This window comes from Lampetra planeri, chromosome 7 (assembly GCF_965212315.1).
Source record: "Lampetra planeri chromosome 7, kcLamPlan1.2.h2, whole genome shotgun sequence".
Taxonomy (NCBI): Eukaryota; Metazoa; Chordata; class Hyperoartia; order Petromyzontiformes; family Petromyzontidae; genus Lampetra; species Lampetra planeri.
Window position 1 is genome coordinate 3,905,735 of NC_136113.1, and position 129,751 is coordinate 4,035,485.

General features: G+C 45.4%; 2 protein-coding genes across 5 annotated transcripts; one reads left to right on the top strand and one right to left on the bottom strand.

Annotated features, from left to right (window-relative positions):
- Positions 1 to 1,984: 1,984 nt before the first annotated feature.
- On the bottom strand, positions 1,985 to 39,408 carry PSME4 (proteasome activator subunit 4). Of its 2 annotated transcripts, XM_078595989.1 has the most exons (48): positions 39,061 to 39,408; positions 37,359 to 37,499; positions 37,102 to 37,218; positions 36,371 to 36,427; positions 35,523 to 35,567; positions 34,797 to 34,946; positions 34,517 to 34,580; positions 33,857 to 33,931; positions 33,439 to 33,561; positions 24,697 to 24,789; positions 23,599 to 23,864; positions 23,119 to 23,305; positions 22,888 to 22,977; positions 22,701 to 22,765; positions 22,449 to 22,599; positions 22,173 to 22,271; positions 21,773 to 21,842; positions 21,582 to 21,649; positions 20,697 to 20,912; positions 20,011 to 20,165; positions 19,770 to 19,865; positions 19,508 to 19,563; positions 19,341 to 19,397; positions 19,085 to 19,140; positions 18,745 to 18,843; positions 18,566 to 18,628; positions 18,221 to 18,316; positions 17,576 to 17,707; positions 16,638 to 16,847; positions 16,340 to 16,467; positions 16,128 to 16,181; positions 15,886 to 16,015; positions 15,643 to 15,724; positions 15,355 to 15,508; positions 14,735 to 14,804; positions 14,472 to 14,597; positions 14,174 to 14,326; positions 13,919 to 14,023; positions 13,723 to 13,814; positions 12,637 to 12,768; positions 12,137 to 12,348; positions 10,411 to 10,496; positions 9,105 to 9,233; positions 7,859 to 8,014; positions 4,860 to 5,013; positions 4,084 to 4,217; positions 3,328 to 3,471; positions 1,985 to 3,092 (listed from the first exon to the last, which is right to left on the bottom strand). In XM_078595989.1, the coding sequence occupies exons 1-47, from the start codon at positions 39,261 to 39,263 to the stop codon at positions 3,337 to 3,339; spliced, it is 5,532 nt and encodes a 1,843-aa protein (XP_078452115.1). In that variant the 5' UTR covers positions 39,264 to 39,408; the 3' UTR covers positions 1,985 to 3,092; positions 3,328 to 3,336. The 2 variants fall into 2 exon arrangements, with proteins under 2 accessions (XP_078452115.1, XP_078452116.1); XM_078595990.1 differs by lacking the exon at positions 36,371 to 36,427 and having other exon boundaries at positions 39,061 to 39,407.
- A 29,388-nt stretch (positions 39,409 to 68,796) lies between these two features.
- LOC144719795 (spectrin beta chain, non-erythrocytic 1-like) lies at positions 68,797 to 120,861 on the top strand. 3 transcript variants are annotated; one of them, XM_078595992.1, is made up of 39 exons: positions 68,797 to 69,075; positions 80,168 to 80,355; positions 94,790 to 94,941; positions 96,264 to 96,437; positions 98,451 to 98,542; positions 98,974 to 99,054; positions 99,498 to 99,613; positions 99,746 to 99,858; positions 99,976 to 100,163; positions 100,845 to 100,962; positions 101,672 to 101,830; positions 102,651 to 102,953; positions 103,299 to 103,452; positions 103,962 to 104,553; positions 104,834 to 105,112; positions 105,961 to 106,098; positions 106,317 to 106,536; positions 106,670 to 106,867; positions 106,973 to 107,311; positions 107,597 to 107,799; positions 108,033 to 108,123; positions 109,894 to 110,040; positions 110,327 to 110,590; positions 110,710 to 110,934; positions 111,088 to 111,177; positions 111,309 to 111,587; positions 111,710 to 111,840; positions 112,035 to 112,239; positions 112,372 to 112,746; positions 112,922 to 113,166; positions 113,299 to 113,437; positions 113,570 to 113,654; positions 114,660 to 114,856; positions 115,036 to 115,163; positions 115,381 to 115,438; positions 117,294 to 117,532; positions 117,953 to 118,126; positions 118,520 to 118,562; positions 119,618 to 120,861. In XM_078595992.1, exons 2-39 carry the CDS (start codon positions 80,202 to 80,204, stop codon positions 119,813 to 119,815), a joined length of 7,086 nt encoding a protein of 2,361 aa, XP_078452118.1. In that variant the 5' UTR covers positions 68,797 to 69,075; positions 80,168 to 80,201; the 3' UTR covers positions 119,816 to 120,861. The 3 variants fall into 3 exon arrangements, with proteins under 3 accessions (XP_078452118.1, XP_078452119.1, XP_078452120.1); XM_078595993.1 differs by having other exon boundaries at positions 117,297 to 117,532; XM_078595994.1 differs by lacking the exons at positions 68,797 to 69,075; positions 80,168 to 80,355 and adding an exon at positions 87,944 to 88,465.
- Positions 120,862 to 129,751: the final 8,890 nt, after the last annotated feature.

Consider the following 129,751-nt stretch of genomic DNA (forward strand, 5'->3'; position numbering starts at 1 on the left):
GCGTCTCCGTCCGCCTCCTCTTCCAGAACGCACGGATCGAACATCAACGAATGAGTGAATGAATGAGGATTTGGATGAACGCGTTGGTGGCCGATGCGTGATTGCAGCCCGGGTCTCCACTCGAAGGATCCACCAGGCAACGTCTTCCCTTCCTCCTCGCGATGCGCAGCCTCCTCCTCCTCGTGCTTTACGATGTGACACCGCTACTCTTCACACACATCCCCCCCTTCCCGCTAGCCGACAGACGGCTGCCTCTTTGAAGCCGCATTTAAAAGACCGCAGCAAGAGACGAACGCCCGCGAGAAATAAGCAGCGCTCGCTCTCAGTAAAAGTGTGCGAAAATAAACAGAGCATCGCTCATCTTCGCAGCGCGAATCGACCGACTGCAGCGCGGCAGCCGAAATGATGAATCGGTCTGCTGCAGCTGGAGCTGTCAGCTCGCTCGTTCTCTCGCTCAGCCTACGCGGTGCTGGCGATGCGCAACACTAGGGGGGTGGCGGGGGGCATCGTGCATCGGGGATGGGAAGCACGGGGTGTGTGTGCGCATGTACCATGACCTTCAACACCTCGACACGGGCCAAAATGGTGGGAGACCACGCGAAAAGGATGGGAGCAGCAACGACAAAAAGACTCGGCGCGTTCGTCTATGAAGTGGCACTAAGAGAGGGAAATGGACAATGTGCGATGTTTCGGCCAATGTTTCTTCTTTCCTAGCACGCGTTGCGTTGCTACGCGAATTGCTTGCTATGCAGGGCACGTCACGCTTGTCGGACGTGCCGATAACGTTGGGCGTATGTGTAAATTGCATGATTTCGCACGACTGCTAACGCAGTACGACCAATTAAGAGTCGTACCAGGCAAGCGTGGGCAGTGGACAATGAAGCAAGACTGCATCAACGGCAATGTTGTTGGTGGTTCAACGCTGGATGACCGGCAGCGAAAATGTTGGAATACAGCAGTGAAGAATGAAACAATTAAACCCCATGAGTGTGCAAGGACTCTAAAAAAATTCAGCAGTAAAATTGCACTAAATCACAAAGTGGAATTGGAGCTTGTACCATTGTAGGTAATCGTGACTTGTGCGCATAAAGCCCCTTTGAGTAGGGGGCATATTGACCGCATGGATATTTCGATTCTGCAGAATGCAGCCAAGCAATGTTTCGCAGAATACTTGTGTACACATTTCATTCGCGTTATTCATACATTGGAAAACACGTTGGCATTTTTCCCCCTCCGCCTTAAATCGAATGTAATTATCGTCACTTAGAATTGACCCACGCTGGCAGACCCGTGCTCATTTCCAGGCCGCTGTCGTCTTCACCTCGTGCCGCACAGGGACAGCTGCCACTGGGTGTCCCCTCGGATAGACTGCAGCAGGGCAATGAAATCCTTGAAAAAGAAGTGTGATGCAAGGCGCTTGAAGTCGTCGAGGCATTAAGTGCCCTTTGCATGCAAATCCTGAGAACACTTCGTATGCTTCAGTCCACAGATCATGTCCACTATCCATCTACACGTGCAACAGGAGCTGCCTTCAGGAGCTGCAGAATGTGCTCACGTTCCACGGAAATATACAGCACAACAAATCGGGGGTAGATACTATTTTTTTTAGCTCTACATTGGTCGCTTGGTCTTCGCTTGGGAACTAAGAGCTCGTTTTTTGCCCTTAAATATTTGTATTTTTTGAAAGTTCATGGTCCAATTCTACAAGCAATTATCTGTTTTAAATGTACGTTTATTCTCGTAAAAAAGTATAGGTATATCCCCCTTTGCTTGTGTATTTCTTTCGCGATTTTGGTTTATGGGCAATTATTTAATAATGTTTCTCTTTACCGCCACATCAATGCTTCACAGCATTTACATCTCAAAATGTATTGGATGCTGTGTGCCTGGACACGTTACGAGTTGTGCATTCGGATGTCGATGACAGAAAATTAATGGATCTCCAGTAACGCATTATGCAACACATCTTTCTTTCTGCATGATGTACGATTTGATAAAATTGTTTATTTCCTTTTAGACAAAATTATGAAATCATTTTCCCGGGGGGGGGGGGGGGGTTGGTGACTCACAACATGTGCAGTCTGTTTCAAAAGCGTGCACCGATCAAGCACACGTAGCAACCTCACTTTTGTGAGGTTTTTGTTTATATCCTGACGAGTATGTCTTTGTTTAAAAATGCACCGATCATATTTTTGTTTAAAATTTCAACATTTGGCACGAGAAAATATAAATCACTCAATCAGACCCTTTAAATGACTCCGGGATTGAGTGGCCGATGAATTAAAATCATTTTCAGTCAAAATCAAAATGCCAATGCCGAAAACGCCGCCTCGTGTCGCTAGACAGCACGTTACATTCTCTTAACGAACCCAACGAGAGAAACGCCTGTTGAGAATATCAAACCAAAATGCCACCAGTCTGTCTGGTCACAAACTTGGCTTTCACGTGTGTTGCCCAGCTGATCGCTTCCATCGCACAAAGTCCACTTACTCCCTGAACAATGAGCTGCAAGCAACAACTTCAAAGGTAAACAGGTTTCAACAACCAAAATAAAACGCTGTAAAACAAAAGATAAACCCAAACAATAATAATGCATAAACAATCAGCTACTGCAATTAACAACAATGCAACTCTCAATCAAGAAAAACAATTGAAAACCTAGCAATATACAGGTTCTTTCTCTGAGAAAGGATTCGAACCTTCCCCGTCCGTGTTGGGGACTGTAACCCCGCACACCCGGCATTTTGAGTAAACGAGCAGAGCAGTGCTGCTCGCAAACCTGGCGCAGAAATATTTCACTATCCATTTAATGGTCACATTTTAGCAGAGCATAACATGCTTTAAATGAATACTGTGGGTATTGCTTGAGTGTAAATATTTATTTAGTATTGTGCATAAAAAGGCAAATGTTCAGATGCCTGTAAATGTCTCGGTTTTTTCTATCATGCAGAATCCCCAATGACGCCAATGCAAATGCCATCACAGGACGAACTTTAGCTGGCCGTCACCAACAGGAAACGGAATCTTTTGGTGATGGATTCTGGTCCCACAAGGTCAACGGCTCAATCCCAAAAGCATCACCGAAAGAATATCTGGAAACAAAAACACACACATACACACACATCTCTCAAGTAAATAAGTTGATCAACTGTGTTCAGTCCTAACAGTTTGAAATAGATAAAAGCGTAAATCTCCGCGTGGTACGTTTTAAAACTCACATTCTAGGTTCACAACTGACTGGTATGTTGCGTTCATGAAATTTGCTAGACTATGCACTGTGTGCTAATAAATCCGCATGCCGGGCAATATATTGTCCTGCTTTAGTACCGTGCTGGCTCATGCATAGTAGCAGGGAGACACAAGCAGGTCTGTGAGCACCACCAGCTGATCGTCCGTGAACTGCTGCTTGTGTTCCTGCCAGTTGTCGTGGTGCGTTCGTCGGAAGTTGGTGAGCGTCTTCTTCACCGTCAACTAAAAAAAAAGGAAAATCCAGTCGCGAGGAGCAAATGTGTTTTTAGTCTTCAAAAATGTTATTCGCTCACGAAAAAAAATATATCTTAACTACATCTCAGTTCTGTGTTTATTTTAATATTTCATCAAAATTGTAAGTGTTTTCACATTGCCCACGCTCATCTCTGTTGGCAGCTCAAAATCGAAGTGGAAATTCCCCATTCTTATTAAATTACACAATTGAAATATGCAAGCAATCATAGCCCCTTTCCTGCAAAGACTTGGCAGGTTCCTCCTGAAAAATGTCATTGGACTCAGTGAGGCTATTCTGGGTAAACGAGCATAATTATGATAATGTCCGCCTCCCAATAGGGCAATCGATCTTAACTAAACACCAGATGATATTAATGTTTATTGACCCAAGATGGATGATGATGTGTGGAGTCGATCCCCCACCGAGACCCAACTCCGTGGCTTGCCATGTACGAATCGAGTAATTTACCACAGTGCTATTGAGCCGGATTATAACTTTACATTCGGATTCATTATGGATAAAAAAAAACAGCCAGCACGCAAAGCTATTCTGAGATTTCCTTCCGAGCGGATGTCGTGATGCTGCAGCCCGCAGATTACCTCGATGGGCTGGGGATCATTGAGGTGCTGGCTGAGGTCCATGAGGAGCTGGGGCATCCAGGTGGGCACCTCGTAGGGGCTGGAGAGGATGCAAGCGCTCAGCCCGAGCACCCCCGCGTGGCGCCGCACCAGGTCTTCACGAGTCACACACACACACACGAGCCTCAGGTCATCAATAAAACCTCTGCTTGTGGCGTACAACAAGTTTTCTTATTTTTCGATTTAAAGCTTTCCTGACTGCAGGGATTCATCTTCTTGGTTCTTTCGGTAAAGTCGCGTAGAATGGAAATAATAAAATAATAAAAATAAAACACGGCGTTTCAGACTCTGTCTTCTCGAAAGACCTGTTCTCCACCTGAGGACGGCTGCTTGCGTTGTGGCGGAAACGTCGTGAGAATTATTTTATAATGTTTTATTTTTATTATTTTATTATTTCCATTCTACGTGACTTTACCGAAAGAACCAAGAAGATGAAGTTTTCTCATTGTTTATTTTTGGAGAAACAATCCAACCAATGGTGTTTTTTGTGGAGATTGAATAAAAAAATAAGTCATTTGGTAAATTATATTCTCCACAGCGGTCACCATTCAAAAGGGTGATGCTTGTTGTGATGTTGGCATTATCATTGCGCAGCGTGGCACTGGCAATCATCTGCCTCACTACGACAAGACATGGTGAACAGAGCAAACAGAGTGCGTCAACTACACCAATAATTATTGGTGTAGTTATAATTATTGTTGCAACAAACAATTCGTATAATATAACTGAAAGCGCACCTGTGACAGGTATGGGCTGGCTCGCCTCCCTGTGACGTCGCTTGGGCATGCGTGTCTGGCTCAGGCTCTCAAAGTGGCTCTGCATGGCCTCGTCCATGTGCAGGAAGCTGCACTGCAGCAGGCCACTCAAGGTCGTGGCTGCCATCTCCCGCACCTGCGCCACCACCAGTTGCACGCAAGCACGCACGCAAGCACGCACGCATTCCACATGAATACAAGTACAATCATATCTTGCGGTGTATCTGCCATATATTTTTTTCTGGGAAAAAAACGTTTACTGTGGGCGAGTCAAAAATGCAACATTAAAAACCACTATGAAGGCAAAGACCCGAACCGACTGTTGGGGTAAATGCTGTTAGTGAGCAACTATTAAGCCCGGCACAGCACACAAAGTAAGTAGGTGGCCAGCACCATACCGAGACACCTTTGTCCACGCAGTGCTGATGTTTATGCACTGCACCAGGTACTTATTTCAAGCTGAATTGTCCTAGGGGAGGTCCAGGACTGGTTCAGATATTCAACACCGATGTTCGCGAGTGGGAAATTAACTCGGGTAGTCGGAGCGCAATGCGCTAACCACTACACTACCACTCCCCACAATCCACTATAAACACACAGTCGTGTGAATGCAGATGCATTGTAACATGTTAATACAAACCAAGCTGTGTGACAGTTCAGCCAAGCGATAACGATTCTTAGGATCAGATGTAGACATGAAATGCTCATTAGTCACATTCAGTCGGTTACAATCACAAGGGTAATGATGCTTTGTTGTGAGGCTGCCACTTGGATGTTTGTAGACAGAGTTTGTACGACATGGTACTTGTATTAAGCTGCCCCGCGATGGCAGGGCATGGTGTATGGAGCAAACACAAAGTGGTGCCTTGCAAAAGCAGTATCAAGGCTATTCATGTTGAACTAGAAATTTGACATCGTCAACGCACAAAGGATTTAAATTTTTCAATGCAACTGCATAATAAAATGGTAATACATAATCCCATTTCCAGTGCTAAACACATCGACTCACGTAGCTGGCATGCACTACATTTTATACCAAATTGTCATTAAATGCAATGCCTTCTCATTTATTTACTTTTTTTCTTTCAATGCCTTCGTGTTAATGGTCAGCAGCATGCGGACGACCGTTAACTTCGAGTATTTTGAAGACCAACGCAAGAACTCTATGAGAACATTCTTTGCATTCGTGTCGGTGAAGTGTGAAATACGGTCAAGGTTCCCATCAAGTCCAAGATAACAAGACTCCAATCAACGACGAGCTGCCACTGCCAAACAGGCAAGATGAAAATCCATGTCTCCGCTGACATCCGAGGTTATCTCTTCTCACCGGAATAACGATTAGCCCACAATGAGCGAGAGCGATGGAGGGTCACGTCTTGGGTATTGTGTCTTTTCCTTTGGGTCATGCGCTGCATACTGATACGAGATCAGCATACATGCAAGGCCAAACTTCCAGGAACAATTCACCACAAGGAGATCTTAACAGATACCCATTTTCTGTCCACATGGAAAATAAGATCTACACTACAAAATGACCAATGACAAATTAAGATTCAATGACAGTAATGAAACGTGAAAAAAACTACGTTTATATATGTACAAAATTATAAAACTAAACAATGAGATTTTCAAGACACCAGATTTAGCAACACCCAGGTAATGTGAAAATCAGGTTCCGTGTAACTTCACTTCTGTAAAAGTCAACTTCATGCATTTTCATTCCAACAAAGAACAATATGTCTGTGACACGACCGTTACCACTTTTCTATGAACATTGAATGCATATAAAGCATCTCATCAATGTCGAAAATGCTGCCTTTTAACGGACTGCACCAATTTTGTAATTACCACTCTCGCAATCACTTTTCGACAAACTGCGCAACTCGGCGCTGTAAACACGAGTCAACGGGTGCGACATGAACCGCCGTCGCTGCCATGCAAGAAGGTGCGACGCGGCAGCCAGAAGATGGCACAGCGACCGGCAGGGCACTGCGACCTGACTGCACCGCTTAGCCAGTCTGCTGGGACCCCAATCGGAGATTTCAGCGGGGTTGCTATGGTAACTGATTTATGGCTCACATCAGCAGGCTAAATGGCAGGCCCCTGTCTTACCATGGACAAAGCCAACGTGTGATGGAAACCCGTGCGGCAGTGAAGAGATGCGCTGGGGTGTCATGGCAGGTGTCGTAAAAGTTAGGTGTTTTTCCCAAAATCTTTTGGGAAGCAAGCAAAATAACTGGCCATCTGAAACGTTTACGTGGTCACAATTAAAAAGTGGGAGTAAAACCACAGTGCGCTAGAGTTTGTACGGAGGCTACAGTTTATACGGAGAGTCTAAAACTGGCACTCTTCCAAAAATGCATCTGGGAGCAAAGTGACCCAGGTGCACATAAATTGGCTACATTCAGCAGACTTTAATTAGCCCTGTGACACGTAATTTCACCGACATTCGCTTTTATATCCAAACAAGTTGAAATTGTGCATAATAACCCTCGAGTATGCCGAGTGCATTTTGTTTGTGCATATGGGTATATATCACGTGCACTTGCTAACGTGCGTGCGTATGTCCAACACCCCTGGCTCAAGACAAGTGGATTGAGCAAGTCGGTCAAGACTTGCAGTGCCGACCACTGCGGACATGCATGCGTGTATGCGTGCGTGTGGGGAGCACTGCACTACGAACCCGGAGACACAAGTTCGATTCCCGTTCACGGCCAACACCAGTGATAATTATCTGAACTGGTCCTGGACCTCCCTTAGGTCGACTCAGCTTCAACTGAGCACCTGGTTCATTGTGTAAACATCGCCACAAAGGAGGCCGGGCGTGGTGCTGGCCACCCGCCCCCTCGTGTGCAGTGCCGGCCTTCATTAGGTGCTTGCTAACAGCACTTGCCCCAACAGTCTGTTAAGGTTACACGGGGAATCTTTGTCTCTGTACGGGTGTGTGTGTGTTGGCAGAGTAAAAGCGCCCCGTATTGCACCTCAAGCTGCTCGTCCTGCAGGAAGGCGAGAACTTGCTTACGGATGGAGCACACGGCTTCTGGGTCAGCCAGGAACAGGAAGAGGTTGTAGAAGACCGTGACCTGCAGGTAAATGAGCGCCGTGTAGCGAGCATGCCACGAGCTGCTACACGAGATCTGCGAACCACAGAGACAAAGATCCCCACATGTAGTCTTCAGCAGAATGTTGGCGCAAGTGCGAAAAGCAAGCAATATATTAAGTCTGGCACAGCACACGAGGGAGTGGGTGGTCAACACTATATCTGGCTGCCTTTATCTCCCCAGTGCTTATGTTTAAACACCATACAAGTAAATCAATTGTAAGTATGTATGTTGAACATCTTTTGCACCATACGTAGCCAAACGTGCTCAGCCTAAGTCGACCTCGGGGAGGCCCAGGACCGGTTCAAATATTCACCATTGTTTTTGGTCGTGAGTGGAAATCGAACTTGGGTCACCGGGTTTGTAGTGCAGTGCGCGAACCACTACACTACCGCTCCTCACCACGCACTCTGAACCACGCGCACACACTCCATCGTGGTTACTACACATACATGTCTAAAACCCTTTGGCAATTCATCACTGGATGGGGGCTTCCTCACATTGTGGCGGGTCATTAGGGCAATATGACCGTACACCATCATTGTGGGCTGAAAGCAGCCAGCATAAACGTGACAGCACAGAAGTTCAGCAAAACAATGGAAAAGTTAAACTGCCCAATGTTGCTCACCAGGTAGCCCCGAAGCCTGTAAAACCTGTTCTGCATGGTGGTCGCCCCTCCAAACACTATCCAGGTTTAAACCTGACGAGAACGGGTACATCCCGGGTAATTTGTAGTTGCAGTAACTGCATACCCTTACACTATTAAAGTACTAAACTGAAACTTTTAATTTTACCAGGTAAGGTCCACTGAGCTGTATAACTCTTCTTCAGAAGCGACCTGGTCACAAGTGATAGCCCAATTAAGTGGCTTATCATGTGTAAATCTATAGCAGCCAAATACTCTACATGCACGCTTCTAAATGTGGAGGTAAAAACCCAAGGGACCTGGAGAAAAATCCAAGAGACCTCGGGGAGAACACGCAAACTCCAACTCTACAGGCAACAGGGATGGGATCAAACCCATGACCTCTTGCATACCAGGCGAGGTAGGTAACATCTCGCCACCGCAGGGCATCGTGTGTAAGACACCACGTAAAGGCTTGGTGCTCGTGCACGCCCGGGTCACCTGCTCGAGCATTTTGAAGATGATGGGCACGTGGTCAGTGGGCAGCAGGGTCTGGGCCACGAGTGAGAGCGCCAACTTGGCATCGCTCTTCATCTCATCGTAGCTGGCATCGTTCTCCACTGGGGTAATCTGCAACATGGACAAGCAACACATTACAGACTGACTGACTGCTGCTGCTGAGCTCGGTGACACAAACGTTTTATATTTGTTTTCTTCAGTGTATGCACAGGGAATTCGAAGAATGAATCAATATTAATTAGATGCTATTATTCCCGTAGTGTGAAGGATTGTGAATGTAAAATAATGTGTACACTTGGGAAGTCGACTAACATGGAACAACGACTGCACGGAAGACAAAAGAGTGAGGATCGCAAGGGCAAAAGGGATAATGGCAGAATTCAAATAACATCTGGAGAAGCAAGCAAGTCAGCTACAAGACCAACTGAACATCTTAAGAACATGCATGTCCAGTACAGCTGTTTATGTCTACGAGACTTGAAAAAGACTGATAGAGATAAGATATTGGCATTCGAAATGTATTTCCGCAGAAGGATACTGCATCTAAACTGGACCCAAAGAAGGACCAACATATAAATGAGAAAAAGGTTGCACATAGAAGATGACCTGATGATGCAGGCAGTGATAAGAAGGAAACTGGCACTATTTGGACACACGTGTAGGATGGACAGCAACATGAAACTTAATAGTGTGTTCAGGAACAATGGAAGGAACCATACAAAGAGGTAGACCTAACATAGAATGGCTTGACTACAGAAGAGATTGGTGCGAGAGAGATGTGCAACTAAATGAGCATATTGGCACAAGACAAAGGAAAGTGGAAACAATGAAATGTGCAGTGGACACCTACGGGCACGACCTGCCCATGGCATCGTGATGATTGATAATTGGTTTTTTACCCTTCTATCTGGCAACAAAACTTGACACCTTTTTACGAGGAGTCATGTTTGCATAGACCACAATACCTGCAGTCATAATGCAAACAAAAAACACAACTCTGATAATGTATGCACTGTCCTTGAAGTTGATTGGTCCACACCCGAGACAGCTTTCCTTAGAGCCTAGTCTCACATGGGTTGGACCAGATGACGCCAAAAGGCGCACAACTCAAAGACAATGCAAAGACAATTGCATTATGACTGCAGGTATTGTGGTCTATGCAAACATGACTCCTCGTAAAAAAGGTGTCAGTTTTGTTGCTAGATAAAAAGGGTAAAAAAACAATTATCATATTTTTTACTGGCAAATGAGGTAGCAATGGTGTAAATCGTGATGACTGTTCCCATACCTTACAAATGAGTGGTAGCAGCTGTAGGTGCTCCTTCGGAGTGGAGTAGAGGGAGCGCCCAGCGCTCGCCATCAGCCACTTCAGCACTAGAGCCACAGACACAGACCAAATGTGACGAGGCATCATTGATCGATTGAGTGAGTGATAGTAGACACTTGCTTCGGCGCCGTCTCGCCACCACAGGGGCTCATCCCTAGTGCTATGTACGTATGTGTGTTGAACTTCTTTCGCACCGTACGTAGCCAACCGTGCTAATCGGAGGTGTGGGGGAAGGACACGCATAACTAAACACAAAAAGCAGTTAAATTTCGATTTAAAACTTTCGTGACTGCAGGGATTCATCTTCTTGGTTCTTTCGGTAAAGTCACGTAGAAGGGAAGTAATTAAATAATAAAAATAAAACATAATAAAACAATTCTCACGACGTTTCGGCCACAACGCAAGCAGCAGTCCTCAGGTGAAAACCAGGTCTGTCGAGGCGACAGCGTCATTCAAATGCTGTCGCCTCGACAGACCTGGTTTTCACCTGAGGACGGCTGCTTGCGTTGTGGCCGAAACGTCGTGAGAATTGTTTTATTATGTTTTATTTTTATTATTTAATTACTTCCCTTCTACGTGACTTTACCGAAAGAACCAAGAAGACAAAAAGCAGTTTGAATAAATGTGTTTTAAATCTAAATTAAAAAATACAAATCTCCAGTGGCTTCCTACTCGTAGCTCTCGAGTTAAAAGCGAAACGTCGAACAAACGCCTGTAATTTACATCATTGGTAGGATGAGGCTAACGATGAAAAACAAAGATCTCTCAATTTCATTAATCGTATTGTTTAGCTGATTTGACACACTATTTCTAATTTCAGCCATTCATCAAGAGGGTGCCTCCAAGCAAGCAATCAAAACACAATTCTCACTTCATCAAAAATGTTTTGCCTGCTCTCCAGAGGTGGGGGTCTCACCTTCTCAACAGAACAAATGTTCACTTTTTAAATGGTGCCGTTTTACGTATTTTAGCGCACTGCTCATCCTCGTGTTATATTTGGTTCTCACGTTTGAAGTGGAACGATAAATACAGTAGACTCTCGATTATCCACGCTAATGACGGGGAGGACAGCCACAGATAATTAAAAATTGCGGAAAATCCAAAAATATAATATTTTTCCACTGATCTCTTTGCCAAAAACCACTAATAAGTTATGTTTAAGTTAATAAAATTGAGTTTCTTAATTAATAAAATCAAAATTTGTAGGAAAGAATGTATTGATCTTGTTTTATTACAAAAGTCCATACAAAAGCACACCCTCACTTAAAAAGGTTTGAAAAATCCTTTCCTGCTCCCACGCAGAAGACTCCGCCCACTAAGTGGATAGCAGCAGAGGCATGCCAATCAAAATAAATCAAATTCTACCCACCGGTTTAAATATATGCAACTACTGTACTGCAAAAGCGATCACGTGGATTTCGGATTAACCGGAACACATATTTGTTTAGTTCAAGCACGTAACTTGTAATAAACATATTCAAGAATACCAATGTATAACTGTTTTTAGATTATTAATTTGGGCAAAGGAAAAATCCACAAGTTATTAATTTATGTCAAAATCTCAGGTGCCGTGGTTAATCCGCAAAATCGGATAAACCGCACGCGGCTAATCGAGAATCTGCTGTACCTTTCAACAAAACAAAAGCGGCACAGGGGATAATTGGCGAGAGCTGCCTGCCGGGCTCACCCGTCTTGAGCAGCTTGATGGCCTGCACCACCTCGTCAGCCTCCTTGCCCCCGCCGTTCTCCTCCAGCACGTGGTTCGAGATCTCCTCGTCGAGCTCCAGCAGCGGCTTGAGACGCTGCACCACGTTCGCGGCAAACTCGGCGCGCCGCGGCGACAGCGTGTCCACGCCGTTGGGCAGCGCCACGTCCAGCATGAAGATGTTCGTCAGCACGCTGCGCGGCACAGGGGAAGGATCGCGGGGCCGGGTGCAAGAGTTAAACGAATCGCACGTAAGCATCCGACAATGAACCTCTACAACTCAATTTCCACTGAGCAGATTATCACGTGGACTCACGGGCCTCCACCATAAGAATGTGGAATTTATGCCAATGGCTCTAGACTTAACAGAGACGAGCATTACAAAATGCTGACAACATTTTGACATTCATCATTATAAAACAAAAATCTCAACATTACGTGCAACACTTTTACGTGTGTGTGTGTATATAGATAGCTAGTACCTCCCAATGCGCTCGCGTACATTCTTGTACACCTGCGTAAGCATGGGCTCCAGGTAGCCAAGCAGGGCATGGAGGAGGCTGGGTACACGCCACTCCTGCTGTGCCAAGCCGCCCTGCAGCACGTACAGCCGGCTACAACACACAGCCGTGCACCATACGCCTTACCAAACAGCACGTACGGCCCGCCACTTAAACCACGCTTCACGAGCGTGTTCAATACTGCTGGTTACTTTGGACAAGACAACAGTGCACGTATACGGTTATGCAGAAGTGGCCGACCTACAACAAGCATGTTACATCATAGGGGTGGGATTTTTTTTGTTCACTCACACAAGTAGCTATCATCCTAAATCGGAAAAATTGATGCAATTGGATCAGTACAGATACCGTATAAAGTAGGGTGACAATGACCAAGTCAATTGGCCCTTAAATACTTGTTCCATCGAGGCTGTTACTTTACTTTCTATGGCAAGATTCCAGATATAAAAAAACACATAAATCACAATCAATTGTGGCACAAAACTTCCAACGCCTCAAACACACACAAAATAATTTTGCCAAGATGACAAGCCACACACAGATCACAACATTCAAAATAGCTCACACCATTCCTCTCATGGGAACAAACTTTAGTTTCACAAAAGCCATTTTCCACGCATCCCTTTAGCCGATTTCATTAAGCGAATTAAAACTGACACATGGTAAACCCATCCAGTGAACATTTGGCTCAAGCGAGCTGAACTATTCATACGCCACCTTCACCATACCATTCGTGCAGTGGATATGAAATGTGGAACTTGCTACTTTAAAGACTGACGCTCTACTCACAAAATCAGTGAGGTTAACATCCTCCTTATTTATACAGGTAGGAACAAGTTTCACACTGCCCACCAGGGATTATTTGTCTGTCTGTCTGTCGTGCATAGCCACGCCCTCGATTTGTATTTCATAGAGCGCTTCAGGCGGGCTCAGCACCACGTGACGCGCCGCCCCACGCAGCTTGCGCCGCGTGACACGGATCGCACGAATGCGCTGTCCATCCAAGTTCCTACCTGCCCACTCCGATGGAACGTGTTTGGTTCTTACCTCGCATCACTGAAGGAGCCTCCTTCACCACTGACAGGGGATTCCATAAGCATTTCAAACAGCCAGTAGATCTTCCTTGGGTCCTGACTCTCCTGCAAGTAGTAAGTCACACTTATTGAAACACTTAAAACAGGCACTTTTTATTTAATATTGTAGTGCGGCTATGTTGGCGAGACCACATGCACGAGATGCCTACACAGGATGTGGAGATGCACGTTCCCCAGTCCATGAAGGTTTCCACGCTGATGTTGGACAGTGCCGTGCGCAAGAGTGGGCAGATGAGTCCCCACATCTTCTCAACCTGAAAACAAATATCATTGTCAGAATGTTGCGCAAACGGACGACTCAGAATAGATTTCGATTTAAAGCTCAGAATAGCTCTCATATCAATCACACGTAGCGTGTTTTTTTTCATGAAATTTCTCACTGCCACTATTTAGAAGCTTCCCACCTTCTCGAATGTCCAATGCTTGGCTCCACGAATGATGCCAGCGATGATCTCTGCCACACAGCGCTGGGCGCTCTCGTGCACGTCAGTGACCAAACGCTCCATGTGCGGCAGGAACACGGGCAGGAAAGCATCGTCAAAGTTCCTAAAGAGACCCTGTTGACAAAATTAGAACTGCAATGAAGAAACCAGACTGCATTCTAAATGACAGATTAGGAAAGCAAGCACTTTGAAATTCAACGTACGTACGTATATACACATTTACACGCCCAGGAGCTGCCATGGTCACAAGTCTGCTGACCTTAAAAAGGATGAACCTCCGAGCATTGAACTTGTCCTTTCCTTTTCGGTCCTCTAGGGAGAGCAACGTAATGAACTTCTCCACGAAAGCGGGGTCGATGAAGTGATCGTACACCACCTGCTCAGCCTGGAGGCACAAACAAACATTTGTACAGCTGAATTTGGTTCAAGGTGACGGTCTCTCAACTGAAATAGTATTATTAGTGTACGTAATACGTTTGCAACATGTCAACTTTTCACATTCATAATCAAGTCTTGTATCACCTCTGACATCTCATCTCGGCTGCGGCCCAGCTTGGGTTGCTCGGAGTAGGGCTTGTACACCATCATCTGTCTGCGTAAGGAAAATCATAACAAATGGTCACAAGTTTGTATACATGAAGGCGTTGCCTTTATAGGGGCATTTTTGAACGCTGCATTACGAATGTCATAAGTGTCTCGTTGCCCAAACGAGGGTGGGCAGCACTCATTTCTATTGGCGGTCTTGAGCCAGCGGTGAAAATTCCACATTTTCATTAAAGAAGCAATTCTCTTTATAAAGATTTCCAAAATTGTTTTCCCAAGTAGTGGTACTAATTTTATCTCCCTGGCGAGGTGATGGGCCAAGTCGACTCTCAGCCACTCACAAATTTTCAATTTCGAATCTGGTGACCTAAACATGGACGCCAGTCTGCTGGACAAAAACTTCCTTCCGAGATAAAAGGAAGCCAATGGGGCCATGCACTTTTAAATATAGTTTGAAAGTAACTTCTTTAGAACTGCTGTTTGTGTTTCGTTTGTTGTCCTTCCCCTGCACCTCCAATTAGCACGGTTAGTTATGTACGGTGTGAGAGAAGTTCAACACGCATACAAAACAAAAAAAGCGGACACAAATTTCCAACAACCTTGGCCAGGTGTAGTAGCCCCAGTGAGTCTTCTCAACGAAGACAGTCTCCTCCCACGCTTTCTGGCTTCGAGGAAGCCTCTTGGCGTCGTACTGCACCCAGCGCGTATCCGGCCGCTCCCCGGGCTGCACGTGCGCCGGCTGGCACGTCCCGCCTGCACACGGACGTGCGCCCGCACGCACACCGCGACCGCCATATTGTTACAACGTGCAAGCGGCACCTGGGTGCAGAATCTGTGCCCGAGCACTCGACGAATGCGGACGTGAGAATCGTTGCTGAGACACGTACTCATGGCGTATGGGTCGATTTCCATTTTCGGATGAAGCCGTTTAAGTTGTTTCATGATGCCGGCCACTGCACATATTGCGAGCTGTGTAAGAGAATTCACACAAAGTCATATATGCGTGTGCATAAATCAGGAAAATATGGAAAACTAACTGCAATAAGACATTCACATTTTGATTGATTGGAATTTTTATTTTGATACTAATTTTGTGGTCATTTAATGAATGCCATTTTGGCAATACATACCTTCCGAATTGCCAGGGAATCATGGTTCAGTTTCTCCACCAAAAACCGCACCCCCCGCACAAGAAAGGGGTGATCGTCCCTTAGCAGCATGGACACCAGACCGACAGCAAACTGCTCGAACTTCCAAGGCCTGTAATAAAAGTGGCAGTAAACCACTCAGGATTACATAAACTGTTTATGACACTGTTTATGAGACATGGTGCACAGTGGTAGTGTAAGAGAAGGACAAATAAAGGACTTACAGATTTCGGTTCTCTGCTACATCGATCAGAGCATTTATCATATTTTCATACATCCTGTGGAGCAAAGGTGGCAATGCAGCATAAGTGAATTATTCACAAAGCATGAGGACTGGCAGATCACCGAATAAGTATTTACCAGATTAAAGCGTTTAAAATGTAAAGCAAAATAATGTCACTGAACTGTTGAGGTCTACGTATAGCTGGTGTCTTACTGAACGGCGTGCTGGTTTCTCTCTTTTAGCCTCTGTACGCCGAGCTGTTTTTCCTCTTCGGTGGGTTGTCTTTCTTTCTCAGTGTGCCGCCACATTCTGGAAGCCACCTCAATGCACTTCTCTGAAACCTAAATGAAAACAAATACAACGACTGCATTTGGGTTTGTACTCATCAAGCTGGATAAAAAATCTATAAAGACAACATGGTTATGTGGTTCGTCACCATCCCGCATGTGATAGAGCAACAAAACCAGATTTCAAAGAGCAGGCCAAAGAAGATGATGTACTAGCAGCTCACGCTATAGTCCAGACCGATGGTCTCGTACTGCCGGTGGATCTTCTCGGCCAGGTCGTCAAAGAGCCGCACGATGGAGGGCTTCTCAAAGGACAGCGTTTGCGACAGGCCCGAAGCCACCAACGCCGGCCACGTGCGGCTGATGCAGTCCCAGTCGTGCAGGTTGGCCAGGCTAGTTGAGCCGTGACCACCAAGCAGACAGTACAGAGCACCCTGGGCGCACACAAAGACATTCACACACACGTAAGACACATGCATAATCCCAAAAACACATACACAAAGGACACACAACAAGAAAAAGACTCCCCTACAGCGTGAATAGACTGTTGGGGCAAGTGCTGTTCGTGAGCACCTATGAAGGCCCGCACAGCACGCAAGCATCACACTCAGCCACCTTTGTCTCCCCATTGCTGATGTTTACACACCGCAAAAATTGCTTACTCCTTACATACTACACCTACGGGAGGCCCAGGACCGGTTCATATTTTCGCCACTGTTATTGGTCATGAGCGGGAATCAAACTCTGTTCGCCAAGTTTGGAGTGCAGCGTGCAAACTACTTTGCCACCGCTCCTCAAAACACATCCACTAAAAACACATTTTACATTCATTTATGCATTTCATTTTCTCAAAAAAAATTCCAAAATGAAAGCTTGAGATGTCACATTTTGTTTGCACCATGGTAACAGCTTAAATCAGATGGGTTAGGTAACTGTCAGTGCCCGTACAAAATTCAAGGCAATTACATATTTGAGTCACTCAAGAAACCAAGGAAAAAAAACTTCAGTTCTTGCGAAAACGTGTTTTGTACAAGTCTGTTTATTTGACAATGCCATTTAATATTAAAGCGTTTAACATTGCATCTGATCTATCACATATACGCTTGACCATTACTTTGTGTCTGTAAGCACTGTGTAGCAGTGCTGGCCAGCTGATGTGTACCTTGAACTGCTGCTGAATGGCTTTGTCATTGTCTGGCCTCAGGTACTCCAGCACGTGTGGTATCAAATCCCGGCAGCAGAAGTTGAATGTGCTAAGCGATGAGAAAAACACCTGCTGTGCCTTACTCCTCACCTGTTACAAATGAAACAATGAATGAAAAACACTGAACTCGTAACATTCACCCGTAACACATTATGAACACATTTAGTCGGTATGTGGTGGCGCACGCCTGTAATCCCGGGTGCCATACCCTGGCTTGCGAGAAGGAGATGGTATGGGAAAATGTGGACTACACCCATTTCATCTGTACGGAATAGTGTTGCTTGCTCCCACATGTGCTCCGGTTTCTACCGACATGTATGCTCATTTATTGGCCCGAAATCATCTGAATATACAGAGGACCGTAGAGCTGCGGCTATTGTTGGTGCCGGCTCATCGCCTTGGCTGCCTTCAAACTTACCTGTGGTTCCCCGTGCCTCCGAGTCTTTCTCTCTCTCTTTGAGAGCAAGCGTTTACTGTGTGGCGCGTTACATTTTGAATGTATTCTTGAAGAAAGGCTGCAATCGCTATTTTATTGCAACGCCAATTAGAGAGCACTAAACTTGGCTCACACTTCTGACTGACAGTGGCCCATACAGCACACACCTGGCTGTAAGTGCTGGTCGACAGCTTCAGCAGGTCCATCAGCACCTCCTTGTGGATGGTCCTGTAGGTGCTGCCTTCCATAGCCAGGCTTCTCAACTAGAAAAATATCAGCAATCTGTCAGCATTTATTATCAAAAACTGGGCAATATATGTTTTACAACGCACAGAGTTATTTTTAATCCCTTCTCCGATCGTTGTAGTTTGTTGCTGTGCATGTCGGCTCTCGTTCAGATGCAATATTTGCCTTCAGGGCATTTTTGTCCATTTGTTACGATAATCTCGCGCCCACCCCCTACCGCCCACCTCGTTGAAATCTAATTGTGAAAAATATAATTATCAGCTTGCCTCGTGTTGCAGCATCACGCGGTCGATGAGCAGGGCTCGGATGTGCTGCTTGTGGCCATGGAGCTGGGGCAGCAGGGATACGTGATGCATTATAATCAAACGGTACACAAGAATTTCTCATTGTAAACCATCAGACGTGACCACACAAAAGCCGGGCTGCACCGATATCGTGCCAATACCTTGTCCTCCATGGATTTCTTCACCAGGCTAAAGCTTTTCCATCTGGAGTCAAACTCTGCCTTGTGGGAGCCTTGGAAGAGCAACACCACTCCAAGGATCTGCAGAAAAATGTCGTGTGTCGGCACACCAGCGTCGCCGCACGTCACACCCGCAATGTTTTACCACATTCACGGCATGCGCACACCGGGCATGGGAACGCTACAGCAATTTGTCAATTACCGTCAATATCAACGCTCACGAAACGTGCGTCGCATCACAAGCGGAGGAAGCAATTCTTGACAATGTATGCAAATTCACAGCACCCAAACAGCAAACTGCCCTTGTGTGCATAAAACCTACCTTAATTATCTGGAACAATGACTTTGTGTCGTCTTCTGAGTTTTCAAGGATGTATTCTAATGATACAAAACAATGACAGATTAAGTGTTCCTGTCACACAGACGGTTCTTCTGTTATATATGCAGTCGTTAAATTGGTTTGACATAGCAAACGACAGATTAAAGATGACCTGACCGATATAGACTGTCCCTTTTTAAGTATTAAAATATAGTATAAGCTTATATGTTGACAATTGGCATGTGTAAAATGTACTTACTTAGAAGATTTCTTGTAACTTTCAGAATAGTTTCTCTGTAGTTTTCTCTGTTCGTGTCTAATGGGGTAAATAGACCACAATGACTTAATGGATAAACAGTGAACAAACAACGTAAACAAATATACATATCCATATGTATATACACAAGTGTGAGTATCAATACATACCACAGTCAACCCCTGTGTAGATTAAAATATCTTCAATTTCTATCAAACTTGGGACTCTGAAAAAGATATACATTAAAAAATTCCACGTACAAAGTGAACAGAAAATTGCCAATGGGTTTACTCTCTTCATAAATCACACACGGCTTGAGTTCAACTGTTCATCATTTTCATTCTCAATGAACGAACGGAAATTAAATACAATGGTTACACTGCAACAAAGAAGCGGCGGTGAGAGTAATGCGTGCAGTAGCGTTGCTCGTACAGGTTGGGAATCTTCTCTCCGACAAGAGGTGGCATGATGCTGCCAGCTCCCATGATGCAGTTCGTCACGATTGACAGACTCTGCTGAACTGTCTCTCTTCAAACACAGAAAGACACGAGCACACCATATGCAACACGTTACATTCAAGCAAAGCATGGCCGACTACTCCGCGTGACCTTGTCCTTAAACTTATATCGTGAAAAACTATTCATGAGCATTTGCACATCGATGCTGGCGGCACCTCGTCATGTCGCTCCCGGTCGTGTAGGACTCCAGTTTCACAAGTTCGGGCCACAGGAAAGTGTCGAGGAGGCTGTGAGTGAGGGCCACCTCGGCAGGCGAGGGCATGTGCCACTTCATGTCCAGATTATGCAGGTTCCCTGGCTTACCCCAGTCCTGTTGGCATATGGTGAGCCGCGTTGATAGAAGAGAGTTGTAATTTATACAGTTGGAAGAAATCATTATTTTTCGCAACAACCACAAATACAGCCCGCATGTGTATTATAAGCTACACATTCCATTGTGATAAACACAATAACTTAAAATACATCCTTACACAGCCAGCTTCCAAATTTACTTAAAAAGTACACTTTTCTTCAGGTCCACTTTTCTGAGGGAAGAGAACGGTGGATGTCCAATGAATAAACTGGTCCACGTCAAAGTAATGTACAATGTTAATGAGTGGCTTAGAACCCCCACGGGAGATGAGTACCATCCAAAACGTATGCAAGTATGAGAACTTTGACTTTGTCATTACCATATTTTTCGACCGAAGTGTACAACCAAGGCTGTGTATACATGTGTGCGTGTTGTGTTATTGTTAACAAAATATAGTAGAGCCCAACATCAACATTCCCTGCTCGTGGCTGGACGCTCCCTTACTTGGGAAACGCGCAGTGCGCGGCCGCCGTGTTGTGGTACACACACCCTGATAGGAAGGTACTCGGACAGGGGCTGGTTGAAGCTTCCCGGAACGCTGCAGTACTCGGTGGGGTAGATCATGGTGGCTGAGCGCAGCATGTGCTGCAGGAGCTTCCCGGCAAGCGTGTAGCCCTGCTTGTTCTTCAGCCACAGCGTGCGCTTCAGAATGCTCTCCAGCTGCCCACGGTACGGCAGCACTTCGGCACCATTGATGCGCACAATCTGACAACAAATGTCAAACGTAAACTTCGCCGCCACACACAAAAAACGATGAGTGGGTATGGGTTTTACAGCCTTTACAAACGTACAATGCTAGCACCTCTGGAGTGTATGGATTTAAGCCCTAGTTTACTGCTTGTGGTAAAATAATTATCACACAAAGCTATGTTAATGGTCTTAGCCCACAATTATCACTGAATTAACGAAAACATCCTATTTTACACAAATTCGGTAGCAGCTGTAGAGGTAAAGCAACACGAGTGACACTATAAATTATCTATGTAGCCACAGATAATTTATAGTGGACAGATAATGCAACGAGAAGTAATTCTATAATTCCGTGATGCATGTCTACATATTTTATTTTATATTTATCGGGCAGACAGATGCAGCCTACAATTTGTGTGCAAACAGACATTTTAAAAACGCTTGTCGATGAACACATTCGAAAATAATTACACACTTGAACTCTTATTCTTGGTTCTTTCGGTAAAGTCACGTAGAATGGAAATAATAAAATAATAAAAATAAAACATTAAATAAAACATAATAAATATATTTATTATTTTATTATTTCCATTCTACGTGACTTTACCGAAAGAACCAAGAAGATGAATCCCTGCAGTCACGAAAGCTTTAAATCAAAACTTGAACTCTTCTTAAAATCCTAACCTCGGACAGCAGCTGGAGGTTCCAGATGAGCTCCTTGTCCAGCTCTTCTTCTTGCTGCACCTCCTCATCTGAGAGGAAAGGTCCATCATGTCCAAAGCCAGACCAAATGCATTAGCATCGACGTGAAAAATCCCTCCACACAATTAGTGGCCCTGACAAAGTTGCAGCATGAAAGGTGGGAAGATTCTTACGGTTGGTGAGGTGGGTGATGACGGCACAGCAATGAGGGACAAACAGCTTCAGCGCCTCGGCAGGTCGGCACTGACCAAGAGACCAAAACAATGCGGAAATTATTCCACTGATTTAATTGTTTAGCGAGTTAGGTGCTTGCATACTTCTTCGCAAACACGACTGAATGGCTTTCCAAACTCAACATGGATGTTATAAACTCGTCCGTTGCAATAAAAATGTCATACAAAAGTATAAGATACTCCAGGTCCTGCTACTTGTTCGTTTGGAAGCTGTGGCTAAAACCGTGCCCCAGCCGATAAAAAACTACATGCTTCAGCCACATGCGTCGCATTAGATAGAACTATGTCACAGACATTACGTTACCATGGACATGGTCACATCAATCATTAGCCGGCTTACCTTTGCTGATGCTCGACACATGTCTGCTGCCATTTTTCCTGCAACTCTGGCTTCGAATATGTTGGTGGTAGCAAAGTTGAACAACTTGTCGAGAGCAGCCTAAAAGCGATAAAAAAACCACCATTAAATTCACCGATTCATATGACAATAATATGAAGTTTCTGAAACTCTCCCAACTCAGACAAAATGGCACAGCTACAGAAGTGCACGCATAAAACATGAACAACACATTTCTATTACATTGAAACAAAGTGTTGAAGTGTCTGCTTGCCAGACCTTGTAAATCTGTGGTGAGGCCTGCATGAGGATAGTGCTGAAGGTGGAGGAGAGGCCCAGCTCCACCATGCTCTCCACGTGTGTCATCTTCTCCGTCTCCGTCTCTTCCCGCGTCTGCTCCAATGTGCTGCTCTCCACCAGCGCAAAGCATCTGCATGCAGAGGGAGGCATATGAAGCCATGTGCATTCCGCTCTGTGGTGCCACGTCCCGTGAGTCTGACCTGGAATGTATGGGACAGGATTGCAACTCACTTGTCCATGAACTGCAGGACAAAGTCTTCAAACTCTGCAGTGGCCGAGCATAACTCCCTTTCTTCCTAATATGACAAACGAAATGGTAAGGGAGCAAGTATTTTCATTGCAGCAAGCACAACCAGCCATGTAATGCAGTCATTTATGTTTTTGTGCAATTTGTGCAAGAACAATTACACCTACTAACCTTAGTGAGGTCAGTCCCATTTTGCAGAGCTGGAGAGCAGTCCACCAAAGGCATGAGCGTCGCAAACGTTGCGATGAACTGAAACGTGATCTGTAATCCACAAATGTCCGCGTGCTCATTTTGGTAACATACCAACCTGACGCAAGTGACGAGCGCGCTGATAAAAAATGTAACGAACAAACAAAGCAAGCGCGATAAAAATTAAACGTTCGGAACAAAACGAGGTCTTACCATGCACTTGCTGAAGTCATTTGGGTCGACTCCAGGCAGGGCTCTCAGGAGGAGGGGGAGGGCATGGGAGGGTCCCTCTGGAAACCATCGCCCGCCGCGGATCAAGCTGCGCGCCACGCCGATCACGCAGCTCATGGTGGCCGTCAGTTGGTGTGGCTCCGTCAGGGTTTCCAGCGCCGAGTATGTCCTTTGTTGCGACAGTTTAATGGCACAATGATTTGCTTATGAATTAATAAGCCACGCATGAATATCTCATGACGAAAATCGGCCAGGTTGATCAAAAAAATTCACAGGCCAAATGGAATACAAAGCGTTTGACTTACAAAAACACTTGAGAATTTGTTTTAAGTGTGGGATTGATGTCTGGATTTTGAATGCAGGATCTCAGGCAGGCCAGCTCAGTGCTCTGACATCTGTGCCACCCATCTATGCCACCCATCCACCTTTAATAAAGTTTATTGCTCAAACAGGTAGACTCACTTTTCGAGAACGGGTGGGATGACGAGCTCGGGACGCACGAGTGCGAGATTCTGCAGGGCCTGCGCAGCATCCAGGCTGCCGATCTTGCTGAACATAGCCAGCAGCACCGGCTGCATTAGGCTCTCCACGAAAGCGGTGACGTCATCCTCCGTGAGCTTGTGGCTGGGTGGCACCGGCGTTTGCCAGCTGGGCTTGCGGTACCGCTCGTGGTGCAGGCGCCGCACCAAGCAAGCCGGCAGCTTCTGCACCAACTTCATTAGCTTCAGCTAGTACAAAGGGTCACCGTCACACCAGACAGAGGCACAACTTTATTGCAACCACTCTTAAACCAATGTTATCCTATGAACCATGTGCCAGTAGATGAAAAGCGGTGGAAAACCTGCACGCGCTCATTATATTAGATTGTGTTTTATTTACATGCTCCTTCACAGGTCCATTCGATAAGGGAGGCTTTCGTCATGGTTAATTACCAAAACATTTGATTGCTTTGTAGAGTTTTTTGATACTTTCTACAACTGTGGAATTTCTGACCTCATTAGCTTTTTTTAAATCTCCTACTTTACGAGCAAGATCAAGAGAGTGAATGCTTGAGTCAGTTACAGGTTTAAAATAGAACACTAAAAGCATCTCCCCAGTAAAATGGAAGGACAGCCACCTGCCACATACTTAGCATTTTGCACAAAAAACATTGACAGTGGCTCTAGCGTGAATAAATCTTTGGCTTTGGTTTATTGTGTAGTTTTCAAGTTTGACCCTATGCCATATGTTGTCATTAATAATAGATCAACGGGGAATAGGAATCGTGGTTATCCGATATTTACTGCATAGACTACAGCTGCCGCATGAACGCACTTGACACGTATGCTGCACGCTCAAGACTTTGGCGCGATTCCCATGTTATGCCCAACCTAAAAAAATATATATATATACTCTTATTATATTCCAACAATAATACATCACGAAGCACAGCACATTGTTACACAATGAAAACATGTATTTTTTAAAGGCAAGCAAAAAGAACCATGACCTTTATTGCTTATAACATTATTTTCAGTAAAAATAATTCACATCAGACAGACTGTGGTCATGGACCCTTACCAGCCATCTGCCATTGTTAGACGGATGATAGAACGACGTCACTGCATTGAAGAAGCCGGTCAAATGTTTCTGAGCAAGTTTAGAAGGTCCACCCTAAAGGAAAAATGCAATTGCCACACAATGAATGACACCATACAGGAGTTATTTAATTCGGGCTATTTATATTCAAGTAACACAATGCTGAAATGATTATACCACCGTTAACATAATCATTAATAAATAATAAACACCTACTACGTTTTGTGAAAGCTAATTACAGCTCGGCTGTAATTTTATCCCAGCAATTGTATAGTACCCTTCACTTACACAAAGTATGCATTTCAGCCACATTACCTTTGATACATACAGCACAGTAATTTGTACAGTTGGTAAATTGTATTTTGGTATTATTTTAACGTCTTGCGTGCTTGCAAGAAACGAAGAGGCACAACATCTGTCCATGAAGAATATGAATATCTCATCTCTAGAAAGTGAAAATACAAATCATAGATGCTAATGGTTAAAGAGTCCCACATTACACTATCAGCTCGAGGGATTTAGTGAAAATGGAAAACAAGGGCATTAAATACCTAAGCCACATTGTATACATCCAACTAAAATATTATCTTAAGTTAATCATTCTATGCACATTGCTGTCAGAGATAATGGTTGAGAGTAACAAGAGTGGCAGTCAAAAGAGAGATCATGCCTGGAAGGACAGCCTGCTGCAGAGAGGTTACATCAGTTAGTTTGCAGGTGCTAGATGGAGTCTTGTATTGCAGGACCATGAGAGATGGTGATAGTTTCGGAAGGCCTTCATCTGGCAGTGGCTTGATCATGGCTGAAGAAGACTTCTTAAACGTACAAATATTTGCACGTAAAATTTAAAATCTGACATTTCATTGCACCTATCAAAATCAAAGTTTTTGAAAAAGTCTCATGCTAGTACATTGAACTCACGAGTATCCATCTTCTTGGTTCTTTCGGTAAAGTCACGTAGAAGGGAAATAATAAAATAATAAAAATAAAACATAATAAAATAATTCTCACGACGTTTCGGCCACAACGCAAGCAGCCGTCCTGTGGCCGAAACGTTGTGAGAATTATTTTATTCTGATTTATTTTTTATTATTTTATTATTTCCCTTCTACGTGACTTTACCGAAAGAACGAAAGCTTTAAATCAAAATTTCACGAGTATCCGTTGGTTGATATATCCAGTTTGTGGATAAATGCTGTTTCCAAAAAAAGACACATGTTTAAAGTGCACTGGTTTATTTATTAGATTGTTTTCATTCGTGACTCAGTGCCCATGTGACTGCAAATATGTCTAAAAGTAAACTGAATACTTTAAGAAGCAATCAAAGCAGAAGAAACATTCTCAAGTCTTCACACTCATATCTACATAGGTGTAGTAACGCTTACGACTCGTTGACACCGGAGTTGGAGGCACACTTGTTTATTTGAATACCAACTTTGTGACATACACAATTGAGGGGGTATCGGCCCCCTCACCCGTCTATCTGAGGACACACCTCTAGGCTAACCTTAGCCTGCCTCTGAGTCCTCCACTAATGGGCTAGGGGAGGCTATCTTGGCCCGACACTGGTCAGTCGGGCCCGGTACCCAGAGTCCAGACCAGCACTGGCTCTGGCTCTGGTACCACGCCACTGGCTCGAGCCTGCGCGGTCCTGATAAGGACGGCGTACCAGGGGGAGTCCAGGGCTCTATCTCAGACGTCTTCCTCCTCCTCTTCTTTAGCTAAACATCACTCCCGAGCCTCCCGATACATTCCCCTTTTATACACCCCCCTCCCTGAGGGGTGGGGCCCCGGGGGATCGTAACGTCCGAAGCGCGGACGTCGTAGAGGGCACCTGCCCGTGCACTGACGTAGCCCCGCCCACTGTGCTTGTTTACCATAGGCTGCCATGCATAACGGGCTCTCTGTAACAGCCCTACATCACTCCCCCCCACATAGCATGCAGCCGTCCCGGCTGCCAACATACAAAAATTTGACAATAAAGGTGCCTTCACCCCCTCACGTGTGCCTCACTATTTTTTTTTGAACCATAACAGGAACCAGAACAAGACACAACAACAAGATGAGAAACAACCCGTCGCACCCCCCCGAATAAATACGAATTCCGTAAAAAAAACAGCTTATATACAACCAGCAGGGAACCCACCCCGCACACACAACAAACGGTGAACCCAACATATGTACATCCGAGGAGCGGGAAACACACCATCCACACAACACCCAATAAACACAACAGCTATGTACACATTTTCCGGCCTCACAACAGTTTGCGCATTTTAGCGCGCGTCCTTGCAGCGGGCCCCTCACACGGGGTAACCCCGCGTGGCGGACCATCAGGTGGCGACTGTCCGTCTTGAGGTGAGCATTCCTCTGACTCCGCGTGACCCTCGGCATCCGCAGGAGGGGTGATCGGGCGTGAGCCCGTCACTCCTGATGCTCCTGAAGGTGGCACAGCCGGCAAGGCATTAGGTGAGAGCGACGGAGACGGACCCAGCAAGTCGGCCGACCCCCCACATGTTTGGCCACGCGCGTGTGAAGTGGGGTTGTGTACCGCAGCGAAGGGTTTTAATCTGGAGGGGTGCACGAACCATCGCCGCTTTCCCCACTTGATGCGCACGCACTGCGGACGTAACACCTCCACCACTTCCACAGGGCCCCGCCACGGCCGCACCAGTTTAGAGGAGGTTGCCAGTGGCACCTGGGGGCAGTGCAACCATGCCTTGTCCCCCGGCTTCCACTGCAGCATGTGCGCTCGACTCAATCTGAGGCGCTCATTTGCCTTCTGACGGAGGTCAGAGTTTTGCATTGCAGCATCCCGTGCCTCGGTCAATTTGTCCAGATTAAATTTAACGTGGTCAGCCAGATTAGTTTTTCCCTGCGGCACAGGGATCCGCAACTGGGCACGAACAGGCGGGTCTGGTTCTCGGCCGTACATGAGGTAAAAGGGAGAAAACCCCGTAGCCGCATGGGGTGCCATCCGGTACGCCGCCAAGACCCCCTGAATTTGTAGGTCCCAATCCGTTTGCGAGTCCGAAACTTGTTGTGATAACATGGACGAGATGGTGCGATGCAAACGTTCGACCATCCCGTCAGTTTGTGGGTGATATGGGGAGGTCCGAATTTTCTTTGTGCCCAGGAGATCGCAGACTTGTCTGAGTAGTTTACCGGAAAAATTTCTGCCCTGGTCGGTCAGCAGCCTCTCCGGAGCACCTTTGTCCAGGACATAACCCTGAACAAAGGCCTCCACGATGGCTGCTGCCGACTGGTTGGCCAGAGGCCAGGCCATAGGCCAGCGTGTAAAATACTCGACACCCGTCAACAAATATCTATTCCCTCTGGGGGTGGCGGGGAATGGTCCCAAAATGTCCAGAGCGACCAGCTCGTTTATCCTGGACACTTTGATCGATTGCAAGGGCGGGTTAGACTCCCGTGCCGGCGGTTTGCGTTGTGCACATTGAGGGCACGATCCCAACAAATCCCCAACATCCCTCGTCATGCCAGGCCAGTAAAAATCAAGTTGCAGCAAGGCGAGAGTCTTTTGGGTCCCCAGGTGTAGGAGGCGCTCATGAGCGGCCCATACCACCCTACCCCGCAACCCAGTAGGGACAACCAGCCGATGTCGACGTGACTTCCCGTCCCAATGCATTAGCAGACCTTGGCACATTTCCCATGCGTCGGAAGCACCTCTTTTTCCCCCCGCCGCACCGCCAACGCGACGTCGCCACCCGAGGAGGGAGACATCCTCCATCTGGAGGCGCCCCCATTCAATGACGGGCAACCCCAACAGGGAATCTTTGCCCTGTTGTTCGATCGAATTAGGAACCATTGCATCGTCGTCGTTGGCGGCCGCCAAGACAGGTACCGATGTGTCCCCTGGAGGCCTGCAACGTCCAGACCCCAGGAGGCATGCACACTCGGAGGTGGTTGGCAAGCATGACAGAGCGTCCGCGTTGGTGTGGCGAACGCCCTTACGGTATGTGGTTTGGAAATCGTAATCCTGGAGGACCTCCAACCATCGGGACAATTGTCCCGATGGCTGTTGAACCCTCAGGGCGTACTGCAGTGCCGCATGATCTGTGCGGACGGTGAAATGCCGACCGTACAGATATGGGCGATACTGTTGGACGAAATGGACAATTGCCAACAGTTCCCTACGGGTGACACAATACCGTTGCTCCGCTGGAGACAACACCCGACTGCCGTACGCAACCACACGTTCCACGCCGTCAACCACCTGGGAGAGCACGCCCCCAATACCCGTGTTGCTCGCATCGGTGTCGAGCAAGAACGGTTTTGAAAAATCAGGGTAAATCAGGGGAGGAGCGTTTACCAAAGCGTCCCGAAGGGAGCAAAAAGCAGCTTCCTCCTCCTGACCCCAGCAGAACCGAACCCCTTTAGATGTCAAAGCATGTAGGGGTTTGGCGATAGTCGCAAAATTAGCGACGAAGCGTCTATAATACGACGCAAACCCAATAAAACTCCTAACCTCTCCCACTGAGGTGGGAGTCGGCCAGGAGCTAACACACTGCGTTTTGGCGGGATCGGTAGAAATACCTGAGCGCCCCACGATGTGCCCCAAATAACGCACCGACTCGCGTAACAAATGGCATTTTTGGGGCTTAAATTTCAAATTAGCAGCCCGCATCTTTAGGAAAACTGCCCGCAACCTCTGGAGATGTTCCTCAAAAGTTTTGCCAAAGACAATGACGTCATCCAAATAAATCAGGCACGATTCCCATTGCAATCCAGCCAAAACCAATTCCATCAACCGCTGGAAAGTTGCCGGCGCTGAGTGTAAGCCCATCGGCAACCGGTTGAATTGAAACAGGCCGTGCGGAGTACGGAAAGCAGTTTTAGGCTTTGAATCATCGTCCAGAGGAAGCTGCCAGAATCCCGAAAGTAAGTCCAATGTGGAGAAGAATCGCGCTCCCGCCAAGGCGTCAAGCGATTCGTCCATCCGTGGGAGCGGGTATGCGTCGGCAACCGTAATTTTATTAAGGCGCCGAAAGTCAACGCAAAACCGCAACGAACCGTCCTGCTTCTTAACCAGGACGATCGGCGCTCCCCAAGGGCTGTTGGAGGGAGAAATGATGTCGGCGGCTAGCATGTCATCAACAGCCGATTTGACATGGTCCTTTTCGGCGGGACTCAACCGAAAAGGATTCTGGCGTATTGGCGCGCTGTCACCCGTATCAATATGGTGACGCAGCAGATGAGTGCAGCCCAAATCGTATTTATCCCGACTGAAAACGTCGGAAAATTCCCTCAGTAGTGTCTTAAGACGTTGGCGCTCTAAATTTGACAGGTCCGTCGATCCCGCGCAAAGCGCCTCGAGCCACCCTTCATCGCTGTCCGAATGTGGTCGCGGTGCAGGGACAGCGCCGACATGACTCGCGACGGGTTCCTCACAGGGCACCGGCGTTGCGTGAGCAAGCACGGTCCCCTGTGGGACCACCACCGTCTGCGAGCCCACATTGAGGACCGCGATGAAGGGTTCTCCTTCCCCTCTCACTATGGTCTGGGCCGGGAGTAAATTAGGTCCACTGACCCCGGCCCTAGACGGTCCCAGCAGAACCCCTTGAGCCCCAATGCCCTTAGCGAAGGGCCGCCGAAGTTTCAAAGGAATTAACATTTGCGCCCCCGGAGGAACGCGCACCGTTCTATCTACGAACGCCGGCACCGTCGCGAACGCCGTCCGGCTCGTAGCGGGGGATGGCAGAAACGCCATGCGTCGGCCCGATGGGAGCTCAATGCATCCCTGGTCGATTAATATCCTAATCGGCATTTTGGCCAGGAAATCCGTCCCCAGCAGGCACGGAACCGCCAGCGAGGAGGAAACAAAAATCGGCCCAGATAATTTAATATCCCCGACACAAATCTGGGCTCGAATTTGTCCGATGATGCCAAGTGAACCCCCGTTAGCAGCAAAGAATGGTACATTAACAGGCATCAAAGGACGGCTCTGGGCAGGGAGAATGTTATAAATCAACTCCGAAATAATGGTCGCCGATGCCCCTGTATCGACCAGGATGCGCACCTCGACCCCATCGATGTGACCCACAACGACCGACGACCCCGATGACGCGGCTACAACCCGATGGGCCAACACGGACCACTGGCTGGGTTCAATGTGAGTACCCAGAGCGGTGCGTGTTGGTGCCATGGTACGCGATATTTGCCCCCCCTTCGCTGCGGTGTTCGAGTGTGTGACGGGCGTGTGCGTGGGCCAAACATGAGGGGTGCCGCGACTCGCCGGATTATGATGGTGGAGCTTGTGACGAGGGCCGGCGTCCCGTTGAGGTGTCGTCCCGCGCTGCCGAGGAGAGCGGCACCCCGAGGCGACGTGGCCCCGGATGCCGCAGTTATAACAGCGTGGAAGCGCTGGTGGCGACGATGGACGTTGTAGACGGCTTGAACCGGCCCGGTCCTCCCGCGCTCCCGCTCCGTGCTGCCGTCGATGGTTGATGGCGCAAACCTCTTCCGCCGGGAGGGTGGCCGCAGCGACGGCGCGCCCGCTCGCCGCCTTGCTGGCCTTCCGTCGTTGAGAGGACAGGTTTGCGTGGAGGAGACGGGCCGCTTGGAGGGAGCACATTTCTGCATCGTCCTGTGCGACAATGACGATGTCTAAGTCGTCCGCCAGCAAAAGTATCTTTTCTGTCACCATGGCGTCGATCCCCTCGTCGTCCATTCGTGGAAAGGCTTCCTTTGCCAGCGCCAGGAGGCTTGTACGGTACGCCAGGGGCGACTCCTTCGTCCCCCGCTGGCGATCGTAAAAGAGTTGACGACAGTCCGATGGTGGCCCATACACAGCGGACAGCACTTGCATCGCCTTCCGCAGCGTGGAACGCCTCTCCTTCGTTGCCGATGTTAGTGTGGCGAGGGCGTCGCTGTCGAGGAGTGCTGGCAGTGCTCGGAGAGCCTCGGCGTCTGTCCACTGTGCCATCTCCTGGTGAGCGAGGAAGCGCCGCTGGAAGCCGCCCCAGTCGCCCTCCTCGCCCACAAATTCTTTGAGCGGCGGCAGTCGCTGATGTAAGGCAGCGGCTGCAGAGGACGATCGCGCTCCCTCGTCTCCCTCACTCGACTCAGCGTCGGCCCGAAGCAGCGATGGCATCGCCGGTCGCACCCGTGGTGACGCGGCAGGCACTGTACTCCCGCCGTTGGACGCGATGCTTAGAGCGGCCACGCCCTCAACAGCAGCTGCGGCGATGGCGGGAGTTTCAAAATGTTGCTCCGTTGAAATGGCAGGAAGGCGCTGTGGTCGTTGGCTGCTGTCGCCTCGTGGCGGTCCCGCAGCCCCCAGCCGCGTGATGTTGTCGAGCATGGCGGCTGCGGCGTACAGCAGCTCGGCCAGCTTCGCGTGCGCCTGCCTCAGCCCCTCCGTCGACGGCTCCCCTTCCTCCAGCTGCTGTGGCGTGGATGCACCCAGCCCCGGCTGCTCGATGGCATCTTCAGCCATCTCGGGCCCTCCAACTGCAGCGGTGTCCTCCGCCCCTGGTACTCCGACTCGAGTCGTCCGGCGTGTATCCATGTTCGTACTTTGTTTCACTTCTGACGCCAGATGTAGTAACGCTTACGACTCGTTGACACCGGAGTTGGAGGCACACTTGTTTATTTGAATACCAACTTTGTGACATACACAATTGAGGGGGTATCGGCCCCCTCACCCGTCTATCTGAGGACACACCTCTAGGCTAACCTTAGCCTGCCTCTGAGTCCTCCACTAATGGGCTAGGGGAGGCTATCTTGGCCCGACACTGGTCAGTCGGGCCCGGTACCCAGAGTCCAGACCAGCACTGGCTCTGGCTCTGGTACCACGCCACTGGCTCGAGCCTGCGCGGTCCTGATAAGGACGGCGTACCAGGGGGAGTCCAGGGCTCTATCTCAGACGTCTTCCTCCTCCTCTTCTTTAGCTAAACATCACTCCCGAGCCTCCCGATACATTCCCCTTTTATACACCCCCCTCCCTGAGGGGTGGGGCCCCGGGGGATCGTAACGTCCGAAGCGCGGACGTCGTAGAGGGCACCTGCCCGTGCACTGACGTAGCCCCGCCCACTGTGCTTGTTTACCATAGGCTGCCATGCATAACGGGCTCTCTGTAACAGCCCTACATAGGTATGCATTTTGTAACTAGCATTGGTCAGTTATATTATGTTGTCTATTTAAAATGTTAAGCTATCATGTAGTAATTGTATGTTACCATGACAATTCATTGTACAAATTTGTTTTACGGTTATCGTGGGACCATTTATCCCGTGTAAGAGGACGGCACACTTTGGGTAGCACGTTCCACAAGTTTCTGCAGAGGTTTGCGGATTGCCTCCAGCAGGCCGTTCTGGTTAATACTGCGGGTGTATTAACCATAACAAGTGCGCCGTCTACTTCACAGTAGATATTAAAATATCCCAAGTAAACCATGACACCGTGTGTCGACGTCATGGTCCAAACTTGAAAAATTGCTCGCAAATTGCTGAATTGGGAAATATCGCAAAAATCGGCACCTACTACAAATATTACCAGGAAGCTCCTTTGAAAGGAGTCTTGAGACTCAGCAAGGCTTTCCAGGCTAAATAAGCGTAGTAACAATGATAATAATCAAATTAAAAAATTATATATTAATTTTGCCATAAAGTAGGAAACAGAAGCACTATTTCAAATCTCGAATTAGGAGTCGAGATTTTTGCAGACATGTACAAAGCCTGCAGTTCCGTGTCTTCAAACCCTTACCAGCATGGACGTGACCCAAACGACCACGTGAGCAATGTCGTAACATTGTGGGCCAAACCTCGCCACCTGTGTGTGATTACTCCCAACCGGAAGATTCAGGCTTCGAAGGATCCTTGTAAAGATCTGAAGGCGAAAACAAATCATCAGAAAACCACTCAATGAAAGATAATATGAGCACGTGTTTGATCTTGTTTCAAAACGTGTGAAACAAAATTACAATTAGTAAATCTTTGAACAAAAAAATATTTGCTCGAAAGAAAAAAATGGGAAAAATAAACTTTAACGATACGTCTCAACACGGCAACAAAACATTTTTAAAATGATATTGAACGTTTCTATGCGTTGCAACAAGTGCAATGGTACAACAGTTGGCTCTTTAAAGGCCACCCTTCAATGAAATTAAAACTTTGCCACTTGCCTTGGGTATGTAGGGGTCCCAGTCGATGTAGCCTATATTCTCTGAACTCAGCCGGGCAAAGAGATTCACCAGACTCTGTTGGCCAGAACAAATACATTATTAGTTTCCTTTAACTTTAAAAGTTCATCTTCTTGGTAAAGTCACGTAGAATGGAAATAATAAAATAATAAAAATAAAACATAATAAAATAATTCTCACGACGTTTAATTATTCTTATTTTATTATTTCCATTCTACGTGACTTTACCGAAAGAACCAAGAAGATGAATCCCTGCAGTCACGAAAGCTTTAAATCGAAATTTAAAAGTTCAGTCAAGCAGTTTGATTATCAATAGGCAAATAACATTTGGTTACATTCTCCAAACATGTTTCCAATTCAGTTTGAGCAATATAGCAATCAATACCTGTGATGGTATATCATGTCTTTGTTTAACGTAGTTATTTGTAATGTCCATCTGTGATGGCATATGATGTCTTTGTTTAACATAAGTTATCTATAATGTTCATTCTATCCGTGACATTTCCATGCCTGATCTATACACAAACGTCTGTACCAAGTAATATACAGGGATTAAATAACATTTTCATTGTGGATGTAATGTATGTCAAAGTAAACACGTTGTTAGATACTTATGTTTACTTTACATTTAACTTAACTTACTCCTTCCCACTGTGGCAGGTTGTGTACAGAATCCCAAATTCCAACGAATTCGTCAAACCAAAGTCTGTGGAAACATCAGCAAGAAACAAGAGTTACTCAACTCCGCAGTAAAGCATCACACCATTTAAGCGCACGCATGCTGTAGTACCCATTCACTGCCCGTGAGATGACGGAATGCAAAGTGGCTCTCACCGTCTGCTCGCCTGCTTGCATTATAATCCCAAACAGCACACACCAGTGAGCAATGTCTCTCTCTCTCTCAGACCTGCCAGCATCCTACCTGAAGCCTTTGTGATGACGTTCTGGTGGCAGAGATGTTGGCAAGAACAGCTCGAAGTAACTGATGCCCTTTTGCATGGTGACATCAAAGGGGCAGAGCAGAGGGCGCCACTCATCCAGCATTTCGGCAGTCGATTCGTCTGAGAAATACCTGAAAATAAAAGATCAAATAGGTCAAACCAACAAAATTAAACATGCCGAATTTTATGTTTTTTTTGTCACACAGGTCATGTCAATATTTAGTAGCAAAGCAAACAAGCGGGGAGATTTTAAGTCTTCACAGTATCTGATGAATCAGTGTGGACTTCGTTCGCACCATACACAGCCAAACGTGATAATTGGAGGTGTGGGGGAAGGAGAACAAACTAAACGCAAAAAGCAGCTGAAAGAAATGAATTTTCAATCCAGATGTAAACATCAATAGCTCTTGTGGCGCCCTAATATTGGAAGAGCATTCCAGACGGCCGCAGAAGCGCAATCTGGAAGTGCACAATGCAGTGACTATCTTTGGTCGCTGGTTAGCCAAAAGCCGCTGCGCGGATGACCACAGTTTGTGTAATGGTTTATGCTCTTTGGTGAGATCAACAAGGTATTGTGGTTAATTTGTAGCAAGCACTTCGTGTGTAATGAGTGCGAATTCACAATTTATTTGTTCGGCAACTGGAAGCCAATTCAGCTCAGCGAGCGCGCTGGACGGACACGGTCGGACCTTGCAGAGTGGACTTACGTTCGGCAGCAGCGCACCAGAGACTTGAGAACATTTTCCAGGGAACTGTGTGACAGGTGTAAAATAAACAAGTGAATGCAAAGCTTCACATTTTTATTGATACAGTGTAATGCAACATAAAATGCAACATTCATATGCTATTCAGAAACGATTATTTGTTATATTGATGTACTCTTCATTAAGAGTACAACTTTTTACACTTTAAATGGTATAAACTGAGCAGGACACATAAAATGCAGTAGCATGCAAAAAAAATCATATTGTACAAGTTGCAATACACATTTACTGAATCACAGGAGTCAAACAAAAGTAAAAACATATGGATTAGTGAGTGGCGAGCATAAGCAAGACAACATTGCAGCACTGCGAATATAGTGTATATGTTATCCATGCACTTTGAATTAATCTAGTTTTATACGATGGAGTAACACTTACACATTTGACACACAAGACACACATTGCCAGAAAATTCTAAGTTCCCTGCAGAGAACCCACGATTGAAGGGAAACTCTTGCACAGTATCGAAAATAAAACACTGATTAACGTAACACAATTGCTCAAACACACTTTTCCCATTGGGCACTAACATGAAATTTATCTTACCAAACAGTTTGAACATCTCCCATTAAGACGTCGCAAAATATAATTTTCATTTTAGAAATGTTAGTAAGTGAATATATACAAACCATTTATGACAGTTAGTCAATAAACTACAAGGCTGATGTCAGTTTTAAAGCAAATCAGTCTCCTGCCCTCTGCACCTCTTTACACATATCCTCATGTGACACACAGCAGTAACACAAGGCTTCAATGCTCATATAGCAACATATGTAGGGAGGCTTCCTTACCACCTATGTATTGCATTAAGCAAAAGTGATCTAGGAGATGGTGAGCCTTGTTGAGAACTGGATTTCAAGACAAAGGAATACAATAAAGCAGTGAAACCATTACCCGCAGCAACTACAATGCAAACGGAGAAACATAACAAAAATGGATGCGGCAAAGGCCATTCATCCATCCTATGAATTCTACCATGGATAAAAACAAGATTTAAATAGGCCACACTCATGAGGGGACAACTAGGAGCCACAGCAGACAAGGTCGCCTACATGCACCATTGTCTGCACAGCATTTTATTACAAACTGTAACATCTAAAAAGATTATACATGTAAATACGTGTTACACACAGTATACTCTTTATCAATGACATGATCAAATCATAAGTTCAATAACATTCTCTATTAACGGCCATAAACGCCTTGCAGCCAAGTTCTATTTTCAGCAAGGTGCATGTGACTGGGTTATTCAGATTACTGGCCAATACACGTGGTGTGCTATTCACGCTTTAAAATGTGTACAGCGCACCCTCCAATGACATGGGCACCAAGTAGAGAACAATTGTGACTACACCAATACCACAGCCTTTTTTAGAAACAATATCCCAGATTTTCTGGCAAGTTTTCAAATAATGAAGATGGGTTCTCTGAGAGAATTGCTGTTGTTAAATTCGCAAAGCTTTCTCGACAGCGCCTGTTTATAATGACAATACTTTGAGTTGTGGAATTTGGTATTGCTTACTTTGGGTACCAGTTCAACCCCAGATGTTCATTCTTTGAGTAGAACACCCTCTCCACCAGCTGGTAGAGAGGCCTCCAGGGAAGAACAATGTCATCTCTTGAAAGAAGGTCCTTTTTTCTGCGTGGTGAAAAACAAATACGACAAGTGCTGATGGAATGGTTCGGTTTTATCATTAATGGTCACAATTTTACATTTAAATATTTGTCAATTGTGGGCCATGCTGTGTAGCCCTGATGGAGGAGCCAGCTGAAACTCACTTGAGCAACGTGATGAGAAGTCGTGCGAAGCTCTGCACCATGCTGACCTCCAAATTGGGGATGGTGACCAGCTCATAAACCAGGTTTACAAACAAGACATGGTCCTCCTTGCTAAACTTTCTCCCATACAGGCGAATGTACCTGAAAAAGACAAATGCCACGAATTTAACAGAATGCAATATTTACACAAACGTATTACATAGAGCACTTAAGTGTGAATCTTGTATTCATAATTAACGACACCACAGTTTACAATAAAGCAGCCACACAATTAAAAAGTATATTTTTACTGTGGCTTATTATGCTGCATATTGCAAAAGAGTAAATGCAATTGCAACTTGCTAAGTCCCACCCACAAAAATGTCACCAGCAGGCACACTGCCGCATCTTAATGGCACACTGCCCAGAACAGAAAGGAACACAACATAAAGTAGTCACATAACACACACACACAGGTGAAATCACTCTCAGGCTATCCAACGCCAAGGTAACTTGGCTTGGGCCTTGGCATTGTCATAAGTGTCATGGAATCGCATTAGAGCTCACTATCCTCCCCCCCCTTCCCCAAGCCAATTAAGATCTCTAAAAATATTCTGTACTTTGCTGCTGATGATGATGACGATCATAGCATTAGGACGGCAGGTTTAATTCTACACAAGGAGGGGGAACACGCTTTTTTTGGAGGAGGCCTGCCACAGTGTGTTGACCTTTTTTGGCGGGCCGTCAAATGGACATGTTTGAATCTGCTTTGTAAAAGTCACAATTCTAAGGGGAAAAAAGTATCTGTAAATACAAAAACAACGACCCACTATTGTGCAGTACTATCTTCCCAGAAGCTTAACACAATCCTCACTGTGGCGGGCCTACGGGACCGTGGGGAGGCAGTGTGTGCCAAGGGTGACTTGCAAAATCTCATGGTCACAACCCCGGGGCAACAGCACTAGGCCCGTGAATTCATTCTCACCTTACACACATTCCTAACGCAGCCCCTCTTGCCAGGCACAGAGACCAGGTTAATCTAAACCCTGCCCACAATTGCCCCGCGTGATACATAAACACAATCTACACACAATATAAACACGGTTGGCCACGTACCGTGCGAAAGAAGTTCAACATACACACATACGCATGTACACAAAACACGTGTGTCATGCGGACTGTTCACATGGCAAGTAGAGGCTGATCACTGTACACACTGGACACCGTGTGACCGTGTGAGCCGGTAAATCGAGAAGACTTTGGGCAGACGACACGCAATCGGATAGACCAGGTACACGAGAGAGACATAGACCGAGAGAACGAGGCAGCAACAACAACACAGAGGCACCGATGGGACACGATCCTACCGTCAGCTCGACTTGCCACGAGAAAAGCGAGAGGAGACAGGGCAGCTGCAGTACATACAACACCCATGACACTGAACATACGACGAGAGAGAGGAGGACAAGCAATAGAGGCAACGAGCCGACCCACACATGACAAGACAACGGAGACAAACAGCAAGGACACAAGCAGAGAGGACACCCATGACGAGCTGTCCATCAATCCTAGACAGCACAATGATGACAACCAAAGCGCACATGGCAGTCAAGCGCGCTCACACAGGGCCCCGGACACGCACAAACAGACAGACAACAACAGCAACAACACAAGCATAAACGAGCCAACACGACAGCAAGGCGAGGAAGGATCGAGCCCTTACAGGGACAGCCTCCTGGTGCAGTGCATCCCGCCAGGCCACAGCTCCCGGAGCTCCACGGCCCTCGCCAAGTTGCGTCTCAGCTCGGCCAGGAGCCGCCCGGCCTCGACCTGCAGTCGCGGCCCCGCGTAGGGCAGCAGCGCGTTGTACACATTCTGCTTCTGGCTTCGCTGATCCTCCTCCTCCTCGTCCTCCTCTTCGCCCATTGTCGTTGTCGTCGTGGTAGGTCGGTCGGTGGTCGTCGTCGGTCTGTCGGTGGCGGTGCGGGAAGGAGAGGACGCGGCCGGCGAGCCGCTGAACGGGAAGCTTGGGCCTGCAGTTTCCCGGGCACGTCACGTGACGTGACGTCCACCAGCACCTCTACCGCCCCCTACAGCCACCACCACCCACCCCAACCACCCCCTACCGCCACCACCACCCACCCCCCACCACCACCACCCACCACCACCACCCACCACCACCACCCACCACCACCACCCCCACCACCACCACCCCCTCTACCACCACCTACCACCACCACCCACCACCTACCACCACTACCACCACCACCCACCACCACCACCACCCACCACCACCACCCCTACCATCACCACCCCTACCACCACCACCACCACCCCCACCACCCCCACCACCACCCCCACCACCACCACCACCCACTACCTACCACCACCACCACCCCCTCTACCACCACCTACCACCACCACCCACCACCTACCACCACCACCCACCACCACCACCCACCACCACCACCCACCACCACCACCCACCACCACCACCCACCACCACCACCCACCACCACCACCCACCACCACCCCTACCATCACCACCCCTACCACCACCACCACCACCCCCACCACCCCCATCACCACGCCTACCACCACCACCCCCACCACCCCTACCACCACCACCCCTACCACCACCCCCTACCACCATCCCTACCACCCCCACCACCCCCACCACCACACCCCCTACCACCACCACCACCCCCACCACCCCCCCTACCACCACCCCTACCACCACCACCCCTACCGACCCCTACCACCACCGCCCCTACCAACAACAGCAACAACCGCCATTCGCCACTAAGTGGCGGTGACGTCACCACGACGCTTTTGCCAGGCCATGTGCACCTTGAGGCCACGTGAAGTGTCGAACGCCCGCTGGCAGGAGGTCACGGGGCAGACCCAGGTGCCACGGGTCGACTGACTGAGATGACCGAGATGACTGGCTGATGCACCACCTGTGCCCCCTACTGTGCCAACTTGCTGTGCTTTAGCCACCCGGCGCTCCGCTCGTTGTTGTGAGCGTCGCTCCTCCGCCCTCCGTTGTTGTTGGAGGGCGACTGCCTCCAACTGCCCAGTAGCGTCCTTCACGAGCCTCCTCCACAGAGGCCGATCTTGACACCGCTGGTACCAGTCATCGGCAAGTTCACTCAGCTCCACGTCTTCCTGTACCACATCACTCCATCTCTTTTCTAGCCCTTGCCGCGCCCGTTTAGCCCCCTCGATCCGGCCGAACAAAAGCTGTTTAGGCATGCGGTGGCTGGGCATGCGGGCTACATGACCCAGCCAACGCAGCCTTGCCTGCCGGAGGAGCTCACCGATGGGACTTTGCCCAGATCTTTCAAGGATTTGTGAGCTCCTCACACAATCCAGCCTGGTTAAACCCAGGATGGATCGTAGGCAGACCAGCCAAAATGTTTCCAACCGGCGAAGATGCTCCATTAGGGGGGTCCACGTTTCGCAAGCGTAGAGAAGGGAGGGAATGACTGTGGTCGAGAAGACCTGAAGCTTCGTGCGGAGCGACAGACCAGGTAGCTTCCACAGAGCGTTACGCAACTGATGAAAAGATATTGCCGCTCGACTGATTCGGAGTGAGACCTCTGCTGTTAAACTGGAGCCGGTCATAAGCACACTTCCCAGGTATGGGAAACTCTCCACTCTCTCCACTACTGCCCCATCACCGATTGGGAGTTTTGGGGGTGGAGTGTCCGATGGTACAAAATACCGAGGCAGGTGCTTAGTTTTGGTGGGGCTGATGGTAAGGCCCCACCTCTTAGTGGCACGCTCCAGTCTCAGCAGCAGCGTCTCCAACTCCCCTCTGAATGAGCAGCTATTACCAAATCATCAGCATACATAACGTGGTTGACCAATAGGGAGCCATCCCTTGATCGCACCCGGGCATCGATCAGCCTCCCATTATATCTGTACCAAATGGAGATTTCCCCGGTACAGCTATTGAAGGCTTCACGAACTACGTGGTCAAAATAGATGTTAAATAATGTGGGAGCCAGAGGTCATCCCTGTCGCACCCCAAGGTGTACAGGGAAAGGCTCTGACTCCCGGCCACGTAGTTTAACCCGGGCCCGCTCACCATCATGAAGGTCCTTAATGATCGTGAGCAGAGGGTCATGAACTCCGAAAGCACGAAGAACAACCCAGAGCCCAGGCCTACTGATGGTATCATAGGCCTTGACCAGGTCAATAAATCAGAGATGTAGGTCTTGTTGGAATTGCCTACACCTCTGCTGTAGCAGACGGACAGAAAATATGGCATCTGTGCAGGACCGCCCTTTCCTGAAACCGCATTGGGGCTCCGCAAGCCTCTCCTCAGCGTGCCTAGCAAGGCGATGTTGAATAATCCTTGCCAGGACCTTTCCCGGCACACTGAGGAGTAAGATGCCCCTGTAGTTGTTCCAGTCTATGTGGTCCCCCTTCTTAAAGAGGGGGACCACCAGGGCATCCTTCCAATCCTGCGGAACCCGTCCAGTGGTCAAGACTGTTGTTAGGATGTCATATAGGGCAGTCTGTGCAGAAACGCCACCCTCCCTCAGCATTTCGCTTGGGAAATCATCTCTGCCCGGTGCCTTTCCTGGTCTCAGACTCCGGATCGCCTTTAGTACTTCCTCAACAGATGGCACCTCAGCCAGCCACTCACAGAGGGTGACTTCTTCCAATATTTGAGGCACCGCAGCCTCAGCAGGGTTATCCCCACTTTGTGCCATGATGTTTTCCTGGCTGAGGGATTTCCCCTCCCCCAGGACCTCACAGACATGCTCAGCAAATCTGCAAACCTGTTCCTGGGGGTCGGAGATTGGATCACCGTTTTTTTCCCTAATGATGGTAATACCTACCACCACTCCTACCACCACCACCCCTACCACCCCCTACCGCCACCCCTACCACCCCCTACCACCACCACCCCCTACCACCACCACCCCTACCGCCCCCTACCACCACCACCCCCTTACACCCACCAGCCCCTACCGCCCCCTACCACCACCACCCCTACCGCCCCCTACCACCCCCTACCACCACCACCCCCTACCGCCCCCTACCACCACCCCCTACCACCACCACCCCCTACCGCCCCCTACCGCCACCGCTACCACCACCACCACCGCCTACCGCCACCCCTACCACCACCCCTACCACCACCCCTACCACCACCACCGCCTACTGCCCCCTACCACCACCACCCCTACCGCCACAACCCCTACCGCCACCACCGCCTACCACCCCCTACCACCACCACCACCCCTACCACCACCACCCCTACCGCCCCCTACCGCCACCACCTACCACCACCCCTACCACCCCCTACCACCACCACCCTTACCGCCACCCCTACCAACACCACCCCTACCGCCCCCTACCACCACCGCCTACCACCCCCTACCACCACTACCCCTACCGCCACCACCACTACCACCACCCCGAACACAACCACCCCTACCGCCACCACCACTACCGCCACGCCCCCTACCACCACCAACACCTACCACCACCACCGCCTACCGCCTCCTACCACCACCACCACCCCTACCACCACCACCCCTACCGCCCCCTACCACCACCCCTACCGCCACCACCTACCACCACCACCCCTACCGCCACCACCACCACCCCTACCACCACCCCTACCACCACCACCCCTACCGCCACCACCACTACCGCCACCCCCCCTACCACCAACAACACCTACCACCACCACCACCGCCTACCGCCCCCTACCACCACCACCACCCCTACCACCACCACCCCTACCGCCCCCTACCACCACCCCTACCGCCACCACCTACCACCACCACCACTACCGCCACCACCACCACCCCTACCACCACCACCCCTACCGCCACCACCACTACCGCCACCACCACCACCACCCCTACCACCACCACCCCTACCACCCCCACCCCTACCGCCCCCTACCACCCCCTACCACCACTACCGCCACCAACACCACCACCCCTACCACCCCCACCCCTACCGCCCCCTACCACCCCCTACCACCACCACCACTACCGCCACCACCACCACCACCACCACCCCTACCACCCCCACCCCTACCGCCCCCTACCACCCCCTACCACCACCACCACTACCGCCACCACCACCACCACCCCTACCACCACCACCCCTACCACCCCCACCCCTACCGCCCCCTACCACCCCCTACCACCACCACCACTACCGCCACCACCACCACCACCACCCCTACCACCACCACCCCTACCACCACCCCTATCACCACCACCGCCTACCGCCCCCTACCACCACCACCACCACCACCACCCCTACCACCACCACCCCTACCACCACCCCTACCACCACCACCACTACCGCCCCCTACCACCCCCTACCACCACCACCACTACCGCCACCACCACCACCACCCCTACCACCACAACCCCTACCACCACCACCACCCCTACCACCCCCACCCCTACCGCCCCCTACCACCCCTTACCACCACCACCACTACCGCCACCACCACCACCACCCCTACCACCACCACCCCTACCACCACCCCTATCACCACCACCGCCTACCGCCCCCTACCACCACCACCATCACCACCCCTACCACCACCACCCCTACCACCACCCCTACCACCACCACCACTACCGCCCCCTACCACCCCCTACCACCACCACCACTACCGCCACCACCACCACCACCACCCCTACCACCACCACCCCTACCACCACCACCACCCCTACCACCCCCACCCCTACCGCCCCCTACCACCCCCTACCACCACCACCACTACCGCCACCACCACCACCACCCCTACCACCACCACCCCTACCACCACCACCCCTACCACCACCCCTATCACCACCACCGCCTACCGCCCCCTACCACCACCACCACCACCACCCCTACCACCACCACCACTACCGCCCCCTACCACCACCCCTACCGCCGCCAACACCGCCTCCTACCGCCGTCCTCTCTCCAACGCTCCCGGTGAATTGTTCACCGGGGACGCCACGCAGCGTCTCTAGCGGCCGACAGGCACATTCCCTCGTGCGACATAGAGGAGAGGGTGGAGGTTTTTGGAGGTTGGATAGCGTCAATATAAATGTTGTGTCGTTAAAACCGCCACCACCAGGACACAGACAATTGGTAAAGGTTTGTCGCGTGAAACAGAACTTAAAACAGAATTTAAAACACAACTTAAAACAGAACGTGGCAATTCGTTACGAGTGCAGCACACACATCGGTGTGTTGGAGAGCAAAGCCACAACATTTACAATCTGAGTACGATTACAGTAAATAAAAACTGCCATTATCGGGCGGACAGCCAGAGGTGGCGGGTTTAACGACACATTTATGGGGCCGTCCATGAATGACGTCACGCACCTAGGGGGGGGGGGGGTCGGACATTTGTGACGATTTGTGACGGGGGGGGGGGTGAGAAATGTGACGTCACATCAAAATGCGCAACTTTAAATAAATATAGACAACACGTTCTACTTAATTAAATAGACTTTTTAATAAATGTTTTTTCCTACAACATCAGAGTGCAGCGCCACATTAAATACTCACTACAATGACAATAGTTTAAAGCAATTTGAAGCATGTTTTATTTGGGGGGGGGGGGGCAGAGCTTTGTGACGTCATATTTGAGGGGGAGTCTGACTTTTTGTGACGCCGCGTGACGAAGAGGGGGGGGGGGTAAAATCGTCCAAAATCGCGTGACGTCATTTATGGACGGCCCCTATATGAGAATAGGTTTCCCCTTTTTTCCAGCAACAAAACAGATGTTAAAACAACAAACAAAACATTTTACAAGGAATCATGTCTGCATTAACCACAATACTTGTGGTCAGAATGCAAACAAAACAAATACTCTGAAAATATATTGCATTGTCTTTGAGACTGATTGGTCCACACCAGAGACAGCTTTCTTTTGAGCCTCGTCTCAAACGGTGTTAGACCAGAGGACGCCAAAAGGCGTACGGCACAAAGACAACGCACTATCAGAGTAATGAGAGCTCGGGGTTGATCAGCTCCATCATGATGTCTCTGGTGTGGACCAATCAAAGACAATGCATATATTATCAGAGTATTCTTTGGTTCTTTTCGGTTAAGTCACGTCTAAAAATAAAATAATAAATTAAAATAACATATTACGACGTTTCGATTGCAACACAAGCAATCATCATCAGGTATAAAAGAAATAGCAACAAAAAATCCAACTAGAAAACTATAGACAGACATACAAGCAGGCAGACATCACAACGACACACAGAGAGAGGACACACATCGGCACAAAGAGAGGGGTTGTCTCTATGACGGTCCCTTAAATATAGAGAGGGGGGGCGAGAACGGAGAGAGGGAGGGGGCAGAGAGAATTAGCATATCAATGAGTGTACGCCAACGTACTGCTGCTGCTGCAAGTAAGATGACAATGTGGAACGCGCACGCAAAATTGAAAACTAGGAGACAGGCACACGAAAATTAAATAACCCAGCAAAATATCGAAATGTGATGTAATACAACACAGAGAGTCGGTTAACACACAATTAACGCATAGCCTGGTTGATTACGTGTTTCAAAATTTGCTAAGTTAGAATTTTAAGTGTGAAAATTCCAAAGAGAGGACACAGGCAGAGAGAACAAATAGCCAGAAAGAAAAAGGATAAGCTTAAAACTTCCCCGTAGAAGTGGTTCAATCTTAATTTAGGAGCTTTCGTGACTGCAGGAATTATTCTTTGGTTCTTTTCGGTTAAGTCACGTCTAAAAATAATTCCTGCAGTCACGAAAGCTCCTAAATTAAGATTGAACCACTTCTACGGGGAAGTTTTAAGCTTATCCTTTTTCTTTCTGGCTATTTGTTCTCTCTGCCTGTGTCCTCTCTTTGGAATTTTCACACTTAAAATTCTAACTTAGCAAATTTTGAAACACGTAATCAACCAGGCTATGCGTTAATTGTGTGTTAACCGACTCTCTGTGTTGTATTACATCACATTTCGATATTTTGCTGGGTTATTTAATTTTCGTGTGCCTGTCTCCTAGTTTTCAATTTTGCGTGCGCGTTCCACATTGTCATCTTACTTGCAGCAGCAGCAGTACGTTGGCGTACACTCATTGATATGCTAATTCTCTCTGCCCCCTCCCTCTCTCCGTTCTCGCCCCCCCTCTCTATATTTAAGGGACCGTCATAGAGACAACCCCTCTCTTTGTGCCGATGTGTGTCCTCTCTCTGTGTGCCGTTGTGATGTCTGTCTGCTTGTATGTCTGTCTATAGTTTTCTAGTTAGATTTTTTGTTGCTATTTCTTTTATACCTGATGATGATTGCTTGTGTTGCAATCGAAACGTCGTAATATGTTATTTTAATTTATTATTTTATTTTTAGACGTGACTTAACCGAAAAGAACCAAAGAATAATTCCTGCAGTCACGAAAGCTCCTAAATTAAGATTATCAGAGTATGTTTTTGTTTGCATTCTGACCGCAAGTATTGTGGTTCATGCAGACATGATTCCTTGCAAAAGGTTTCAGTTTGGTGTTTTAACATCTCAACACCTACATTTTGATTTAAAGCTTTCGTGACTGCAGGGATTAATATTCATGGTTCTTTCGGTAAAGTCACGTAGAAGGGAAACAATAAAGCAATAAAAATATAAAACAATACAATTCTCATCAGGTGTGAAAAACACAGCAGGTGTTGAGATATTCTTGGCTTTTTCGGTAAAGTCACGTAGAAGGGAAACAATGAAATAATACAAATATAAAACAATAACATTCTCACGACGTTTCGACTGCAACACAAGCTATCATCATCAGGTGTAAAAAACACGGCAAGACAATTTTCTTGCCGGAAAAAAGGGGAAAACCTATTCTCATATTTTGGTACTGGCAAAGGAGGTCTCATGATGACACATTTATATTTACGCGATCTAACCCTAAAAAACCCCCTCTGTTATGTAAAACAGCGCTGTCCCAAAATCCTCAGGCAAGAGCCACAAGGGGACCCCGTTTATAATTAGACGAGAGCCAGTGAGCCAACTTATGTAACACAAAACAACCATCAGCGTCGCTGTGGAGAACGTCTCGTCTTCCAACGTGGATCTGCCCTTGCACATAAACAGATATAAAAGTATATTTTCGTATACTTCAACCACAAGGCCATTTGGGAGTGTATTTATGATATACTTTTGCAATATTGATTCAGTACAAGCAAACACTGGATAGCTTTTCGGTATTCAGTACCTCATTGCCAGGCAGCCTTCCATAAATCAGTGCTCGTGAATTCCCAGATGTTATCGGCAAGAGCCCTCTCTTTAAGACATGTGTGGTCCCAATTGAATGCAATAACATTTAAAAAAACCAAAGCACTTACTCTACATGGCATTAAACAACAACCAGAGCATTTCTCAAACAGCAGCGCTGTCTAAATGAAACAACAGTCAGAGGATCATCTTAATTACACAACACAGCTCGGGTACCGTGCTGTCTTAAATAACCAAGATAAACCCAACACTGAGGGGAAATAAAATATTCTCACGTGGCCATGTGGCCAACCCAGTAAACATGCAACGTTGGGTCAACATTGCCATGAAGTTGTAACCGCTAGCCTGCTATTGGCCCAATGTACGGTACCTTATTGAATGAATTATGGTGCGTGTAAAAATCTATACTTTTTAACGTGAAGGGGCAGATGGAAAGAAGGCATAGTCTGCTTAATTATTGTGCATCTCTACAGTAAACAGCTTTCAACAACACCCGAAAAAACTAGCTTAAGTAACAAAAACTCAATAACACATCCATCAATAATACATCCTTAAAAGAAAACGGGACACATATTTCAATCTTGATTTGAAGCTTTCGAGACTGCAGGAATCCATATTTTTTGGTTATTTCGGTAAAGTCACGTAGGTATAAAAGTATAATAGATTACGACGTTTCGATCGCAACGCAAGCAATCGTCATCAGTCGCCTGCAATATAAATATCACATATTACAGGCGACTCTTCGGGCATAGGCAACATTATCTTCACAGATCACTCTTCGTAACAATAAGCAGCCAGCGCATTATTCGAAACAACAGCACTGCATTAAAAGTAATGTACGAAGTCAAATATATACGATATTAAATCACGGCCTTATACAACCCCTGAACCCAACCACGAGCCGCTCTCATCTTGCGTAGCTTATGAAAATGTGTGTATCGGGGACATCCAACACGGTACCACACGTAATGAGGAGAGAAAAAAATATACTGTGACCTTTAGGGACGCTCTTTGACCTTCAGGAACATGATTTTTAAGTGTCCCCATGCCCACTAACGACGTATTTAAACTTGTGTATGACAGCCAAGAGAGATAACAACAGGGATATTGCCATTTGCAAAAATCGTGCACACATTGACGTATATAAGCGTGCGAGACTCAATAGTTATTGTTCTCGAAAGATGACACTAATTTTAATCCTTTAAAAAAATTATCCCTCCACTTAAAAAAAGTTTTGATTTCTTTTATACATTGTAATAGCCGAACGGCATTCTAGGAAGGAATATTTTCATCAGAATCAGTTTAATAGAAGTAAAACACAGGACCGTTTCCACATTCAGTGTCTCATCAGCAGTCAGGCTTGCTTGAACCAATGCTGCTGAACTGCCAGATGTTTGTAGAAAAGGATCTGTAAGATAAAGGATCCCAGTTCAACGCAAAACTATATTCTGTAATAATACATAACACAAAGCATTCATTGGCCACGTTGTAGGGCAATCTAAGTGCACGTGACAAGTTTTCATGTTACTTACAGTATATTCTTTGGTTCTTTTCGGTTAAGTCACGTCTAAAAATAAAATAATAAATAAAAATAACATATTACGACGTTTCGATTGCAACACAAGCAATCATCATCAGGTATAAAAGAAATAGCAACAAAAAATCTAACTAGAAAACTATAGACAGACATACAAGCAGACAGACATCACAACGGCACACAGTATATTGTTCACACAAGACGCTAATGATTTAGCAAATATATTTGTTGGGCCAATTTGCGCTGGAAAAACCTTGCAAGTGAACGAGAGTCTCAGGCATTACTGATGCCTTCTCAAGTGTCAACGCCTTCACATGTTAGCCTCACGCTCTCACGGCGGGTATCCAAAGTTTGCCATCCTTTTCACACAGGGACGTGACAGAATCCTTAACTTGCCACAACGATCGTGCCGTCATTCCAACTTCCCTCCATTTCACGCAGCTCTTACGCCACCTGCTGGTTTCCGTAACAACATTGTTCATTTCCACATCAGGCGCGCACTATCCACCAACATCATTTATGGTATCTTCCCCCCCACCCTCTCATTCTATATCTGCTGCTGATTCTTCTCTCGAATTGTGGGGTATTCGTCAGACACGTGGGCGCGTATGTGTATATTTCATGTTGGCGACGGGATGCGATTCCCCAGTGCCGGATTAAGCTTGTGCGGGACATGTAGAATATGTTATAAAGGGGTCCTAAATTAAAAAAAAACACAAATATTAAAACACATAAATGTTTTACTTGCATAGTAAAGTTATTGTATTTTTTCATTTGCTATACAGCCAGATAATACGACAAATCGCTCACCTTAAACACCCAGTCGTTCATAAAAGTTGAAGGCGGTATAGCACTATAGTAATAGAGCAAGTGCAGAATCACTGAACCGGAATTGATAGCTTGAAAGCATTTAGCGCGGGGCCCTTGAAAGTGCGGGGCCCGTAGCTATGTATGTAGCTACTTTTGCTACTGGGGTAATCCACTGTGTAACAAAAACATATATATTATTGTTCCTGGGTAGTAAGTGTTATTTTCTAATTGATTATTCCTCAAAGATACAGAAAATGGCGATTATTTCCCACAAACTTTGCTTTTGTGATCATGACAGTGATATTTTGAAATTATATTTTGAATTTTCAATGAAAAAATGTGTGCATTTGTGTCATTCCTTCACTAAAGTCCTGGTCACAAAAGCAAAGTTTGTGGGGAATAATAGGCATTTTCTATAATTTTGAGGCATAAGCAATTAGAAAATAACACTTACTACCCAGGAACAAAAATCGTGTCACGTAGTGAATCCGGCACTGTTGCCCCCCTTGCCTGATTACATTCAGCGGTCACCCCCGGGAGAATACATTTGTACCCCTTACACACGGGAATGGCTGCCACGTGGCCAAGAGATGGCAGTAGAGCAGCATTGGATTCTTGAATGTCTGTCTCTCAAGCAGATATTTAACCCGCTCCCCCCACAACTTCGCACAAGAAGGCCACACAAAGTGATGTCATCACATCTACCCCTCTATTTAAAGCTTTCGTGACTGCAGGGATTCATCTTCTTGGTTCTTTCGGTAAAGTCACGTAGAAGGGAAGTAATAAAATAATAAAAATAAACATAATAAAATAATTCTCACGACGTTTCGGCCACAACGCAAGCAGCCGTCCTCAGGTGGAGAACAGGTCCGTCAAGTAGACAGAGTCTGACAAAAAAAACACATTCAGACTCTGTCTACTTGACGGACCTGTTCTCCAGGAACGAAACAGGAGGATTTCTCCACAAATCTGGCTCCCGCCTGATGATCCTGGTTGTAATTACTGGCGAAACGTCGTACTCAGATTGTAAATGTTGTGGCTTTGCTCTCCAACACACCGGTGTGCTGTACTAGTAACGAATTGTCATGTTCTGTTTACGTGACAAACCTTACTGTCGGGTGGTGGCGAGTTTAACGACACATTTATATATTTACACGATCTAACCCAAAAACCATGTATTATGGAGATATTTGAGTAGATTTTCTTCGGGTTCCCCGGTTTCGTCCCACAAGAAGCCGAACAATTGGAATTGGCTTTAAAGTGTTATCTTCTAACCGGGAGGTTGATGATCGACGCTCGGTTGCTGTAGCTATGACATTCAGGGGCGGCCCTAGACTAGCTGCCAGCTACTGGCGCCCTTGGCGAACCATGCAATCGGCGCCCCCATCCCCAAACCCCAAGGGCAGATCTAGGCTGAGGTCTTTGGGAAACTGGGAAACATTTTGTCCCTATTTTCCGCTTAATGTGTTTTTTTAAGCGGATTTTTCTCAACAGAGGCATACTTATTCGGTTTGTCCGTACGTCCGTCTGTCCAACCAATACATTATCAGAAATGTTGAGAAACGAATTAAAATTCACGTTCCCTCTGTACGCGAACGGGAATTTAAATTATGACATTTTCGTTATTTGATTTGTCTGTTTTTAATCGAATTTGGCACCCTGGGCGACCGCCTAGTTCGCCTATATGGATGGGAGGCCCCTGATGACATTCGTTGGGGCTTTTCACCGTTACAGGGTGGAAATACTAATGCACTACAGTATCTGAAATTCAAAAGTTCTCAAAGCAATTGAATGGCTCGATCACTTCCACCTGAATCTCTAATAGTTTCTCATCATAGGCCACAAGAGATAAGAAGATGGGAATTGGCCAAATATTCCAATGTAGCAGGACCCGTCTGAAAATAGTCTTCAACTTCAATGAGGCATCGCAAGGTAAACTGCATGATGATGATAATTATTTCACAGTGCATATAACTCATTAAGGCGATATTACCTGTTATAATTTGTATTCTCAGTAATTTGTCAATGTATTATTAGATGGTCTCCTTATGCTGTCAGTCATGGGGATTGTTTGACCATACTTCACCACATTGGTCAGTGCAGGTTGGTGATGGGGATACCCAGTACCGATTCAAATATCACTCCCCACTGATGTTAGCTGTGATTTGGAATCGAATTCAGATAGCCGAGTTTATTTTGCAATCCGCTAACCACTGTGCCACCAATCCAACCACATTAGATTTATTATAGTTTTTTTTAATCAAAATAATTCCACTGTGCGGGACATTTTTTTTTATATACATGCAGGCACCTATAAAGTGTAGTGTAACATTGACCTTTAATATCATGGCTTGTGTCCAAAATGAACTTTTTTGGTATTTGAAATTGCGTTAGCTCTTTGGTTATGAAAGTCCACATGAATTTGAGCTGAATATTTCCTCAAATAGTATTCCCCATGCAATGTCAAATTACATGATAGGAGTGGGGTAAAAAAGCTAATCGGATGACAAGTTAGACGAGGAGATACAATCTCGCCAAGGCTTTCGCAACATTTGAATATATTTCCTGACAACAATTATTGGAACAAATGAAGGCATGAACAATGTTAGCCATCTCATATTCGCAGAGGACATCGTCGTTATATAAAGCACCAGATGGCGACACCATTTCAGGGAGCCAGCTACAGTATATATGCCGAGCAGGGGAAAAATATTGTTCCAAAATAAGGCGTGCACATGAAATTAAAATGACTTTCTCTTGGCCGTGGTGAATTGTGTAATGGAAAGGTCACACCGTCCTGGTTTTCAGAAAACAATATATAATCGATGGACGCGTCAGAGGCTTGGTGTACACACACAATGATTGAAAGAGCCATGGCATGAGTCTGCCCGTAGTGTACACTCTATATGAGTGTATTTTGTAACAGTCGCAGTAGGATGCTGCTTTGAATTTTAAATACGAAACATATGGAGTTATTGCTTTTTACTTTACAAACGATTCAAGTCATGATGAATGCTTTGTTTACACATAGCAGAAGCATAACAGAAGATTACGATACTTTTGATATTGCTATCTTGTGAAAAAACAACCACGGTTTGTTACGTACGGTGCAAAAGAAGTTCAACAAACAATGATATGGTGGTATTGCCTTCCATTGAATATTAAATGCTGTTTATGAACTCGAAAAAAAATAACCCTGATTAGAGGGCAAACTGAAACCATTTAATTGCCTGCAAGTTGTTATCCATTGAACTCATTACTCTGAACAACAACACATCTCGTGCACTCCGATTGGCATACTGTTGTCTCGTGATGGCCCCAATAACCGATCTATCCGGTCTTTTGTCAAATAAGCTTCAGGATCGTTGAACCATCTTCGATTATACAACTTTGGTCATGCTTTTCTTTGGCATTAAGTAATACCTCAAGACATGGCCCTCTCATGAGGAATTTCGAGCATGAGAAACGACTGGTGAGAAGAAGTGTGGTATGTGGATGAATGCTGCATGCATTATGAATATATCACGGCATCTCAGAGTGCCTTAAAAGACATAAAACCACGAAAATACAAAAAATATCACCAGTGAAAAAAGGAAATGGTGAAAAAGAGTGCATGGCTCATTGTGAGATTCGGAGAGGGAATATGTGGGAAACATTTTGATTTAAAGCTTTCGTGACTGCAGGGATTCATCTTCTTGGTTCTTTCGGTAAAGTCACGTAGAAGGGAAGTAATGAAATAATAAAAATAATTTTATTATGTTTTATTTTTATTATTTTATTACTTCCCTTCTACGTGACTTTACCGAAAGAACCAAGAAGATGTGGCAAACAGTTAAAACTGCACGATTCATATTTGAGTCCAGTCTGATGTCTGAGCTTATTGTAAGTTGCCTTGGAGTGGTTGTTTGATGAAAGGCACAATATGTGATTCATTATTATTATTATTGATATATGGTGTTTTGAGACCCAATTGTTGCTCACCAATGATAGGGACCTTTGGATGGGGTCTAATGCAGCCGAGAACATCACGTGGATATGGCTGTGGCCTTGGTGACCGTGCTGCGGCAGGCTTTCCTGACAGCTACAAATTGCCTCTGAACGCTGTGAAGAACCCAACCTTCGGCCAACACTCTGTCCTGCTTTAGAGATCGATTTTATTTGGGGGGGGGGGCAGGTGAAAAGGATGTCAGGGGAAGGATCCCCACCAAAAGCAGAGGGGGAGTGGGACGGGGGAGGAGCAGGCGATGAGATATAAAGAGAGAAGGGAGAATTGGTGGGAACCGGATCGAGAAGGCTGGGGACGAGTGTGGACTGGGGGAAGCAATAAAAGACAAACCCCCTGCAACCTTGTGTCGGCTCTGCTTTACACAGGGATACAATACTTTATGGTTGGAGGCGATTGCCCTGCACTGTAGGTGACCCTACCAGCCATCAACTCAACCCCTCCCCTTCTACTCACTCCCACCACCGCCTGTTCCTCTTAACAAAATTATGGATCCTCCCGAGTGTTCACTGAAGCGGGCCCAACACTGGACACCAAACAGGACTGTGTTTTCGGGTGTCGTACAAGTGAGCCTTCCAGGAGCTACACCGAGGCGTGATGGCTTGAGGGTTACGTGGCACGATAATTCTCAGACCACTCTCCTTCTGTAACCACAAAGTCCCAGAACACGGTGCTGCAATTACGTGTAGTGCAAGACTTTCACGCCACACCACAAGAAAACATGTCAAAACTGTGGGATTTAAACATGTTTGTGTGTTTTGTGTTCTGTGTGTTTTTGCCTGTTAATTGCAGCCTGGCAGTGATTTAAAGGTTAACTGGCCACCAGAGGAATGTGGCGTACCCAGCAAAATGCCAGCACAATGGACAAAGGTGACCAAGGCCATTGCTGTTGGCCTTGTTTTTATGTAAGGCCGTTAATGGCATATTCAGTAATTATCATGCTACTTATTAATCACAAAAGAAGCATTCAAGGGGGGAAACGACCTTCACGTTTTATAGTCAGTCCGAGTGCTTTAATGCCCCGTGGTAAGCGGCACAGAGCACAAACTCACTGGTGGCGATGGACGGTAAGTGACCCCTGCAAACACGGAATGCGGCTCATTTGCCAATATTGCCCATTGAGTCATTGGCCGACGCTACACAGCTTAAGAAGGGGGGCACTGAAACTCTACACTTGTGGCCGAAAGATTAACAGTCACAGGTGGCGATATCCCAAGGAGAGTCGGCTTCTCGTTCCCGTGGGTATTTCGCGTATTACCAATGTGGAATAACCCACAATCAATTGTTTGGTGTCCGTGTAAATTACCGCATGGTATTTGCTCATAAGATAATTTGTGAAATAATCTGAAGGGAAACTGCCATATGGCACACAGAGCGAATACAGACAGTATTGTTATGTGGCTGACTCTTTCAGCGGTGTTTATCAGTTGACACACACACACAAGGCCAATAACCCCAATGAAAGTAAACTCGTACTGTGAATGGCAAGAGGCAAATGCTTGCAGAAAGTGTGCGCGCTCTGCAAAACCTGCCATCTGATATACAAATACTACTCCCCTCTCATGCCTGTGATTACACATGTGCACACGCATTCCTCTCATTCGTGCAAACATGCACAGAATGCCAGTCCTCCCACAATTTTCGTTTATTCATTCCTCTCTCGGGAAGCATTTCATACTCAGAACCAGCTACAACCACAAAGTTGAACCTTTACATAACAGGGACAAGGAATTTATTCATTTAGACAAAACACACCTCCGCATAGATCGTGTGTTCTTTACGCGCAATATCTTTCCATAATTATATAATGCGTCTTTGCCCCAAGAGCAGACTTTTGTGTGCTCAAGCGCAGCTCTTGCTGTAGGGAAAGATCATTAGGATACAGCACGGTACATACCAACTCTCTGGCGAAATTAATCGGCCATCAGTAAGCAGAGATGTACGAAACGGTCAGTGTCACCCCCCACCCCCCCGAAAAATAAACAAGGTGCCGCCATGTCCGTGTTGAAAAAGGACCCGGTGGGCAGTCCGTGCGATGTTACCTTCTTGAATCAGCAACAACAAGACGTCTCCGCACGTGCAGGTGATTAATATCCGTCCCCTTTAAGCCTTCTAAAGACGCCTTTGCCATCTGCTGGCTCCTTCTTTGAAGCGAATGAAAACCTGTGCGGGAACCTAACCGAAACGTGATGCGGTAGCCAAATCAACTCCATTCCCACTCTCTTGCCCACCCGTTTTGCATTGTGTAATGCGGAATGTATGCGTGTGTTCTGCATTTGTATATGTTCTTGTAGTGTGTGCATGGGCACACAACTTTTATAACGATATATCTTTATCATTACCCCATGTTGAAAGGTTCGTGTAAGGAAAACCACGCACTCAGGGACAGTGTAAGGATAGGCCAGTGAGATAAGAGTACTCAAACTACAGTTGAAGGATGCACTGTAGACAACAGACACTTAATTGTAACTAAACAGCAGTACATGACTAACAGGAAATAAACATTGGCATCAAGGTACGTATTGCGTCATCATCATCATCATCATCCTGAAGCCATTGTCTCGCTTCCATGTTGTCGCAATCACACCCATTTCCACAAATGAACCAGACTTGTCACTCCATGTCAATCAACTGCTCAACGAAGGCAGCTCCCAATGTCGTGTCAGCGGTCATGGGGTTTTTTTGACCATACTTCACCCCACTGGTCAGCGCGGGTTGGTTAAGGGGGAGTCCAGAACTGTCTGAGAGATCACTAGCCACTGATTTTAGCCACAGCTCTGAATCAAACTCAGCTGGCTGCTCTATATTTTTTTCAACAAATAAATACTAATTCCTACAATTAGAGACTCAAAATAGGAGAGAACATAATACATTAAATATACAATGAAGAATGCGTTTTCCCAATGAAATAAGATTGCTGCAGATAAATGATTGTTTGGCAACTTCCACGAAGGAATGTTTGTATGCTACCATTGCATTTGCTTCCAGAACAATATGCTGACAATGGAAAACATTAGTAATCTATAAGCGACGTGCAGTTGTGTTAGAATTAGGCGGAAAAGCGAGAAAGAAATTCTCCCCCGATGATTAACTTGCTAAACAGACATGTCCTTAGAACAGCGAAACAAGGTAAAACGAGCCTTTAAATATAAACATTCAACAAACACATAAGGCAGTGCATCACTGGAGTCGATGCTGAGCAGTGATGGGATCTGCCCTGGCATAACCTCAGAGGTTATAACAATATGGTGAGATTCATAGCAGCATTTCAAGGACAAAACTACACATCCCCATAATAACATTGCATGGTTACTGTGTGCCGTCATGCGAGCAGAACACATTGATGTATTAAAATTTGTGAGTGGGATATATCAAGTACCATCGTTTAAATGCATAATTAAATAAGGAATTGGGTTTCTGTTGAAAAAATGTCACCCACTGCAGCAAACGCAGGCTTGGAATACAGTGGAGGAACATGCTTAGCGCTGCAAAAACACAATGAGTCTGACCACGGGAATCAGATAATGTTACAGGACCGGGCAATATCTCATAATAACGAATGCTCGGCATGTCCTCTCTCTTCCTTGCAGAGCTCATGTGCCTTGATTAGAATGTAATGTTTGTAGGAGTAAGAGTAGTATTTGGCTTTCTACCGAGTTGAAAACAGTTCCATCATAATCAATCATTATGTAAATTTGTTAACGTGCTCTCGCCCAGCTTTACGTTTAACCAATGCTTCTGGGAGATTTTTGGATCGCTTATTTTTAAGTGGGGCGATGGTTTCATTGCAACGGTTGCTTTGAGATCACGACCATGAATTAAAATATGTGATCCTGGCACCGACATGACAGGGCTCAGCAAAACTGAAGCTTGAGAGAGGATTTGGGCTCCCTGCGGCCCTGTCAATGTGGCAGGCAAAGTCTGCACCTGCCTAGTCAGCAGCTGTGGCCATGTTCTGCTTGGCAGTTGTACTGCTATTTTTTAAACATTCTGTGAACTCTCGAAAACTAGACGCGGGTGTCATGGGCCGATAATCCTCAATGCCAATGCCTCACCTACGGGAGCGCCAATGGAGGCAACTCTTTCAACAAAGAAATAAAAACAATAAAAGTTATATTATGCGGATCATCACAGAGTCTACCATATCAACATCAACCTTTGCCCCTAGCATGTCGTATTCCTGATTGATGATTACAGTACAGTGTTGGCCAAGTTTAACAGGTGACCAAAATAAAGGCAGCCACGTGCCATTAACATGATTCCATCGCAATTGCCGAACAATCATTAATGCAATTTACATTCAGACTGAGACGTAGACAAAAAACTGAGATACAGCCTTATATGTGAACACTGGCAGAGGACAAACCCATAGGTATCTGTAATTTCTGCCAGGGGTTCAGTACATGCACGAGAGCTTTAGATTTGTTTTTAAAAACGTTTCATAACAGCAGGAATGATATATTTTAAAGCCTCATTTTCATGCTGCAAGTGAGCCTGGTGTTATGCTGAAATCTCGGCATGCTGCCTGACGTTCTTTCACAGCTGCAAGCCCAAGAGGCTGTGGGCAGGATGCAGGGATGCTGGCCTGTGTGATGGATAGGGTTGCACGTGGCTTGCATGGGGACTCCAGAAAAGGTAAATGAAGCAAATACCCAATTCATTTTAAATGTAACCACACCGGGAGGGTGATAGAACTATATAGTCCATCCAATATATGCATATTTCAAATTTCACCACAAGCTCGATGTGAAAAACGGCATTATCTACGAACCAAGGATATGTAATATTCTGTTCACGTGCTCCGACGGAGACGCATCCGACAGTGTGCGTGGAAGTGGACTTAGCTTACAGTGTGCACCAGTTCGAGGAGGACCTTTGCACTGGCAAACAGACACCGGGGTAAGTCGTTGTCGGATGGACTCCAGCAGGGACGTAGAGTTCCGGTGAACAGGCTGTTACCGGTTGCACACTTTGCGGACACAAATTAGCCCGTAAAAACAAAGTTTTTCACTATAAATCCTTTATATGCGGCTAGAGTCCTCTCGTCCTCTGGCTTGAGATGGCTGCCACCTATGGGTCAGATGATTGCCTGCCACCATTAAGCAATTGGTAATTAAATATAAAAAAAATAATTCCTAAAAAGTGTAAAAATTTAGAAAAAAAATTTCACGAAAATTAATTGTCACGCACAACGAGTCTGTGTGCAAAATGTCAGCTCGATTGGATCACGGGAAGTGGGTTAAAAAACGACCGAAAGATTTGCATGGTCGTAAGCGCGCAAGCAAGCAAGTGAACTTAATATAAAGGATTTAAAAAAAGCAACTTCACCTGAGAACAATGTGGACAAAGAATGCAAACGATGCAGATATTTTAAAATGTCTTGTATATTGGACCAAAAAAACAAGTAGCTGTGGCCATTAATAATTTATATTCCCAAAGAACAATGTCATCAAAATAAATCATAGGTGTTTATCTAACAATAATAAACGTAAGCGAGAACCCCTTTGTAAAAGATCCACACATCAAGACAGGCGAAGGCGAGCATGTGAGGCAGCAGGCGGGGATTTGAAGTCCTGCAGGAAGGAGCATTTGTTTGAGTAACAGGAATCTCTCCAGGCATCTGGAATGTGGAATGCTCTCAACCAGACGGCCTCAACTTTTCCCCCCAACCCCCACCTTAACCCCCCTTAAAATCCAATTTCCCCACCCCTCGTTGCCGCCCCCTCCCCCTCCCCAAACCCCCAAAACACAAACCCCCAACCTCACTACACACCACAGGCAGCCCACACCAAATGGCCTTCGCACAAGTGAGGCAGAAGAAAAACAGATCTCCCATTCCCACCAGCCCCATCCCCCAGCCGACCAATTCACCCTTACCATGTGCTTGCATCACCCACGTACGCACTTCTGCCCTCCTTCAACTCCTACGTGTTCCTTTTCTCGGTTCCAGTTTTTTTGTGCCTCAAGCTTCTTTGTGAATGCATGTGCCGGGATTTCCTGCCATGCACGATTAATGAATGGACTGTTTTAGAAAACAATCCCTGATTTTACAGAACCAGAGGCAGGCGTCGTGATCTATTATTTATTATTTTATTTTTTATTTTCTATCTACGTGACTTTACCGAAAGAACCAAAGAGCAGAGGCAGGCTGTGAAAATTCGTTCCCTGCTGGTGCATTAGTTACATTAAATGCAACGTTACAATTGCATAAACCCCCAGAACAAGGCATGCAGCTGTCCGTGTGCTCACGGTGTTGAAAATTCAATGACCACGACAAGAAGCGTGGTGCCTGCTCGCATGACACAATCGCAAAGTTATGCTGCTCAAACAGTCTCGTTGGAAATTGACTCAGATCTCCAGCAGCCGTAAGACAGCTCACCCCGAGAAGAAATCCGAATGTGCTCTTTTTGCCCAGTGCTGAGCCACATCATTTTGGTTTGAAAAGGCACAGAATGCAATCTACTGTTTACTGCACATATTCATTTCACAATAACTATAAACAGACAGTAAATCATGTACATTGTATCAACAACGGTTATAGTGGCACAAACTTAGACAAGTCGGACATGGATCCTGATGGTGTGCTTTCCCTGAACCAGCAAACAGAACAAATCATTGCTCGTGACAGATTACAAAAATGCAAAATGAGAATTTGTGCTGCGTACAGAGCTTCCCAGTAAAGCCTTCTGCCTTGTCCCGTTCACGCGCCACACAGCCAGCCGTACTGCTTGTTTGAACAATGCAACCAGCCATGCATTTAATTGGCGCATCAATGGATTGAGCTTAATTGAAATCTGTGTGATTCAGGCCACAATGGCCAGCTATTACTAAGTGGAAGCAGAGTCATCTATTGCCATGAGCAAGAAGCACACAGGCGTAAAATATCATCAGTGTGCTTCTGGGGACGGGCGCTGCTCTGTTCTGTTCCCACCACGGCTCGACGCTACGCTGATTCAATTAACTTCATGGCTCTACTTAATTTCATCTTTCTCATCGAGCAATATTTGTAAGTTCACGCTGAATTTCACATCAGTTTCCTTCAATATCAATTGTTATAATTTGCTTTCAGCTTTGAAAAAAATATATATATAACATGGGTGCTGTGCTAAATTCAAACGAAACGGTATTTGCATTTGGTAACTGCTATGCCCAAAATACAGTACTGCATATACTTACACAGTGCCATAAGTGCATTGCCCAGGTAATGATGTAAGATGTGGCATTGAATATTTTGCTAAGAAACTAATAGAGCAATAAGTGAAAGTACACAGCTGCAATCATTAAGGGCCATCGAAACAAATTTAAATAACCTCTTCTTGGTTCTTTCGGTAAAGTCACGTAGAATGGAAATAATAAAATAATAATAATAAAACTTAGTATGTTTTATTTTTATTATTTATTATTTCCATTCTACGTGACTTTACCGAAAGAATCAAGAAGATGAATCCCTGCAGTCACGAAAGCTTTAAATCGAAATTTAAATAAATTACCAAGAGAAAAAGACATGCAATCTTGAGAAATGTGCAAACATATCAAATCGAAGCATGGCGTAACGCTCCCCCCAAAAAATATGTTTTGCACTCTCACATGTGTATGCACAAAGATTTATAAATTCTGCAAAGCAAGGGCAAAACGCGGTGCTGCAGAATCAAACCTACGGTTTGGATCTGAAGCTTAAACTTGTCGCGTTTCATCCGCCTGGTTTTGATCTCCGCACACAACACCTCCAGCAGGGAGGACACTGCAGGTGGCAGAGGCAACAAGGGACCCAAACTGCAGCTGACCAAATTTCGGGTGCACCGAATTGCGCACAGGCCCCTTCAGTGGAAAAGGAGCCATGGGCCTGAGGGCTGGAAGTGGAACGCGAGGTTGGATCCCAAATCGTCAAGACCGTAGACGGCTGCACTGCTACAACATGCACCTCAAACTTTCTGGGTTTAATCGCTAAAAGGAATTTTATGTAACTCGTTGCTTACATGTCGCAACCTTCACTTCACCCAGAAACTTAGTGTCGAGTCAACAAAGCTTTCAAATGACAACCAGCTCCAATAATATTTAGTTTGAAAACATTTATTTGAACAGGGGGAATAAGCAAAGGTTTGAGTTTCACACGGGAGTTGGATTATTGCGCTCATAAGAATCGACATGGAGCCAAAATGTTTTCCGGGGCTGGGTTCGCATGGACTGATGAGACTCGGAGCACTTATAAAGGAATAATTGACACACAGTCAGCATTCATAAACGTTTTTGTGCAACCACCCCACGTGCTAAAAGCATCATCCATGGTTCAAACTGTAGAGTGGAGTCATGTACTGGGTGAGAAAACATAATCCCCGGGAAAGCCACTACCTGATTGCTCCCAGACATAAGACCTACAGTATTGTGATGGACAGTTATTGATTTATTTTCACTATGCTTGTGCCACGTTTAATACTCATCTCTGTTCCCAAGAGGGTGAGTAATATATCCGTACACAAAAGCAGTGGGTACATTGTTTATTTAGTATTTAAATGTTCAGTCCCCCCCCCCAAATAGATTTTGTATTTATTACGAAGGCTGTAGCATAAATAATAATCTGAAGTGAAGCTCATTTTGTTTAAGAATTTTTGCAGTTTTCCTATACTGTATTGTGAAGTTTGTATTTTAGATTTTACATGGGAAATACCAGTTCCCAGTTCTTTGCAAAGCAATTGAGATTTGACTATAAACATATCTGGGTCTAATCTGGGCAGCTTTAACATTCTAAAAAAACAAACTACAGTGCAAGTGTTTAAAGCTGTAAAATGTCTCCACTGATAAACATATGTCACGTTGTGAAGCCAACAAGAACGTTGCTGAATAATGGAAACAAGTATTTCGTTTTAATTGTTGTTTACCTGTGTTATTAAACACAACTCTTGTTGTATACTCCATCTCTTGTTTTAACTAGGAATCTAAAATAAATGAAAAAAACATTTATTGATACCATATGCCAAGGAAGTCTTAACTCATACACATCCAGCTGCTTTTGCCCATGCCTCTCATCTGGCTTTGCTTCTTCACAAAATATGGAAAGAGTTAAGCAAAACTACTCATTTTTGACAAGCCAGACTGGTATAAAAAGAGACACTTCATAATAAATGTTAACTGCCAGTCACCTTAAAACACATGAGAGCACCAGGGCAGACTTTTGCATTTTGTTTCCAAAATGCATATAAATACTGTACATGGTAAAAAGATGAACGTAAAGGTGCAGCCCTGCAATTACTGGCTCACACCTCTGCTGGCAGAAGGGCCTCAAACTAGAGGGAGTTCTAGACGGCCCCTTGAAAGGGTCTTTGGCCTACTCTTCAATGCTGGCCAGATGTCGTGGAAGAGATGGGGAGTATTCACATTTTTCTCCACCACACATGACTTGCCCATCAATTAACTATGCTGTACCAATTTTTACTGCTGGGTGGACTGTCAGTTTAACACGTAGGCCTTCGCGACCAATATCATCCATAATAGAGGTTTTTGGGTGAGATCACGTAAATATAGTAAGACTTCTCCACAAATCTGGCTGTCGCCTGATGAAGCTAGTTATAATTACTGGCGAAACGTTGTATTCAGATTGTAAATGTTGTGGCTTGGCTCTCCAACACACCGGTGTGCTGTACTAGTGACGAATTGGCTTGTTCTGTTTACATGAGAACCCTTACAAGTTGACTGTGTCGGGTGGTGGTGGGTTTTAACGACACATTTATATATTTACGCAATCTAACCCAAAAACCTCTATTATGGGTGGACTGTGTCGTGAGATTTAAGAAACTGGCCCATTGATTCAACCGCAGTGCTGGGAGATGGTCCACTGTCTGCTAACCATTACACCACGACAGCATAACATACACGGATGAGTTACATATTGATCAAGTGCGGCCAAAATGTTTTTGGCAACGAGATATTTAAACTGCACAGATATGAATTATTTTACCATATTGGTACATGGTACTTTATTTTGACAATATCCAATGTTGACATCTCAGCAGCGGGTGATCATGTACGTTCAAAGTTTACATGCATCTGCATGTATGGATATGGGCATGGAGGCCTTTCATTCAATTAGAGCCATGTCATTTGTTATCACAACAAACCTGTCCAATAAAACAGTTTAATGTTCTGTCCATTAATATTCATACAACGCATGCCAAAAACAACAACAAAAAATATGCAAATCCAAACCGTATGCAGTATGCACACAATGCAGATTTTGCATCAAATTAAACCTAACATTAGATGTGTGTGACTATTTTCGAGCCTCCTACAATGGAGCGAGCGTTCTGTTAGTTAATGCAAATCCATTCCACGACGGTTCATTTCCTGTACATAATTTGTATACACTATTACATGTACAGTATATGAATGTACATAATTTACTCGGTTATATTTATGCACATAATTCATCGAGATATGCTATATATGTACTATATATATATCTCGCCATGCGATGAAATTATTAATATGGACAATATATATTGAAATACCAGGGCATGGAATATTAAGTAGAGTACAAGGGATGCATGAGGTATAGTACAATGTGAATAGTTTATTGAAACATTTTTTGGCTTAGCGTCAGGATATATTGCAAGATGCTGCAATTTCGATATAGCGCATTGTAAAAGTGACCCAAGATCAAAGTTATTACCCTGCTTAATAAACCTACCCTTAGTCAGCTCTCCTGCACTCGTCCTGTTCTGAGAACTATGATTTCTATAACACGGAGAGCCAAGTTTATTGATTTGAGAAGGCTTAATTTATGCAACCAGTGCACACTTCTGGACAGCAGGCACCCTCGACCCCACTTTAAAACTAGCGGATCTGGCCATTGGCACAATTGATTATTTTTTTATACTTTGAACACAAAACACTTATTAAAATAACGTATCCATAAACAAAATGCAAAACTGGCATAGCCTTCTAAACACAGTAAAAAAATTACAAAATGGAGTCCAGGAATACCTTTGCATTTTTGTAATATTTCAAATATTTTGCTAAAAATAGTCAAACGGAACTTATTGACAACATATAGTAACTTTAGAATGTCCAATGGTATAACCCTACAAAATAAATATACTTTCATTCCCTTTAACAGACGTCGTAAACCAAAACGTTTCATTACGTCATACGAAGCAGTATATATTGTTTGGATGTTTGCATAAATAGGATGGTCACTTATTTTTTGCCCAGATGTTGTTCTCCAGATGTCCCCCCCATCTCAAAAAGGCGTCTCTGAAAACAGAACCGCTTGACAGCTCATGAAGGACTCTTCATAGCCAACCCCCCCCCATTCTCAAGCATCAGCATTTGAGACTGACGCAGATCAACTCACGTGCGGAATAAACAAAAAATTGTACTCTAAAAAAGCGAGGCTTTAGCAGGAGATGTTTAAGCCCCTTATTAGCCGGCCGAGGGGGAGGCAAATAGTGAAGGAGACGCTGCTGGTGACATTTGAGACATTTCAGGACTGTACATGGTGGTCCAGATGTCTTGTGACCCCCGCAATTTAATTATCTAAAACCTTATTTTAAAAAAAGTAAGGTTTATTTAAAACAGAAATGAACATGCAAAGGAATGCATGTTTGGGGGGTGAATTAATCTAGGGTCACAAGACAACCGGACCGCCATGTATATACTTTTTAAATGTTGAACTGCTGTTTAGTGATTAAGCAAACACCGTATTAATTAAAAAAAATGTGCACTACTATTTGTGCACATGGCTAAAGCCTTGCAGTAACGACGTGGCCCTGTTTATGACATGAACAGTACCGTTCTGTTTATTTTACACTGTACAGTACAGTATTATACTCCAGGTGCCACCTGGCGAAATGGTTGATACTTTTTAAAAGAGCGTATTAACTCGTGAATGTGTTGTTTTGGAAGCATTATATCCCCAAAATAAGATGCCGTACCGTAATTACGCTTTCTCATCGCATTGAAGAGATGTGAAGCAGCCATGCCAAGAAGGTCTCAGCATGATGTCTCGACAAAATGCACAGCTGCACTGTGTTTATATTCGATAATGGCTTGAGAACTACACTCCAATATTCTATGAAATGACGCATCACAATACAGTAACAAAAACTGTGTTAGTAAAAAAGATGATCTTTGGAACAGCAGCACATTTGTGGGAAAATAAATGGGGAATGCAGCATTTTTTGGCCGAATAAATCATAAACGCACAGGGCTTCATGTCCGAGTCGGTGATGTACGTAAATAAATGCTCACCCGCCACATCACATCCAGTATGCCTGTGAAAAAAGAGCTTTATATAGCTCATCGGATTCCTCCAGTATAAATATTCTAATTCTGATACTAGTCACGTGCCTAGTCAAATTGTAAATGTTGTGGATTTACTCTCCAACACACCGGTGGGTTGAAGTAGTAACGTTTACGTGGCAAACCTTACTAGCTGTGTCGGGTGTTGGAGGGTTATGACACATTTATACTTACGCGATCTAACCCACAAACCTTGAATTATGAGTGCCTACCACAGTCTACATCGCGACCTGCATACCGCATGTGGACTTTGATCCAACGTGCACGACTACTGTAAGTGGTATATCAGGTAAAAACAAGGCAGCTACAATTCCACCTGATTCAACAGTATTTGCCGCTCACACGATGGAATATGGCATTGGTCACAGCTGCGGATATCTATTGTTCCACTCATACAACCAGCACCACAGCCCTTCATGAGCAGTGTGTTGGAGCAATATGAGTTATATCCCGAATAGCAGGGCGGAAGGGAGGGGAAACAGCAGTGGGATGTGGCGATGTGATCAGATAATCAGACGAGGAGGGGCCATCGACCAATGAGTAGCAAGTTGGTGGGATGTGGTGATGTGATGGGATGTGATGAGATGCGGTGACGCGTGGGATTTGATGGGATGCGGTGCCGCGTGGGATGTAATGGGATGCGGTGCCGTGTGGGATGTGATGGGATGCCGTGCCGTGTGGGATGTGATGGGATGCCGTGCCGCGTGGGATGTGATGGGATGCGGTGCCGTGTGGGATGTGATGGGACGCGGTGATGCGTGGGATTTGATGGGATGCGGTGCCGTGTGGGATGTGATGGGATGCCGTGCCGCGTGGGATTTGATGGGATGCGGTGCCGTGTGGGATTTGATGGGATGCGGTGCCGTGTGAGATTTGATGGGATGCGGTGCCGTGTGGGATTTGATGGGATGCGGTGACGTGATGTTTCCGCGCGCATGCTGCTCCCACAGCCCTGCTCGCCTCTTTCCTCCCGGCTTTGTCCCCTCCGCGGCAAGAAAGTAAACCGCGCTAATCCCGGCTCCGACATAGTCCGGCCCCCCCACCCCAGCCTTCTCCATCCCTCCACTGACCAACATTCCTCCGAAACTAAAACCGCTCCCAGATCCTCTCTGTTGGTCGAAGAGTAAAAACACATTACACACGAAAAAAAAACCGAGAGACGTAACCCTGATCAAATTAATAACAACGTAAAAATCGTGGGTGTTTTAAAAAAAATATAACGGTATCTATCTAAAAAAAAATCCATTGCCAACAACACACACACATACATACGGCCGAGCCCAGCCCCGATGTTTGAGATTCACTCTGGTACAAGCGGGGGGGTGAGGGAGGAGGTGGTGGTGGGGGGGTGAGGGGGGAGGTGGTGGTGGGGGGGTGAGGGGGGAGGTGGTGGTGGGGGGGTGAGGGAGGAGGTGGTGGTGGGGGTGTGAGGGGGAAGGTGGTGGTGGGGGGGTGAGGGGGGAGGTGGTGGTGGGGGGGTAAGGGGGGAGGTGGTGGTGGGGGGGTGAGGGGGGAGGTGGTGGTGGGGGGGGTGAGGGGGGAGGTGGTGGTGGGGGGGTGAGGGGGGAGGTGGTGGTGGGGGGGTGAGGGGGGAGGTGGTGGTGGGGGGGTGAGGGGGGAGGTGGTGGTGGGGGTGTGAGGGGGGAGGTGGTGGTGGGGGGGTGAGGGGGGAGGTGGTGGTGGGGGGGTGAGGGGGGAGGTGGTGGTGGGGGGGTGAGGGGGGAGGTGGTGGTGGGGGGGTGAGGGGGGAGGTGGTGGTGGGGGGGTGAGGGGGGAGGTGGTGGTGGGGGGGGTGAGGGAGGAGGTGGTGGTGGGGGTGTGAGGGGGAAGGTGGTGGTGGGGGGGTGAGGGGGGAGGTGGTGGTGGGGTGAGGGGGGAGGTGGTGGTGGGGGGGTGAGGGGGGAGGTGGTGGTGGGGGGGTGAGGGGGGAGGTGGTGGTGGGGGGGTGAGGGGGGAGGTGGTGGTGGGGGGGGTGAGGGGGGAGGTGGTGGTGGGGGGGTGAGGGGGGAGGTGGTGGTGGGGGGGTGAGGGGGGAGGTGGTGGTGGGGGGGTGAGGGAGGAGGTGGTGGTGGGGGTGTGAGGGGGAAGGTGGTGGTGGGGGGGTGAGGGGGGAGGTGGTGGTGGGGTGAGGGGGGAGGTGGTGGTGGGGGGGTGAGGGGGGAGGTGGTGGTGGGGGGGTGAGGGGGGAGGTGGTGGTGGGGGGGTGAGGGGGGAGGTGGTGGTGGGGGGGGTGAGGGGGGAGGTGGTGGTGGGGGGGTGAGGGGGGAGGTGGTGGTGGGGGGGTGAGGGGGGAGGTGGTGGTGGGGGGGTGAGGGGGGAGGTGGTGGTGGGGGGGTGAGGGGGGAGGTGGTGGTGGGGGGGTGAGGGGGGAGGTGGTGGTGGGGGGGTGAGGGGGGAGGTGGTGGTGGGGGGGTGAGGGGGGAGGTGGTGGTGGGGGGGTGAGGGGGGAGGTGGTGGTGGGGGGGTGAGGGGGGAGGTGGTGGTGGGGGGGGTGAGGGGGGAGGTGGTGGTGGGGGGGTGAGGGGGGAGGTGGTGGTGGGGGGGTGAGGGGGGAGGTGGTGGTGGGGGGGTGGATCATTACGTCGTGCCTGGGGTTGGGCCCTCCTCCTCCTGCTGCCGCTGCTCATGACGGCACCCACGGTCCACAGACCGTGATCCACCAGAGACGGGGATAAGGACCACAGACAGACGACACAATTGAGAGAGGGAGAAGCTCGCCACGTTTCTTCTCCTCCTCCTCCTCCCCCCCCTACCTCCCTTTATACTCCCCGTACAAGCAGCAGCAGCGACATCAGCCATAGCCGAGCAGCTGGGGGAAGAGAGAAGCAAGAACGTCGCCTTCGCGGGGAGGTCAGTCGAATTCTCCCATCGCATTGTAGACGAACACACGCGCGAGGATAACACACTATAACGTGGCTCTTTGTGTGCACGTCTAGCGGGAGATGTGTAGCGTTTCACAGTGAATGTGTTTGCCGTAAATCTGTGGTCGTGCCCGTATTTGTATGCGGCGGCGGCGGCCGTTGCGTTGCTGTGCTGCGGTATTGGTACCGCAGCAAAGTGCCCTCTGCGCAATAATCTTCGTCGGATATTCACGGGGCGATTGTGTCGATTGTGTGCACGAAGGAAGGAAGGATGCGTGGCTCTCGTCTGCTACGGCCGCCGTGTAACGGTGCGGCGTGGTGGTGGTTGTTGTTGTCATGGACGCCCCCGTTTTGGCCTCTCCCACGCGATTTCTCTCTCCTTAACGCTCGTTGATTATCTCGTTCTCCTCAACGCCGCCGCAGCCACCTCTCATCATCGCCCATACTTTAAGCAGCTTCTCGCCAAACGATGTCCGTCGTCGTTATCGTCTTCTATGCCTTCATTCCCCAAACATTATTCTCATCAGCACCACCCCTCGGCTCGCCGCCCATTGTGATGGGAGCGGTCGGGGCGCGGAGGCATTTCACACAAGACGTCATTTTCATTCATTTGCTGAAATCTTTCTTATTTACATTGCCGTTACCTCATTGTTATTGCGGCGTCGGGGAATAATAATAATGATGATGATGATACGTGCGTGTGTTTTCTTAATTGCGTGATTTGTTCATTAACCCGCAAACGTTCGTGAGGCTAAGCCTGTGCCCATCTCCTCCACTCCCGCCTCTATTCCCGTTCCATCATTCCCATCCCCCACCGCGTTTGTCCTCCATCTCCGATATTCATCTCGTATCTTCCCCACTTCTCAATATTTCAGCTTTCTCTCTGTTTTATTGTCATCTCCCTCATCCGTCTCACGTCTCCTCCATCTCTTTAAAATCTTCCATCACAATGCTTTGCTTCATCCATCACATTTATCCCGCCATATCCACAATATCATCTCCGTATTGTTCCCATCTCCACTTAGGCATTTTATTTCTTGCATTTCTTTCGTCTTACTGCAAACTTACGTCTCCTCCATCTCGTATCTCCTTCATATCCCTCACTTCTTCACAGTACAGTTGCGTCTATCTTTCCCATCCCCCTCACTTTTGTACAGTGCACTCTATACCCTGTCTCTATTTCACTCATTTCCATCACTCATCCTTCCATCACCCCACATGAATCGTGTATCTTCGACATTTAATCTTTGTTTTCCTCTCATCCATTTTCGTCCTGCCTCCATTTTATTCAAATCTCCCTCTTTACCCATCTTATCTCCTCTATCGTGATTATATCTCCATCACCTAATGATCCTAATCTGTTATCTTACCCTTCCCCCATGTGCCCTCTATGACTCATCTCTCTGACATCTCCGTTACCATCCTTTCACATTCCTATTTATCCTCCCGTCTCCTTTACTTCATCTTCATAGTTCATCCAATTTATTAGCACGTTCCTCATCCTTTTAACGTCTCTATCTCCAACCTATGTATTTTCTCATATCACCCATCTTCCCCATCATATAACATCGATCTCGTATCTTCAACGTCACATCTCGCCTCCCCATTTTCAACTTTCTATTTATCTGCATTTTCTTGGCATGCTTATCCATCTCGCATCTTGTCCTTCACCCTGACATCTCAAATAGTTTATCTGATGTCACCTCCATCGTTTCCGCGGATCCTCTCCCATCATTTCCCTGGGGATGAGGACGTGGGTCACTGGGGGCAGGAAGGATATGCATTTGGGAGAGCAGCTCCCAATAACGGGCACTCCATTACCCAATAACATGTATCTCCACGACCCAGTAACCAACACCAAGAACCCTATAACCCGCACTCCATGACCTAATAACATGCACCTCTTGACCCAATATCCCACGCCAAATGACTTCATAACCTGGACTGTGCGATTCAATAAACTGGATTTAATATTCTAATAACCACAGCTCAAGTATATAAACCACGCATGATAGCATGTACTCTCTGACACACTGAATTGTTGCTATATGACCTGGGAACTTACAATACTGGCCTGCTAACCCGTATGGCATGACTTTTTACCCTACAGTGTCTACTCAGAGGCTGCTGATAATTCAGGAAGAGAGGCAGGCTTATGCCTTAGGGATATTTTAAGACGCTTTAATTACCACTGCCTTAGCGCTTGCACATTTTACTTGGGAGCCGCATGAACCACTCGCCGTTGTTGCCTTCATATTAAAGGTGGGGACGGTAATGCTACTCGCCATTCGGCCCGGTCTAGTAGTAGCAGCAGCAGCACCGCCCAGGGCGTGGCTGCTGCCCCTGGCTTCTTGTGCGGGTGGAGTGTGTGCCCTCCTCACAATGGGCCCTCAGTCTCGGCCCTGCTACCGCAGGGGTGGCTCCCCTTTCCTTAGCAGATGGGAACCCCAGGGGCGTCTGCCGGTCCCCATTCTTGGATCTGTTGAGCCAATGTGTAAAGCGGCAGAGTGAACATGAGAAAATAATATTGCGTGTGTTCTGCTAAGTTTCACGAGGAACAAATGTGTATGGATGTGCTGTGTTTTTGCCCGCATGATGCAAGCACCAAAGCCGATTATAATGTGTGACTTAAAGTATTAAAATGGTATTGTGCCAAGTTATGGGTGACTTTCAGCAAATTGTTAATGTGTTTTTTTTTGTGGTTGGCATTTTTTACAAAACCACCATTCACCTCTTGCCTCTCTCCTGGGCCCTGCCTGCAATGCCACTCACAAACCATAACTTTAAAAGCAATACATTTGAGTATGTTAATACATCAGCCAATCTTATAACTATAACATGTTATATAAATGCCATCACACTCAACCAATAAAATACTGCCACAGAATTATTCCAAGGACACATTTTCGATTGTAAGGGCAATAAAATGTACGGATAATATTTAATGCTAGGACAGATGGTGGATTTGAAAAAGAAAATGTAATTCAATATGTTATTGATTTATGCTCTCTGAGTACAAACTAATTATTTTGTTCTGTAGTAGCATTGTATAGCATCCACAACAAATTACATTCCCACAAATTGTTGAACACTCGTACTGTATTTACATAAAGCTGTTTGCAATTTTCTCACTTTTTGGATGTCTGTTTTCCTGTAAACATCTTTCCACCTACACACACAAAAGCTAAGCTTTGAAATATTAACGCGACTATGTTGTGCTGGAATGTAATGTTTTGCTGCTAAAATATTTGAAAATAGTGTGAAAGCACCTAACAAATGCAGAACATTTGCACGTTTTTATCCAGTGGTAAACGTGATCACCCAAAAATCTCTGTCTCCTCTTGCATGGAGACACCTGCCATTGTGCCATGGGCCGGGGCTCTCCGCCTATTGATGTTATACCAAGGATACTTGAGCGCTTTTAGTTCAAAAGCAAGTGATTCATGCTGATATTTTGCCTTTCCTCAGGGACAGGCCAGCGGCATATAATGTAATTAATGTCTGGACAGCATGTCTCATATTGTAATAAAAACCAATGGGCAAGACATATATAAACCAAACTCTGTAATGTATAAACCTCTTGTATGTATCAGAAATAATTTTTTTATATAACCGATAATACCAGCAGCCACAATTGGGCCTTATGGTCACAGGGGGCCTCAGTAACACCCAATCCTATATGAACATAAATCATTGGTGGTTTATAGGGGTTTTTGTCAATAGTTTCCACTAAAGGGGTCCAAAAATACCAAATGCTCTTGTCTAAAATGAATGAGGTTTTTGGCTCTACAAATGGAATTGTGCACTTTGGAAATACTCTAGTTATTTGTATTCTATATACATTTGTATTGTAATATTTAAAGATATACAGTGATTGCGTGTTTTCTTTAGCTTTTTGAACCGTGGGTAAAAGATTAATACCTTGATTTTATAAATGTTTGCTCACTTTTATAATTATTGCCCTATTTGAACTATACAAGATCATGTTGTTTATGTTCAGCAATGTCTCACTTAAAGGACTTTGCCCTCTAATTGCTCCCTGTAAAACTCAAATAAGCACATTGTATTAATGTCTAGGTTATTCTGATTAATCTGAGGGTGGCAGAAATGAAAATGGGCTGTGAACATATCCTTGTTTGAAAACTTCTACCAAACAGACTTACATGGAAATACAGGCATCTAATGGGCATATGCTTCCTGTTGTGTACCTGTATACGTGTATTCTTTTCAATTACCTGTTTAGATTGTAGTTGTGAGAGATTTAGAAACCTGTACTGGATCACTGGCGATCCTACTAGGAATGTTCCCGAAATTTAATAATTTGCATAATTGAAACCAAGTTAAATGCTGTGTTGCCATGGCGTTGTATAATAACCTATAATTGATGTGTTTTGTTTGAAGTTCAAATACATTTCTCAACACTAATATTCACATTGTTACCAAAATAGGATTGGACAAATACATTTGTGGACTCGTATATCACATTCTGCTTGATCACTTTGCTCTTACGTTTATTTTTCATGATCGACTTGCAGCATTAGCAGAGTTTTGATCATTTCAAGATCAGTACTGAGTATCTATAGTAAGTTATCAGTCAAGTTGTTGTAATGGAAGAGGCAAACCTTTATATATTAATAACACAGGAGCATTGAAGTGAATGGTGTTAGATGGGCTACGTGCAGACTGGAAAGTGGGTCACCACCCATCACTAGAAAGGATCAACCACCATCTCCCACGGTTATCCTTTCAACTGGAATTTGTCTCAGCAATTCTGTTGCAGGGAGCAGCTATACTCTCAAACAATAAATCACTTGCACCAAAATGTGACTTCTCTTGGCATGACCACTGCCTCCTTGGTTGCATTGGCATCATAGCTGTGCTACATTTTCATGTTAAGATGTTTACAGCTCTTTGTCAATGGCCTGTGAATGAGATGAAGGTTTGTTTGACATACTTCAGGATTCTGGTCGGTGTGGGTTGGTGAAGGGAGGAATGAGGATCTGTGCAAATATCACTCATCATGAATGTTAGTCATGGCCGTGTAATGTCAGGTCATTTGGTTCGTAACAATGCGCCAACCACTACACCATCCTAACCTAAGAGTACTAGACCATTGCTTTTAGTTTCAGCATAATATAGTATTGTATTTGCTATTTCTGCCTTTGCTGAATTTCTTGTAGAATTTTACTAATGGAACGTGATTTTTTTTAAAGAAAAGTTTAAATTAATTAGATGTGCAGTCATGTTAAAATAATAGTTCTGAACTCATTGCTGCATTCTTAAGGATGAAACTTGGAGAGATAAAAATGGATAAATAACCGAATCATGGACGGCAATGCATTGACCATGCTGTAACTAATGTCCCGCAGTCAGAGCGATTTGTGGCACATGCAATGTTTAGTGAGTATTTCCATATTTTTGTGAGCACAAAACAAGCACATTATTCAGTGAATGTATATGTTTATGAGCATTTTTTGCCTATCATCTGAAAATGGGTGGCAGAGTAAAACATTACAATGTTTTGAAGTACTTTTCCAGCCTGATGGTTGGATTACATATAATAAAATGCAGCCATTTTTACATGCACGACCTTGTTTAATGACGTATGTGGTGTTGGCTACATTAATAATCAATTCATATTAAGGTACCATATGTGTAATGTTATCATACAATCTGGCAACAGAGGCATTTTATACATGTTAACAGCCATTCAGCCCAACAAAAGTGGTGGTGATCGACTTGGTCTTTGTAAGGTCGTGCGTAAAATTCTTTCTATAATTGTAAACACAAGTTAATGATAGCTCTGCAGGAAATTGTTAACTTAAGAATTTATTCTAGGAGTTCCTCTGCCACTGTAATCTTTGTACGAAAAGATTATGAGATTAGCATGGACAAGGGTAATTTAGTTCAAGCTGTTTATCCAGTTTTAATTGGCATCACCAAATGTTTTACCAGCACATTTTTTTCTCTCATCACCAAATCCTCTCCTGAACATGTTTTGAGTTAGGTAAACTTGAATATTATGTGTCTTTGTAAAACATATTACACTAATGCTATTAACATTTTTATCATTGAGGTACTGTTTAAAACCCACAAGACATACTGTACTTTTCTAGAATGAATATGTTTACACATGTCATTGTTGAAATATGTTTGACCTGACAGTGGTATGTGTGGTATGAGGTGGTTTCAGCCAAAAGGTATTTGGTTGAATATAAGATCTAGAATGTGGCTGGAGAGGAAACCGATATGAGCTATTGGCCAAAGGGTTAGCGATAAGATTGTGGCAAATATACAATTCGTGTATATTTCCTCCGCAGTATTTCTATGTGTGCCGTCTTTGGGTGTATTTTTTTTTAATTAAACAACAGCACTTTCTTATATCATTATATGTACTCATTCTCACAATCCATGGACGGTTTGGTACTCACCAAATTATATATTTTTGAGGATATTTTAAACATGTTAGGTTATTAAACATATAAATGATATCACTACACAAGTGGTCCTGTCCCACCATTTCAAGCAGAACCACAAAGCAATTCACTTAAATTGATCTGGGAGTCTAAGTTACAGCATATGGAGACTTGAAGGCCTACTTGGCATTGTTTACCAGGAGCACTTAAATGCAGTGGTAAACATTTTAATAAATATTGATTGCACATCAAAAGGATGAATAGTGGAAGACATTAAATACTCGTATTTGTTGTTGCCCTTGATGGGGTCAACTATAAGACACTCAACATTTATTTCGTATTTGTGTTTTATATAAATCAATATTAATCAAATACCTGATGGTGAAGAATGCAGTATTTTACTAGGATACAATTTCTACACAGATATATAGATATAGCACAAGTTACATTGTGCTATATTTTTCATGCTAATGCTAGTGCATGTAAACCTTGTTAATACACAAAATGCTATTTCAAAGGGCAACACATGTGCCGCATTCGCACTACTTTGATGAGAAGGAATGCTTTGCATCCTCAAAATCTGGTCCAGACATTAACACACGTGTGTCACAGCGATACCCTTCTGGAGATGAATAGTGCCCAGGCCATGTGTACCATCATAAAAGCCCGAGGCAGCTATGGGTTCCATAGCTCAGGAACAAATTATCCTTTGGTGCCAACATGACCTGTATTTGTCTTTTGATCCCATGTACTTCAAGTCAACATTGCCATTTCTCTAGCGGTGACCGTTTTCACCTATACAGTGGTATCTCGGTATACGTCGTTAATTTGTTCCAGAAGGTAGGACTTATACCGAAAATGACGTATACAAAACAAATTTCTCCTGTAAGAAATAAAGGGAAAGGAAATAATCCGTTCCAGAGTATAAGAAATTATATTTTATATAGCATATTATACATTCATGGGGTTGTATAAAATAATTCAGACACTACTTATTACTAAAAGGCATACATAAATAAAAAGAAAATGTAACGTCACTTTACCTTGCTGAGAGGAGTTGATAGCCTACGACGATGGTGGTGAGGAAGGGGAGGAGGAGATGTTATATTTTGGAAGGAGAGTCCCCTTCCATTAAAACTTCAGGAAGCTGAAATTCTGTTTTTTTTTTCTCTTTTATGTCTTTTTTCTTGACTTAAATCTGGTTGAGGCTCACCAGGTTTGAATTTTACTAAAAACCTGTCCATTGAAGTTTGTTTTTGCCTTCTAAGAATGTTCCTGAAGTGTGACATGTCTGGTCATTCCACACAATACTGTTAGAGCCGTAACAGTATTGTGTACGCGGGTACTGTACGCGGTGACTCATCCCGACCCATACATGTTCTAGCAAGCGCGTCGTATCCCAAGCAAGACGTCGTATCCCAAGACTTTTTTCTCGTCAAAACACGATGTATACCAAATTCTACGTATTCCAAAGCGGTCGTATACCGAGGTATGGCTGTACTTTTGGTGCCAATCTTCACTTATTTTTGGCATTACGTTTCTGAATCTTGACTTGAACGTTTTATGCTGGTAATTGCTAATTCAAAATAACATTAATTACACCAGGATTAAGTAACCCAACAGTTTTCAGTTGAAATGTTAGTTTCAAGAACTTACATAAATGTTTAAGTCTATGTACTGGTTTGGGGGTATTAATGATAGTCTTAGTCTGGTAAAAAAGGCATCGTCTTAGTTCAGGTGTGACCTCAGAGTATTTTGGTGTGTTTTGACTACAGTATCTGCAGGCCATGGCATGGTGATGGGTTTGGAAACTAGGGTCGTTGAAACAATATTTGTGACAATGTGATTATGATTGATAACAATCTGCTTTTTGGACCAAAATCTTGATAAAAAAAATAGAATGGCATGTGTGGTCCACCTCCGCTTTATTGCATTCATGAAGTCTAAACTAGTGACTGAATATTTCAACCCTGTCCAATACCGGTATGGAAATGGGTCATGTGGTTATTTATTCTATCGCATTATTACATTAAGAGTGGATGTCGGCGAGGAAGTAAAACCTGATTTTGAAATTATAGTGCATTTAAAGCATTTAAATCCTTGTAGATCCGTGTGAGGAAAATGCATCTGCGTATTATTCACTAAGGTAAGCTGTTCATGTGTTGCTGAGTTGTTACCACACTGACATTAACTTACATAAAAACCTTTGTTTATTCCACTGTGTTTGTAAGATAAGTGTATTAAGTTTGTAATCAGAAATGTATCTCACGAAACTGGTATGCATGTATGTTGAACTTATTTCGCGCTGTACTTAGCCAATCCTGCTAATCGGAGGTGCGTATGTGTACATTTTAGTGTGTTTTCTCCATCATTATTTGGTTAATCTGTATCAGGAATCTAAATGCACGTAAGAAACACGAAATCTAAAGAGAGACCACGTGCACAAGCACATGGTGCCACAGTCGTTTCATTAGAAGCAGGTGGGATATTTAGTATGAACTCAAAAGTGTTCTTGCCAAGTGAATCGATTTTTTACGGCTGTATTTTAACAGAATGGCTATGGACACTGCTTTTTAATTTGTCGCGACACGAGTGGCGTGATGGGCTATGTCACCGCAATACGGTTACGTGGTCTGTAGCATTGCCGTTATGACAAACCAATGACAAAGCCACACGCATGGTGCACTGTCAATGTTGTCAACATTGGCTCAAAATACATTGTTTGAAATATACGGTGTACATGAGGTTAGTGCAGCCACATTACTTAAACGAAAAAGTGAATTAGCAATCAAAGATTGCTAAGTTAGAATTTAAGTGTGAACATTCTAAAGAGGACATAGGCAGAGAAAACAAGTCGCCAGAGAGAGAGAAAAAAAGATAAGCTTAAAACTTCCCCGTAGAAGTGGTTCAATCTTAATTTTAGAACTTTCGTGACTGCAGGAATTATTATTTGGTTCTTTCGGTTAAGTCACGTCTAAAGATAAAATAATAAATTAAATTAAATAATAGAATACGACGTTTCGATTGCAACACAAGCAATCATCATCAGGTATAATGGTTAGATTTTATGTCGCTATTTCATTATACCTGATGATGATTCTTTGTGTTGCAATCGAAACGTCGTATTCTATTATTTAATTTAATTTATTATTTTATCTTTAGACGTGACTTAACCGAAAGAACCAAATAATAATTCCTGCAGTCACGAAAGTTCTAAAATTAAGATTGAACCACTTCTACGGGGAAGTTTTAAGCTTATCTTTTTTTCTCTCTCTCTGGCGACTTGTTTTCTCTGCCTATGTCCTCTTTAGAATGTTCACACTTAAATTCTAACTTAGCAATCTTTGAAATCCGTAATCAACCAGGCTATGCGTTAATTGTGTGTTGACCGACCCTCTGTGTTGTATTACATTACATTTCGATATTTTTAGTAGGTTATTTAATTTTAGTGTGTCCTCCTGATTTTCAGGCTTACTTGCCGTGCAGCACCACGTCTGTTGACCACTCATTGATATGCAAAAATGTTTCTCTAACCCACCTTCCTTCTCTCTGCCCCCCCTCTCTATTTAAGGCCACCCCACAGAGACGATCACCCCTCTCTGTTACCTGTGTTGCTCCCGCTATGTATCTTGGTGATATCTGTCTGCTAATATGTCTGTCTATAGTTTTCTGGTTAGATTTTATGTCGCTATTTCATTATTCCTGATGATGATTGCTTGTGTTGCAATCGAAACGTCGTATTCTATTATTTAATTTAATTTATTATTTTATCTTTAGACGTGACTTAACCGAAAGAACCAAATAATAATATGAAAATAAAGCTGCATGCTTGGAAACCAGCAACAGCCATCACAGAGATATTTCGCAACGGGTCAATGGTTCGATTTGTGTAAATGTCTGGTAACACCACAGGGTATTACCGACGTCAGATGTTTAGTCACTCATACCCATCATCATGTACTAATGATGCTTGCTGCAGATTACTCAGATTACACTCTCTCTCCATAATCCACTCAGTTTTTAAATTGGTACATTACAAAATTTAGTAACTATAGTGATTAACCATTTTGCTTCTTAGAGCTCCAAAATGAATGAAACAGATGGGTTTACAATGTAAAGTGTAATGTTGGCTGTTCTTTTTACCTTTGCGACAATTTATATTGGTCCAGTGCACTGCACTATGAGCCCAATGACTGCAAATTGATTCACTGCCATGGCTACTATCAGTGGCGAGTGATATCTGAATGATTCCTGGGGCACCCTTCACCAGCCCGTGCTGACCAGCGTGTTTTGTATGGTCAACAACCTCTAACTACCAACACTGCATGGGCAGGCCTCCATCTATCAGTAAATGAACAACAATCTTCAAGTTATTATTTATTTTTAAATTGTGCAAAAGCAACCCAGAGGACATGCATCACAGGTTGCGTTAACTCCTTTGCCCTTGACTTGGGTGTAGCTGCAGAAAATGTGTCATGCGCAGATTGCTGGCAAACTTTACAACGGTATGAAAGGTCATGTTATAATTGTAAAATTCCCTTGTATCAGGCAGTTTATAACAGTACTGTTTGAGATTACAACTTGGCATAGCTGAAATCATTTTGGGGTTTTTTCACGACTGCAATGAAGTAATTTTGTTGTTCTCCTCAACGTCCCAATCTGCAGGGTTTTCTCGAGGAGCTAAGAGCCTAACGCAGCCATGACTGCGGTAAGCAAAGACCTGGAGGGCAGCATGGACATACAGCAGCAGTACGAGAGCATCAACAACCGATGGGAGGCAAGCGAGGAGGACTGGGACAATGAGAACAGCTCGGCAAGGCTCTTTGAGCGCTCCCGAATCAAGGCTCTTGCTGGTACCGCCTCCGCTACACTCGCTCGCTTCACACACGTAGATCAGAGTGAAGGCAAGGCTGTGCTGTCTTTAGAGTTATCAGTTTGTTTCTAAAAATGTCTCTCTACTCTCACAATAAACAAAACAAATTCCTCGACTGACATCAGGCCAACTTACTTAACTGAAAACGCAAGTAACATTCCATCTTAACATACATGTTTCATTCACATAAAGTAGGCTTCTGTTCAGTTTACTCTGTTTTTTATTAAGTTAGCCAGAGGGGCTCTATGCAGTAGTACCGACTGTCCTTATGAGGGTGCTAAAGGACTGATTTGTACCTGTACTGCAGTGTGTTTGCCTTGAATTGTGAGTGTGGGAGTAATTTGATACACGGCACCTGCTGTTCTGTACTTTCACGAAAATAGTTCAATGCACAAACCGCACAATCGTATTTTTTTTATGGAGGGAAGGAACAGTTTTAATCCATAAGTGTAATTTTCAAACCTGGGGCGGCCATGTTTGCTCAGGGCATCGTCATATTTTATTTGTCCGTGTGTTCTTTTAGTTGTTAGCTATATCCTCCAAAACCACTCCACCATTATCGTCATGAGATGTGGTTGTAGTGCTCTCACTCACAATCAGTCACAGGTTATATCGGAGTTACCTAGACTTGACCCTTATTGATCTCGGTCAAAGAACCCTGTGGCTGCCTGCAAGGCACGATGGGTGGTGCACCCCCAGCTGGACGAGATACAATATTGCACTATGTGCAGTCGCCAATGGTACAGTTAAAGAGTGCCTCGTGCTATAGTTTGTCGTTTATATTTACGCGATCTAACCCCAAAAAAACCTTTATTATTGGTAATATTGGTCGCGAAAGCCTACGTGTTAAACTGAGTTTTTCTTCAATTTGTCCAGTGAGTAGATGTTCGTGTTGAGTGTCGGGTGAGTGGCGAGTGTCTGCTTATTGGTGTCTGGTGAGTGTCCAGTGAGGTTTTGGTAAATGTCCGTCTGATGGGTGACTGCTGAGTGACTGTGTCATGAATGTCAGATGACACTCACCAGATGGGTATCTGGTGAGTGTCAGGTGAGTGACACTCGTTGCCATGTGCCAATGAGGGAGGGACCAACAGGAAGGAGAGCGGGGTTGACAGAGGTGGCTTGAAGGGCTGATGGGGAAGGTTCACCTAGTTCATAGGATGGGTTGCCCATTAGGAATGTTTATAATCTTCAATTTGTGTTATAGATCTATAGTGAGCTTAAGTTTTCAGATTTGCATTGCTCACACAACTATTTATTTGGCAATAGTGTCAACTGCTGCACTGTTTTCAACCGGCCATATAGAATACTTGCATCAACGTTAACAAGTTAAAGGATCTTTAAAAATAAACAAAAAATGGCAATTGAATGTGCAGTGTGACATTCCCAGCTGACCCTGTGTTTTACAAGGTTTTTTTCTCCTCTGGGGCTCCCTGTTTGCACAGCTTCTCCTGCTGTTGGCAAAAGCCGCTGAGCTCATGGTACAGCTATGCATAGTGAGGCGTGGCACAGTTCCTTCAGCCCAAGAGTAAAAACAAATATAGACCGTATTATGAATGTGTACGGTATTGATATTTTAAAAATTCAACTGGACAATTACTTTCACATTATGTATAATGAGCTGTTTAAAATGTATGCCCAAGAGGTTCGATTTTTCCCTTGGAAAAACACAACATTAAGCTAATATTTCAAGGCTTGGTAGACAGATTAAATGCGTTTATTTATCCACTAGGAGGCTCTAAAGAAACGTGCACTCAGCAAATAGTGTCTGTGCTAACTTAAAAAAAGTAGTCAACATTACAATGGTTCATGTTTTTTTTATTTAGTGGCCCAAACCCAAAAACAAATATGGACCATTGTCTTGCTACTTCGACAATAGAAAATTAGCAGAGCTCATCCTTCGGCCATGTAGGGTTGGTCGTAGTTGTTGTTCTGTGTGTCTGATGAGTGGCTTCTTCCCACGTGCTGGCTGGGAGCTTCTTCAGCAACCGAGTTCCCAGCACGTGGAGTGAAATGACGGGCATCATGCTGAACAACATGCAGTACAATCCGAAAATAAATCTTTGATGAGACTTACCCAATGCTGCGATAGACATAACTTGGAATGAAATGTAGTTATTTCGCATGTTTCTGTTGGCTCTGTACCACTGTGATGCTCAGCATGCCTTGTAATGCTGCCAATGGCTTTGCTAAGGTTGAGTCATTAACCAACTTCTCCTTTTTATATAAAGCGATCCTTTTTTTAAATCAGGGAATGCTAGCTGGCTTAGCTACAACTTGCGCTTAATTTTCTTGCGCAGTTTCGTCTCAAGTCTCATAAAATCAGTGGCTTTAAAATATTTACAATTGTAAATTTGAGGCATTTTTTTCTGCCTGGAAGTAGTATCATTCTGACATCGCTTGACCAACACAGTTTCACTTGGCAGATCTCACTTAAATCATGGGTTCCAATATCAGTATATCTATTGGTGAACAGCATCTGTGCAGGGTTGTGTCAGTTGCAGCATCTGGCGGTTATGACGTTGATTTAAATTCTTTGCCATTCAGTGCTCGCCAAGCTGCATTGGCTTCCGGTTGCCGAACCAATACATTATGAGGTTGTATTCATTATACTCAAAATGCTTACCACAAATGAACCACAATACCTTGCTGATTTCGGCAAGGAGTTGCAACCATCACGTGAACTCCGGTCATCCTCGCAGCAGCTTTTGTCTAGCTATCGAACAAAGACGGTCACTGCATCGTGTGCTTTCAAATGTGCTTCTGCGGCCATCTGGAACGATCGTCCTTCCGATATTAGGAAGCCACCGGAGCAATGCACTATTAAATCAAAATTGAAAGCTCATTCTATAGAACTGATTTTTGTGTTTAGTTTGTTGTCCTTCCCCTGCACCTCCGATTAGCACAGGAGGCTGCGTACGATGCGAAAGAAGTAAAAAAACCATTAAAGTATACATCTTCCTACTGCGGCATTCGAAGATACAGGACTTAATTCCTCTTGAATGACACAGCCCGATCGAGGCATTCACCAGCAGGAACTCGGCCCAAAGCTGTGTAGCTTCATGGTTGAGAAGAAACGGGATTCTTTTTTTTGTAGTTTCCATCACATTTTAATGCAGCTTTTACAATTTTTAAACACCAAATTTAGTTGTAAAATTTTTTTCTCGTCCATCCATAAATATAGTAAATTAGTCATTTTTCTTGACTGTAAAATTGGATACTTTTAACCGATCCCCCATGCTCCCCGCACCCACAGCGAGACATCGCGAAGTCACGAGGAAAATTCCTTGATTCCTCGAGCAAAAAAGGATCTATTTTCAACTTGGTGCTGAAAATATCTGAAAGTATGCTACAGACTGTAAAGTACACCGTGTTTACACGGCAGGTCAGTGCATATATTAGCACAAGAAAGTAAACTTTAGTCTTGTGAAACACATAGCTATATATTAATTTGAATGCCATCCAGTGTTAAAAAAATAGGAGTTAAACACCATTGAAAAATTTCCACCATTTCTACAAAGTACTACACGACATCTGATTGGCATGTTATCTAGTTTTCAATAAAAAAAAATCTATCCATCATTCAAATGTGACATCACCTGACCATTACTGCAGAAAAATTCTCAGCCAAAATGAGTAAAAAGCATTTGGACTCCCAACTGTCAGATACCAATTAAAACAATAGACAATCACTTGCGTGGAAGTGATAACGACCAGTACGTTTATTTTGGACAAAATACAGGATTCTGTTACAATCGTGCTAGTATAACGTGTTGTATGGATTGATGAACGGACAGTTCGAGTGGCTTTTATATTTTTTAAAAGTTACAGTAGTTATTTTCATTTCGAGGGCAGGCACGTGGTGGGAAAACCAGAATGGTGTGATCACCTGACTCGAGAGACACTGCAACTGGCAATAACGTATCTTGTGATTGAAATGAAATTTTTTTTAAAGAGTTTCTTGTTTGCCGAACAATTATGTCACTGTTCTCCCACACAAGAATACAATGATCACCGAGCCCTTGAAATGAAGAGAGGCATGCCATGCACCCACCAGCAGCCGCACAATTTCATGGATCACGAAAACCAAGAGACCGTGACTCGTTAAATGTTTTAACCTTCATGTTTTTTATTTGTATCTATTTTGCTTGTATACTTCAAATATATCCACAGCGACCGCTATGGTATTAAGCGAGGGGGTTAGCATGTTCACAAATGCTTGTTTCGTTGGAAAACCTGTACTTCTGTCTGTCTATCTGTCCTCCAGTCCCTGCCATAAGCTGCGTACCCGAGGTAACAAAAGGAGTACAACAGCTGCAGTAGGAAAAGCCTCGCAGAGGAAACTCTTGCGTAAAAAGATACAGAAAACTGGATTTGACTGCCAAGCTGCCCTTGTCAATTCTGGAATGGACCAGTTGCAGGGACCACCGCCATGTCTCCACGGCTGACTAGCATTTACAGTGTGGCCCAAAACCTGTCCTACCTGCTCTGTAGGCTGATTGTTTAAACTCAAGAAAGGGTGCTGGTGTGATTTCAGCATAAAAGTCCCCTTGAGTACACCGGATTTGAAAAGACAAAAACAACGCTGAGGTCAAATTGTGAGTCATTTTCCTTAAAGTAGCTGTACACTGTAATTACTGCAATAAAAAAACCAAGCTAAGTCTGAAGTCAGTGCTTTAATAGCTGTTGCCTTGCTATTCGTGTCATGCCCCTTTGCTGCTCATCCTTTTAGGTCGAACAACTACAAACAGTTAATATCGTCATCGTTCCCTTGACGTGCCATTATCCGAGGCAATGACAACATTCCCCTAATCTTACCATAAAAAAACGCACCTGTGTTGCAAGGCTGTTTCTCTACAGGCACATTTTCAAGGAACGCTGAGCAAGTTAATATTTCTCCTGACTTTTTAACACCCATACGAAAAAAATATACGAGCGCGCCTGTACCGCCAACAGCGATGTTGCCAGCTGAGCTTAATCCACATTGTGATCGGGTTTCGTCCACGCGCATGACGTCATGCAGGCTGGAGACCAGCTGAAACGCAGACATCAGCAAAGTGGTACCCATATGCAACCACCTGCACCACACGGACCATGTCAAAAAACGAAAAGGCAACACCCAAGGAAGTGGATTGCTGATAGGGAAACGGCACTAAAGAGATTATGACGCTGAGAAAAAAAATGATGTGAACATCTGTTGCGATGATGGTTGTCGTCATGATAAAGCCAAATAAAAATGTGTACCAACCTGTATAGTTGGCTCAGAACATTGAATTGCCATTGTGGGAATATTATATAACTGAGCGGGGGGCACAGTGGTTCGTGCACTATGCTACGACCCCAGCGACCTGAGTTTGATTGCCGGCCACTGCTCACATCAATGGCGATTGATACCAGAACTGCTCCTTGGCCTCCCTCTTCACCAACCAGTACTGACCAGCAAGGAGAAGTATGGTCAGACAAGCCCCATGTGACTACGACAGCATTTGGGAGGCCCTTAAGCATACAAATATTTAGAAAGGATTGTGAAATTTAACTGAGCAGGTCGCCAAATAAAAGTTACACACTACATTGCTCTGTGTAGGCATGCTTTTACGAGGCAGGTGTACCTTTACTGCCACATAGTACACAGTTGTATTTCTCAATGAATTCTGTTGTTGCTAACATTCGATTTAGAGCTACACATTCAAGCATACAGCACATTGAAAAGGGCACATGGGCAGAGGCTATCTTGTAATGCTGTGTAATTCTATGATGTATGGAGTGTATGTACAGTGCTGAAAACTCATTGATTTGGGGATTTTTGTTTCACTTTAAAAGAATTGCCTGTAATGGAGACTATGAGAATAATCTATACACTTTATACAATTCCAAAATTTTAACTCATTACCACCATTAAGATATCCTTATACAGTGGCACAGCCTATGGCGTCTTCCCTTTCAGATCGGGATTATGAACCTAATTCGTTCCTGAGATCCGTTTGTAAGTCGAACGGTTTGTAAGTCGGAACACAATAATGCACCCTATTTAAATGCCCATATGGTCAGTGTTATAAAATGTGTTCAGGTTCAACAAAAAGGGAAGCATTGTAACACTGTAAAAAGTAGTGTGTAGTAAATTAAGCCTAAAATAAAGTAACATAAATAGAAAACAAACTTTTATTTTCACTTTGCTTGAGTCCTGATGCTAGCTTGTACTGTAGTCGGAAGGGGTGAAATAAGTCACCCCACAATTGCACACACAGACACAAACACACAAAGACATAAACACACCCAACGTTGTAACCTTAACAGGCTGTTGGGGCAAGTGCTATTAGCGAACAGCGCCTTCATAGGCCGGCACGGCACACGAGGGAGTGGGTGGCCAACATCACGCCCGGCCGCCTTTGTCTCCCCAGTAGTGATGTTTATACACCGCACCAGATTCTGGTGTTGGCTGTGAGCAAGGATCGAACTCGAGTTATCGCTTTCATAGCGCAACACACACACAACGCAAACACTCACTCCCAGCGCGAGGCCGACTCAATACATCTCACGGAGGATCGCTCCTCTGAACAAAATAGTTCCACGGTTCAGTTTGCAATTGCGAGTTTGCGTTTTAAGTCGATGTTTTTTTTTATTTCATGGAAACTGGTTTGTAAGTACGGGTGTTCGTAAGTTGGGCGTTCGTAGGTCGAGGACTGTCTGTACATTTTTTGTCCCGATTGTGAAATATTAGATTAGTTCTTTCGTATGAGAATAGGTTTTCCCCTTTTTTCTGGCAACAAAACAGGTGTTGAGATGTTAAAACACCAAACAGAAACTTGTACAAGGAATCATGTCTGCATTAACCACAATACTTGTGGTCAGAATGCAAACAAACAACATACTCTGATAATATATGCATTGTCTTTGAAACTGATTGGTCCACACCAGAGATGACTTTCTTTTGAGCCTAGTCCCAAACGGTGTTAGACCAGAGGACGTACGTTCTTCCGTATATTCTTGATCAAACATGTGGATGTGCTGGCCATATTGTTCTTAATGTGTGCAGCAGGTACAATGTGAGCGGCGGTGTTTAGTTTCAGCGTTGACACAGGTTGTGCGAAGGAGAGGGTAGGTGAGTCACTGACCTCTACCGTTTTGTAAGAAAATGGAGGAAATTTTTTTTAACCAGCATATTTGTTCAAAGCTAAACTAATAAGTCTAACAAAGAATAATACATTTTTCTTACACGAATGAAAGGCATTTTGGACTTTAGGTTCACAGGGTTAGATTTTTTCCATAGCAATGAAGCATTTATCATTTCTGTGCTAACTTTTTTTTTTTACCGAGTACATTAATTTTTCTGTTGCTTAAACTATTGCCATGTGGCTAAATTCCATAAAAATAGTCGCAGTGCTCAGTGTTATGCATGTGTGTTTAACGTCACATTAACTTTTCTTGTGCAAAGGATGTGTGTGCGGAGTAGCATAGCCCAGCCCACTCCGTGCTTTTTTATGCAAATAGAAATGAGGCCGTACAATGGACCGAGCCGACCAATCCTCATCGAGTCACTCATAATACCAAAGAGCAAGCTACTGTGCTTCGGTACTTTTCCCCCGTGTGGACTTTGAACTGGTAAACGGCAAAGTTTGTCTGCCCACTCACTGTGCTTTGGTGCTGAACCTTAGAATAAGAAAAAAAATCCACCACAACTTTTTTTGGCGGCCAACGCCGAAGCCTTCCATTTCGGTTGTAAGAATCCGTGCAAGACTCAAGAAAGGAATCCTGTCCAACCCGCGGTGGTGACCGGTGTGCTTGGCGGCTGGCTACACACCCACTCGCCCATTGAAAAGAAGCCTGCCCGGTGTTTACTTTTGCGTTCCGCTTCGGGTGCCCATCGCCGGAGCTCCGTTTTCTGTTTGCGCCGTGAGTGTGACTGCTCCAACGGAGAGGAAGAGAGTCTTCGGCAGGCTGCTATTGGGTTGGCAAATGAGCTAAACATTTGGATTGTGCTTCGTTCATGGCTGAAAACGATAGCCTGTTGGACAGACCCTCTTCAGCGCCGGGTTACTCGCCGGCCATCATACAGCATTACGCGCAGCTGGACGGCAGGTTCAAGCAGCTGCAAGGTACGTGGTGCCACTTCTCCGGGAGAGCCGCTCCTCAAGCCACGAGGGGTTGGATGGCCTTGCACGTGGCTAAACAGGACACGCGTTTTGTTGTTCAGATGCAGCCATAAATTAGGACATTTATTAAATGGACATCACTATAGGAAACGGTGTGGGTTCCCTCCCAGGAACTCTCTCTGGCAGTGGCTTTTAATTAATGCGTTAATGTTAATGAGATGTATCATTAATGCACGTAGACGAATCTGCAGTTGCAGAACAGAGTGGTAAATCCTGGGCGAGGGTTTTTTAATTACGTGTACGATCATTTACCGCACCTTGTCTGAAGGTCGCACACAAAGTTTCATTGAGCTGAAGAGCAAGAATGCTATCAAACGATGTTATCGTTTTGTCAGTGTAATTGATACATTAGTTCTACGCATCTGAGAAGCACCTCTGCTTTTTGAAGAACACGCTCCAAGGTTTAAGTTTTCATGGCTGCAAAGCTTTTAACTAGAAGTTTTGAAGGTTGTGCTTGTTGTAAGAAAGTAATGTCTGTAGCAAAGGCAGGCACGGGAAAGGTTAGTTAATGTTTTATTAGCAAGAGCAGTGGTATCAGTAGTCACCAGAGCAGTCTTATCGGATAGCTCGTGGAATGGCGAAAGGAATGGCGCATAGCCGACCTCTCATTTTCACAAATATATTTGTACAAATATGATATATGACATTCCAGGTATACTAAATGAGCTGCAGTTGTATTTGTGCGATTAAGGTTCTACAATTGCATAGCATTTATTTTTTATTACAAATGTCCTTTAACCCGTTGGGGTCGATTGAGATGCTCGTTTAAAAGACAAACCTGGATTGCTCAGATTTACGATGCCAAACAATTTTATAGTTTGTAATTTGGGTTACGAATCTGATAAATCATGGCTACTCTCGCAAATTACTTTGAAATGCCCAACGTCCACGTGCGTTGGAAGGCACGTTTTCGTTATTTAATGACAAATTTACCAGCTGTTTACAGGAATCAAATGATCAACTCCGTGAGACGTTTCTCGGTGGCAAGCATGTGGGCTACCTGGGCCACCCAGCCCTCCCGTGTCAGGGTTTGAAACAAAAAAATTAGGGCATTGACTTTACGTGCGCAATCTGTAATGATGAACCAGTCACAAAATACATTCACACAAATTAGTTGCATGTTTATTAGCGAGAAGAGAACAACTTTTGAAGTGAAAATGTTACAATATGCAATTAGTTCTTTAAAATTGCAAACATAAATGAGTATATAGGAACAACATTTGGTGACTGCAACTGCATTATTAATGAGTGATCTCGTTTCTAGCTCTCAAATTTCAGTTGCCCAGTGGGTGCTGCAATTATTCAAATACAGAATGTTGAAGGACAGTGCTTGTGTACATACAGCTTTACAAAATGGCTCTCGTCTGCCTCGATAAAGCTTCAACACACAGCTGCATTGTATATTATAAGTTGTTGATGGACTTTCCAAATAGTATCGGTAATCTGTTATTAATACAGGAACGCCTCACCTCGTCGTACATCTCAGAAGCGTATTGCTCGGGGTCTTTAAATGAAGTGATGTTTAACGTGCAGATTCACAGTTCTTGCACAGTGGTGCGTAAGCGTTGTAAATTTAGTTTGACAATGCAACGTGCTGTCATAGAATTTGCCTCATCATTTCACAATGATGTGGCATGTGGGTGCGTTGCCTCCTGAGGATATTAATCTGCAGAGACATTCTGCTGTTCTGGCTGTGCGTCAGGCATATGCTGATTGCTTGCGCAAGCCCATAATTACACCTCATGTCATAAGCCCAAGAGGCAGTCGTGTTGGGAAAACACTACATTATACTTTGGGGTGTAATAGAGCTGTTATTAGAAAGGTGTGCACCTCATCGGGACACCACCAGAGCAAGAGAAGAAAATGCAACCCAAATGAAGTTGGAACACGTTTTCTATTGGTAAAGTCACGTAGATAGGTTCAAAGAAAATACCAAAAAATAAAAACTACGATGTTTTCGATCGCAAAACAAGCGGTCGTCTTCAGGAAACAATATGTCGTTTTCTTCCATGATTTTTTTTTAACCACAACATCTTATGGGACGCCCTTCAACAAAGCGTCCTCTGCTACGAATGTTTGAATTAGGCACCCACTGACCCGGCTTGTCAGCTTTCCGGAGTAACAACTGAACCTTTAGCAGCACTGTCATTAACTCTGCGATGTTACATGTATTGCCGATTCGCTCTGTGAAAAGACACCCGTGTTCTTGAAGGTGCTGCATGCGAGGCTTTGACTTGCGCAGCAGCCCTGTTGTGAGTAAATGAGCCATCTAATTTGATCCTCAGAAGGTCACCGGCGTTGTCATAGCTTTAAAAAAAGTTTCCCAATATTTTATGCAATAGTGATGTCATTCAAGACAAGTGGCGACAATAATGTTGCTTTGATGCATACTCATGTTCAAAATAAGCCAATTAGCACATGTAGTCTTGGCCAAATATTGCTCAAAAATGTGTTAGTTTGGTGATTGGACGCAACTATGTGTAACAAATGCTTCAGAAGTGAAACATTACAAATTCATGGAGAACTCCCAAGGTCCTCCCAAGTACGTCAATTGTTTCTGTAAACTGGGCACTTATGTCATGAAATGGAATCGCCAACAATAATCCCATTTGTAGTCTTAACACTGTTCCTTGTTTATATCATTCGGTATACATTATTGAATCAGGAGACGAGAAACCCATTGAGATGCATAAAACATTACAGTACCTCAATTACAAGGGCGACCTGGGTTCGAGACATTTTAGCAACGCAATTTTTAAAACATCCCTTAAATGTAACACATCTAGACTAACTTGAATTTAAGAAAACGTGAATAAAGTAAAGTACGATTATGAATTGCGCTGAAAAATGGATGTATACAAAAAATGTAATTTTTACAAGGAAAGTGACTGGATTGGGTAAGTAGATGCAATGGAGAAAATTGCACCAAATATGAAATGTTAAAGATTTATGTGGATTTGACTTCCGCATCTCTGCGTAAAGCCTCACATGCTGTGTACATTGTTGAATTCGCAAAGGTACAGCTTAGACATTATTTTCACTTGGTAATTGAGCAGTGCTTATTTTTCCACTTGGGTGTGCATTCATTGAAAACGGGGTCTCGAGTAAGCTGCAGACACTTGAGAAGCAATGTACGAGAGGTCTCGGTCGGATACGGGGACTGTGTCGGCTGGTCTAAACTGTGCACAACTATTCCCCCTATCAAAATCACTACAATCAACGTTACCGTATTTTGGTTTGAAATTATATCTGCTGGTGGGGGCGAGGAGATGCTTATGCCGCAAGCACGAGGATGCTTTTATTAATTCTGGTGGTTGAAAGAAGCCCCCACGTCTCGGCCCATACCACACCGCGGGTGATGAAACGAATCCACTCATTATCACCGAGCGTACACAAGGGCACAGGGAACGACGAGAGATTTTTGCTTTAATTTATCGCCGCACTCGTTGCGTTCACCTGCGTGTCAACCATCTTAGGGAGAGAGAGAGAGAGAGCTTACGGCTCTGGGGATACAGCAGGTGTGGGGGAGGGGAACAGCATGAGAAGTGTTTTAGGTTTTGCATGCCTTCGTGATGCCACTGCAAGATGGCGTTTTACTTGAATGCCTCTTGTATGTAGTTTGTACGTGCACGTGACAATACAGTATTTTCAGCCTGGTAATATGGGTTATTCTCCCCTGATGTGAATATAATGTATCTCTCTGTATTCGCAAAAATGCGTGAATATACCAGGAGTCATACGAGTTATTGAGGTGTTCATTATGTGCTGCTAGAAAATAATATTGTTTTTTTGTAAATGGGTAATCTCTGTCAGTGCTGTCATTTCTGTATATAGAAACGTAAACCCGGATTTTCAGTCCACTTGAAAAGCTTCAGCCTTTCAAATGATATGCCCCACCCAACTACTTAACCACCTAAGGGTCTAATGACACCACCGGACCCTTTTATTCTAATTACTGTATTAGATGAATTACTGAACTTCAATACTTAACTAATTTTAGGAGTTCAATCACTTAAAATGTACAAACATGCCTCGCAATTGTAAAGTAATCCCATAAAGTGTAAAATATCACAAGGCAAGTGCGAGCACAAATGTTACAACATCATGCGTGAAATACACCATTTTAAAAAATCTAATTCTTGGGAATAACACGTGACCCTTCCAACAAGTGTTGGTGGCCCACTGATCACATGGGGCCTGCTAGTGAAGCACGCTGCTCGCCCCTGCCCACGGGGCAATTGCAAATTCACTGGGGGCAGCACGGGCCACCAGGAAGAATAGGGACACTCATGGCAAAAAAAAAACCATGGCCACCCTCTGTGACCGTTGCACTCAAATGGGAAGGGCCCCGTGAAAAATGTGGACGTTGTTGTACCCAACCTCGATGGTGCCAGCTGCACCCAAATGGTGTTTGCATAATTTACAATCTATAACGCCTATGCATATTTATGAGCATAGTTTGGTGCAAACAAGTTGTGACACCCACGTCTTGTTTTATGCAGATCATAACTTTGAAGGGACAAGATTCTGGTAGATAAATTTGTTGACAAAACTCACAAATTCATAAATATGGTGTCATTGAACACATTACCTTTAGTGGATAGGATGCGCCTCTTTTTAAAAATGTAAATATACTCAATCAAATATTGCAGGTAGGTTATTAATGAGGGCAAAACACATTCGACCTTCGTATATAAAAAAAAATTGCAACAACCTTGAACACATGAGGGTTTCCATTATCGTGTCATCCAAACCGATGACACGATAATCACACTCCACAATTGCCAAGGCAAAACCGTGGCAAAATAAACAGCAGTTGCTGCGTATGTTGTAATTTGCTTTGATAAGTAATACATTTAAAAGCAAGTCGAGTGGAAAGGAAGGAATGGTGAAAAGTTGTGTTTCTGCCTACATGCATGCAGCAGTGAATTAACCTCCCGTGGTGGTGTCAGACATCTAATTTTAAAAAGGTGGTTTAAATTCGGTTTAAGCTGTATTTTATCTCTCACGAGAATGGGTTTGGTTACTGATGTGTTCTGAAGTTTCCATTAAGTTTTGCTGTAGATGGAAACAATCAGTGGCACAGTACTGATGGATATTTCAAATATTTAACAGAAACTTAACCAATTTCAATTTACAGTGGCTGTCCTTTGGCTAGACTTTCTCTGGCTGTAGCTTTGTGGAATGCCCACAAATGACTCAGGGTACGGTCCTACCACCCTCATTTGAGCAGACACACTTCCTTCTGAAACTTGCGAATTGCAGTATTTGTAGTGTCGGGTGCGTGCCTATTTTCAAGGTTCCGTTTGTTGCCGCTTATTTTTTCAACACTGTTTTTTGTGTGTGTCGGTATTTGCTATTGCTGATAGGGGATTACTTTCAAAGACGTAGGAGGGGCTGAGAGGTGAGATGGCAAAAATGCCGATTTCACGTACAGTGTAGCCAAGGCGGTACCTTATAACCTGCTACTCGTGGAGCACTGATGTGAGAAATTGGATGAATTAACTTGTGGGATGGCGACATCAATTTTAACGTGAAAGCATGCTGATACATTTTTTCAAACTTACCCTGCAGTATGTTATTTGCTTTGGCTTGAATTTTTTTTTAAAGTTCAAAACATTTAATAATTTATTATTTACCATTGACAATTCTGATCACGTATGCCATTCAGTAGGTCTGCATTTGTATTAATATGGACTGGTAGGATCAAGGAAAGATTGGAAAATGTTCGACCTAAGGCAGTCTTTTTAAGTCCATATGAAAAACTAAAACATTGTTACATCAAACCACATGGCTCTGAATTTTAGTATGATTTAATGGGTTTTGTAAAAAATAATAAATCATTAAATGGCAGAGAGTTTCCTTGAATTCCTCTGGAAACAAAAACATTCTATTGCCCATGGCCAGACAGCAGCATGATCTTATTGGATCAACTTGAGCTGCTTCTTACCCAAACATACACCACCAGTCACCCACCTCAAAACATTTGTTATGAAAATCCCAGCCTGAGCAGGACTGGATGTCATTGCTATCCAAAATGAATCGGCAATGTTTGTTTCACTTGAATCATATGTATATAAACCCAAGTATAAGACCAGGAGCACTGTGACAGCATTCAAAGTCAGTGGTTTATTATTAACAAATGCCACTGTTTAAAGTGCATTGCGTTTTAACTGCTGTTGAGACAAGGTCAAGCTGGAAAATGGAAATGTTAGACACATTCCTCATGTCCTCCCACTCTGTGTTTGGCCTGATGGCGGTGTAAAGATGAGCGTGAGGCCGTACAGAAGAAGACCTTCACCAAGTGGGTGAACTCTCACCTGGCGCGCGTGTCCTGCCGCATCACCGACCTCTACACGGACCTGCGCGATGGCCGCATGCTCATCAAGCTCCTTGAGGTCCTATCTGGGGAGAAGCTGGTCAGTAAAGCAAGAACGGGTCACCTTGGCACCAAAATAAAAAAAAATGAAGTCCAGCGCACTCTTGATTGCATTTAGAAAGTATTGTCAGATGAAATGTGTGAGAGAGGGTATCTTTTAATGAAGATTGCTTGGGCTGTGATCAAGCAGCTCTGCTTTAAAATGTTATAAGCTATCTCCTCTCTATCCCAGTCATCCCAAGTATGATCGTTTGGATTTTGTGAACGTGACTGAGGCTCGGGAGTTAAAATAGAACGTTACACAATGCTATAGTCAGTCATAGCTATACATCCATCCTTGGTATTGTTCAGAAGTTGGGAGTAAAGTATGCAGTCAATTAGAAAAACCAGATAAACTGGTTGCACTGAGGAGCATGCAGGTAGATTCTTTGGCATTTACTTCAACCATAATAATAAAATGTTGGTTTTAAATTAGGTGCACCTTTAGCACAAAAGTCAAACGTAGCCTTTCGCTCTAAAGAAAACACAGCATGTTAAATCTGCTGCTTCGTGTTGTATTCAGTTAATTTTCATTTCTGCCAATGGTTTTAGTTCATTGCACTGGATTCAAGGATGCTTGTGAAAATGTACCACTCAGTGATTACATTAAGGAAATGTTATTTGAAAAGTAAAACACTTAGGAAAGAGCTGTATTTAAAGTATAACTGGTAACAAAAAAACACTCATGGTGGTAGAGAATGGATGGTAAAACTACGAATCATATCTCTTGGGCCAATTTCACATCTCTTCCTTTTAAGCCAGAGTTTACATGCACATCCATCACATCACAGGAATGGTCTTTTGATTTTTTTGAGGCATTTGTGTTGAGTGAGGACAAAAATCCCACATTTCTCTTATAGCTACCATTTTCACTTCCTGTTCAGCTCACACATGTACAAACGTGAGGATAAAGAGTTAGATGAAAGGCTTTGATAACTTGGCACTGTTTTTATGGAATTTCTTGGGAAAACCTTTCCTTGTAGAGGAACAATGTTTTTGGCACAGCAGGGGGCCTTTGGTGTCTCATAACGACACTACTGGTGTACAATTACCTACATCTTTGCCCAGACACATTGGTAACTCCGTACAAAGTTTTGTAAACTGGGCAAAATTTTAATTTTAACACACTAAGTACACCCAGGAACTTACATTGCTTTTTTGTTTACTTTGCAAATTAAAAACACTTCTGATGAGTCTTGAGTACATAACATGTGCACCCGTGTCAAGCACAGGTGTGTTCAGTCGGCTATGCCAAGCAGTAATGTACGCACGTCTCTTATCAACCCCTACACACGCGTGTGTGTGCACCTGTGCCACCCCCAGCCCAAGCCGACGCGTGGCAAGATGCGCATCCACTGCCTCGAGAATGTGGACAAGGCGCTGCAGTTCCTCAAGGAGCAGAAGGTGCACCTGGAGAACATGGGCTCGCACGACATCGTGGATGGAAACCACCGTCTCATCCTGGGCCTCATCTGGACCATCATCCTGCGTTTCCAGGTGTCCGTTTGCCTTTTTTTGTCTGTGTAAAACGGAACTACTTGTGATGATGTCCACCATGCGAACACTCTCACGTGAGCCTTAGGGACCACTTCCATCGTTTTGTGAATCGTGTTGATTTTCAAACCCTTTAAATTCTATGCTTACATTGTTCTCCATATGCGTCGTATCAAAAAGTATTTCTTATATAACCGCTGCAGTTGGCTAAATGACTAATTCTCATGTAGTTTACTATACGTCTCTTAATTCAGCTCTGGTGTCTTTATATTCAACATGACCGTTCGACTAATTACATGTGGGTATGACATTGGGCAGGATAATGAAATGCAGATGAATTTCTTGGTTTTCAGTTTTGCAGTCTCTTCCATTCGACCAACACAAATATTTATTTTAAACTTTTTAAATTATCCCTTGGCAGCAAACAAAAGCTTTTGTAAGCCTCTGCACTTTTTGAGAAATGGAGGTAATTTAAATTACCTCAGCTGTGTTTCTCCTGGGCCTCTAAGGATACGGACGCACAAATGATGTGTAACAGGTTCCGGAGACACTTGTAGAGGTAACTTCTTTATTACAATACAACACTCCAACAGTCCAACAGTCCTGATACTCTGTTACAGCCTAGGTACACAGCCTAGCTACACAGCCTAGATACTCTACTCTGGCTACGCTCCGGAACTCGCCCTCACAAGGTCGTAGAGTCGGGAGTTCCAGAGTCCCAGCGCTGGCTCTCACAGCATCCCCGGGTCTTCAGATGGCTGGTCGTGGGTCTTGGGTCTTGAGTTACAACTGGGCCCCGATCGTCCAGGGAGCTCTCCTTTTATGCCTGGTACAACGAGGGGTGGGGCCGTGTGCGCCCCCAGATATCCCACAGAGCACACACAGCCCCCCCCTTTGGCGGCGCCAAGGGGATTAAGCGTCTGGACCCCCTGGGAACTCAACGCCTGGCGCCCAGAGGCTTAAGCGTCTGGACCCACCTGGGAACCCAGAGCCCCCAGCAGCCCCTCCCTTCTTATGTCACTACAGATGCATGAAAATTACAACTGCCCACAGAATACTTTCAGCTCGGTTTTTGTTGTGAGCTCGGAAAGATTTACGGCCATACCTTTTTAACGTTTCATTTCATGATAGCCCTAAAGCACCAGTTATAATGCGTACATGAGCGTGATTTTATTGAATGCATACAGAGGGCAGCAGTTTAAATGCAATGTGCTTCTAAAAGCATAGCACAACCTTATGAATTGAGAGAGCGTATTTTAGAGTAGTTACGTGATGGAATTTCCAACGTACAGTGTGTCAGCATTGGCAACTGTGAGGTTTTAATATCTGCTGATATTTTTAGTGTGTGTAGGTCTGAGTAAGCCACTGTGCACTGTGCACCTGCGTTATTGAGTTTGAATGTGCAGCCTGTCCTGTAGTAAACCCGTTTATGTAACTACACCGAGGATAAAGCCCACTGGCATATTCTACTGTCGTGTTGGCATTTCATTGGACTACACCAACCTGACTGAAATAACAATATCAATGATTAGGTTATAAAATGTTTTTTATTTTATTGGAATGGTCGGACAATAATAGGTGGTGCCCAATTTTATATTTGTCATGGTTTGAGCTGGGAAAATAATTACTGGACGTAATAATGCGTTAATTTTCAATGAACCACAAGCAATTATTTTCATTTGCAATTTAAAATATATTGACAAAGAAACCATTTATAGGTTCAAACATACAGTTTTGGTTACATTTGAATCGACTTTTTTATTTTGTCAATTGCTTTGGTCTCGGCTGTCTTAGGAGACATTGAAAATCATTGTTCCTTGCAGTATTCATAGCCATTAACATATGTTTGCATATGCTTTCATTAACAAAATGAATCTGATGTTTTTACATTTGTGGTAAAATAATTTATGTTGAAAAAAAGGAATCAAGCCTGCTGCCAATTCCTGAAAAAAAATTCGGGTAGGCAGGTATTTTAGACAGTTGTGTGTAACCTCGTGTCATTTCTATTTTAATCAGATTCAAGACATCAGCGTGGAAACCGAAGACAATAAGGAGAGAAGATCTGCTAAGGACGCCTTACTCCTGTGGTGTCAGATGAAAACAGCTGGGTAAGTTCTTCCAACAATGTTTTTACAACAGAAGTGAACGTGTGTTATTCACGTGGCCATTATTAATTGTTGATTTCAAAAGGGTGGCGCACTGTCCATGCTTTTCCCCAGGTGGTTTTTAGACTTGATTTTATACTTTGAAGTAGTGAGGACGTTTCTTTTTTAAAGGGACCTCTACCCACCCCCACAGTCCACCCTCCAATAAGACAACTGGCCATTCAAAATGAGTTGGATCATTTCCAGACGCTGCCTGATATGTGACAGGAGTCTTTTAGCACTTTCTTGTTAGCAGGGCCAAAGTGCTCATTACATCCTGTTTCATTAAATTACTCTCCCTTTTTTTCTGGCTTTGATTGCACAATGTTTGTTCTGAAAGCAGAGCCTGGCATATCAATTGTACTCACAATGTATGCAATGTTATGTTTTTTCAGATACCAGAATGTCAACATACACAACTTCACGACCAGCTGGCGGGACGGTCTGGCCTTCAATGCCATCGTCCACAAACACAGGTAACACCCCCTCGGTTTCGTTTTGAGAAGGAATGCAGACTCGTAAAATAATGTTAAAATCGCCACTATTTGTGTAGTCTGGCAGTGCAAGGAATTTCATTTGCATATGTTGAGAGTAAATATGTGAAAGTGGGTTGCAGAGTGTTACAATAACAGTGCTACACATGGTGAATTTAGATGATAAAATGTCAATTCTCTAACGTTTGTGTCAGTGTACCTGGGTGTTGGTTGGTAAATACTTTTATTTTATTGTGCATAAAATGTTCCAGAACTATTTTAGGTGATGTGAAAAATAATTTCCGATAGCACTAAGCATTATAATTCAGATATATATATGATCTAAGGGTCAAATTATATCTGTAAAAAGATTCCTGTGTAGCACGCATTAAATAAAAAAAATATTCTGCTTGACAAATCTTCTATTTTTTACCTGTTGTTTGTAGGCCTGATCTGATTGAGTTTGACAAACTGAAGAAGTCCAATGCTCATCACAATCTGCAAAATGCTTTCAACATCGCTGAGCAGAAACTCGGGCTCACCAAGCTTCTTGATCCTGAAGGTATGACTTTTTGTTTTTCTCCACGAAAAAAGTGAGAGATTTTGTTTGCGAGTCATTCGAGAAATTATCCTCTGTTGATTTGTATGGCTGCTTTGCTTACTTCATGTTTAAACACTCATATTTAATTTTTAGACATCAGTGTGGACCAACCTGATGAGAAGTCAATCATCACCTACGTAGTCACATACTACCATTATTTCTCCAAGATGAAGGCCTTGGCTGTTGAGGGCAAGCGCATTGGAAAGGTATGATATTCTTTTCCGCCATTGTCAATGTTTTTTTGTTTCCATCAAAATTCAATGGCAAAAGTTTCCATCGCAGATTTTCACCGACTCTGTGACGTCCGTGCTCCTCCCCACTAGGTGCTGGAAAGCGCCATTGAAACAGACCAGATGATTGATAAGTATGAGACGCTGGCATCGGAACTTCTGGAGTGGATTGAGCAGACCATCATCATTCTCAACAACCGCAAATTTGCCAACTCTCTGACCGGGGTGCAGCAGCAGCTGCAAGCCTTCAGCACCTACCGCACCGTGGAGAAGCCAAATAAGTACGCAGCCAACCACCTTTATTTTTTTGTGTATTGTCAGCCGAATAGTGATCAATGTGCACACGACTCAGCTCGTTTGCATGGATGAACATTTTTTGCAACTAAAAATAAATACCCGTTGCAGTTTTTGTAAATTCATCCATGTCGCTTTTGAAAATTAGATCATGTATATCAATAAATAATGGGTAAAAAAATGTGTGGGTACATCTATCTTCATTATTTTAAAGGCTTTAATGTTCTATGTACTCACTTGAAGACTTATCTATTATAATCAGTGTTTTTCCCCTCTCAATTTGTAAGCCTTTGTCCATACAATAAAATCAAGAACACAAAGATTGAGCACAAAGCAGCTAGTTCTGTCTGTTAAATTATGCATCGCTTTGACATACGGATGCAATTCATATTTAATAAGGCTCTATAAGTAAAAGGTTTCAATGCTTGCTCTTAATGCAACATAAATGTATAATTCAGCTTGAAAAACTCAATGGCATGCACACACATGTATGAACGTGTATTTATATGTAAACATGCAAACTGATATGACCATGGAAGAACCTTCTTTGAAGTGAGAATATATTTACGTGCGTTTGTTTCTACCATCCTATTTGTAAAAAAAAAAAAAACAAGATGTGTCCTACTGCCTATAATAAGCGTTTTCTAATTTATGTATCATTAATTCAGATTCACAGAGAAAGGGAACCTGGAGGTACTTCTCTTCACCATCCAGAGCAAGATGAGAGCAAACAACCAGAAGGTGTACACTCCCCGGGAGGGCAAGCTCGTTAACGAGATCAACAAGGTGCCGTCGCCACCCATCGCCGCCACTCTCCTAACGAGCGAGTTCCAGTAGTGGGGGAGCGTGATGTAAACTGTGCTTCGTTAGAAGTCACCCCCTCCACCTTTGTCTATATTATCCAAGCCAGCTCTAGCTATTGATTATCCATAATAGAGGTTTTTTTTTGGGTTGGATCACTTAAATATATAAATTTGTCGTTAAAACCCGCCACCACCCGACACAGCCAACTCGTAAGGGTTGTCACGTAAACGGAACATGCCAATTGGTCACTAGCACAGCACTAACTGGTGTGTTGGAGAGCCAAGCCACAACATTTAGAAACTGAGTACGACGTTTCGTGGGTTTTATTTATATATTTACGCAATCTAACCCAAAAAAATCTCTTATGGATGATATTGGTCGTGAAAGCCTACGTGTTAAGATGATAATTACGTCTAAGAATATCTTGTGTAAATGTATTTTCTACTGTTCAATAAGCTCCATTTATTTTGGTCATATCTGCTTTGCATTAAGCTGCAGCTCAGATTGCCATTCTGAAGAAAATAAATCCTTACAAGCCAACGAGGTGCTTTGAACGCTACATTTGTTCACATTTTTTAGGACCAAAAGTACCTTCAAGGGACGTGCTGTGTAACGACGACTGTATTTATTGAAACACTTTCAACTTTCGATAATAACCTTCGGTAAATTCTAACCCACTCACGGCGGCCAGGCCTGGGAGCGCCTGGAGAAGGCGGAGCACGAACGGGAGCTGGCTCTGCGGAACGAGCTCATCCGACAGGAGAAGCTGGAGCAGCTGGCTCGACGCTTTGACCGCAAAGCGGCTCTTCGCGAGACCTGGCTCAGCGAGAACCAGCGCCTCGTCACACAGGTTCGTGAGCGGCGCACGGCCACTAGGGTGGGTTGCTTCATATTAAGTGCGGATACTTATCAGGCAGCTAATTATTCGACAATTAGGGCACGTCGCAAGAATGGATGATGGCCCGTGGTCAAAACTAATTGCGGTGACGGCCAAGGGAGGGAACGCACGTGTGAGAGTATGTCCCAACTGGGAGATACAGCGATGGAATCAGCTCCTGTGCAGGTGCTTCCTGGTTTTGAGAGTCCAGCAGTGGATTGACAAAGGGCTGTAAGTTATCGATATTTGTCATTTTGGTTCGCTAGAATATGTTAACCCGACAGTTTGCTCTTTTGGAGGCCCCTTTGCCACCAGTGGCATGAGCAAGTGATTGCAGGGCCACACATTTATTACCTTTCTAATAAACCCTGAAGTCATCGTAGCTGCTGCACAGCAGTAAACATGAATATGTTATTGAAACGTAACCATGAATAATGTCATTTAATTACATTTCTCTGGGTGGGTGTGAATGGTTATATGCTCAATAATAATTGTAATGTCGCTTTATGCAATCATACATTTGGAATTATTTTAGTTTTAGGGCCAAATTCGCCAAATATTATAAAGGCAGTTTATACCATTATACCGTGAAAAAAGAGCTAATGCTCTAATGTTTTTGGTCTGATTTGTTAGTTTTCCCCTATGCTAAATCCTCTTTCGTCTCTTCCTTTGTAGCCACTTCATGAGAAATTATTTTTTCTCCATGCATCTACCAAATTAAAAAGAATGTAAACCTAAACTCCAATGTTTCAATTGTGATGTATCTCACCATACCACCCACTCCGCCAATCAGGACAACTTTGGCGTGGACCTGCCGGCCGTGGAGGCGGCCACCAAGAAGCACGAGGCGATCGAGGCCGACATCGCGGCCTACGAGGAGCGCGTGCAGGCCGTGGTGGACGTGGCACGCGAGCTGGAGGCCGAGGACTACCACGAGGTGCGCCGCGTGTGTTCGCGGCGCGACAACGTGCTGCGCCTATGGGAGTACCTGCAGGAGCTGCTGGCGGCACGACGCCACCGCCTCGAGGCCAACCTCGCTCTGCAGCGCGTCTTCCAGGAGATGCTGCACATCGTCGACTGGATGGACGAAATGAAGGTGAGGCTCTCTGCACCGTCGTCACCAAGGCGAGACGGCGTGCGTCGTGCACAATCTTGGCAAAGGACAAAAAGAAACGCGCGACAATGGCTTAGCTTCGTGATGGCAATTGCACGAATGCTTTAGAGGTAACCGTGTGTGCACCAGGAGAAAAGGTCCTCGGCCGGCTTGTTTACCTACGTCGTTATGCTCTACACGTTAGAATAATAATCCGCATGTTATTTCAACACAGACGCTCCCTCTCTCAAGTGACCCACTGGACCCTGGCTATGTGTAAACTGCCAATTCCTGCAGACGAGGGCGCAGTGTATACACTGCTGATGCTGAAATCTATTTTGGCTGTAGGTGCGGCTGCTTTCACAAGACTACGGCAAACACCTGCTGGGCGTGGAGGACCTGCTGCAAAAGCATGCACTGGTGGAGGCCGACATCACCGTGCAGGCTGACCGAGTCAAGGCCGTCAATGCAGCGGCACAAAGGTTTTCCAGCGAAGACGATGGTGAGCTTGGTTAACGATTCTTACGTGCCAGGTCACGCTTCGTTGCATTTGAAGGGCGTAATTCTTGGCTTAGCTCGGTGTTGATAGTACTACTATTTGATCATGCATAGCAGTGTCAAAATATGAAATGTTTCCTGATGATTTAAACATGACGAAGAGGGAAGGAATAATCACATCGGCGCTGATGGCATTGTCAATATGATTTTCACAATGTGAATACAGAATATAAATGTTTCACAATTTCCACATATATTAAGTGAACAGGCATAATGAATGGAATATTTTAGTGAATAATTAGCTCGTAAAATAAACACCTTTAGTAACTTTTAAAAGAGGGTTATGAGAACATGGATCACAGGGGAAAGGCCATTTTAGGCTGTACTAGCAATTAAAAATGAGCAGCTGAGTAAGGCAGCCATATGTGTTTTTCCACTAACAGCGTATCAGTGAAGTTAGAACTGCATCAGACCATCTCAAGCATTAAAAGGGTGTGCCCTTTTCCGTTGCAGCGTACAAGCCGTGCGACCCGCACGTGGTCAGCGAGCGGGCTACACACCTGGAGGAGCGCTATGCAGAGCTGTGCTCGCTGGCCGCCGAGCGGCGCTCCAAGCTGGAGGAGTCTCGCAAGCTGTGGCGCTTCTTCTGGGAGATGGCCGAGCTGGAGGGCTGGGTGCGCGAGAAGGAGCCGCTGCTGTCATCGGGCGACGTCGGCAAGGACCTGACGGGCGTGCTGCGCCTGCTGGGGCAGCACCGCGCCGTCGAGGATGAGCTCAACGGCCGCTCGGCCGATCTCAAGCAGACGGTGCGCGAAGGCGAGGAGATGGCCGACGCGGGACACTTCGGCGCCGACGACATCCGCGCGCGTGTCGCCGAGATGCACGTGCTGTGGGCCAGCCTGGAGGACCTGGCGGCGCAGCGCAAGCGGCGACTGCAGGTGGCCGAGAGCCTGTACCAGTTCCAGGCAGACGCCGATGACATAGAGGTGTGGATGGAGGACACGCTGCGCATCGTCTCCAGCGACGACATGGGCCACGACGAGTTCTCTACTCAGTCGCTCAACAAGAAGCACAAGGACGTCACCGAGGAGATCTCCAGCTACAGGTCAGGGGTCGAGGGGACAAACCGTGGGGCAGAGAAACACGCTTACAGGTCACGCACATTTTAGGGATTTTCCATGGCAAAATATACACGAGCTCAGGCTTTCATTCAATGTATAATTTTCATAAGGCCACGCGAAGCATTTTACACTCTTCTGCAAGTGTAAGCAGAGTCTTAACACTCTGGTGCCATGATAGATTGTATATTCGTAGCAGCCTTACAAGAGGATAAAGAGTTTATTTAACAACCTACGAGAATGCTCACACCGCGGTGCTCGTTGCAGGCCTGTGTTGGATGCGCTGCACGAGCAGGCGCAGGGGCTCCCAGATGAGGTGACGGTCAGCGCCGGCGTGCCGGACCGCCTGGAGGCTCTGGAGCAGCGCTACCGCGAGCTCGTGGAGCTGTCGCGCGTGCGCAAGCAGCGGCTACAGGATGCCCTGGCACTCTACAAGATGTACAGCGAGGCGGAGGCCTGCGAGCTGTGGATTGACGAGAAGAGCCAGTGGCTCAATGCCATGGATGTGCCCGAAAAGCTCGAGGACCTGGAGGTTATTCAGCACAGGTAAGGCCGGCTCTTCAGAACATTTGATAGCGTCCAAATGTAAATGTCAAGCTGCTTTACAGAAGATAAAAGATTATAGTAAAATTTAAGAGACATTGAGTTACAATACTTTTTGGTTCTTTCGGTAAAATCACCTTGATAGAAAAGTTGTTATCTACGTGACTTTACCGAAAGAACGAAAGAGTATGAATTAATTTCTGCAGTCATGAAAGCTTCAAATCAAGATTGAGTTACAATAGTGTTAGTTTTGAATAAATATATAACATAGCTGTAATTGTAGGTGATCAATCATAATCATGAAAGGAAATGTAGTTCTTTGAGCGTAGTACTGTACAGGGGTAAAGAGTCAGATGTTTAGATAACAAAGGAGGAAATTCCAGACTGCGGGGGCAGCAGAAGAGAATGCTTGAGGGTATGATTGGCGTGTGATTAGCAGGGCTGAACTGTTGTAACAAAGGGCATAAGTAGGACAGTATAAGTCCAGGGATGTGGGGGGGCAGAACCGTGAAGGATTCTAAAGATTTGAGAATAGGATGTGACGTGGTCATGATTGTCAACGTGAGGTCTGGCTGTAGCAAACTGGATGATATGAAGTTTGATTGGGAGGGCATGCGTGGACCTGTGGATGGAATCATGATTGAGTGTTCCCCTTCTCAGAGGTGCCACAGCAGGATGGAATTCTTTGCTCGAGGCAAACCACCCATCACAATTAAAGCCTGGTCCTGAAAGAAAATAGGCAGTTGAAATTGCTTCCGTAAATTATTTTGACAGTTAGTGGTTGTTTAGAGTCATAATTATCATGTAATTGCTGTTGAGTGCTAAATCAATTGGCTTGTTGCTTGTGACAGGTTTGAAGGTTTTGAACCAGAGATGAACAGCCAGGCTTCTCGGATAGCAGTCGTAAACCAACTGGCTCGGCAGCTCATGCATGCGGGACACCCAAGCGAACAAGACATCAAGGCTAAGCAAGATCATCTCAACTCTGTGTAAGTACATAAGCAAACTTTATTATTTATATATTCTTACATATGCAGCAAACACTTACTTTTATATTTGCTTCATGAACATTTTATTGTGTTGTATGATATAACATAAGTGCATTTGTACACCATCAAGACAATTGTAGTTTTTAAAAAGCAAGAATATTAATTCCTGCAGTCACGAAAGCTTTAAGTCAAGATCTAATTATGCTTGTTTTGTACAGGTGGAGCGACTTCCGAGAGCTTGTGGACCAAAAGAAAGAAGCACTGAGCTCTGCCCTGAGCATCCAGAACTTCCACCTGGAGTGCAATGAAACTAAAGCGTGGATCCGTGAGAAGACTAAAGTCATCGAGTCCACACAGGAGCTGGGCAACGACCTCGCCGGCGTCATGGCCTTGCAGCGCAAGCTGTCTGGCATGGAGCGCGACCTCGCTGCAATTCAGGCAAGTATTTTGTCGCACACATTAATGCAAGACTTTTTAGAAAGTAAAAATAAAACCAGTGTTTGATGTTGTATCATTCTCAGGGATGACCTTCAATTAAAAAAAATCCACATTTTCTTTTGTAATTGTGCAGACAAAATTGGCCGACTTGCAAGGCGAGGCGGAGCGTTTGGCCTCAATGCACCCCGAGCAGCAAGATGCCATCTTGGGCCGCCTTGCGGAGATTAACCAGGTGTGGGACAACCTGAAGGAGACGCTGCAGAACAGAGAGGAGTCGCTGGGAGAAGCCAGCAAGCTGCAGCAGTTCTTGCGTGACCTCGATGATTTCCAGGTAATGAGGAGGTTTCTTAATCTCTTGCGCTTGTAATAATACACTTGCACTATGTACACCACAAGCACAAGCAATCACTTGTTCATCTTCCTCCCAATTGTGCAGACCTGGCTGTCTAAAGCTCAGACGGCGATTGCATCGGAGGATATGCCCAACACGCTCCCGGAAGCGGAGAAGCTGCTGGCGCAGCACGAAGCTATCAAGAACGAGATCGACAACTATCAAGACGACTACCAGCGCATGCGCGACATGGGCGAAGTGGTGACACGCGATCAGAGTGACCCGCAGTACATGTTTCTGCACCAGCGCCTGCAGGCGCTGGACACGGGCTGGAATGAGCTCAACAAGATGTGGGAGAACAGGCATAGCCTACTGTCCCAGTCACATGGCTTCCAGGCCTTCCTGAAGGATGCTCGCCAGGCAGACGGCTTCCTTAGCAATCAGGTGCGTAACTCGCGGGAGTCTTGTTACTTTGTCGGCTGGTGTGCGCGAATGGGTCTTAACACGTCTCTTCGGAGTGGGCAGGTAGGAACTTGGTTGGACAGCGCATTCGTACGATCCGTGTCACACGGCGCGTCACGTGGTGCTGAGCCCGCCCAAAGCGCTCTATTAAATAGAAATCGAGGGCGTGGCTATGCACGACAGACAGACAGACAAATAATCCCTGGTGGGCAGTGTGGAACTGTTGTTTCTACCTGTTAAATTTAGGATGGTTTTTATGCGCTGCAGGAGTACGTGCTGGGCCATGTTGAGATGCCGGCTACGTTGGAGAGTGCCGAGGAGGCCATCAAGAACCACGAGGACGTCATGACGACCATGGACACGAACGATGAAAAAATTGTCGGCGCCCTGGAGACCGGCAGGAGGCTGCTCACCGAGGACAACACATACGCAGACAAGATCCAGGAGAAGGTGGACTCCATCGATGAAAGGTGTGCCTGTGCTTCAGCATTGCATATTCAATACCTTTTCAGTTGTGTTGCATTAACATCATGCATTTGAGTTAAACAAAAATTACGATGCAGTTTTAATGTATTTTATGCCAATGGTAGACATAATTGTCGTGCTTAATAATGTTTTCATCTTCGCTTTCAATGCAGTCCCTAATTTTTGTAACATTACTATGCCTTGCTTTACTGTGCCTTTCTTTGTTTGGCTATTAAAGGCATAAGAAGAACCGTATGACAGCTGAAGATGTTCTTGCTCGACTCAAGGACAACCGAGATCTCCAGAGGTTCTTGCAGGATTGCCAAGAGGTGAGTACTGGGATTAATAGGGAAAAGCTCGTTAATTTCTTAAACACTCACAACTTTGCGTACTGATTGGTTGCACAGAACGCAATGAAGGTTCATGTGTTCAATGTGCCTCTTCAGTAGGGTTGCCACCTTTTCCACAGACCGAACCCGAACATATCCCGTCAGCCCAGGTCGACCATAACTATGCAGTACACTGGAATAAAGTTCAACACAACCACCAGATCACAGTACAAATCAATTCCTGGCCACCTAAGCACAGATGCTAATTCTCGTTGATCTGGGCAGTCAAACTTGGACCGGTGGCAAGCCTGCTGTTCAGTGACAAACTGGTTTGAACACATGGCGTGTCTCCTTAAAGGACGCTAATGATTTTAACAGTGTGCATTCTGTCCGCATGAGTGCGCGTGCGTGCGTGCAAGCATGTGACTGGGATTGTGGGGTATGACAACGACGAATGCCATCCTTGACCTGCGGGTCACGTTTTGGGCAGGCCGATTGCAACAGCACGAGTTTTTAGCATCAGTTGTTTTCAGATATGTGGCATTCCACACTGTACAGTATCAAGAACAGCCATCTAAGTGTTTGGAATTGTGAAGGGTTACCATCCAGTGGTATATGCTCTACAATACATTCAGTCGGCGCCACCTAGTGTTTAAATAGAGCCATGCTTCGACTTGCGTAATTGTGGTCCACTGGACTGATACACACAGCCGCAAGCGCCACCTAGCATTTGGATATGCACAGCCAGTTCTGGCGACTGACGATGTTAAATGTAAATGATTAAACTCTGGTTGTCACTCGGTGACCATAGACGGTGTCTGTAACAGAGGTTCCAACCTTTATGGACGTATGAACCACTGTAAACCCTCAAAAAAATTTCGGGGGCTATGAAATGTACGAACTTGCTGTTGCGGAATATAAATAAGCGGGCAGTACAAAAATTAGGTGCTTTGTGTAGAATATCATAGACGCAATGGTAGCTCATTCGCCGCTTGATGCAGAGGTTAATGGTTTGAAAACAGCGGCCACCCTGATTAATACTGCAGGTGCATTAACATTAAAAATACGTTGCGGTCTGCTTCACAGTCGACGTTAAAGATCCAGTGACGTGATTTGCATGAGCAGCCAATTGTGTGCCCTTGTTGTGATCCAAACGTAAAGAAATGACACCGCAAGTTGCTCAATTGAAATTAACATTTCTATCATCGCCCCCTCATAGCTATCAAGTGCTAAATCAATTGGATTGTTGCTTGAGACTCGGTGAGGCTTTCCTAGGTAAGCAAGCGCAATCATAATTTATAATAATAGTTCTGCAGACCAATACCCAGGGCCTTGTGGACCTACAAAATGGTGTGGGTGCCACGGTGTCGAGATGTTTAACTTCTTTGCCCGGTATAAAGGAGGGCGTGGGTTTTATCCTGACCTGACGCCTGTATATTTGGAGTTTGCATGTTCTCCCCATGGTCCTCCTGTTTTTCCCTCCACATTTAGAAACATGCATTTCGAGTATTTGGCTGTTATACATTTCCACATGATAAGCCACTTTGTTGAGCTATCGTTTGTGGCCAGATCGCTTCTGAAAAAGAGCTGTATAGCTCAGTGGGCCTTACCTGGTAAAATAAAAAGCGTACATCACAGGTCTGTAACCACTGTTGTAGAAGTTAAGAGCGCCACCTGGTGGTCCATTACCGAGGTTGTGTTAACAAAGACTTCGGAAAACACCAGGTTTAACTTAAACAGGTGCTAAAGCCATGGTTGTCTCGTCCATAGCTCACCTTGTGGATCAATGAGAAGATGCTGACAGCCCAGGACATGTCGTACGATGAGGCACGGAACCTGCACACCAAGTGGCAGAAGCACCAGGCCTTCATGGCCGAGCTGGCGTCCAACAAGGAGTGGCTGGAGAAGATTGATGAGGTAAGGCCCCTCCCCCTCATAGTTGCACAACGCCGGGTTGACAGCCACCGGCCGACGATGCGCACGCCTGCATGCATTTAATGCTATCACAGTTCATATAAAAATGTGTTGTAAATATTTAAAAAGCATGAAATGGAAAAGTGGGTCCAATAAGGAAGGTTTTTTTTTATTCATCTATGTTCCCATTATAATTCCAAATTAGAAATACACTGTCTTGATGTGCCCTTAGCTTGTTTTTAATTAAGGTATTTAACTGATTGATTGGTCTTTGGTGGCGCTTGTGCAGGAAGGGCAGCAGCTAATGGTGGAGAAGCCGGAGACTGAGCCGATGGTGAAGGAAAAGTTGTCAGAGCTGCACGAGCTGTGGGATGAGCTGGAGAACACCACACAGCTCAAGGCCCAGAGGCTCTTTGATGCAAACCGTGCAGAGCTGTTCACGCAAAGCTGTGCTGACCTGGACAAGTGGGTCAATCAGATCGAGTCGCAGATCAGCTCTGACGACCACGGCAATGACCTCACCAGCGTCAACATCCTGATCAAGAAACAACAGGTAGCACACCCGCAGCGGTGATGCAAAAACACGAGTCTTGCGCTGCACGCGGTTATTTATTAACAGGAGGAACAGCAATGCGAAGCAAAGACAACTAAAATGCTGGCTACCCCTGACAGATGCTGGAGAATCAGATGGAGGTGCGGAAGAAGGAGGTGGAGGAGTTGCAGAGCCAAGCGACCGTGCTGTGCCAGGAGGGGAAAGGACGGGACGAGGTAGATAGCCAACGGCTCACGGTGGAGAACCGCTTTGAGCAGGTGCTAGCGCCCTTGCAGCAGCGGCGCGACAAGCTGCTGGCATCCAAAGAGGTGCATCAGTACATCCGGGACCTCGAGGATGAGATCGTAAGTGCTCCGTCTACACACACACACACGCAGTAAAGATACATTCATGTCTGCCCAATTATCTCGACACACCTGGTACATATCTAACTGTAAACGTAAACATGTTGCCAAACCCATTAAAACCTTTTTTTGTGGACTATAATTTGTGCTCAGCTTTGGGTGGAAGAGCGCATGCCACTGGCCGCATCTAGAGACCACGGAAACAATCTTCAAACCGTCCAACTGCTCATCAAGAAAAACCAGGTAATTGATGGAAGAACCTTGCATTGCCACCGGTTGAGATGGTGTCATTTGTAATGCTGTTTGTACAAACGCCTCCACAACATAGCATTGCGGCTTGCTCAGTTGCGGACATTGGCACTGTGTAAATGCAGAACCTGCAGAAGGAGATCCAGGGTCACGAGCCGCGCATCGAGGACATACGCGACCGTGGGGAAGACTTAATTGCGCGTGGCAGCGTCGACCCGGAGGCCATCCATGAAAGGCTCGAGGACCTGCGTGCGCTGTGGGCCACCATGATCGTGGAGGCCAAGGACCGCCACATCCGGCTTGAGGAGTCCCTCAAGGCCCAGCAGTACTACTTCGATGTGGCTGAGGCGGAGGCGTGGATGAGTGAGCAGGAGCTCTATATGATCGCCGACGAGAAAGCCAAGGTACGGCTCGGTAGTGCGGAAAGCACACAGTCAGCACCGCTTGATGTAATGTGATCGTTTGAACGGACGTGCGTAGGCTCGTGTGCATGCACTTGGAAATCGTGTTTGGTTTTCACACCCAGGACGAGCAGAGTGCCGTGGCTATGCTGAAGAAGCACCAGATCTTGGAGCAGTCGGTGGAGAATTACTCGGATGTTATTCACCAGCTGTCAGAAACCAGTCGCAACCTCGTCACTTCCAGGCATCCAGAAAGGTACCTTACTTTATCTAAACCTATTGAAAGTTTAACAGTTATTGTCAAGTTTCAATATCCATGAATATATAACATGAGCAAAATAAACTAGTTGATATGCTGTAATATGAATATCACTTTTTATGACAATGAAATAAAAATATCCTAAATTGGAAGGAGGCACGTATAAGTTTCCTGCTTTTTTCGGCATGCAGCGAGCGCATTGGGCTGCGACAGTCCCAGGCGGACAAGCTCTACGCTGGCCTCAAGGACTTGGCAGAGGAGCGACGGGGGCGGCTGGAGGAGCGGCACAAGCTTTTCCAACTCAACCGCGAGGTGGACGACCTGGAGCAGTGGATTGCCGAGCGCGAGGTGGTGGCCGGCTCTCATGAGTTGGGCCAGGACTACGAACACGTCACCGTGAGTTGCTGTCATTCGCTTATTTGTTCATGTGGCTCATAGATAGCTTAACTGGGGCTAACGGCAATTCATTTCTCCAGTCACAGTTAATTTCTTTGGTTTGATTCGCTTTGGCATCGTGTCCCTTTGCAGATGCTGAGCGAACGTTTTGCGGAGTTTGCACGCGACACGGCGACGATCGGCCAGGAGCGTGTGGACAGCGTGAACAGGATCGCAGACGCGCTGATCGAGGCTGGCCACTCGGACTCCGCCTCGGTGGCTGACTGGAAGGATGGCCTCAATGAGGCATGGGCCGACCTCCTGGAGCTCATCGACACACGCACTCAGATGCTGGCCGCCTCGTATGAGCTGCATCGCTTCAATCACGACGCACGTGAGGTGCTGTCTCGTATCAACGAGAAGCAAATGCAGCTGCCTGAGGAGCTGGGCCGTGACCAGAACACAGTGGAGAGCCTACAGCGCAAGCACACCACCTTCGAGAACGACATCCAGGCACTCGGCGTGCAGGTGCGTCCATCTCATCAGCGTTTAAGGGCCAACGGTACCATTGAAAGTGGGACAAAACTAATAATAAAGCAGCTGGAGAAAGAAAATAACAGTTTGTTAAACTGAATTGTGCTTAGTTAAGTTGTTTTTTTTACACCTGGCAAGAAGCGACACCCTGTACTCTTCTCTCCTGCAGGTGAAGGTGCTGCAGGAGGATGCGGAGAGATTGAGAGGAAGCTACGCAGGGGAGAAAGTGGAGGACATCGAGCGGCGGGAGGAAGAGGTGGTGGCCGCCTGGAAGGGGCTGCTGGATGCCTGTGAGGCTCGCAAGCTGCGGCTAGCCGACACTGGCGAGAAGTTCCGCTTCTTCAGCCTCGTGCGGGACCTGATGCTCTGGATGGAAAACACAATCCGGCAGATCAACGCCCAGGAGAAGCCGAGGTTAGTGCGATGGCATCGCAAATTAAAATGCAAATCTTGTTAAAACAAACATTGATAATTATTTGTCATCGTCTGTGGAACCGGGGGAGTTTTTCTGTTCTTTTCTCAAGAGGCATAAATGTGCTTTTGTAGGGATGTCTCTTCAGTCGAGTTGCTGATGAACAACCACCAGGGAATTAAGGCGGAAATTGACACCCGGAATGACAACTTCACGACCGTCATTGAGCTTGGGAAATCTCTACTAGCCCGTCAACACTACGCAACAGACGAGGTACACACCAAACATCGATTTAGACACCAATGTACTTTAGTCAGTTGGGTAACAATGATGAACATGATTGTAATTCATATGGGGTTCTTTAATTTCTGTTTAAAAGCTTGAATCAATCTCCCTCCCCATCAGATAAAAGAGAAACTTGGTCAGCTGACTGACAAGCGAAAGGAGATGGTCAGCAAGTGGGAGGACAGAGCCCACTGGCTCAAACTGAGTACGTAATTCAGTGCACTCGCGTTCGTATCACCTGACACATTCACGTTTATTACTTGCAGTAAACGAAAGTGAATTATATGTGGATGTCATGGAGTATTACGTTGCCCTTTACAAGTGTACAATAATGTTTTAAAAAGTACTTTCTGGAAATGTTTTTGGTTACTCAAGATCAAAATGTCCCCCTTGCTCAGAATTAATGTTTGGTGGTGTTTATATGTATTGATGGTCCTGAAGCAATGGTGGAAATTACGTTTTACAATACTATGGCAGATACTTGTTTCCTTTACTATTTCTACAAAGGTAAGCTAAAAGTAATTGAATGGGGCATATGACAAAACTACCCAGAATGCGAGGCTACATTGTGGGCAGCAGAGGTTACTGCGGCATAATCAGTTCTTGTATTCATAATTCTATACTGCCATAACTATGCTCTTGATATTCAACAACCAGTACTTTTTATTATTTATTCTTATTATAATGCGCATTTACCCAGGAAAGCCTCTCCGAGTCCCATGACTTTTTCAGGAGTGTCTTGCCAAGTTCTGCAGTAGGGGGGGTAATGATTCTTTTGTACATTCCAACTGAGTAATTTCCAGGAAATATTAAACATTTGGACTATGATGCCGGCACACAAATGGCCTACCCTTGCAAATGGCATCATTGGATCTTTAGCGTCCACTGTGAAGCAAACGATGAGTAATTTTACGGTTGATACACCTGCAGTAATAACCAGGGTGGCCCCTCATTATATGAACCGTGAACCTCTGCAGCAAGTCGCGAACGCGCTTCCGCCAGGCCATGTCACCACCCAATGACGCATTTTCGAGTAACCCCCCCGACGGCTGCGAGGTGTGGACAGGCTTTCACACGGCAATAGATTGACAAAAAGCGTTGTTACATATAACTAAATGAGACGTTTAATTCGTGCCTTTAAACAAATTATTATCTCGCGGTTGATCTGCGAGTTCTCACGGAGACTCACGTATGCCAATGCTGCCGACAGTCCTCGAGGTGCACCAGTTTGCACGCGACGCGGGGGTGGCTGAGGCTTGGCTGCTGGCCCAGGAGCCACACATCACCACGCAGGAGGTCGGCGAGAGCGTGGACGAGGTGGAGCAGCTGCTCAAGCGCCACGAGGCCTTTGAGAAGTCTGTCTCCACATGGGACGAGCGATTCAACGTGCTCGAGAAGCACACCACCGTGAGTGGGAAGACGCACGTGGCTTGGCCGTGCCTGATCCCCCCCCTCCTCCTCCTCGCAACCCTCCCCCCCCCCATCCCCTCTGGAGGTTTCTTCGCCGGCTGTTGTTGCTGCTGATAATGCTACTCGGCAGTGGTTACATTTTCAAAATGTTGCACCCCCTTTTCTCACTTCATCAGCTGGAACTCCTGGAGCTGCGCAAACAACAGAAGGAAGAGGAGGAGAGGCAGCAGCAGCAGCAGCAGGAACTACAGGCTCAGTTAGAAGCCAAGAAACTCGAAGATCAGATCAGAGCTGAACAACAAAGGTGTGTTAACCGCTACGAGGTATTATCACACTTCAGGTACAGATTAGTCACGTCGGTAATGTTAAGTTATTTTAAATCCAGTGTCTCTTTGGTTTTCATTGCGTTTTTTTATATAACTTGGCAGCATGCAATATTTGGTATGGAAGATGTTAACAAAGTTAGTAATAAATAATTTTACACTACATGATCATTCCAATTTTTTTCATTTTCCCTAAAGGATACGAACGCAAGACGTCACACAAAACGGCATCTCTTCCGACCAAGAATCACCCAGGGTCAGTCCTTACTGGTCCAGGCACTACATGCCACACCACCACTATTACCAGAACAGATAGAGATAGCATTGCAATTTTGCCATTTAAACACGCAAGTATAAGATATTTATGATATTTTGTATTTACAAAATAAAGGGATTGCAGAGTTGTGAACGTTACATTGTTGCTTATATGACATTATTTCTTGTTTAAATATTCTCACGTATTAACATTTTTTAAAGTAACTGCTCTGTGGCTCGTATTTTTATTGATAATGCAGAACACGTACTGTTGTCATATTTAAATCATTGCATGTGTGTGATACAACTTGGAAATGAAGCCTACTTGTGTATAACGTTACGTTCTTCCTTATTAAAGCGAGTGTTGGATGAGGATAGCATTGTCACTAACATCTGATTAAAGGCTGGGCTCATCACTAACCAAGTCACTCCCGCTTAATCATTCGCACACAGTTTTTGCTTTTAACAAATGTTTCTCACGGTTCGCTTGGACTCTGAACCGTGAACATTTAACATGACCAGATGAGCAGCACAGGAGGTAATACTTGTTTAATAGTTAAATAACGTATGTAATACGTATTCTAATTATGCGCATATGCTATTACACTTGAACATGTTTCCATCGTCGTGGTTATATGTTAATTAATCGTCATGGAAAATGCGAATTATCATTGAATTAATTTTAATGGAGATTTTTGAAAGACCTTGAAATAATAAAATACTAATATCATTGCCCCATTCTAGTATGCCTCGTTAAAACACAATATGCACACTGATCAATTAAAGATTACACCCTGTTGCATATTTATTTATTTAAATTAATTCTGATACAACACATGCAAGATTTCTTATACATATTCATCATGTAAAATGGACGCGATTCAAAAGGCGTCCTTTATCCGAACAGCACTCGAGTCGCGTGTTAAATGCCAAAATAAAAAGGTTATCAATAATTCAAAAGGCTGCTTTTGTCAAATTACTTTTTTGACAAAGGGATCATTTTAAATACTGTAGCCTGGGGGCATGGTGCATGAACCAGAGCAGAACACTCGTAGGGTCTCTGCAGGGAGCGACTGCTCGCTGCGAGGGCACATCGCTTGGCTCAGGCGCTCATCACTGGGTAAACGTGCATCATAGTGTGCAGTGCTCCCCATCATTTACTGCGCCATTTAGCCCCTGTATGCAGTGGCCTTTGTATACAAATATTTGTACAATGCTTTTCATGCTTATAAACAGAATTGCCTACGCTAACATGCAGTGGCAGGTGTGTGCCTACCTTGTGTGCCACTCTGCTTGTTTTGATCTGCACTGCGCACCGTGCATGTTGGAGTGTCTGGGTTGATGTGCTCCCCTGCACGTGTTTGACGTGTATGATGGATGCACATTTATTAGGATGTGTACAGCTCTAGTGTCTAAATGCGATTATGATCATATTCATTGACTTATATTTAACAGATCGAAGATTAATAATCTGACAGCAATAGTTGCTCCTTTGTGTACATATTTTAAACTAATGCTGGGGAAATATGGTAAAATAAAAAATGGTAATATTTTTGGGAAAAATGTACCTTAAGTTTAACGTGTGTGTTTTCTCAGCCACTCAACCGAGTTTGACTGCGTGTTGAGCATTTTTCCTTTTAAGCATTTGCCATGCACGACTGCGGGTATCATTATGAGTTCAACTCCTAAAGATGCCCATAGTCGTGCTTTGAAACATGACAGAAGAAATGCTCAACATGCTTGCCCCTCAAAGATCACACTCTTTGAAAGTGTTTGCCACTTACCGGGTGCTGCAAACCCCTTGTCCAATACATCTCTCGAGCTCGTTTGGTAACATGCATGCTGCATCTTTCCAGCAGGGCTCCAACATGCTGGATCCATCAGTGAACGGCAATGGCGACAACGAGGCAGACGGTGCGAGGAAGCTGACCCCGGAGCCATCGCCATCGTCCGACCCTCGGAAGCCCCACACGCTGCATTCTCAGTCCGTGTCCACATTGCCTGGCAAGGCCGAGGAGGGATCAGCCTTCCGCAAAGAAGGCTTCCTGTTGCGAAAACACGAGTGGGAGTCGCATAACAAGAAGGCTTCCAGCAGGTAGGGTCCAATGCCAGCCTCCTGCATCTCCTACATCTGCATACTGGCTGGGAATTAAATGTTTCATTGCTAGCCTATGTTATGTTTTCAACTACAGTGGAATGTACACGGGTATGTATGCATTGCAATGGGACGGCCAATTCCAAGACATTTGCTGAATACACAGTAACACAATGGTGTGGAGGGGGTGACTAATGGTACATGTGAAAGGAGATTTATTTGTTTGGCCTTCTTAATGTGTACAAACACATTTCATTCGGGGGCAAATGTTAGCACTCCCAGAAACCACACACCACGTTAACCTATGCATAGCAAGAGTGAATTGTAGATTCATTTGTCAAATTGAAATATTAATAGCTGTAACGACCATGGGTGTTTTTACATTCATTTTAATAAGTAAAATGTTTTCTTCATTGTTAGGTCTTGGCACACACTGTACTGCGTGCTGCACAACCAAGAATTTGGATTCTACAAGGATTCCAAGAACATGAACACTGGAAACACCTACCATAATGAAATCCCCGTCAATTTGGCCAACGCGGTGTGCGACGTTGCCTCGGACTACAAGAAGAAGAAGCACGTGCTCAGACTTAAGTAAGTGTCATTCATTTCCTGCCGTGAAGAATAATCACAGGGCTGACCCCACAACACCACCAAGAAGAGCTCTGTCCATCTTGTTTGTACCATCTCGTAAGGCAGAGCTCGTGAGCGAGATGAGAGGTTCATTGTGTCCGTGTTTCACGAGAGAGAGAGAAATATTAACGTCCACTCCAGTTGATGTTGGACCCCCATCAGCTGAGAAGAATGTGTGCGTCATACTAGAGAAGGCTTTCCTCTGTTGTCTGTGGAAAGGCCATAAAGCATCAACAGCACGAGTTTGCGCACAAAATGTTGCTTCACATTATGCTGCTGTTTTTTTTACAATTTGAGTGCCTGAATATATATTTACATGAAAATGTAATGTTTTTTTTAATTCTACTTTTCCAGGCTTCCTGATGGAAATGAATACCTGCTTCAGGCCAAAGATGATGTGAGTAATACATCTGGAATATTAAGGGGATATGTTAATGTGAATGGTATGGTGAGACAAGAGATTATTAATTAACAGAGCTTCTTGCTTCAGCACATCAGGTTTTTCTCCACTTTACAACGTGTTCTTGCCTATGCTGAATTAAAACCCTATCATTCTCTGGATAGTAAGTTACATTAACAGAGTATCTATGTATGTATGTTGAACTTCTTTTGCACCGTACGTAGTCAACTGTGCTAATCAAAGGTGCGGCGAATGGACAACAAACTAAACACAAAAGCAGTTCTAAATAATTGTATTTTCAATCTAGATTTAAAAGTGCATAGCTCCCAGTGGCTTCCTGATATCAGAAGGAAGAACATTCCAGACAGCTGCAGAAGCGCATCTGAAAGCATGTGATGCAGTCACTGTCTTTGTTAAATATACCAGCCAAAAGCCGCTGCAAGGGTGACCGGAGTTCGCTTGATGGTTTATGCTCCTTGACGAGATCAGTAAGGTATTGTGGTTCATTTGTGGCAAGCACGTGTATTTGCACATTAGAAAAAACCCACATTTGAGTCAAGGATACATGTACTACATACAGATAGATCAGCAACCTGCTTGCTGTATTGTACCACCACTTACAGGCGCCACCTCATTTGGCCCGCAGGTATTCTGAAATGCAGACTAAATGCCCTTACTTGTCCAGGAAAGTCTCCAAGTTTCAAGACTTTTTTAGGAGAGTGCTGGCTACAGTGAGATGTTTGGTCAATTCTCTCAGTGCGTTTTTCGCATGTGGGAGGACACCAGAGTAACTAAAACCCATGCATTCAAAAGGATGACATTCTCAACATCACACAGATATATTCAATCCACAGGGTCCCAATTGAGTGAATACATCTGTGTACTGCATCCATTGATGTCCTGTCATCTTCTGGCAACCTCACAGCTTGTGATCCACTAACCCTGAACATGCAAGTCACTGGATAGAAGGCAATACGGTTGCATAGGTCTTAGTGGCTGGGGTGTGAGACAACCCCCGTTTCACAAACCGACGTGTGTGTATCGGCCCACAGGAGGAGATGGCCAACTGGATACACAGCATCAAGGCAGCAGCTTCGAGCCGGGACTCGAGCTCGCCCAGCAGCCAAGACAGCCAGGCGCCCATGCGCTCCAAGACCATGCCGTCAGGCCCTCCTAGCGAAGCCACCAGCCCTGAGAAGAAGGAGAAGGATCGGGAGAAAAGGTTTAGCTTCCTTAAGATGAAGAAGTAGACGCTACATTGCCGGCCGCATGGCTCTGCACGTCGATCCGTTGTGTACACGGGAATATGAAGGTCACTACTGTTAGTTACAACTTTGGAACAGTGTTTTGCAAATAACGATTTTTACGGCTGATAAAGCGGGCGTAGGGTAGCCCTCATACATAAGACGTTAATGTAGGATGAACCGGGCAGTTTTGTTATCGCTGGTTGTAGACCGAACACGACATAAAAAGTCAGCATGCAGTGGTGTAGCTATGTCATGGAACGTTTCCTTACTGTGATTAAGAGTTAATTAGTTCTTTACGGTAATGACATTTACTGTGAGGCAGCTTTTTAGAAGGGTAGTAGGGTGTGTTTCTTTTGGAATATTTTATTAGATAGGTTTTTCTCATTTTATTGTATTACAATCTTTTTATCATTCCTATACTGGACAAAAATGACTGGACCAATTTAAAATATGGTTTTAATCACTACAGTTTATGCAAGCTTATGAAAAACAAGGAGGATGCAAATTACCATGTTGTGATGATGATTATTATTGTAAGCATTCTGCCATTTAATGAGCCGTTATTTCTGGCCATACTGTCGACAGCATGATTTGATAACGTGCTATTTAAACTCCCCTCGTGACCCCCCCCCCCACACAATAAAACATGAAGAATTGCGTTGGACGGGAGAGGGATTGCTTGCTAATATATTCATTTCACCTGGAAGCAGACCCCAGCTTTTGTCTTGTGTACATGTAAGATTATTCCTTGGTAATTGATGAATAAGAGAAGGCGTACCATATAGCAAACTGACAACGGAGTACTACTTTAGGTTTGTTCTGAATGTCGTTCGAGGACCTTCAATTTTATTGACTTTCCAATATATGTGTAGTAAAGACATACCAACTAGAACTTCATGTAAGCGACTTATCCTGTAAAGCTTGCCATATTAGGGTACCAGATTATATACATAAGTAAGTCTTCTTTGTTGTTTTATTGCACTTCTTGTTAAACATTTTTCAACTGTATCCATTCAAAGTATGTTAATAAACTTAATCAGCCTACCAAATTATTCCCATTGGTCACTTCTTTTGTTAGTGTAAAACCCATTTTAAACACAGTGCAAACATTGTACAGGTTGCTCGTGTACGCACTGTAGGATAACTCTCAAGTCCGTGTGGGACCAGAGTAGGGGGACACTGATGTTGAGGGCATAGGGTGCATTGTGGTGTCTACAAAAATATGTTTTGTGACCAGAGTTTTTTTGAGACAGGCAGATGCCCATGGCTGATAAAGAATAATAACGTACAGTGAGTCATCTGTTACACAGCTGCAGACTGAATTCCCATCGGGCCATTTTCAATGACACTCCACAACGGTTGGATTTAAAGCCGTACAATCTCTGTTTATATCAAATAGGGTTTGTTTTCCCCATACGTCTTGTACACCATTTGTGTAATTGTGCAATTCACTATAATAAGACAACGCAATTCTGGCACGAAGAGCATGAGTAAAATGGTAATGGATGGGAGTGGTGCACATGCCAATAGTTGACCTTGATAACCTTTGACCCCTTGACTATCGGAATAATTTTTCGTGTCTTGCCCAGAACAACTCTTAGAATGGAGTGTTACCTGTCGGGCGATTTATCCTGCGATGACCCCAACACCATGATTATCGGCTCACCCAATTCCAAGGGGCATGGAGTTATACAACTTTGAAGTGGAGGGAAAAAGAGAGGAATCGTTAAAAGTGTTTTAATGAATAAAAAAATAAACCAATAAAATTATATTGCTTGTAATATCCAGAGATATTGCCCATAAAGAATATTAACACATTTAACCAAAAATGTACATTTGTTTTTACGCTGGATGAAAAATGTAAGAATGCAAATGGAGTGAAAATAAAACCATTGCTCTGGAATGTAAGTTCTAGTTGACCATTCGTGTACCGGAGATAGATGTGGTTACGACACGTAGACGACACAGCAGAAGCAATTAGCTGTTTGCAACTACTTCAAACATTACCCAACTTAATTCGTAAACAGCCAGAGAGTTATACGTAATAGGATTTTTTTTTAAAGGCGCAATTGTAAACAATCGTAAAGTAAAATACGAAATTATTTCCGTACGACGGTGTTACAGACGTGCGTCGTCAACAATTACGATCACCGTGCAGCGGTTTGTGTTTTGAACTAAACTTTTCGACACATTCTGCAGCAAGCCATCGATACGTCATTTGTATTTACATCACCGGACAGTCCTAATACTACACTGTAAGGGTTATTGATCTTGCCGCCACACTCAACCTCCCAATGCCAAATGCCCCTAATTGCACGAGAGCTTCCCTGAGGCCATCTCTCACCGCATTTACGTTTCATGAAAAAAAAATCCCACCCTGCGTGCCACGAATATCGGCTCGCGTGTCTTGCACACAAAAGCTCATCAGAGAAGCAACAACCAGAAAACATCCGGAATCAGAACAAAAAAAAGCCCACTCACCACCCTCGCAATTTAAATGCCTTAAAAGAACGTGTAATAAACTTACATTGCAGGCCCTTTTGTCAACCGACTGCTGGCCGTACGAGCGCAGCGCGCCAATCGCTGCACCACCACCCTTCCACCGACCTCTCAACGGGAGAATACAGAGTTGCAACAATGTAAACGTCGGTAAGAGAAACGTCACCCGCAATGCACCAGATCGCATTTAATCTCAGAAGCCAAAGCAGAGCAAGACGGCGCTCCGATGGGCGGCTATGATGCACACAACACGTTGCGAATGGTTGGGGGGTGGCCAAAAGAGGGCAGTGCAGAAACACATTCCTGCGGAGGGAGCTGGTAGGAACGTTGGGTTGCTCGGTCAATGGCCAGGGTCAACGGTGGCGTGGTGTATTCCGCAAATATGCCCGACTGTGAGGGCGGGCACAAGCCGGCGTGAGTAGGTTAAACGTTGAGTTTTATAAGGGCACCACGGGGTGACCAGCCCCTTCCCACCCAGCCCCTCCCCATTCTCCCCACCCAGCCCCTCCCCACCCTCCCCTCCCCACCCTCCCCTCCCCACCCAGCCCCTCCCTCCCCACCCAGCTCCTCCCTGCACGACGGACACAATAATCCCCTGTGGGCTGGTGTAACCAGGAGGTTCCTACCAGTAATAAACGATTGTATTGTACTTCTATGCTCCCAGGAATTTGCACCCCACCTTATCCACATCATAAGCCACTTCGTTTAGCGATCATTTGTTGCTACGTCGCTTCTGAAAAAAAATACTATCGAGCTTTACTGGGCCTTATCTGCCAAAATAAAAAAAATAGTTTAATGTCAATCGCATTGACCAGCGTAGCGAAACATGATCAACACCCCCCCCCGCCACCTCCCCATTCACTGCACGGCATAGTGAAACTGTCATCTAACAATTTGATTGATAAAAGAGATGTGCATGTACCAGCACTGCAAATGCCGTTGCCGTCAGTATAACTGGTGGTCGAAAACAAATCGCGAACAACCACTGCCTCGGCCCGGTTCATCATCTGTGGAACACGCGTCAAGCTAATGGCACACGAGGAGGGAGCTGCTTCAGACTGCATCTGCTTCGTCTCCGACCGAGGTGGAGCAGCATATTAAACCCCACCAAGATGACCCCGTGCAGACTCCGCAGTGGAGACACAAATATTCATATTCTTAGGTATTTTCGGTAAAGTCACGTAGGTAAAAATTTAAAATTAAAATGTATAAAAGTAAAATAAAATAAAAATCACGACGTTTCGGAGGCAACACAAGCTTCCGTCTTCAGGTGACTTTACCGAAAAAACCTAAGAATATGAATCCTTGCAGTCACGAAAGCTTCAAATCTAGAAGGAAACAAATCCCTACTGCGGTACGCAGCGCGGGTACCGACCGCTCTCCTCTTTTAGCCGGCTTCGAGTGTGTTCACCTTAAGGGCCCCTCGGCGTCCGCACCGAATCACGGCCATTCACGGCACACAACTCTGTGTGTGTGCGCTCCGCAGTAATGGGCTTTTAAAACGCTACCATTGTCCAGAGTCGATAATGGTGAAAACCTTCAGGGGTGCACGACAATGCGTCACATTCTTGCCTCGTGAAGTGAATTGTTGTTTCGTAGAAGCGGCGGTGGTTATAACGTCGGTTGGGTAGGTGCCTGTCAAGTTTTTTTTCCTCTCTCGTGGGCTGGAATATATATGAGAGTGCACAGGCCGCGACCGATCAATAAAAAAAATATCGCCATTCACGATAATAAAGTTATCACAAAGCGCTTCTTCACAAGGGAAACGCAACATTGCACCAATCCAATTTAACTAGCGCAACCCAATAAAAAGTGTACGCGTTCGTTCAAAATATGAGACAGATTAATTATTAAATGCGTCTTTAACCTGATTTCTTTTTGAAAACCGCAACACCCTTCCCCCTTATCAGACGGTGCCCATTGTGCAATTCACCATCGACACAACGTCGACCAGCGCGCTGCAACCAAACCAGCATTGCCCCGCCGTTTACCGCGTCCTCAAGACCTCGGAGTTGGCTGCCGTCCCCTGTTCGCGGAGTCAAACGCCGCTGCCCTTGAAACCAAACGCGTTCGATTGCTCGGCAGAGCGGGACGCGGTGTTTCAGACGCGCCGCTGTCAACGGCCGGTTTCCTCGGGATCGGGTAATTTTTTGTGACGGTGAAATGTTTTTTTTTCTCCTAGCACTGATCTCATGCGCACAGAGGAGGACCTCATCATCCGGCACCGTCGTTCTGGGGGTCCCTATTTCGGGCGAGTAGTAGCTCGTCTTCTGACAACACCACGATCCGGCTCACCGCGCCCATGCGGTCGAGCGACTAAAACGGACCATCGAGCGGAACCCGGCCGCACGTGGCCTCACCGCCCACGGAGAGGCCCACAGGGAGGCCCACGCTCAGCCTGGCGCTGCCGCAGGATCGAGTACCGGATGAAGCGAGTGCGGGGCCTGTAGCATATGTTGTTATAAAAGGGGCCCTAAATAAAAAAAAAGATAAATATGAAAACACAATTTTTTTGTCTACTTGCATAGTAAAGTAATTGTATTTTTTTTATTTGCGCCACAGCCAGATAATACGACAAATCGCTAACCTTAAACACCCGGTCGTTCATAAAAGTTGAAGGCGGTATAGCACTATAGTAATAGAGCAAGTGCAGAATCACTTAACCGGAATTGATAGCTTGAAATTATTTAGCGCGGGGCCCTTGAAAGTGCGAGGCCCGTAGCTACATATGTAGCTACTTGTGCTACACATGTAGCACAAGTAGCTACATGTGTAGCTACTTGTGCTACACATGTAGCACAAGTAGCTACATATGTAGCTACTTGTGCTACTGGGATAACCCGGCACTGCCGACGATCCTCATCGCGCTCGATGAGGCGGAGCGCAGCATGCCTTTCCGGAGGCCTGGCTCGAGTCGATGGATCGCGACACATGGAGGAACATTCGAAAGGTCCCATTGATGGTTTAGCGATCACTGCGGGCCTATTGCGAACCTTACTTTGGATGACGGTGGCTGTGACCTTGGACGAGGCAGCCTTGTCTTGGCAAATTTGTTTTCTTTCACAGCCTCTGGGAAGCCAATGTCGATACACACACCACGCACACTTTAATCACAATAGACTACACGACTAAAGCAAGGTCGCTCCCAGTAGTCAATGCCGATGCACAATGTACGTACGATTTCTCACCACCGAGGGAATCATGAGCAATTGTTGAATTTGGGTTCTTCAGAATTTGAACCAGGAGCAGCGTGAAGAATGTTGATCGTGTGGGATCGTTGGTCCTGCCAATGGGGAGCCGTTCTAGTACAACGATGTCCCCCCTGATAACGCGAACGCGTCTGCAACGAGTGTCAATTGCAGCTGCCGTAACCACTGCCCAGTAGCGTAACTCGCGTGAGAGCAGCGGGTGCCTTGGCCTCCCGCCCCCCTGGTGGCCAAAGCTACGAGTTGGGGCCCCCTTGACAATCACCAAGAAGGCAACAGTTTGAGGCTGTAAATTTGGGGAAGGAAATCTCCAAGTTTGCCACCGCAAAAAGAAAGAATGGGGCTGTGCAGTAATGAGAGATGGGTCATCTTTGTGATGAGTTGACAATGTAATTCATTATTTTCACATATATAGTTCTGATTTAAAGCTTTCGTGACTGCAGAGATTCATATTCTTGGTTCTTTCGGTAAAGTCACGTAGAAGGGAAATAATAGAATAAAAATATTAAACAATAAAATTCTCACGACGTTTCAAATTGTCTTGTTGTGGATTTCACACCTTATGATGATTGCTTGTGTTGCAGTCGAAACGTCGTGAGAATTTTATTGTTTTATATTTTTATTTTATTATTTCCCTTTTACGTGACTTTACTGAAAGAACCAAGAATATATATAGTTCAGTGGATGATTCAAAACAAGTATAGTCATGTTAAAGTTAAATGTTCGAGACGAGCGTTTCTGTTGAAAGCGTTTGTAGGATCCATGCTGTGATAAAATAATTTTAAAATAATATAGTCCTCAAGGATAGGCCTCTTATTTATTTTAAAAAATGTTGTGAAAGGCTATTATTGTTTTGCATTAATTTTCTGCTGTATATGTTCTTGTAACTCTTCCGCAGCTATTAAATATTGGAAGTTATAGTTTTATTTACAGTAAAGAAACGTGATGTAACGTAGCAAAACATAATTTGCGTTGAACGACAGTAACTTCAATAAAGAACAATGGACAATAGAAATCCGTTGTTGGGAACACATTCCTGCGGAGGGAGCTGGTAGGAACGTTGGGTTGCTCGGTCAATGGCCAGGGTCAACGGCGGCGTGGTGTATTCCGCAAATGTGCCCGACTGTGAGGGCGGGCACAAGCCGGTGTGAGTAGGTGAAACGTTGAGTTTTATAAGGGCACCACGGGGTGACCAGCCCCTCCCCACCCAGCCGCATTCTCCCCACCCAGCCCCTCCCCACCCTCCCCACCCAGCCCCTCCCCTCCCCACCCTCCCCAACCAGCCCCTCCTCACCCTCCCCACCCAGCCCCTCCCCACCCTCCCCTCCCCACCCAGCCCCATCCTCCCCACTCAGCCCCTCCCCACCCTCCCCTCCCCACCCTCCCCTCCCCACCCAGCCCCATCCTCCCCACTCAGCACCTCCCCACCCTCCCCACCCAGCCCCGCCCTGCACGACAATAATCTCCTGTGGGCTGGTGTAACCAGGAGTATTATTTATCTCATTAGATACGCGTCAATTACATTGCACAGAGGTGCCACGGAGTTGTAGTGGCTGCATTTTGCCAAGACGGAGTTTTATTTGTAAGTGTTTGGGGGATTTGTTGACCTTTCTTGCATGTTGCACCACTGTCATGTTTGTGTACTATTTGTTGTTGTAACGTTCTTACCCGCCCCTACCGGACATATGTGCAAAAGAGCTTTATCGCTCATCGGATTCCTCCTGTACAAATACATATTCTGATTCTGATTAATGTTCGATGCCTTGAGCAACATTGTGTGATTAGGCAATAGGAGGCCCGATATATAACCTATAGGTGCGACCGTGCCAGACAAATCAAATAAGGGGGTCCCACCCGACCGATTACCGTACACCCTGAGCTGCCAGTGTCGTTGCGATACTGATACTACCCCCTGATGCGCGTGTACACTCCCGATGCTATTCCTCTCACTCATCCCCTCTCCGCTCCAAGCATTGCCCCAGATGCAGACTCTCAGCTCTGCAGAAATTACCGTTTAAAATCATGTATACATATCTCCCTACTCCCCGCCTCCCATTTAACATTTGAGATGCGTTAAACGCAGTTACAGCAAAAACATAATTTTCAGTCCTTGATCAATCCAATGCTGGCCTCCCTACACCGTGGAGGTCGCAGCTCAGAGCGGGTTCGTGAAGGTGCGGAGGAGCATTGATGCTGGGTCACACCACAGTACAACAGTAGATGACCTCTGTGCTGTGTCCATCTGGTCGTGTCGCTTTTGCGGACACGATCAGCTTCAGCGAAACAATGGCTATGCAGCAAAAGCGGGGCAGCAGCAGTAGCGATATTTTTCATTTTCGATGCACGCAGGAAGAAACTGGCAAAAGGGAGGCGGAGAAGAATAGCAGCGCGGTGTGTTCGATTGGCACGGCGCCTACGAGGTCATCAATTCACACTCGCGGGCTGCTGACATTCGTTAAATCCGAGACTACAGAGTAGCAAGTCCCCCCCCACCCATCCATCTGATTTAACTCATGGAAATGAGCCCCGGGTTGTAATTGATTCGATGCTGCTGCTGCTGCTGCTCCTACAGCCGTTCCCACTCTCCGTTCGTGCAAGCAGCAATGGAGTCTATGGAAGGCGGTGATCGGATCACGGCAGGGCACGCACCATCTGCATTCTCAATTGCACGAAGAAGACAAAGATCCCCCGTGTAGCCTGAATAGACTGTTGGGGCAAGTGCTGTTAGCGGGTACCTACGAAGGCCGGCACGGCACACGGCTGGGGTGCGTGAACAGCACCACTCCCAACCGCCTTTGTCTCCCCAGCGGCAACAGGTAAGTGTTTGAGGCTGAGTCGACCTTGGTGAGGTCCAGGACCCGTTCGGATGATCGTCACCGGTGTTGGCCGTGAGCGGGAATCGAACTGGTGTCGCCAGATTCGTAGCGCAGCGCGCTGACCGCTGAACTACGGCTCCCAGACTCGTCACACGCGCACACACACACACATTCAGAGGTGATACAGGGTCTTCGTCAGCAGAGCCAGGCTTGCTTAAAACCAAGAATATAAACATAGCAAGCGTGACTCCGCCGATGCGACACTTCATAGGGAAAGCGGCCCAGAGTTTGTGTTTGTATCAAAAACCAATGATGCTTAAAAACAAACACGTTAAGCAGGCGGTATTGTCTGTTTGTGCGATTATTTATTTATTTCCTAAGCACGTGAGTGGTGTCTTTGTTACGAATCCTCCCGTGACCCCCTTCCCGTTGCCTCCCACTCTGACACCTGTTGCCCCCTTGTTTTCGACGTGACGCGTGCGAGACGCCACCCACCACCATCCCCTTAAAAGCCATCACGAGCCCGCGTGATTGCGCTCATTACGCACAGCACTCGTGCAGTCTAAAAGCAGCGATTTTCAGCCACAAAATATCTGAAGATATTTGTTTGTTGTGTGTGTACATTCCACACAATACCCCAACAGTACTAACATGAATACAGGACTAAATGTACACCCGGACCGGACGATGTGGCCTCGACGCCCGATCGTGTTCGCAGCTTGTTTTATGCCAGCGGTTCGATTATAACCAGCGTTTAGATACCAGCGGTTCGATACCAGCAGCCGCCCTGATCAATACTGCTGGTGTTTTAACCATTAATACAGACGTCGTCCGATTCACCGTGGATGTTAAAGATCCCATCACAATCTAAATTTTAAAGATGCGCAATTTGCTCAGTTGGATTATATCATACGCAGCAATCATCGCTCCCCCAACGTTGACACCTTTTGGAGGCAGGAGACTTAGTGAAAGTTCCTTGGGTAAATACGAATAATAATAATCAAGCCATTGTCAATCCACTGCCAGATAAAGGCCACTTCATTCTGTGTCTATGAAGAAATTAGTTTGACCATACTTCACCACGCTGGTCAATGGGGGTTAGTAAAGGGTGGGGTGGGGGGGTAGATAGCTGTTGCTGTTATATGTGACCAGGAATTAAACTCAGGTTGTGTGAGTTCATAACGCGGTGCGCTAACCACTGGGCTACCCCTCCCTTCTATGAATATGAAATATTAATTATGCACATACAGTAATGTATTTCAGCAGCGCAGATCCTAAACGAGTGCTCGGCAGTAGCGGAGATCATTCAAGATGCTCGCCATGCTTTGCAGGACCGCGTTATTAGATCGCGCACGTGCGGTTTTATCCACGGCTCATCAACGACCGAACCCAGCGAGGGTCAACGTGTTCCTGGCGTT

What these genes read in the sequence shown, in the direction of transcription:
- PSME4 (XM_078595989.1), bottom strand. Translation starts at nt 39,263, where the DNA reads ATGGGCGAAGAGGAGGACGAGGAGGAGGAGGATCAGCGAAGCCAGAAG. An exon ending in ATGGGACTGACCTCACTAAG is followed by an intron (nt 22,766 to 22,887) that starts GTTAGTAGGTGT and finishes TTGTCATATTAG; the next exon opens with GAAGAAAGGGAGTTATGCTC. An exon ending in CGTGCATCTCCACATCCTGT is followed by an intron (nt 13,815 to 13,918) that starts GTAGGCATCTCG and finishes TACTACTTGCAG; the next exon opens with GAGAGTCAGGACCCAAGGAA.
- LOC144719795 (XM_078595992.1), top strand. Translation starts at nt 80,202, where the DNA reads ATGACTGCGGTAAGCAAAGACCTGGAGGGCAGCATGGACATACAGCAG. An exon ending in ACCAGCGCCTCGTCACACAG is followed by an intron (nt 101,831 to 102,650) that starts GTTCGTGAGCGG and finishes TCCGCCAATCAG; the next exon opens with GACAACTTTGGCGTGGACCT. An exon ending in AACACTACGCAACAGACGAG is followed by an intron (nt 113,438 to 113,569) that starts GTACACACCAAA and finishes CCTCCCCATCAG; the next exon opens with ATAAAAGAGAAACTTGGTCA.